General features: G+C 38.1%; 5 protein-coding genes across 10 annotated transcripts; 3 read left to right on the top strand and 2 right to left on the bottom strand.

Annotated features, from left to right (window-relative positions):
• Positions 1–11053: 11053 nt before the first annotated feature.
• SRSF7 (serine and arginine rich splicing factor 7) lies at positions 11054–16532 on the bottom strand. Of its 4 annotated transcripts, none has more exons than XM_081069076.1 (8): positions 16313–16519; positions 15100–15280; positions 14648–14824; positions 13700–13774; positions 13507–13617; positions 12532–12585; positions 11962–11997; positions 11054–11350 (listed from the first exon to the last, which is right to left on the bottom strand). In XM_081069076.1, exons 1-8 carry the CDS (start codon positions 16338–16340, stop codon positions 11296–11298), a joined length of 717 nt encoding a protein of 238 aa, XP_080925202.1. In that variant the 5' UTR covers positions 16341–16519; the 3' UTR covers positions 11054–11295. The 4 variants fall into 4 exon arrangements, with proteins under 4 accessions (XP_080925202.1, XP_080925203.1, XP_080925204.1 ...); XM_081069077.1 differs by having other exon boundaries at positions 13516–13617; positions 16313–16467; XM_081069078.1 differs by lacking the exon at positions 11962–11997 and having other exon boundaries at positions 16313–16532.
• Positions 16533–16770: 238 nt separating this feature from the next.
• LOC308506121 (tetratricopeptide repeat protein 39B-like) lies at positions 16771–24623 on the top strand. The gene is made up of 2 exons (XM_081069075.1): positions 16771–16901; positions 22561–24623. Exon 2 carries the CDS (start codon positions 22634–22636, stop codon positions 24500–24502), a length of 1869 nt encoding a protein of 622 aa, XP_080925201.1. The 5' UTR covers positions 16771–16901; positions 22561–22633; the 3' UTR covers positions 24503–24623.
• A 7487-nt stretch (positions 24624–32110) lies between these two features.
• GEMIN6 (gem nuclear organelle associated protein 6) lies at positions 32111–38274 on the top strand. Its single transcript, XM_081068688.1, has 3 exons — positions 32111–32198; positions 32773–32915; positions 35006–38274. The coding sequence occupies exons 2-3, from the start codon at positions 32791–32793 to the stop codon at positions 35379–35381; spliced, it is 501 nt and encodes a 166-aa protein (XP_080924814.1). The 5' UTR covers positions 32111–32198; positions 32773–32790; the 3' UTR covers positions 35382–38274.
• A 4455-nt stretch (positions 38275–42729) lies between these two features.
• Positions 42730–98524, bottom strand: DHX57 (DExH-box helicase 57). 2 transcript variants are annotated; one of them, XM_081068684.1, is made up of 24 exons: positions 98376–98524; positions 87353–87579; positions 85593–85751; positions 84358–84543; positions 83217–84055; positions 81113–81288; positions 79528–79649; positions 78357–78552; positions 77249–77373; positions 72926–73059; positions 71648–71702; positions 69928–70133; positions 66673–66789; positions 63714–63810; positions 62718–62891; positions 61883–62083; positions 58811–59087; positions 55084–55179; positions 54912–54995; positions 52501–52635; positions 51711–51785; positions 49728–49862; positions 46696–46896; positions 42730–44773 (listed from the first exon to the last, which is right to left on the bottom strand). In XM_081068684.1, exons 2-24 carry the CDS (start codon positions 87571–87573, stop codon positions 44630–44632), a joined length of 4155 nt encoding a protein of 1384 aa, XP_080924810.1. In that variant the 5' UTR covers positions 87574–87579; positions 98376–98524; the 3' UTR covers positions 42730–44629. The 2 variants fall into 2 exon arrangements, with proteins under 2 accessions (XP_080924810.1, XP_080924811.1); XM_081068685.1 differs by lacking the exons at positions 49728–49862; positions 51711–51785; positions 52501–52635 and having other exon boundaries at positions 98376–98519.
• Positions 98525–98555: 31 nt separating this feature from the next.
• MORN2 (MORN repeat containing 2) lies at positions 98556–104177 on the top strand. Of its 2 annotated transcripts, none has more exons than XM_081068686.1 (4): positions 98556–98696; positions 101312–101418; positions 102148–102284; positions 103427–104177. In XM_081068686.1, the coding sequence occupies exons 3-4, from the start codon at positions 102148–102150 to the stop codon at positions 103527–103529; spliced, it is 240 nt and encodes a 79-aa protein (XP_080924812.1). In that variant the 5' UTR covers positions 98556–98696; positions 101312–101418; the 3' UTR covers positions 103530–104177. The 2 variants fall into 2 exon arrangements, with proteins under 2 accessions (XP_080924812.1, XP_080924813.1); XM_081068687.1 differs by lacking the exon at positions 98556–98696 and adding an exon at positions 100845–100889 and having other exon boundaries at positions 103427–103668.
• The last annotated feature ends 4992 nt before the right edge of the window (positions 104178–109169 follow it).

The following is a 109169-nucleotide window of genomic DNA, read 5'->3' as shown; positions in this document are numbered from 1 at the left end:
ACTGCAGGGGACCACCAATACAATTAATATCTGACTTCTTATCTCAAACAGCGGAGTCCAGGAGGCAACAGAATGACACAGTCAATGTGCTTAAAAACCAAGGATTCTGTATCACCCAGAACTACTCGTCTAAAATAAAGGTGAAATACAAGGAGAGATCAAAGATGGCGAGCAAAGTAGATATACACTATGCCTGCTTCCTTCTGTGAACATCTTAAAATTGCAGTTAAATTATAGAACAATCAACCTGGAGAACCATCTGAAGTCTGACTGAACAGTAGTTTTATAACTAAGGATATAAAAAAGCCACGTCAAGACTGGTAGGAGGGGTGGAGATGCCAAGCAGGCTGGCCCCAAACCTGTGTGTGATGGTTGAGAACTGGGATATCTCGGCCATAGAGGTTCCCTCCAGAGGAGCGAGACCCCAGCCCCACACCGACCTGCCCAGCCTGAAGTCCTTGTACAGGGAAGAGGAGCCACCCCACAACATGTGACTGTGAAAAACAGTGAGAATTCCAACCATCTGGGTCAGACAAAAGGCTGCAGGAAACCCAGCCATCCTCGTAAAGGGACCGCATACAGATTCACTTGCTCGCAGGCACTCACCTTGGGCTCCAGCAGAGGGACATGACTTGGAGGGAGTCAGAGGCATATAGGGAGCAGACTGAGGTGTGTGATTTTGAGGATATGGCTAGAGGACAGTTGCCATTTTCCCTGTGTGGGATCCTCCTTCCGTGAGCCGTGCCGGCGGCTGCCATCTTTAATGTATTGAGCCCTCCCCCTACGCTTACGGCCAAATCTGAGTCTGGTTGGTCTGGTGAGCTCCAGGGCTCCACCCTGCTGACTCATTGGGACCTTACCCCACCCAAAGTCCCCAATGCTGGAGGTACTTTCTCAGCGAGCAGCCAGCCCTGCCTGCATTGCACTCTTTCTTGAAAAACTATCAGAGTCCACAGACTCCAGACAGGGTCGACTGGCCTCAGTGTGCTCTGAGACTTTTCCTGAGTAGCTCCATGCTCAGTAATGGCACCAAACCAGAATCTATATTAATGTGGTGAACACAACTCTTCTCACTCTAGTAACTCCCTCACCCATTTGCATACCGCATGAGGCTTTATCAGTGGCTGAATCTTAAGGGAGCTGGCAGGTGGCAGCAGACATGGGGGTATCTGGGCATTTTGTGGAGCTACCCCAGGCCCGGTACTTGTGGCAACAGTCCTCAGTTCACAGCATGGTCTCTTCCACATGCCTCCAAGGTTAGCACAGGTAGCGTACAACAGTGGATAGCTTTGTAGCTCTTACCACATAGCCCCTGGACAGTTACAGGCAGTGGGTGACCTGGGCCTGCACGAGAGCCCCTCCCAAAAGGCCTCAGAACCAACGTACTTGGAGGTTGGCTTCAGACCACAGCAGAGAACCACCCAATTAGCCCCACAAGTGGGACACCCAAAGAAGTCTCAACAGGCAACAGAGCCCACTGAGGTGAATCCCACTCACTGGGGTAAGCACCTCGCACAAAAGCTTATAAGCTGTGGACATGGGCAAACCCCATAGCCAATCAGCCTGAGGGTCAATCCCACCCATTGACACACCAATAGCAACCAAGGCTCAACTATAACAGGAAGGCATACACAACCCACACAAGGGACACTCCTAGAGCACCTGGTGCAGGTGACCAGGGAGACTGTGCCACTGGGCCCCACAGATCACATGTCATATAAGGCCACCCGACCAAGACTGAGGAATGTAGCAGATCTACTAATACATAGAAACAAACAGAGAGGCAGCCAAAATGAGGAAACAAAGAAATAAGTCCCAAATGAAAAAACAGGAGAAAACTCCAGAAAAAGAGCTAAACAAAATGGAAGCAAGCCACCTACCAGATACAGAATTCAAAACAATGGTTAAAGGGATGTTCAAGGAATTCAGTGAGAACTTCAAAGAGATAGCAAGCATAAAAAGGATGTAGAAACCACAAAAAAGAACCAGTCAAGAAGTGAAGAATACAATAACTGAAATGAAGAATGCACTAGAAGGAATCACCAGCAGACTAGATGAAACAGAGGATAGAATCAGCAAAGACAAGGTAGCAGAAAACACCTAGTCATAACAGCAAAAAGAATCCAAGAGTGAGGATCATTTAGGAGACCTCTGGGACAACAGTAATTGTAACATTCATATCATACGGGTACCAGAAGAGAGAAAGCAAGGGACTGAGAATGTATCTGAAGAAATAATGACTGAAAACTTTCCCAACCTGGTGAAGGAAATAGACATACAAGTCCAGGAAGCAGAGAGAGTTCCAAACAAGATGAACTCAAACAAGCCCACGCCAAGACACATTATAATTAGAATGGCAAAGGTTAAAGACAAAGAAAGAATCCTAAAAGCATGAAGAGAAAGGCAACTAGTAAATTATAAGGCAGCTCCCGTAAGATTGTCAGCTGATTTCTCAACAAAAACTTCGCAGTCCAGAAGGGACTGGCACAAAACATTTAACATAATGAAAGGCAAGGACCTACAACCAAGACTACTGTACCCAGTGGTGGCCAGTTAGCTAGAGTGTGATGCTAATAACACCAAGGTTGCTGGTTCGATCCCCACATGCACCACTGTGAGCCGTGCCCTCCTCAAAAAATTTTTTAAAATGCTACTAATATTAAAAAAAAAAGACTATTCTACCCAGCAAGGCTATCATTTAGAATCGAAGGACAGTTAAAGAGATTTCCAGACAAAAAAACTAAAGGAGTTCCTTACCACCAAACCAGTAATACAAGTAATGTTAGATGGACTTAACACGGAACAAAAAATCTAAATTATGAATAATGACAATAGCTATGTATCTATCAACAATTACTTTCAATGTAAATGGATTAAATGCTCCACTCAAAAGACATAAGAGGGCTGAATGGATAAGAAAAAAAAAAACCTTATATATGCTGCCTACAAGTGACTCACTTCAGATTGAAAGACACAGACGTAGAAAGTGAAGGGATGGAAAAGTATTTTATGAAAATGGAAATTTAAAAAAACACACAAAAAATCTGGGGTAGCAATATTTATCACATACCAGACAAAATAGACTTTAAAACAAAGGCTACAAGAGACAATGATGGACCCAGTAATCCCACTTCAGGGTATTTATCTGAAAAAACCCAAACGCTACTTCGAGGCGACATGTGCACCCACATGTTCACTGCAGCACTGTTTACAATGGCCAAGATGTGAGGCAGCCTGGGTGTCTGCTGATGCAAGAACGGATAAAGAGGAGGTGGTGACACATATATACAATGCAATACTGCTTGGCCATGGAAGGCAATGGGCTCTTGCCATCTGTGGCGGCATGGATGGACTGGGGTACCGTGCTGAGTGGAGTGTCAGACAGAGAAAGATGCAACGCAATTCTGCTTATATGTGGAATTTAAAGAACAAAATAAACAAAACAGAAACAAAGTCATAGATAGAGAACAAATTGATGGTTGCCAGATGTAAAGGGAGGGTTGGGGGTGAGTGAAAAAGGGGAACAGATTAAGAAGTTCAAATTGGTAGTTACAAAATAGTCACGGGAATATAAAGCACAGGGAATGTAGTCAATATGTTAATAACCATATATAGTGCCAGGTGAGTACTAAATTAGTCAGGGAGATCATTTCTTAAATTATACAAATGTCTATCCACGATGCTCATCACCTGAAATTAACATAAATACTGAACATCAACTGTAATTGTAAAATTTAAAAAGGAGGGGAATGGTGAAGGGGAGCAAGAGGTCCAAATTTCCAAGTATAAAATGAGTCATGGGGATGTAATGTACAGCATACGTAATATAGTCAATAATATTGTGATAATGTGGTATGAATTGGATGGTTGCTGGACTTATCATGGTGATCACTTGTTTAGGTATATAAATGTTAAATAACTGTGGTGTACCCCTGAAAATAATATTGTATGTTAGCTATGTTTTAATAAAAATGTTAAAATAAATTTAAAACATGAAAGAATTCATTACTAGCAGCCCTCACAATCAATTCTAGAGGAAGTCCTCCATGCTTTAAAGAAATTAAGATGCTACCTCAAATCCATGGAAAGGAATTAAGAATATCAGAAATGGTAAATATGTGGGTTAATAAAAATAGCATATTTTCTCATTTATTTTTTAAAACATTGTAGAAAGCAATAATTATGGTATCATTCAGTTTATAATACATACACAAGATATGGCAATTAAGCTCGCAAACTTGTTGCAACGATGTGTTTTTGATATCAGAGGGATTATTCATTATGAATTTGTACCAACTGAACAAACAATTAACCAAAGTTACTATTTGGAAGTGCTGAAAAGGCTGCATGAAAAAGTTAGACGACCTGAACTTTTCACCAGCAATTCATGGCTCTTGCATCACGACAATGCACCAGCTCACACTGCAGTGTCTGTGAGGGAGTTTTTAGCCAGTAAACAAATAACTGTAGTGGAACACCCTCCCTACTCACCTGATCTGGCTCCCAATGACTTCTTTCTTTACCCGCAGATAAAGGAAATATTGAAAGGAAGACATTTAGGATATCAAGGGTAATATGACAGCTCTGATGGCCATTCCAGAAAGAGTTCCAAAATTGCTTTGAAGGGTGGACTAGGCACTGGCATCAGTGCATAGCTTCCCAAGGGGAGCACTTCGAAGGTGACCGTAGTGATATTCAGCAGTGATGTAGCACTTTTTCTAGGATGAGTTCACGAACTTAACTGTCTGACTTTGTATAGCACAAGGGCGAAATATATTGGAATAAAATTTCTGTATTTTACCAGAATATTAATCTGAAATAGATTGTGATAAATTAAGATGCAACTAAGGAAATAACTGAGAAATATAGTTAAAAGAAAACTAAAGTGCTACGCTAAAAAATATTTAATGTAAATGAAGGCAGTAAAAGGAAAAGAAAATAAAGACAAGAGACATAATAGAAAACAAAATGACAATTGTAAATCTAACCATATCAATAATTCCATTAAATGTAGGTGGTTTAAATACCCCAAAAGGCAGTTTGTCAGACTGAATTAAAAAGCACAATCTAGTAACTAACTATATACACCAATAGGCTGAATGTAAATGGATGGAAAAGATATACTATACAAACAGTAATCTAAAGTGGCTCTTTTAATATCAGATAAAATAGACTTTAAAACAAGAAATATTACTAGACACCTTTTTTTATGATAAAGCATCAACACATCAGAAAGAATAACAATTGTTATATATGCACCTGACAGAGCCTTAGATGCTTTGAAGCAATAATTGTGACAAGTGGCCATGCATGGAGTAGCCTTGGAGTTAGGCATAACCCAACGGTTCTGGTAAATACTGATTCAAATTTCCTAAACAGAACGTTAACTTTTCCCCCCCAGGTATTTCTCCAAGCACAGCGACCTCTACAGGTACTAACATAAAGTGCAGTTTCTGCCTTTTTCCTAAAAATGTTCCATTCCATTCTAGTCCTTTGGTTAGAGAGAGGATCAGAGAAACGTAGAAGACACAGAGAACCCTGCTTTGAATCACAAGTGAGTGTGATTAACTTTCTTACTATAACAGCAATAAACCAGGCTAATCTGTCCAATACGTAACTAGTGAAGTAGGAGCTGGCTGACCTCAGCCCCTACAGCAATTTTCAATTCTGGTATTAAGATCACCCCGGGAGTTTTTTGGATTTTAATGGCCAGGCTTCACCCTCAGCAATTTTGATTTCATGAGGTTTTAAAGCTCCTTGGGCGACCCTAATATATAACTAGGAATGAGAACCATTGCTCTAGCATAAAAGCTTTCCCTATTATTATCTCATAACATTCACTAACATTATAGGTGCATAAATGTGTTCAGCTAGAATTTGTCCTCTAGCTTTATGAAGCATTTTCTCAACAATGAGTCACAGAGAAACAATCTTTCCAGACCAAAAATTTGTCTTGGTAAGGCCCTGGCAACCCTACCAATAATCCTGGCACCCAAGATCTTCATAGATCATTGTTTTGAGATTGTAAATATTTGAAGATAAATGTAAACCAGGGGTTGGCAAACATTCTCTGTAGAGGGCCAGAGAGTAAATATTTTAATCTTTATGGGACTTACAGTCTATTGTAATTACTCAACTCTTGTCATTGTAACATAGGAAGTCAATACGTAAATGAATGAGCATGTTTTCCAATAAAACTTTATGGATGCTGCAATTTGAATTTCACATAATTCTCATGTCCTCAAGTATTTCCTTTTCAACCACATAAAAATGTAAAAACCACCTTAGCTCATTAGCAGTGGGCCAGCTCTGGCCTGGGGGCCCTTATTTCCTGAATCCTGGTCTAATAGCCAGCACTCTGAAAGAATAGAAACATTAAAACATAGTGTACCCGAGCCCAGGAACTCTGTTGATTGTCCTGACAATGAGCGAGATAAAATGGCCCGTCTACCTTTACCTCTGCCATATATATTTCTTTACAGCCACATTTTTATTCTTGGCAGTGAAAGGATTCATTTTCTAGAATCCCTATTTCCTGAAGATATGTTACAACCCAAAATAAAAACAGGGTCTTTGTATAGGATCACATCCAGCCACCTTCAAGCTTTAGTCACTAAGATTCCCTTTAGTCAGGGAATTTAGGTGGAGAGGATATATAACCTTAGGCAGCTGACTCGGATGAGATGAACGCTGCTGACACAATGACTTGACTTTCCTTCCATGGATTAGGCTGACTCACCTGGGCTTACCAGTTTGGGGTGGTAAATCTGCAGAAAACTTCCTGCACAGAAAATTTCCACACCCTTTCTGAGCAGAACTCTGAGTTAACGGGTAAGAGAAAAACCTTGCACTAGAGTTGCAGACGAGAGCTGGGCATTATAAAACAGCAGCCTAAGGATCGCAATTCTAGACAGGCAGATTCAGACAGGAGTCAGTCTTACAGAGGCTAAAGGAAAATGTGGGCTGATTATAAACAGTGATTATAAAGGTGTCACAGAAGAGAGGAAGTTCAAGTTTTGTGCTTGGTTTAATAGATTAAAATTCTTTCATTCATCCATTAACTCACTTTTTATTCACCAAATATTTAAGTATTAGTAAGTGCTAGACAATGGGAAACAAGGCCTAGTACCTGCTGTCAGTCTGTCTTGTACCTGCAGAGACATAAACAGCTGGTTCCACTGTAAACAGGTGTCCCACTATGGAAGTTTAGTGTGTTGAGAGCAATGGAACCCAAACCAGATTTCTAAACATGAAAACTTTCCAGAGTGGGGGAAAAACATTTTACCACAATTTTTAAAAAACTATGCTGAAACATCATTTTTCAAGATTGGTAAAAACCAGCGTGGTAGCCCACTGTGTGGGCCATGGTATGGGGAAACAGTACATATTGCCACCAGGGCAAACTAACAATACCCAGCATACACCCTTTGGCCCAGCAATTCTACTTCTAGGGATTACGCATCATATGCAGGGTCACATGTGCAATGTGTTGTACAAGGTTATTCACTGCAGCATTGAACTAGGAATTAGAAACAACCCTCGTACCTATCAATAGGAACTGATTCCTGTTACTCTTTGCTCAAAAAAATCAAGGAAAAAGTACTTTCTAGGGCATATGAAATCCAATACAATTTATAACCTCCATCCCCCTGCCTTCTCATGCATCTCTTCCTACTCTGTTCACTTTCTATTAGCCTCGTTACCCTCCAGTAACTCAAACCACTTTGGGACCTTTGCACTCACTGTGCTCTCCGCCTGGAACACTTTCCCCAAAGTCCACGTGGCTTACTCCTTCACTAGCTCAAAAGTCACTAACAGAAGCCTCCTCAGACCACCCTTTATACACAACCGCAACCAACTCACAATAACTCTTCAACTCCTTTGTAATTCTCCGTATTAGTTACTACCCATCTGATATTTGTTCATTTGTCTCTCCAGAATTTAAGCTCCAAAGAATAAAGACTTGGTTCACTTTACTTCTATGCTAGCAGTACCGGGCAATATAAGGGGCACAAGTTTTACTGAATAAATTATGCAACACCCAGGCAACTAAATAGTATGCATGTTTAAAAAACTTCAAAGTGCCATTTCTACTTATATGAAAGACCTCCAAGACATTAAATGAGAAAAACAAGGTGTATATATTTTGTGCTAAAAGGAAAAAGGAGAAAATACGTATATTTGCTCAGGCTTACAGTGATTACCTTTTGGGAGCAAACAAGGTGGCTGAGCGTCAGGTGTAGGGAGCCTTCTCCCTGTATATACCTTGAGTATACGACCAAGTCAAAAAATGAAATTGAAAGTAGGATGGGCCAGAGGTCTATGGGAAAACGCATTAGATTTGAGAAGTGGCCTTAACTGACTACTGCATTCCACGTGCTCCGGGATTATCCTTCTATCCAGCATCTTTTCCCCATTAAATCTGGGGATAATCTAACAATGGTATAATCTACAAAGGGTAGGAGCATGGCTTGTATATAGTTTCTGTATTTTGACTTTTCCATAAAGTGATTTTGCTTTAAAGGAGCAATAACTCTTTATTGATTAAAAACAGGCAGGGCTTTAACATCGTAGGTAGGATTCAAACTGATCCTACCTGAGCAGGTTAATGTAGTTACCAATCTCTCTGAGCCTACCGGTACTTCCTTTTCTGTGAGCTGCGGTTAACAGGACTATTTTGTTGTGGGGATTAAGTGACAATGTGCTTTGATATTTTTACCAGAACTGTAATGGTAAATCTGTAAGGTGTGAAAAAAAGTATCAGGTTTGAAACTGTTTACTGATGCTTTATCCCTTCAAGATAACTGTGGATAATACAGCTTTTAATACTCTACCATAAACCTAGGCACCTCTGCTCCATTTCCTTGCCGTCACCAGTTCTCACCACCCTCCCAAACACCCCAACCAACCCCTGTATGTTACCTTGACCCTCTTTGCTTCAGGTCTTTCCAACTATACAATTATACATACATCTTCTAGGTTATATAGCCCTCCCTTCCAAAGGTCTCTAGGCAACCGCTGCTCACTAAGCCAGTTCTAATGAATTTCTATTATCCTTCACTCTGGTAACTCTTTACCAACTTGCCAGTTTTAGAGTTTCCTATTCCCGTTAGCACAATATACATCAGAAACCGCATTCTTTTAAACTTCAAGATAGGCTAAACAAAGATGACAATCACAATCCTAATGCCACCATTCATTTAAGCAAAAGTGTTAAATTGATGGCATTTCAAGACCCTCTCAGCTTTGTCCTCAGAAGGGGCACTGCAAGATGGTATGACACTTTCCCTTGATACTTAGCCTAATTCAAAGCCCAAGAGACAACTACTACTGTGAAGGGTACGCATTACTTACCTCTATACCTGGGTGAGAGGACCAAGATACAGTTCTATGCCCAAAGCACTCAGTGCCTGATGTGTTATCAATTAGCTAATCAGAGCCAGGTTTAATATTTAGAATGATTGAGTCTGGAGCAGCACTTTTCAAATCAGTCACATAATCAATTTAGCATTCCCAACCTCTAAAAATAGAAAAGTGCTCTGCATCAGTGTATCATTTTAAGATGTATACTAAAACACAGGAGTGCTGAGCTGCAGGCAATGGTATGAAAGGTGTTTGCCTAGATACCCAAGCTTCCCTTTCTAATTAGGGTAGAACTTTGCGCTTGTTTTTTTAAAACAGTTCTTGCCCCTATGAGTCCTGTGTATCCTTTCCTACTAATCTCTAGCACACCACTAATCCATCCCAAAGCTACACGATTAATGATTCCTACACTTGGCTCAGAACTCCCACTTCCAAAAATTGAGTATCAGGATTGTTTGTTCTCTGCATTTATTGTTGAGTAAACTTATCTTTATATAATACAGAACAATTAAAGCTGACCAAGTGCAACAAATAAACCTGCCAATTATACACAGCTTTGTATCAACCATAATTCAGCCAGTTTTCAAAATTCCAAAAACAAAGTATCCAGACTTCCAACAAATGGGGCAGACCAGTATGCAATGCTATCCAATCTTTGCTAAAGAAGCATAAGGAAATGGACATGGGCAGACACTTGGGCCACCAGCATTGGTCATTTTTTGCATGATCATTGTTTTTGAACGGTTAGAGAATACATGGTAAAGCTTGACCAGAAAACTCAAAATTAACTGTTACTGCCCTACTAAAGATTTTAGTCTGAATAAAGAATCTACTGGCTAAAATATTAAGGTCTAGCAGATGCTAACAAAAAGCTACTACATAAAGTATTGCTAAATATAGGTGAAAATTTACAAACCTGCTTTAGTCTCATTGACATTTCTGATTGACATCTTTAATTACTTTGCACCAGCCTGGCAAAATAAAAGTATGTTGGCGGTCGGGAACTGAAAAATCTAGCTTGGGAATTAACACATCTCTGCTCAGAATAAGGCAATCCATTTGAAGGGATAAAGGAGAGTATCAGGGCTGGACAATTTTGCAAAGCTGGTTTACATGAAGATGTTTTGTCCCCAATTCAGACAGTTTCTCAAACATGCAAAAAATGTTGGTATAAAATTAGCTAATGCTGAAAACAAAGTAACATTGAGAACCCCCTAAAAGTTTTCTGATTTTGACACCATCCCACCTAATAGCCTGAAAACTTGTCACTATTCTTCAACAGCTTTCAGAAAATAATTCAGTTCCTCCAGCATCGAGTCCAATTATTTTTTATACCCTTTACCTTAAAGCAAACTCTTGGCTGTTCTTGTCATGCTCATTTACAGGCTAATCAGTGGTTCCTCTAGCCTGACAGATTGAGATCATTAGCCTGATAACATGTAACACCAACTCCAATTAATTCAGGGACTGGTCACGATGTAGTCATGCTATTAAGGGGGACTTGAGCTATCTTACCCAAAGCTCTAAGGGTAAAAGGGAATTTTCCAAGTGTATGTATACTACAGTTAATGATGTTCACAACTTAACACCATTAAACTTTGAAATGTAGGTCAGTACGAACACAACTGATACCAAGGTTGACTCCTGAAGTTTACCAAATTGAGTATTAATATTGAAAACAGATCAAAAATCTAGTTAGAAACATTTTATTTAAATGTGCCAAATAAAAACCCACATTTTCAGACCAGAGGATGTTAATACATTCAACAAAATTTATGTTATCTTACTGCTGTGACTTTACAGAGTAATAGTCCAGATCCTTTTGATTAGATGGTTGAAATACCCTTCCTAGGTTACATTTTACAGACATCACAAATCCCTTATAATAATGTAAACAAAATAACTTTTCCCTAAAAGGTGAACTTGAGAACTTCAGTCCACTCTTTCAGGACTTGCACTTCTTCGCGGACTTCCTGATGGGGACCGACTAAAAAGAAAAACATTAGGTTTGGAACCCATTAGTGTCTACTGAAACTTATTCTTCTCATGTACAACACCCAGTTTCAATAAATTAAAAGGTAGCTAAAGGTACTATGTGTTTCGATAGCAGAGAGACCACCATGAAGATTTATATACAAATCATTTGTCCTTGCTTAAGATTAGGCTTAACAGTAATAGCCTCCTTGCTAAAATTACAAGGTTAAGTTAGAAAGGACAACTTTGAATTTTGGGAGCTCATTAAGTAGCGACTAGACAGATAATGGTTTAGCTACAAGATTTCAACCTATTTTTAGCTATTGTCACTATGTGGGGGGAAAAAAGCATGTTTCTTAACATGAAATTATACAATTAAAGGTTCACAGGACTAACCACATCTTAATAATCATCCTATCTTACGACGGTTTCCAACTAAAGTATAAGTTGACACTGAAGCAGGAAAAGCAATCATCTAAGAAACTTAGTATCTAGCATTTTAATGCATATATATAGCACCAATTCTCCAAAGAGCTCAAAGCCTGCAAAGTAGGCAGTAAGCAAACAAATTCTACAGAGGCCACACTTGACAGTTAAAACATGGCAACAAATTATTTAGCTTACCTTCTTTTTGGAGATGGAGATCTGGACTTTGATCGGCTGTCAAAACATGAGAAATTCTATTAAGAAAAGTACTAACCAACCCCTTTCTTATAATCACAGCATCATGAAACCCCCCGAATTGTCCTGAGCTTAAAAAATGTCAGGCTACAGTTAAAACAAGAACTTATCAGTTTTTGTTAACAAGAGCCAGTCTTCCAACAACTGTTCTTCGTAAAATGAATGAACTGCTTTATCATGATTAATCTTTTACACTTTGCCTTATATATGCACAGCTATTCTCAGAATGCCTCTCCATGCACCTATCAGTTCTAACAAGGGCCTCTTAATCTAACACCAAAATTACAAATTTCTTTCTCACTATAGCTTTATATTCGTTGTCCAAAAGTCAGCCAGAAGAGCCATGTACAAATTAAGTTCTAATGTTTGGTTTATTAATAAAGTACTGTGGTCCCACTTAACACCTAGACTTAAGAGTTAACACTTGAAACGTCAACAATTCAAAACACTTTGAACTCTTTGGATATTGGTGCCATATAACTACAAGAGCATTAATCAGATTTTTACCCTTACCTGCTTCTTGGTCGTGAAATAGACCTGGATCTTGATCTTGACCTGGACCGGGATCTTAAGGGAAAAAAAATTATACCCATTAGTCCATACAAGTAATTTCTTTAAACACCTCCTGAGCACATTATTTGGTAGGCTAGGAATAGAAGGGGTAAAACTGAGTAATATGCAACTCTTGCCTTGTATCAGTCTAAGAATGGACAAGTTATCATTCTCTCAACAAGCTCTGATGTCCAATAAATAAGGAACCACCATTTCAATTATGTGGTCTAGCATATTCAATGAGCTGGGTTAACGGTCATTTACCATACAGAGGTAAAATATTCTTCAAATGTATAGTATCCCAGAGAAAAAAAAAGATTTTTTTTTTTTTTTACTTAAGACTGACATGATTTGATTTTAGCTTAAAAGAATCAAATCAACCTTACAAAAGACCCCTGAACTGAGATTTATTCAGATGATAAACAGTCACAACTGGGTAAAGCTTTATACCTTAGATCAATAAGCTATCTTAGTTCAAAGACCATCAATTTGTCACAAGCCAAATTAGGTGGCATGCACATCTTGGGGTCCTGCAATCAAATTAACTATATCTCAACTTGCTTCTAATTCTAAATCTCTTCCTGTTTCTAAGGGGCCTTCTTATCAGGGATCAGGCAACTATCATCTTTTAGAGTTAATATCACTTACCTATACAATAGGTAAAATCTGACTTAGAACTTTTCAGCAACATGTCTACTCAGAGGCCCGGAATGATCTGAGGATTTGTGCTTTGGACCCTCCTCTATCACGACCTAACAACTCTTAAAATCCTTAGTTGGGCTTTTCTATCTGTACAGCTAGGGTAATATCCACTTAAAGTTTGTATCTCAAAATATTTTCTGAAATAATTCAATTGTGTCCTTAGGACACTCTACTGCTGTCATTAAGACGTGACAACCCAAATGCAAACAAGGGGGGAAAAAAAGTGTTACATACTGGAAATACCTCGATCCTTTTATAGATCCAGACCTAGATCGTCTGAGTGAAGCTGAACGTGATCTACGAAGAGACACAGATCTTGATCGTCGAGGAGATGCTGATCTTGACCTAAAAACGATTATCAAAGTTTAAGTTCATCTTCAATTAAAAGTTTTTTACTGCTTGTTAAAACTTGAATTAAAATTCTCACCTCCTTCCCCTGCTTCTGCTTCGTGAGCGAGAGTATCGCCTACCTCTGGATCTCGAATGTGATCTAGACCGTGACCTATTTTTCAAGTTAGAAAAAAACAAAATGTTAGATGGTAACTCAGTTTTATAGTTTGTGTGCCTCTGCTGAAATCAAATCTCAAAACTATTTAAATTTAGTGTCTCATTTGGAAATAAACTCTGGGCCTATTAGTTGTCGTTTTTTTTTTTTTTTTACTACCTAAAAAAAGATTTGTTAAAAGCTAAATTACATTTTAGAATTACATAATATAAAACACTGTAATGTGTATTTAAAATAAACCTTGCAAGTTTGCAGGTCGACCCTCTTTGGCCCATGGTCTAGTAGATCTAGACGATCTAGAAGTATCTATAGCCGATCGCTGCATCTAGATGTTTTCTTCAATCTAACGACGATCAAACTGACAGCCAAATGAGCCAGGTGAGGCTTGATTGACGCAAGAAGATTTTTCTAGTTGGGAATGTGGTCAATCTGGTGTTCCTCTTTCTAAACCGGAGGGGGCCCCAATTGTAAGCCAAATTTACTGTTACGGCGATCACCGACTCAAATTTTCTGCCCTTTAAAGAATAAGGTGAAGCTAGGTGTAGATGACTCGAGGGGATCTGGCCTCTTATGCTGATCACCTCAAGGTCTAGGAGGATCTTAATTGTCGGATTTGCAAGGCGCCTCAGCATGATATCATAAGGCTCGTGACATTCTGAATCAAGGCGACTGACTCAAACGAAGAAACCTGAAAGGTTTTGACCAGGTTGATTATTAATATATTAACATTTATTTAATTAAACAAAAATTGTAAAATACACCTGTACAATTAACATTCAAGTTTATATAAAAATACTAGTTTCTGCCTTGCCAATAAAAGAATTACTTGATTAACAAGTATACCAACCATTCCTTTATGAAAATAAATACCTGCTTCTTCTTCGCCGGCTATAGCGATGACAATCATAAGCATAATGCCCCTTTTCACCACACTCATAGCATCTATCATTGGGATCAAAGGGACGTCGGGCAGGTGGTCTATCAAAACGAGATCTCCGAGGCATGCCTGTCGATAGTTCAACCCTCACTCGGGAACCACAAATCACCCTATAAAAGAAAAATGATAAAATTCTAATGCTAAAAAAATATTTGTGACATCTAGATTTATAACTTTCCAACCACTCTCTGCCTTTACAAGCTCCAGCTATCTTTCTAAGCCCTTCCAACTCCACCTTTGCTCTCTTTCTTAAGTTAATAAATTATGATCAGCTATTTACAATCTCCAGAAAGACTAGAGAATCCAAGTTTAGCACCCAAGCTCACTACCCAGCCCACAGGAACATTCTAAGGAACATAAGTTGCATAACCAACGTCTTACTTACTTGCCATCCAGGCCTCGCACTGCATCTTCAGCATCTCTAGGGTCTTCAAATTCCACAAAGGCAAATCCTGGAGGATTTCTTGCGATCCACACAGTTCTTAAGGGACCGTAATAACTGAAAGCCCTTTCTAACTCTCCTTTGCCAGCACCAGTTCCCAGGTTACCAACATACACCTTGGTTTCTGTTTAAAAATGCAAATAGAAGAATGCACGTCATGCAAAATTTGATCTAAGTACGAATGAATTCTTTGCCTTAAAACAGGCCATCCTTCAGGTTGTGCAAAGCCATGTTTAGTGCTCTTATCAAAGATGGAGTGTAGTCTTAAAACCAACGAGTTTCTTAAAATCTAGATGCACGACAAAATTCTTAACACTCTAATAACGGGGAAACCTCCGAACCACTGGTACAGACGCGTGGTAGGCTATTCCGAGGCGTGAAGCGGGCTCCGCCCCGGCCCCGCCCCCGAGTCCCGGCAGCCCCGGGCGCGCAGCGAGCGCGCGGGCCGGCGGCGGCAGCGGCGGCGGCGGCGGCGGGCGGGCCCCGCTAGGGGCCTGACGGGGAGAGCAGGGCTGCGCCGGCTCTGGTCCTCCACGGCAACCGCCCCAGGCGCAGGCTCGCCCAAGGGTCCAGCTCCCCGCCCCAGAGCCATTAACCGCGCTCGAAAGAGCTAAAAGAGAAAAGAAACCAGCCGCCAGACGGAAAGATCATGTCTCCATACCCACTCCGCAATTCGACCGACTATGTGACGAGAATGCGCAGCTCGCAGCTGTCACAATTTTGTCCACTCTCCAATTCACCCTCGGTTTTGTGGCTGCGACCAGATCTGTCCGCTAAAGTGGCGGGAAAGCGCCAAGGAAATGCGCCACCATGCTCGTCAATGTGCGCAAAATGGCAGCCGAGGGCGGGGGGGTGTGGGGGGCAGGCGGGCGGCTCCAAGAAGGGCAACAGGAAAATAGTGATTGTGGGCCTGGCTTGGGCTGGGGCGGGAAACGAAAACACCCAAGAATTAACATGGAGCTTGGCACAGACCTACAACCTCCATCCCGTCTTCCTTCAACACCCCGCCCCCGCTGCCTCCGGCTTCGTATGGTGTGCGCGGAAGCCGCCATTACGCACGCGGAATAACCGTCTCCCAACCGCCGCGCCAACCCCACGGCCTCGCAATACTCGCTACACCCACAGCAACATCCCTCCCTGGTCCCTAGCCTCTTACCTCCTCCGTACCGCCCGTAACGCGACATGATGAGTGGACTGTCCCGCGAGCTCTGCTTTCAGCTCGCACCGCCCCGAACGAGTAACAAAAGCCTCCACACAATGTCACTCGCCAACGGTCCGGCGGCACTACGAGGAAGAGCCTGGGTTCGTGCTTATATACGCGGTGGCGGGGGTTCTTTGCGCATGCGCCACCTCGACGTTCTGCGCGGCACAAAGGAGCTGGGCGGAAACAGCCGAGCAGCGACGCGGATGGAACTGGAGAGCCTAAAACACCGAGCGGAGGCGGAGGGATACGTTTCCATGGCAACTCCAGAATCCCTCCAGTAAACCCCTTGCCTTACCCGCGGTGTCCCGCCCCCCTCCCTTCCCCTTTTCCTGTACCCTCCTCCTTTTTCTTCCCTTCTCCCTTTTCCCTTTAATTCCCCCAATCTAGGGACCCTCAGCTCTACTAGTAATCTTACTACAGGTGCATTAGACCAGCCTTATGAAAGTGTGAAGTCTAACCGCTGATGTTGAAGCGCTCGCCGCCGTTCTGCTGGGGAGCCTGGCCTGGACTCCTACTTAGTGATCTTTGGGGCTCATTAGAGGTAATCGGAAGTTTGGCTAGGGTGAGAACTCCTTGAACACCTCCATTCGGAGCGGTGGTCTCTGCACTATACGCCTCTAAAGAGGTGAAGCCCCGAGGGACCGCCCGCCCTGCACCGACCCTCCCACCCCTTCTGAACCAGCCACTAATTTTCACCAATACCTTCCGAGTTCTTGGAGTCAGGGGACAAAGGAATAGAGTTGTTTGTTGTTGGTTTTTTTGCCCCCGTCATATTGAAATTGTGACAAAACCCTAAGTTTTGGGTAGCGTCTTGGGCAGTGGCAATTCTGAAATTATTTGCATTTGAAGCATAAGTAGTTTATTTGTGCTTCTCGCTTTGTACTGTAGTAACATCTCAGCCAGTAAGTACTCAGATCCTGAGGACTGGGACTGCAGTCATCTTTGAGTAGCAGCCGCTTGCAGCTTAGCCACTCCATAAATCAAACACAGGAAAATCTTTACGTTAGAATCACTTAAAATCCAGTTTTGATTTTGTACATTGCATCCGCCAAACACCATCTCCACAAATACACGTATAACTTTTGTTTTACCGTCCACCAAAAAGACGTTATGCCATATATACTTGGAATACACGAGTTGGAAAAGTTTCCCATAAAATCCTTAGGTATTTGTGTGGTTTTTTTTCACCTGCTGTAGCTTCATTTGGTGTGTGTAGGTGTGGGATACAGAGTATAGGAGAAAGAGGGCATAGTTGAGTAAGCCTTTATTCAGGTGACTACAGTATGGAACTCTCCAGTTAATGCTATGAATTTATACACGTTTTTAAAGATTTGTCAAATTATGGAATTAGTTGGTCTCAAGGATCTCTAGTAAGAAAATACAAGTTCTATAGAGTATATTATATTTGTTGTCCATTAGTCTTTTGTTATTTTGTTGTTCCTTATTTTGTCCTTTTTCTCTTTTTTGTTTTTTGTTTTCCATTTTGTTCTCCCTTAGTCATGTTGATTTCCGTTATTATCTACTTAACAGGGTTCTTCTCAAAAGGATTAAACGATAAAGATCTTTTTACATACTCCCTGAAAGAATACAGTATCAAGTCTATAAAGCCTCATTAATTTGACTTTCTTAAGAATTTATGAAAGTTGCTGTTGGACAAGGCATAGATAACTTATTGAAAGATAGTAGTTATTATACTGCATAGCTCCTAATAGGCCACAATAAATATTTTTTGGCTCTGAATACAAAGTCTATTGTACAAAAGGTAATTTCTAAGCAAAGCAAATGATAGTGCAAACAATAGATAAAGAAACAATTTTCCAACTTACAACAAACACTTTCAAGCACATTAGAGGAAAAGGGGTAAAAACCCTGACTGGTTTGCATGCCTCTCTAGGAGACAGGTGCTTTAATAAGCTAATTACATATTACTTATCTCTATTAAAAGAGGGCCAATTCTAGGCTGGGCTTTGTTAACATAGTTGCCATGAAAAAATGATAGTACTCTGTACTGTTTCTGTACACTATTTTACTGAGCACTCTCTAAGAACAGGTAACCAAGTCTTTTCACTAAATGTCAATCCAAATCAGGGAGATTTTAATTGTACAGAGTACTTTTATTCCTGCTGATTCTTTTGAAATCAGTTTTACCTACATAAATTTTTGCCTCTAGTACTCTGTTTCAAATTAATATAACATTCCCAGATTCAATTTGAATGTGAAAGCTATTTAATTCAACAAATATTCTAATATTTCCTAATATGAAATGTTGAGTAATTCTTAATATGTTACTGTTGTTAAACATTGATAATACTATTAGTTTAGGAAGGAGTGGGGATAATTCTTAATCCTTTTACAGCAGCTTTCAAAATTTATCTGTATTTCCTAGATCAGTATTTTCAAAGAAGCATGAAAGAAAAAGTTCATTTTTTATCTTAGTTTCTTCTCCATTTTAGTTTCACTTGTAAGTCATTGTCACCATTTTAGCTTGGATGTGAAAACCTTAAAACAAGAAAAACAAGTTTAGACCTTTTGCACATATATTGATTTTTAATGTAAATAGTCTATAGTTACAAACACTAGTCTTTTAATATGTATTTATGTATGTGCTATGTATGTATGTGCTGTAGGTCAATCCAAACAGCTGTGTTCAACTACAACTTTCTTTTCTTTTTTCAAAAAGTTATAATCTTCTGTTTCCTCTACAGTGCTCTTAAGAATTCTGGGAAGGAAAAATTCTTAGAGGCATGTTTATAATTCTTTCATATTGTATAAAGAAATGAACTTCTCATTAGCCAAGTACTGGACTACAATCCGTATTGAAATATGGAGGGCAACAGTTAACACCAGTGCTTTGGCCAACTTCAAAGAGTGAAACCAGGAAGAAAAATGAGATGGAAGAGTGCCCGCTAACACAAATATAACCAAAATGGCTGATTTAGGAGTGTAAAACAATCTAGGAAGAGTGAGGCTTTCTGAGGAATGCCTGATAATATTAAAAAGTGTGAAACTGTAAAACCATCGAGGCTTAAACCCATCAATTGTGTTGTTCCTTCTCTAAAGAAAGAATATTGAATTGTAAACCTGAAATCTATATAACTTTACTAACAATTGTCACCCCAATAAACTTAAAAAAAAAGGAATATTAATGTAAGAGACGTGGTCAGCTTGGTATCTTAATTAGAGAGCTACACTAGCTTAGACTTTTAGCAGTTTATTCAGCACTGTCTTAGAAGAAGAGAAGCTGATCCTGTACTTAGAGAAAACTGCTCAAGACCATTGATTGACTCCCTTTAGTGTTTTGTTACTGATCTTCCATGAATATGAATATGTTCTGTAATAAAAGTGGTTTTCATTTATAAAACCTTTTTCTAGGAGAGGTTGTGTAGTATAATAATTAAGAGCATAAACTCATGGAGTGTGACATCGATGGGTCTGAAGCTCGCCTCCACAATTTAATCCTGCGTACCCCTAACTAAATTTTTCATCTCCCGGTACTTCAACTTCCTCATCTGCTAAATGGGGTTTAATAATAGTACCCATCTCAGAGAGTTGTTTTTAGGATTAGATGAGGAAAGCCAAGTAAATCACATTGCAAAGAGTCTAGCACATACTGAGTTTTCAATAAATGTTAGCTGGCAGGAGGAGGAAGAGCAGTAGTGGTAGCAGCAGTAGTCTGACAAACCTTTTGTCAGTTGCTAAAAATTTGATGTAATCTGGGTGCACTGACAAAATTGAAGTTCTGTTTCTGCAAAGCTAGGGACCACTAGACTCTGGAACATAGTGAACAGCCTTAAGTGGCCACTCCTAAGACATCTTTCTCCCTGCACTCATTGACTTCAGTAAGGGAAATTGTCACTTTTCTTCGTTGACCCAATCCACAAAGAGAAAAACATTCTAACTTTTATAAGAAGCAACAACTCAGAAAAAGAAATTCTCTTCATGAAAACTCAATCCCCAGAAATCACAGAATCAAATGCCAAAACCCTCTTAAGGGTTATATGCAAAGGTATTTACCTACAGAATGGGGAGATGTGTTCATGAGCAATGGGGAAATTGTCACTTTTTCTACAAAGTTTAGTCTTTGAAGCTAATTTGTATAATATTAGGTAGACTTTTATTTAAAAAGTAAAAAAGTCTATTTCAAAGGTAATGACAAATGGCTACATACTTTACAACTCTCAAACAGATAAGTTTAGACCACATATAAAAGAAATGGCTTGAAATTCAGATATAGACAGAATTTTATTAGTCTAACCACCTTGTTTTTCAAAGGAGTCTAAGACCTAAAAATTGCAGAATGGTGAGAGCTATGGTTCCCACATCCTGATATAAGGACTGTCAGTCTGAACTTTGATGAAAATTTCTCCAATCCCAGAAAAATAGGAACTAATGCCAACAAGTCTTTCTTGGAAAGAACCATCTTTTAGTCTGTGGATTTATCTTTCTTACTTTTTTACATTAAAATGCTTCTCCCCGCATTTTTTTAATTAAAGGATGCTAAGAGTAATTTTTTAAATGTCATCTGTTTTCTTGATAGAAAAACATCTTTTTTTTTTCAGATTTATCTAGTTCCCAGAATCCGAGTCTAGAATCTTTAGTAAAGAACAAAGCATGAATTTACGCAATAAAAAAATAGAGAAAAAACAAAGGGTTTGAAAAAGCAAAAAAAAAGACTATCCTTACTAAAAATGCAAATTAAAACAAAATACTTTTTTTGTCAGGAGTGCCGTAAAATTGGCACTTATGCCCATTAATGGGAATATGAAATAATACAATTTATTTGAGAGTCAATTTTGCAATATGTTTAAAATTATTACATTGCATGTACAGTAGTTCCCCCTTATCTGCAGCTTAGCTTTCCGTGGTGTCAGTTACCCACACAGTCAACCGTGGTCCAAAAATATTAAATGGAAAATTTCCCTCTTAATGGGCTACATAGATGGCTTTTTCAGTCAGAACTGAATCTTTAGATAAATGTGTAATTAACTTAGCTTTTCAATGGATAGTTATTACAGTTGCTAATACTATGAGACATAACTAAACCTTAAGGTATAAAAACAAGCAATTTAACTAAAATAATACCGCTGAGGCTATCCTTCTCTTCATCATTTTTTTCTCATATGTAACATATTTTCCCTCTGTTTTCTCTTCCCTCTGTGTAAAATCTAAATCCCTTTCCTTTGTTTAGTCTCCTCTGCTTTACCTTCCCCTCCTTCTTTTAACTTGTCAAAATACAGAATTAAAGTACATTTTAAAGTATACTTGTAATTGTAAAGCATTGTAATAATTATGATTAGTGTTGTGTTTGCTCTTTCTACTTTTTAAAATAGATTAATTGAACCTATTGTGTTATTATGAATAAGTGAAGTAGCTTGCTATTTGTATTGGTTTTCCATTGTTCCCACCCCCTCACCTTCCTACCAAGATACAGTGGTACCTCGGTTTTCAAACGTAATCCACGAGTTCTGAAACGTTCAAAAACAGCCGACAGCTAGGCCTCAGGATCTTTCACTCAGTGGAAGCCGTGTGACATGTTTGACTTCTGAGTCATGTTCGAAAATGGAAGCATTTACTTCTGGGTTTACGGCATTCATAAACCACAATGTTCATCAATGGAGACGTTCGAAATGGAGGTGTCACTGTACCATAGTCATACTGTGATAACAACTGTTAATTTGGATTTTTTTTCTAACTTCAGCAATGCTAAGAAATCTTTCTAGTTTACACAGCACTTTCCCTGTCCAAAGTCCTATACAACGAACCATAATATTTCATCAAGACCTAGTTTGGAAAATATATGCAGGTAGAGTGATGTTACTAAGAATAGCATGGAATGGATTTTTCATTCCTATAATCTTTATTTTTTTGTCTGGACAGTTCACTCCTTCCTCAGTCTTAACTATAGGCCTTTGCAAATACATTCCCCTTTCCAGCCAGATTCTTGCACTCAAGTCCTTTCTAGAGACATTTTACAGTTATCACAGTACAGCTCTATAACACAAATACACAAAAGCATGATCTTATGAAAATGATAGATTGGAGGGATGCTTACAGAAGAACTCTTGTTTACAAAGGACTTACTTCACAATGGTTTTTAAAATAGCATGTTTTCTTTAGTACATTCCGAATGATTTGAACTTTTCAGAAATACATCTTCTAGGTAAATAAAATTATCTTTTCCCCCCTTTTGTCTGACCTAGATGAGATTATCCTAATGCGCATCTCACAGCTATTAGTTTGTCTGCCTCCGTAATAACAACAATACCTCAAGCTATGGAAGAAGTGACCCCAATCCGGAGAACAGAAGCCACCCTCATGCAGTCACATGACTCCGCTGCAGGTATCTCCCATCTCTCAAGTGGGGAAGCAAATATGTCACGTACTCTATGTAAAAGAGAAAGTGATAAGGAAGGTGATGTGACCTCATTTCCTCTATGCAAGGAAGAAAATGATAAGGAGGACAAGTTTGAAGACGCCTATGAAATTATCCCTGTGGCAACAACGATGAATTTAGTATCTTCCCTGGAAGAATGCACAACTGGATTGTATTTATTTCTAAATAACAGATTCTCAGATGCCATAAACTTCATTCATCCATGGTCGAAAAACAGCATGTACCATGCTCTGATTTACGGTATCCTTATGATTGTCAAGGCCATCTTGACTTTTGATCCACAGGATGTACAGATTGGAATGACTGCTGTAAAGGAAGCTTTGAAAACCTGTAACAGTTTCCGAAAAAAAGCTAGGGTGACAAACTTTTCTCATCTAGTGAGTAAACCGGGAACAAGAGCTGTCAAAGAAGTGGAACTGCATGCAGAAGTCTGCTATGCTGAGTGTTTGATCTTGAAATCCACTGTAACATTTATACAGGATGACAGTATGCTTGGCTTTCTTAAAAGTGGGATCAACATTGGGTTAAGTTACCAAATATACAAAGACTGCCAACAAGTATTAACACAGATACCTAACAGCGAAATCAAAACCTACAGACACCTGGTTGGAGGAGTAAAATTTGGACTTGGAGCATTCAATTTGATGTTGTCACTTGTGCCACCAAAGACACTTAAGTTACTCAATATTGTTGGATATTATGGTGATAGAGAGGTAGGCTTGACTTTGCTTTATGAGAGTGCATCTGAATCCCATATAAATAATATCTTAAGTATTTTGACTCTACTCTTTTATTACAACTATATCTACGTAGCTTTTGGTGTTGAAGTGGGTTCCAGTTCTGCCACAGAGGATCTCTTCCTAATCTACCTCCAGAAATTTCCAAGGTGTGTCATACTTAAATTTTTCCATGCACGTCATAGTATGCTGAAAGGACATTTTAAAAATGCACAGTTAATATTAGAAGAGTGCATTTTTATTCAGAATGAATGGAAGCAGATTCATCACCTCTGTTACTGGGAACTCATGTGGTGCCACATTTTTCTGCAGGAGTGGAAGCCGGCTTACCAGTATGCCAACCTGCTCTCTCAGAGCAGCAGGTGGTCCCAGGCAGTCTATTCATACAGTAAAGCTATGCTCCTGGCCTTGCTCCCTTCTGGTTTTGCAAAATCAGTAAGTGAGGATATGAACTCTCTCTTCTTAAAAGTGGATAGTCTGAAAATCAAATTTTCAGGAAGTTCTGTGCCAATAGAAAGGTTTATTGCTGAGAAGGGTCAGCGCTATGGTACTACTTCAGACTGGTTTACAGCACAGCCCATTCTGGAATTCATTTATGCCTGGAGTGGTTTCCGAGTCATGAGCAAAAAAGTACACCTTATTTCATGCTGGCTATCGATAATTGACAAAGGGCAAGACTTTTTACGAAAAAATCCAAATAAAGAGTATGGCACAGATGACATGAGTTTGCTAAATTTAATGAAAGGTCTATGCCTGAAACACTTAGGCAAATATTCAGCAGCTGAACAGTACTTTAATTCTGTCATTCAAAAGGAGAAATTGTTAAAATATGACCACTATCTAGTGCCGTACACTTACTATGAACTGGGCATTCTACACTATCTGAAAGGAGATTATGCGAGGGCAACAAAAAACCTAGACACCATAAGAAACTACAAAGACTACTCCATGGAAGCTCGATTACAGTTTAGGGCTCACATAGCCCTTGAACAAATAGCTAAAGAAAAGTGATTTAGACACAAATGTGGTTTTGTTTATTATGAGTGAAGTGTCTACATCTACAGCCGGTATGGTTAATTAACAGGTAGAAATTTGTGGAAGAAATCCAAGAAGAGACAACTGCTATGAATCTGACCAGTAACATATAAGAAAGGAATTACTTTTTCCTCTTCTCAAATGGAATGTCTTAGCCTGGCAAATGGAGTGATGTACATTCTTGAAAAAGAAAAGGCAAATGACATACATGATAAAATGTATTCTCATTTAGTTATGAATTCATCAATCATGTTAGAGAACATTTTCAAAAACTGAAAAAATATTTTTTAACATCTCGCTAAATAACGTATACAACTCGCAAATACCATAGGAAAGTAGCTCCACAAGGAATCTCAGTGCCCTGTAAATGTTATTTAATCAGTAAAGACTTTTTTAAAAGTCTTTGGAAAAAAAGACTTTAAGGTCTTACTGACATTTCAAAACAATGATGTACTGAACACTATAGACTCTGAATGGTTTTCTCTCATTAATTTTTATTGGCTTTTTATACCAGACAAGATACTTTCCCCTGTGTGCTCAGTATATTTTATTTTACCTGTTATCATTAGGAAGCTCAAATATGCATCTAATGATTTGCCACAGGATAGAGAAGAAACAGCGCCCGCCCTTCACACACACACACACCCTTTGAAGATAATTGGAGGAGGACAAGAGGATAAATGCATTTGGTAGGGGAAAAAAAAGACAAGACTAGGCTGTTGGAGGGAGAGTTTAGTTGCCGTATAGCCTTCCTTGTAGCTGCCCTCCCTAAGGCATAATTCCTATTAAGACCAGCTCTTCAATATAATTAAACCACTTGCACCTACCCTGTTGCCATTGCTAGTGGACTAATCTGAAAGTAAATAGCAGCCAATGGGGCGTGGTATTGTTTTACCTGCCTGAGGCATAAAATCAGTCACCAGTTTCTAGACCGTTAAGCCTGACTGTGTATCCTCCTTGCAATCACCCTTAGAAACAAGTCACTGGCTTTGCTACAACATGTCAGTGAAACCCATTATCGTAATGCTTTGGGTCCAAACAACCGACTGGAGCACAATGAAATTCAGAAATGCTTAGGCTGAAAAACATGTTCCTCATTAATTAAAAATAGACTTTCAGATGCACAACTATGCTTGAGTTATTTGCCATTATTTAATAATGACGGTACTGTATAGCGGTTCAGAGGGAGGCTGCCTGGATGTGTACCCTGCCTCGCCCCCTCTCACACGCTGTGTGGCCTCGGGCCCCTGTGCCTCAGTTTCCTTAGCTATAAAATTGGGATGATAATAGTTCCCATCTCATGGTTTACCTGTGTTAATTAAGATTGAGTCGATGCACATTTATTATCACTACTACTACCAGTAAGGATAATAATACATTGTTCTTCAGTGAAGAGTTTAAATTATTCTTGGAAAAAGCAAAGGTTCCTTTGTTACCTGCTTTGCCAATCTAAAATTTGACCTGTTAATTTGCTTTTTCTGTTCTTAGTTTATTTTGGTCACTTACGAAATAAGTGACCCTCTGCCTAAATTATGATTTTGTGTTTTGTCCCAGTTTCTTCCAATGAATAGCAAATTTATTAATTGATTAAGCAAATATATGCTGAGTGCCTACTATATGCAGGCACTGAACAGGGTACTGAGGATATGAAGATAAAGCCTGGTCTCTCTCCTGAGGACTTTGTTAAGGAGACAAGTTAGAAAAACATTTTGTTGGGGACGGAAACATTTAAAACAGTTGCTTAAACAGACAGGAGTTTATTTGTTCCAAACAAAAGAAATCTGAAGGTCGGTAGTTAGTTCAGTATTGCTCTTTTTATCTTTTCTTTTTCTGCGTGGCATGTAAGCCTTCTCATGTATACTTCTTCATGGTGGAAAGAGGCTGCCTCACCTCCAGGCTTTGTGTCCAATTAGGCAGCCTGGAGGAGGAACAGTTAAGGGGCAAAAAGACTTTCTTAGGAGGCTTTGTCCTTTTATATTGCAAGGGACAGCCTTCCTAGGATCTTCCATGTATATATATCTCATTGGCCAGAAATATTCATATGGCCACTTCTACCTACAAGGGAAGCTGAGATTGTTTTAGCTTTCAAGCCTCATTAATTAGGAGGCTGGGGGAAATAATTGTTAAATGAGCTAACCTGCAGTTACACATATGTACATGACAATAAGCTACAAAATGGTAGCAGAGGGGCACAGTTGGAAATGGGGCAAGGGAAAGAGATCAAGATGGAGAAAACTGTATGGGAATCTAACAGAAAATCTTGTGATTGACATTTCCTTGGTGATGTTGCTACCCACAACACAGGTTCTGGCCTTTAACTGGCCCAAGAGTTGACTAGACACATTGAGGCTCATTCTCACCAGTCAAACTCACATGACATTAAGATACAATTTACTTATTTATTTATATTAGGGACTGTTTCAGAGTTGCAAACTCAATTTCCTGTAGGGATCAGGCAAGGAATATAAACATGAAATAGCCAAGTGTAAAATAATAAAAGTGGTGGGAACTAGTAGTGAAGAAGAGAGAGCCAACTTATTGAAAGGCTTTCAAATTATAAAGGAATTGAACACTGTGCAGATATTATACTTATCTGCCAGTCCAATATGACTTCTTGGCCGCTTAGATTATGACTTCTGGTCTTTTCCTTTCTATTGACTAGAAAGTGTTCATGTTTCCGTCTTAGGAACCATTTCTCCTGATTATCAGTGTACCTAAAAAACCAGAGAGTGGTCACGAGGCAGTATGGTGAGCGTGGTATCAGAATATAGAGACGGATAGTTTGACGAATATCTACTCCAGGTCTGGGTAAGACCTAATGAAGCAATATGGACACATCTCTGGAAAGTCCCTGCCTCTCAGATTCAGTCTCTGAGAAATACCTCCCCGCCTTTTGCTTGCTGACCTTCTTCTTTGACTTCTGCTGCCAACCCTGGGTTACTGAATGTCTAAGTAGGGTACAATATGATTAGCTATTCATCTACTAAAATACAATCCCATTCCAGTCCTGCTTCCAGAAAATACAACCAGATTCCTTAGTTTAGAATTTCGCTCATTAGAAAATTCACTCATCCCCACATTCCTTGGTTACGCATATTATAGATGGTCTCTTTGCACAAATGAATCACAGATATAATCACATCCATTTTATTTAACATATTTGATAGGCAATGACACAGAAGCAATTTTCTAAACTTTCACGCATCACATTTATTTAGTGTGTTAGAGTTCACAAAGTCTGTTCAAGGCATTTTTATCCTAGGAAAACAATTCTATCTTCACTGTGCTGCTAGGGAAACTAATCTTCCCTCTCTGAGGTTGTAAAATCTCCCCTCTGGGCAGGGCTCCCTAAAACTGGATTTCCATTTGGAAAGTGGTTCTGGAATTCCCCCCACCCCAATACGACTGCTTTGTTGAGTAAAGAGGCTACATTTTAAAGTTTCATGCTGTATATGCTGTTTACTTCCCTGTTTTCCCCACATCCAATTTCTCTGGAGCCTTTCTAACAAATTTAATCATCATTCCATCACTCAATTTTTTCACATTCTCTTTGGTCTATTTATTCACTCATAAAATGAGCTGTTTGAAAGTTCTTAGAATAATGCCTGGCACATATTAGGTACCATATAGTCGATTAAGAAATAAAAATTCAATTCAAATTATGTACCTACTACCATGTTTCCCTGAAAATAAGACCTAGCCGGACAATCAGCTCTAATGTGTCTTTTGGAGCAAACATGAATAAATATAAGAACGGGTCTTATATAAGACCCGGTCTTATTTTACTATAAGACTTATAGCAAAATAAGACCCGGTCTTATATTAAGACCGGGTCTTACATTTATTCATGTTTGCTCCACAAGACGCATTAGAGCTGATTGTCCCGCTAGGTCTTACTTTCAGGAAACACGGTATATATGAGGCAATGCTCTAGAAGTAGGGTGTATGATAGTAAATAATACAGACATGGCCCCTGTCCTTAGAGGCTCTACTGGGTTTACTAAGTGACTGTATCTTAGTCATGAAGATTTAGAGCTGACAAGATCTTGGGTCATCTAATCCCACATTTTCACTTATAGATAAGAAAACTGAAATCTAAGAAGGCAGATGACTTACAAAGTCATAAAGCTGGTAGGAGCACATTCAGTGGTGTGTAGGAACCAGCTTAAAATGGCTCAAAAGAGCCCATTGTTAAGTGTTCATTTTTTTTTAACTTTTATTTATTTCAAGTGTGTTTTTCCAGGACCCATCAACTCCCAGTCAAGTGGTTGTCTTCAATCTAGTCGTGGAGGGGGCAGCTCACTGGCCCATGTGGGGATCTAACCAGCAACATTAGTGTTAAGAGCACAGCGCTCTAACCAACTGAGCTAACCAGCCGCCCCCAAATGTTCATAATTTTTTTTAGCCAGTTGTTAAATCATTGGTACCTTTAAATCAGCCATGGTGAGAATATTTACATTATAGAAATTAGCAAGTGGTACAAATCAAGGATTTTCTTTTCAGGAAAACCAGTTTAACAGGACACTACAGATTTAACCAAATTGAAACCAAGGTTGCTAAAACTCCCAGCCCACTGATTTCACTCCAACGTATACCTCCCTTGATCAGATTCTGTATCCCACAGACACAGAATTTTGTGTGGGTGGTTATCATTGCCTATACATCAAATTCAAGGGCTACTTCTTTAAAAGCTTTCTAAGAACGCTTTCCCCAACCCTTCCCGTTTACTACCACCTCCAGGTAGAATGATAGCTTACATATTTTCAAGGAGACATCATGTATCATCTCACCAAGAGCAAGACATTTTTAAAATTAGTTTTTTTTGAATGCCTAGTTCTTAACAGAAAGCATAGCATGTACAGGTATATAATATATGCTTGAAGAATAAACATGGACATAATAAATGGATGCTTCTAATGAATTCTACTTGCTGAATAAACGAAAAAGTCAGAACATTAGAAAAATCTTGGGCCAAAATGACCAGGATTATTTTTTTTTTCTGACCTACCTTGCATGAAATATATAAATTACCACTCTACCCCCACTGCATTTTTTACCTACTTTTAAGACCCAGCACTGATAATTTAGTCAGGGCAGCCCAGGTTTATCTTTGCAACATGATAAAGAACAGTGAACAGTGTAAGACTATTGACAGTTTTTAAACTTCTGATTTTCTTCAGGGCATTTAAGAAAATTTTCTTTAAAAATTTTTCTTGGGAGTGGGCTGGTAGATGAGGGTAAGGGGGATCAAATATACGGTGATGGAAGGAGAACTGACTCTGGGTGGTGAACATACAATGTGATATATAGATGATGTAATACAGATTGTACACCTGAAATCTATGTAACTTCACTAACAATTGTCACCCCAATAAACTTTAATAAAAAAATAGACCTTACTAAAATTAAACTATATGTACTCAAAAAATAGAAAATAAGCATTTTTGGTATCGTCAGAGGAAGGAGTCAAATGTGCGTGCATGTGTGTGTGTGTGTGTGTGTGTGTGTGTGTGTGTGTGAAGGTTTCAGGGGGAGGCAGATCTTAGGAAGGAGATGGACAGGGGAAAGGGGGAGAAAAGTAGGGAATGTGAGAGAAGGGCACCAGCCAGTATGCGGGACGCACCGGGGGACCAAGGGTAGGTGTTGGCCAGGGAATGGAAATGGCACTGTCTCAATTCAGTGAGGACCAGCTACAGGAGAGTGGCTTTCTGAGAACTGGGTGTTAGGGTATGGGTTGGGCTCAGTCCGTTAGAAGTCAGTGATTTGCATCAGTAGATGCTGGGAATGAGACTTTAGGAGACTAAAAGGAGAGGGGAGAGAAGGGAAGGAAATCGCCAGTCTCATCAGTTAAGCTTGAGGCTAACTTCTCCTTGTAGAAATACATACATACATTCATATATATATAAATAAATACATACATATATACATATATATATAAAACAAAGGTCAAAGTCTTTCATTGTTAAGTGTAGAAATAAGGGTTACAATGCAAATGACGGGGTGACTGTTTTGCTAAGTGGTTAGAGCACAGGTGCTCATACCACCAAGGTCACCAGTTTGATTCCGACATGGTCCAGTGAGCTGCGCCCCCAACTAGATTGAAAAAACGACTTGACTTGGAGCTGAGCTGTGTCCCCACAACTAGACTGAAAAAACGACTTGACATCCTGGAAAAACACACTGTTCCCCAATATTCCTCAATTTTAAGAAAATGCAGGGGAGGACAGATGGCTCAGTTGGTTAGAGTGCCAGCTCTGAGCCACAGGGTTACCAGTTCCATTCCCACATGGGCCAGCAAGCTGCACCCTCTGCAACTACAGTAAAGACAATGAGCTGCCGCTGAGCTCCCAGGCAGCTGGATGGCTCACTTGGTTAGAGAGTGCGCTCTCAACAAGGTTGCCAGTTTGACTCCCACATGGGATGGTGGGGTGCGCCCTCCTTCCACGACTAAGATGGAAAAGACAACAACTTGACTTGGAGCTGATGGGCCTTGGGAAAAACATACTGTTCCCCAATAAAGTCCTGCTCCCCTTCCCCAATAAAATCTTTAAAAAAACGCAAATGACCAGTTATCAAAAATGATTGTAGCTCTTTTGGACTGGATTTTTATGAGGTCAAATGTTTTTCTTCCCTCTGTAGTAACAACTGGTATTTATATTAACTCTTTGTAGATTTAAAGAGGACTTTTAACTGGCAAAATCTAATTTAATCCACTAGAGCCATCTTAATATCATCAGCCAATCATTCAATGAGTGAAGGTCGTAGAAGGATTATTTGAAATGATGACAACATACAGAAACAATATAGTATTTCAAAGATTATGTGGAACTCAAATCGCAAGTAGTAAGGGAAAAGCTGATTAATTTTCGATGTTTTCTACATCGTAGTTTGATAGTCCTCCAATTCAGTTTTTTGTAAGTCTCTCTTCGTGTTCACGTTTGCGGGAACTCAACATTTACTACCTTGTACCCTTTTTCAGAATCACAGCCCAGAAAAAATTCTGGACCATGCCAGGAGCCAAGTTAAGCACGCGACCAGAAATCTGTGGAAGCGAGTCTTGGCTCCTTTCCATTTGGGGGTGGGGCGTTTATAGTGAGCCAACAGATGGGTGGAACTCAACACAACCCCGAGCTTTTCTTTCCAGCTTCTGCACCTCCTGCAGGACGGTACAAGGGCACATCTCCAAGGAGCGGGCATCTTAATTACCTTCCAGAGACCAAACAAACAAGAAATACCTTGGCTCTGTCGCTCTTCTCCAAGGCACTTTCACTTCACACTTCCAGAGCTTTAGAATTTACCTAGAGGGTTCATGCGCTTTCAATCCACGGCAAAAGTGGAATTCCATTTCTAAACGAGGAGCTGGCAGGAGCACTTTCCTCTTAAAATTCTTTTTGAAATGTCCATCGTGGCAGTGCAGAGGGGTGGCCCTAGTGAACAAGGGCTTATTATTACAGCCCCTGCCCGCACCCAGTAACCCTCCTCTGACATCCAAGCCCCGCGACTCGCGCCCCTCCAGGTTTGACTAAGGCCAAGGACTACAAAACAGAGAATTCTGGGGGAAGGAAGTGAGGACGCAGCGCAAAGCATGCTGGGCCCAGGTGGGCTCCGTTCTGCAGACTCCTTCCTCGCAGGGTGGTTGCCGAGAACTGGGCGCTGCTAGGAGATTTCACTGGTATTTTTCTCGTTTGTCAGGATTAACCTGGTTTGTGTACGGCTCTAAGGACCATGCGGCTGCCGGCCAGGCCCGGATATCCGAGCTCTGTAGGCTGAGCTGCTACCCCTTCGTTTAGGAATCCTCCTCCAAACAAGTTGTAAAAGGAAATCGTCAAATCCGGGGCCTCTCCTTAGCGGGGTCCAACGGAGACGTAGAGTCAAAGAGGGAGTGGGTGCATAGCAGTTTTCTGCTTCAGTTTTGGCTAAAAGTGGTGTGGAATGACCTTTGATCCAAGGAGAGCAGCGTGAAAGGGTTTGAGCATCTGCAGACGCGAGTTCAAAACCAGCGTGAAGGCGATCTGGAACGGGATTAGGGTGGAATAGAAGTATGCCAGGCGAGTTACCCCATACTACGCTCCGCGGCAGAGTCCCCTTAGCTTTCAGACTGAATAGTAAATACGGTAATAACTATTTTCCCGATATATGGAACTTGAGGCAAATCATAGATGTTATTTACCTCTAGGATGGAGATTAGGGGTAAGACGTGTGCTTGAGTGGAACATATATATTAACCCGAATGATGGCTGTTTTAGATCTAGCCGGCGGGCGCTATGAATGAATGGATGAAGAAAGGCCCCTTAGAATGGCAAAGTTACAGTCACAAAGAAGTCAGAGTGACAGCGAGTGAGAAGGAGTATAAAGGATGGGTTTTAACCACAGACCCAGTCTCTGCCAAGTGAGTATGGGTCCTGCTTCCTTGAAATCATGACACCCCTTTGTGCTGCTTTTGTGTTATGTCTAAACTCAGAAAGCAGACAATGAAAGGTTAATTATTCCCATATAAAAATTTTATTGTCTTTGAATCTAAATGCGGCTCTAACTATGGATTACCTTGTCAGACCAGCCAAATTCATATACATTTATATTCTTACTACATTTTTACTGGAAAATTTCAAACGCACAAATATAGAGAATGGTATAACAAATACTAAACTTACTCATTACATTTTAAAGCCAATTGCAGACATGTGATTTTGTTCATAAATACCTCAGTATTTACTTCTTATTAGAAATGGACTCTTTAATAAATGTAAGCACAATGTCATTATAACACCTAACAAAAGTAATAATATTAGCTAAATCCTAGACTGAGCTCAGATTTGCCTGATTGTCTTAAAAGTGTCTTTTTATACTGGTTTATCAATTTGGTTGAGATGTCTCTTACTACCTTAATCTGTAACTCTGCACTTTCTCTTTTTAGTTGTCCATGTCACTTATTTGTTGAAGAAATGGAGTGTCTTCCTTCAGTTGTCTTACAGAATTGAACATTTCCTGGATTTAGCTTAATGCATTATCATGGTGTAGTTTAACACGTTCTTTTAGCTTCTGTATTTCCTATAAACTGGTACTCACATCTAGAGGTCTGATTAGGATCAGATTTATTTTGTGCAGGACTACTTGAAAGGTGATGATACACACACTTTTTATTTTCACATGGTTTTAGATTTACAGAAAACTTGCAAAGAAAGTACAGAATACCAATACACCCACTTCCCCTATCCATGATACATTTGTCAAAACTAAATATTTACATTAACTAAATTGTAATCATTTGGATTTTGCCAGTTTTTCCACTAATGGCCTGTTTCTGTTCCAGGATTCAATCAATGTAGGGTCCCACGTTACATTTAGTCATCATGACTCCTTAGTCTTCTCCAATCTGTGACTGTTTTTCAGTCTTTCCTTTTGTTTTTCATGGCCTTGCCACTTTTGGAGAGTACTGGTGAGGTATTCGTAGAATGTCTTTCAGTTTGGGTTTGTGTGATGTTTTCTCAAAGACTGGGTTTTTGGGAAGAGTACCACAGAAGAGAAAATTATCTTCACATCACACATACATATCGTATTTTATTTAGGATTTTGCATTTGTATTTGTAAGATTAGCTTGTAGTTTTATTTTTTAGCCCTGTCCTCTGTCTTTGGTATCAAGGTTATATTAACTTCATTAAATGAGTTGAGGCATAGTTCCCTTTTATAATCTCTAGAAGAATTTGGTTAATTAGAAATGTCTGATCCTTGAAAATTTTATAGAGCTTGCTGTTAAATTATCTGGGCCTTTTTTTCCCCTCCTTGGGAAGTTTTTAAACTAGTTATTCGGTTTTTATTTAAAGATTATCAGACTATTTACATTCTTTTTTTTAAATAGAAATTTATATTTTCTAGGAAGTTTTCTGGTTTAAGCTCAAAGTTATTGGCATAAATTTGTTCTTAATATTTTATACTGTTAATCTTTGCTGCCTTATTCCTAATATTGTTTATATGTGCCTTCTTTCTCTTGTTATTAATCTTGCTGAGTTTTGTGAATTTTATGTGTTTTTTTCAAAGAACCAACTTTTGGCTTGGATGATCCTCTTATTGACTCTTGTTTTCTATTTTATTAATTTTGTGTTTTGTAATTTTTTTTGTTCCTCTTTGAAGAGGAGTTATCCAGTTATCTTTACTCTAAAAGTTAAATGTGTTCCCTATCTTCTTTTCCATACACATTCAAGGCATTCATAGCTCTTTAAGTAATACTTTAACTGCATTCCACAATGATTAGCTTTAGGCTGGACAAAAATTTTCGATGTCTAGGCCCCTCAATGAATGCTTACTGAACAAGCGAACACATTTGGTGGTGAGAGGATTAATTTTAAACAGAGAAGAGTATTTCCTATTATTCTAGTGACCTGCTGGGGTTGATGATGCCTCTCATTCCATTGCTTCTTCCAGTTTTATGGGCCTTTAGGTTTTTCTTTTGCAATCTGCTCTGAACTTACTTTTCTTCCAAAGTATTGTCCTCGTGAACTTCCTTGAAGACGGAAGCATGTCTGTGACCGGAATTATGGGACATGCAGTGCAGACTGTTGAAATTGTGAATGAAGGGAACCATAGCGTACGAGAGAAGCTGATGCATTTGTTCACGTCTGGAGACTGCAAGGCACACAGCTCTGAGGATCTGGAAAAGAAAAAGAACAGCCTAAAGAGATGGCTCGAGAAGAACCATATCCCCATCACTGAACAGGGGGATGCGCGAAGGACTCTGTGTGTGGCTGGGGTCCTCACTATAGACCCACCGTATGGTCCAGAAAATTGCAGCAGTTCTAATGAGATTATTCTGTCCCGTGTTCAGGATCTTATTCAAGGACATCTTGCAGCTTCCCAATGAGAGGCCAAGAACTACAGATGCATTCAAATAAAAAACTTCATTGTTTTTTCCTTCATAAAATGTTTTGAATGTTAAGTCCATCATATTACAGGTCTTTAAAGGTACACAGTATGTGTGTGTGTTTTAATTCTTTGTTGTTTTGGTAAAATAAAAGATGTGAAGTATGAGTACTAATAAATAAGTGAATTGTGGCAAGAGTAGCATCGCATGCAACAAAATTAGCACAGGGACATCACATTTGTAAGTCTTTTCTTCAAAGAGGGGCCATACCTCCCTCTTTGTTAGGCAAGAAATGTATTTGAAAAGAATGTAACATATTAAGATTCAATATACAGGTATTAAGTCCTATAGGTCTATTTTAAAACATTTACCTTTTTTGGAGTAATGATGAAATAGTTTTTGAATGAACATAGGGTTTTTTGGTTAAAACTTGAGAGTTTTGACTTTTGGTAGAATCTTAACCCTGTGACTCTCAAAGCCTTTCAAGTGAGCACCGACTGGTATGTCTGAGGCAGAACGTAAATGTGACAGGTATTCTGCTGCTGAATTCAACCTAGTTTCTTTGCCCGGTGGAGTCTGCCCAGCCTTCTGGCTCGTGATGCTTTCTGCTGCTAGTCCCCACTTTCCAGGTCGGCTTCCCCAAGGGGAAAGAACGCGGGAATCGTGCTGCACTACACCTGACCCTTGGAAGCCAGTCAGGGGCCAGGACTCTACATGGAGGTTTCTGGCCTAGAAAAGCACCTCCGATTACTAGTTTGGGGGTCTTTTCAGGGATATGTCTAGAATGATCCCAAGTTTCCCATATTATAACTCTGAGCCTCTGATTCCTTAGGACAGGAGTCAGCAAAATTTGGGCCCTTGGGACAAATCCAGCCAGCAACCTCCATTTGTTAAGTTTTATTGGAACACAACCATACCCACTAGTTTACGTTTTGTCTGTGGCTGCCATAAAGCCAGAGTTGAGTATTGTGACAGAAGCTTTTTGGCTTATATTTAAGAAAAATAAGGCCTTTTACAGAAAGTCCTTCCCCCACAATTTGAAAGTTCTGTGGTCCTATGAGTGAAACTTAGTGCATAGCCTTTCTCCTTGTGACTAAGACTCTCCTGTTCAAATCCCGGAATGTCTTTGGAAAGCAAATAGGGAAAGGGGAAAAAGAACAAGTTAAATTTAGCATGGAAAAGGTTTCTGACAGAGTGAGGCAGCCTTTGGAGGAGATAAGCCGTGTATACAATGATCCACAGCATCATTCGGGCTTGGTCCTTGGCCCAGGGACAGGTGCATTGGAGTGGGCAGATTTATTTGCTGTCCAACCAATCAGCTGGGGACAGACTTTCTTGGCAACTGAGTCCTCTGTTTAAACAATGTGCCTGAGTGTCAAAGAGGTTAAATGATCTAAATCTGCCTGCTTAGGGAGTTGCCCCAGCCAGTTTCTCAGCTAAAATTCTCCCCCAGGAATTTAACTTACCTGTTTCAGATCCCTCCTCTGGTTCCAGATGCCCAGAGGGAGAATCCTCCCTAAAGTTGGCTCTGCTCACTGCTGGCTGCAGGCGGTAACCAGGGCAGTCTCTGAACACCTTGGGTATCAAGAATACTTTTCAAAACAAATGTTATGACTTCACTGAGTATTTTTTGATCCCCTTGGAGCAAAGTTTCCAATCTTGGCACTGATGTCTTGCCATGCCCCATTGTTCATTTGATTTCCTAAATTTGTCCACTTTCTCCTAAAGATGTTATGGCTGAAATAGGTTTTTCCATGAATTAAGTTTTTTTAAAAAGTATTTACGAAAAATTTAAAAACATTCACAATCATTGTATTTGATGAGAACTGATGGAAATTTCACGATGCCTCTTGAAGTAGATTCTAGAATGCTAGTGTCGGGTAAAGATTACTATAATTCATGCTTAAATTTTGGGAGAAATCAGAGCAGTGAAGGATATAATTACATATACTTAATTGTTTCTACTGCCAAATACAATTGTTTTCTTAAAAAAACATTTTATTGAGGTCTGATTAACATAAGAAGCTGTATATATTTAATGTCGACAACTTGACGAGTTTGGAGATATGTATACATCTGTGACACCATCATCACAATGTATGCTATAAACATCCATCACCTCCAAATGTTTTATCCTGCTTTATTATTATTATAGAATGTTTTTGTTGTTCAAACAAGAGTACATTAAAGGATTTTTCTTTTACTAAAAAATTATTCCAGTATCCAGACATGCTTTTTTACTTTTGTATATTAATTTATAATCCTTTAAAATTGTTTATGGAATTGTAATGAGTGGTTTATTTTTGTTTCTGTAGTTTTCATAATTGTAATGTTTAAGACAATATCTATTGTGTTGAACTACAACTCATTGAAACATTCCCCTGCATTTTGACATTTGTATTCTCCCTTTTTGCTGTCATAGATTATGTTGAAAAGAGCATCTCCAGAATACAACTTTACTGCTAGAATCAAAGATTATTTAAGTGCCTAGAAATGAAAGTACTGTGTCAAAGAGTACAAACACATGTAGGTATTTACTCATATTTCTTTTTCAATAGTTTATGCTGCTTTACATTGATAAGAGTAAAAAATAAGTATATACACAAATTTCAGCAAACCCTTAAGAGTATTAAACAATGTGTATAATTTTGCTACTGAAAATAAAATGGTGTTTTAAAGTTGCTTTAATTTGTATTTTTTAATTAGCATTTCCCCATGTGTTTCTTTATTTCCAGTATGGGAACTGTTTGAATGATTCATAACTTTTTAAAAAACCCTTAAGTTTCAAGAAATTATTTCCCCTATATTCTCATGGTCTTGCTATATCTGTTTCTTTGTGTCTCTAATTTTTACTCAAATGGATACATGTTAATAAACACTGTAATTATACGATACATGTAATGCTTTTTAACTTCTTTTGACATGTTAGATTTACAGAAAATTTGCAAGAACAGGACAAAAAATTCCCATACATCCTTCCCCCAGCAAATTTCCCATTTTACCACATTTGCATTTTCTGTGTATTTGTATATGTGTGTGTGTTCATTCTCCCCCCTGAGCTGTTTGAGAGTAAACTGTGAACACAATGGAAAAAAGTACATTCTCTTAAATGACCACAGTACAGTCATCAAAATCAGGAAATAAACATCGATGTAGTAGTACTATGATTTAATAGACTTTACCTAGATTTCACCTGTTATCTCAATGTCCTTTTAAGCAAAAAGAATTTTTTTTTTCTTGGCTCATGTATTGCATTCAATTGTCATGTCCCTTTAGTTTCCTTTAATCTGGAATAGTTCCTCAGTCTCTCTTTGATTCATGACATTGACATTTTTGAATACAGGCCAGTTATTTTGTGGAATAGCTCTCAATTTGGGTTTGTCTCATTTTTTTTTTTTTTCAATTCAGCACGCATTTTTTGGGTAGGAACATCCTGGGAATGATAATGTATTCTCCTCAGTATATTGTATCAGGAGGCACATGATGTTCTGGTGATGTTAACTGATCATTTGGTTAAGGTGGTGTCTGTCAGGTTTCCCCACTGTAGTTACTATTTTTCTTTTTGTAACTGAAGGTATCTTCATACATATTTTTAAAAAGAGCTCTATTGAGGTATTATTAACATCATAAAATCCATCCACTTTTAAATATATAATTCAGTGATTTTTTAGTAAAGTTAGAGTTGTGCAGCCTTTATCACAATCCATTTTTTAAAACATTTCCATCTTCCCACAAGATCCTTTATTTCATTTGCAGTCAATTCCCATTCCCACCCTCTACCCCTGGCAACCACTAATCTACTTTCTGTACCTACAGATATTTCAGTACATTTCACATAAATGGAATCATACAATATGTGGTCTTTGTGTCTGGCTTCTTTTACTTAGCATAATGTTTTTGAAGTTCATCCATGAGGTAGCATGTATCAGTGGTGCCTTTTTATTACTGAATAATATTCCATTATGAATATATTTTATTCATTCACCAGTTGATGGATATTTGGATTGTTTCCAGTTTGGGGCTATTATGAATAACGCATCTGTGAACATCTGTGGTAAGTCTTTGTGTGGACATACACTTTCATTTCTCTTGGGTGAAAAACTTAGGAATGGAAGTGCTGAATTATATGACAAATTTATGTTTAACTTTTAAAGAAACTATCAAATTATTTTCCAATGTGTCTGCATCATTTTACACTCCATCAGCAATAGATGAGGTTTTCAATTTCTCTGCGTCCTTAGCAGCACTTGTTATTGTGTGGTGTTCCAGTGGTTATGAAGTAGTATCTCCTTGTGGTTTTCATTTGCATTTCCATATTGGCTAATGATGTTGAGCATCTTTTCATGTGCTTATTGAGCCATTTGCATATCCTCTTTGGTGAAATGTTGACTCAAAGATTTTGCTCATTTTTATAATTGAGTGATCTACTTGAGTTGTAAGAGTTCTTTATATGTATTCTACATATAAGTGTTTTATCAGATATATGATTTGCAAGTATCTTCTCCCAGTCTGTTGTCTTGCATTTTCTTTATGATGTTTTTGGACTGCATAAGTTTAAAAAGTTGATTAATTACAATTTACCAAAATTATTCTTTTTTTATAGATCATGCTTTCAGTGTCATAGCTAAGAAAGAACTCATTGCCTAACACAAGGTCACTAATATTTTCTATTTTAAAAGTTTTAATTAGCTCTTAAACTTAGGTATATATTCCATTTTGAATTAATTTTTATGTGTGGTGTGAGGTAAGAGTCTGAATTCATCTTTTTGCATGAGGATATTCAATTATTCCAGTATCATTTGTTGAAAAGACTTTTCTTTCTTCACTGAATTGCCTTGGCACTTTTGTTGAAAATCAGTTATAATTTAAGAGTTTATTTCTGGGCTTACAGTTGTGTTCCATTGATCTATATGTCTATCCTTATGTTAGTAACACACTGTATTAATTACTATAGCTTTACAGTAAAATTTGATACCTATACATGTAAGTCTTCCATCTTTGTTCTTTTAAAAGATTGACTAGTCTGGCTCCTTTGCATTTCCATATAAACTTTGGATGAGGCTGTCAATTTCTGAAAAAAATGCCTGGGAGACTTTGACAGGGATTGTGTAGACTCTAGATAACTTGAGAAGAGTTGTCATCTTAATAATTGAGTCTCCCATTCCATGAACTATAATGGCTCTTCAATTACTTAGATCTTTAATTTTCTTAGAACAGTGTTTTATAGTTTTTAATGTACAAGTCTTACATTTCTTTTGTTAAATTTATTCCTAGGCATTTTTAATGCTTTGTGAACGAAATTGTTTTCTTAATTTCATTTTTGAATTATAGATTGCTAATATGTGGAAATAGTTGATTTTTGTATATTGATTTTGTATCCCCCAGTCTTGCTGAACTCATTTTTCATACATTTTTGAGTTCCTTTTCCTATACTTAACATTACTCAAATACATTTTGAAGAGGTGAGTAGGCCATAAATTTATTTCCTACAGCTTCTTTGGTAATATGCAGAATTTGCTCACGAAGTTCATAAAAGCACACCTAATTGCTGAACAAGATGAGAGTCTTAAAAAGCAGAATTAAGAGCCTTGATCAAAGTCATTAGCACCCTTCCTTTTAATTTCAGCACCCAGTTATCCAGTCCTTTTTAGAACCTTCAAAGGCTCTTGCACGGGCTAAATTAAGTTCCTGGTTGAATTTATTCAAGTAAACTTAATTTCTCTATTATCCTGTGTCCGTTTAATCTTTGTATTTTGAGTTCCCAGGGTGATTGGCACATAGCAAGTAAGTTGGTTGTTTTTGTTTTAAGGAGGGCGCAGCTCATGGTGGCCCATGTGGGGATTGAGCCGGCAACCTTGGTGCTACCGGCACCACGCTCTAACCAACTGAGCTAACTGGCCACCCCTAAAGTAAGTTGGTTATACTGAAATTATGAGCATAAATGTTGGAGGAATTCCTGCAATCCCAATGTGGGTCTCAAACTAGACATGTAGCACATTAGTTATAAAATGGACTGTCGGCCTCCTTGTTAACTAATCAGACTGCATGCTTCAATTAATCCAGTCTTAGCCAAGCTTAATGTAGAAAAGGATAGTATAAAGATACATGGGCTAGAAATAATGGGGACAGCTGGAGTTTAAATGGGACAGTGCACAGGTGAATTTCAGAGACAGAAGGGTGGTATTAACAGAAACATCTATAATTATGAATCGTTTTGTGCAAGGTCTATAATCAGTGGATTAGTTTCCTCCTCATATGAGCTAGTCCCTCAGTACCCACTGTATAGCACGGCCCCTGATCTGTAAAGATACCTGTCTTCTAAAGAACATGACATACCTTTGACATTCAATCTGGTAATCTTACTAATAAGTCCTAAAACAGATATTTTCCAGTTCAAATGAGAGAAGAGCTATTAAGCCTAGAAATTAGAGTTCCTAATGAGGCTTCTTTTTAAATTTAAACATTTTGCAGTCATATACCTATAGAACTATATACTCCCATCCCCCTTTTTATTCCTATTTGTGTTTTAGCATATTGGCCAAAGTCTACTAGGTTGGACTCTGTTAAGATAACACAAAGATAAGGTAACTGTGTGTGTGTGTGTGTGTGTGTGTGTGTGTGTGTGTGTGTACGTACTTTAGTCATCTTAATGTAGGCCTAAGTGTGAGAACTTGAATTCTGAAGTGGAAAATGTTAGCAGTATTTGTGTCAATACAAGTCACATCTTCAAAAGGCATGTTTTAACTTATTTTCACATTTTCAAAATAAGTGATTAAAAAACAAAAAACAAAAAACAAAATAGGATAGTAGGACATGTTTTTAAAGTAAGGATATTCCTACCCATCTGTGCATGGTTTTTCCCATTTGTACCCATATTTTTCCAACTCTTAAGTACTCTATTTTTTATTACATACAATGTACTCATAAGCTCTTATTCACACAGTACATGTTTATTAGAGCTGATTTGGCAGAGATTTTGCTTTCATTGGTTGAAGTATATTTACATTTTCAGAGACAACAATGGGCACTATATATTAGGTTGGTGCAAAAGGAACTGCAGTTTTTGCAATTTTTAACCTTTTAAACTGCAATTCCTTTTGCACCAACCTAATATTTGACTAATAACTAATAATTAATATTTGACTAATAACTAGTGGTTAGACTTCCTATGTGTTTACTTATCTCATTCTGGGAGTTTGAGGGGTGATATTCAGATATGAAGTCAAGGAGCAAGGAGACAAAGCTAATGCTTTGTGCACCTACGAACACCTCTATAAGAATGTTTAACTGTTCTAATTTCCCGAGAACTTCCCAGTTAGACATAGTACAAAACAGTGGTGCAGACTAATTTCGTAGCAAGTACTTTATTGATATTGTTCCCTAACTAGCTTCCAGTAAAATATTTAAGAAAATATTTACAGAGTTCTCCACAAAATTAACATTAAAAGTGACTATCTTATTGGGGCTTAGAAATCCAGTTTCACCTTGAAATACTCTACTGCATTTTGATCTTTCATCACAAAGGAGTAACCTTACTTCATTTCTTATTTCACAATTTTAATGAGCTTAAGGAGTTTTAGTTTTTGAGAGAGGATTTTCTTATTCCATGCCTACAGTCAAGGTGTCCCAACCTTTCTCACATTCTGGCACATCTATGAAATGATAGGATTTGTGCATTTGTATGTGGCTGCAAGTAACCAGCCCAAGAATGCCTTCCCTGAGGGGAGCAATTTCTCAGTAATCTGAATGGAAAGTTCTGTTGTTAACTAGCTCCGAGCCGTATGCTCTGCAAACTTGGATTAAAAGATGCAGGTCTACTTGGGCATCTGGCTCTAGCAGGGCAGCATGAACTCCACTATATAGCACCGAGAGTCAACACTGGTTTAAAAAACTTTTTTAGAGGGTTAGTGCAGCTTTCTCCTTCATCTCTCCTAACGTCCCAGCCTAATCACGTCTGTAAAGTGATCTTTGTTTCAACAGCAAGTCAGGATGTGGATACTGTATGTGCTATGCATATGTATGTTTATTTGAAGGGATGACAGGAATTAATAGCTTTTAAAAATTATGCTTAGAGTCTACGCTCTTCAAGTGCACTGAAGCGTAACACACCTGAAGATGACCATTTTGGGCAGTCTAGGTTTCCTGGAAACTAAACTAAAATATTACCTTAAAAAGTGAACACCTTCACTGAGGTGGTTTTTCTTGATTAGTCTGAATTCTATCTTTAAGTATGAAACTTGTAGTGACTCTACCTGATGCCTAGACAAACACAAGAATATTTTTTCCACTCAGCTCTCTGGGATTCTTCCTGTCCACACTGATAAATGTCCAGAAAAAAGGTAAATGTATTTACTTTTTTTTCAAAATGCTAGTGCCCCATTAACCTAAGTGATGACTGAAAAGAAGCAGTCTCATGGAAGGTAATTTTACGGCTATAAATCTTAACACTAACATGGCAACTTTTTCTATCCCAACCATGCCAACTCTGCTCTGAGAATACCATTAAAATTCCCCTTTGGGGAATATGAAACGTGGCCATTAGATCTGGGTAAGAGCAAGATTTCTACATGGAAAACCTAGGGGAGAATAAAAACACCCAGATTGTTCTGCTTTCAAGAATAAGAGTGTTACGGATAAGACCAGTCTGCATTTTAATAACGAATAAGAGCTCATTAAGTTTTTTTACGCTTACCTTGAATGAGTAAAAATAAAAATCCCTCACAAATCAAGTTTACTCTGTAGCCAAAAGCCTGAAATAAAATTTTAATTTTTCTTGCTCACATGATTTTTTTTTTCCTTCTCTGTTCTGACTTCCCTCAGTTGAGCCTGTATGACAGAAAAAACAATCAGTATTTCTCCTCATGCCCCTATCTCACCCCAGTAAAAAGCAGGAGAAAAATAATATAGATTAAAACAGAATTGCATTAAACATTCCCTTTTGTGTTATCAGGTGAATTTCATTCATTCCAGGACGGTCACAGGGAACAGACAGGCAAGCTGATTTTTAGACTGTCTCACAACGACACTCCAAATTGTGCCGGGAGTGCCTACTGCTTTGTTGGAAATACTTAGTCTGGAAACTTTCCCGAAGGGTATGTGGTGCCCAGCCGACTCAGCAGTGCGTGCCCTGAGCCCCTTCACTGGGGCCAGCCCCAGCACGGAGCTCTGGTTCGAGGTAGAGGTGCTGCTGTTATTTCCCAGGTGAACAAGAAGCAGGTGAGGAGCAAGCACTCTCCTAAGACTGGTCTTTATTGTGTGGTGACAAGCTTCACAATCATGCTGATGATCCTGGACCCTCGAGGACAGGTACACAGATCTATGCTCGGGTTTTTTATCTTGTCCTGGAGGAGCTGGTCAAGTTCACAGCGAAGTTCCTTTACCAATTCTGCCACCTAAAATGAAAGTTGCAATGTAAGCAGTGGTTGGACCAACGGGGGAAGAGGGTTATTAAAGGAAATGCCCCAACTATGATTATCATTATTCTAGATTGCTGGTATTAATTTTAACTCCAGTGGTGGGTGAGCAACTAAACACATTTTCATTCTAAAAGTGCTTCTAAAATTTCTTAATGCAACTATAGGAACATTCATCAGTGTCAGCTCTGTAACATACTAAATGGGACCCATTATATAAAGGCTCCTCTATCACATCTCATTTAAAGAAATGATTAAATCGGAGAGAATGGCTTTTATGTAGTGTTCTCCATATTAAAGCCTGGTCAACTTTCACAATTTGCTCTAAGAGCAGAAGCAGGAAAACGGAAAATTAAAAATGGTGGATATTAACCAAACTGAAAAATCTCTTTAGCTTGGGATACATTTTATGTTTTCGTGGGGAAAAACAGCTCCACATTTTTATGGCATTTGGTGTATGCTGATGTAGTGTCACTGTCGATGTCTTCCCCCCATCTGTCTGCCCCGCCACCACTGTTCGGCAACAATGCAGTTTGGACCCTGATTGAAATCAAACAGGCTCAGGATCTGAGCCTTGCCACTATGAATGGCTCAGGTAATCCAGGCCTGACATTCCTTTGCCCACAGACTTGGTGTAGGAGAGGGGGTTTGATGGAGCTTTTGGAAAAGAAGGTTTCTGTCTCCCCTTCAGGCCTGGAGCTACTGCAGCTACTGCAAGGTCAGTCGGGCTTTTGTCATGTTGAGCTGCTGACTTAAATCCACCTTCCCTGGCCTTCTTGACCCATACTGTCCAATATGGCAGTCACTAGTCACCTGTAGCTAACCTGACGACCTCATGAAATGGTCCAAATTGGGATGTGCTGTGAGTGTCAAATCCACCAAATTTTGGAAGATTTAGTATGAAAAAAGAATGTAAAATATCTCAACAAATTTTTATATTAATTATGTGTTGAAATGAAAACCTCTTAGATATAAACGAAATATATTAATTTTGCCTGCTTGTTTTTACTTTTTTTAATGTGGCTACTAGAAAAATCACAATTACATGGATGACTCACATATTTCTATTAGACTATATACTGCTTTAGACTTTCCAGTTAAATACACCAATAAATTACCTTTAATGTTTGACTTGGTGTTTCTGCTTCTTGCACCATAAGATTTCTAACAGATGCAAGTATTAAAATGAACTTTTATTTCTTAAACATATACTCCCCCTTAAATGTTTTCTACATACTCCATATAGTGAATAATTGAGACCTGAGAATAAAAAGATTCAGATCCATCATCTTTTTTTTAATGAAATGGCAGAATCAGGGTGATTTTATTTTTGCTCATCTCTATTGTTTGATTTTTCTGTGGTAAACACGTGTTATTTATATAACAATTAGGAAGGCCCAACACCTCACTCACTGCTTCTATCCTGAATCTTTCACACCGGCCCCTTCCCAGTACGCTGCCCGGGAGTCTTTGGCTCCATGCCGGCCTCACGTCAGCCTGTCTTTCTTAGTGTCCCACTGTGGACCATTCGCTGTTAAAAAATTTTTTTTTTTTAATTTCTCAATTGTAGCTGATATTCAGTATTATTTTGTATTAGGTGCAGGTGTACAGCGTAATGGTTAGACATTTATATAATTTATGAAGTGATCCCCTGATAAGTCTAATACCCACCTGGCACCATACATAGTTATTACCATATTATTGACTATTCCCTATACTGTACTTTACATCCCCATGACTATTTTGTAACTACCAATTTGTACATCTTAATGCCTTCACTTCCATCATTCACTCACGATCAGCTCTCTGTGGTCCTTGTTCCCTGAAGGAATGTCCTATACTTCATATGATCAAAGCCCCTCAGGGCCTGAGCCTCACAGGACAGACCTGGTAATCCTTACCTGATGGGAAGCGGCTGCAAAACGGATCCAACCATCATCCAAGGAGACAACAAATTCTCCCCTCTGAAGCTGCACATTCACCTGGCCTCCTCCAAACAAGACCAGCGGGTACACAGACACCACGCTGCAGTCTCGGATGAACACCCGACTAGTTTTGATCTTCTCGTGGTACACCAGGTAGGGGCTGTCAAAGTGTCTCACCTGGAACATAAACCCTCAGATGATGACAGTGATTTCACTGACAACAGAAGGGGACCTTCTCAGTCCCATGGATTTCAATACCACCTGTCCAATGACTTACAAAATCATCTCCAGCCTGTACCTTTCCCGAGCGCCAGACTTGTCCACGCAACTGCCTACTTGATGTCCCCACATGGGCATCTAACGAGCACCTCCAACTTCTCCTGTTCAAGAGGAATTCTGGATTTCCCCCTCCTTGCAGCGTTCATCATCTCAGTAAAGGACACTCATTCACTCAAGCTCCAAATTAGGAGTCATCCTTTTCCCTCACTCCATTTATATCATCCTAAGTCCTGTTAGCTTTGTTTTCAAAATACTAATGAACTGACACATTCTCACCACTTCTACCGCTGCCATCTTGTACAAACCATCATCATCTCATACAGGCCACTGCAGTAGCTTCCCAAGGACTTGCCCCGCTTCTCTTTTTGCATCTTTATAGTCTCTTTTCCACACAGCAGCCACAGAGATCTTTTAAAAACACAAACCCAGGTAGGGCTCAAAATCTTCCAATGATTTCCCAAGGATAAAATCTCGACTCCTTACCATGGCTTACAAGGTCCTACACGACCTGCCTGCTTGTCCCAACTCATCTGCCACTCTCACCCCTTACTATCCCCCCTCTATTTGCACTGGCCACCTTCTTGCATCTTTTGGAACACACCAAATGTGCTCCTGTCATTGCACTTAATTCCTCTGCTAGAATGTTCTCTCTTTAGATATCTGCATGGTTTGCCCACCACTGCATTTAAGATTTGCTCAGTTGTTTTCTCCTCAGAGTTCTTTCCTCTGTCACTCTCCATCTCTCTTACTCTGTTTTATTTTTCTTCACAGCAGTTGTCACCAACCTGAGATTGTTTGTTTACTTATTTCTTGCCTGTCTGCCTCACTAGATCGTGTGCTCCGAGGGCAGAGACCTTGTCTATCTAGCTCATCCTCTGTCCTCCACAGCCTACAACAGAGGAGGTGCTTGCAGACACTGAATGCATGCAAGAATGACCTGGATTCATTGCGTGAGCGTCCCAGTAAACTCAGGAGGAGGACTGGAGCAAACGCAGGCCTCTGGCTCCTAAGTACATATATAGCTGAGAGGGCAGATGGCCCCTGGTCGTCAAGCTCTTCTGAGCATAAGTGGACCCCTTGCATTCTTTGCTGACATTTCACTCAGTAGTTCCAGGGGCTGATGAGCCTGAACACTTTAAACTCTCTTCCTCCATTCTTTCCTCTTTTTCTCCTTCATTTCTCCTGAAAGCATCACTGAGCATCTGCTTTCAGCTAGATAGTACGCTATACATCAAGAATGTAAAATGAATAAGATTCAGTTCCTGTTCAGGAATTTCACAATTCCATGAAGGAAACATATTATAAACGATAAAATAATGTGATAAGTGGAGAAGTAGACAAATGCACACTATATGATGGTGGAACAGAAGTAAAGAGCAACTTAGGGGGAGATGGACAATGGGGAAGTGATATTTAATGGAAGTCTGAAGGGTAGATTTCAGCCTGCTAGGGAATGAGAATGTCATTCCAGGTACAGAGAATAGTGTCCTATGCCATGGCATTTGGGGACACTGTTGGTAGTCTGGTATTGCTAGAGCACAGAGAATGACAGAGGGGGGAGCCGGTGGAGGAGGGGGACATGGAGTAAGAAGGGGCCTGATTCTAACGGTCATATGAGAGTTTGCAGCAGATTCCATATATGAAGAGTTTTAAGTACGGAAATGACATGACCAAATGCATGTATTGCAAAGAATTCTGGTAGTAGCATAAAAGGTTGGAGAGAGAAAGCACCAGAATAGTACTTCAGGCAAGAGACAGATGTTTGGGGTTTGAACTGAGGAAATGGCAGTGGGGACAGGAGTAGACAAATCTGCCAAAAAGGTAGAACTGTTGGGACCTGGTGACCAATTGGAGGAAGGAGAAAAGAAGCAGGGTCTCTGTGACTCCAGGGTTGTGATTTGAATGGTGCCATTCCCAAGATAGGGAACACAGAAAGACAAGAGTGAATTGGGAATAATGAGTTTGACTTTTCAGCTTTTGAGTGAGATGACAGCAAGGCATCCAGCTCAGAGAAAACCCCAGGACTGGAGAGAGGTTTGGGAGTCTGTGTCAGCATGTAGGTGGCAGTTAGAACCACAACGCACTCCAGTGGTTCAGGAAGGGTACGTACACTATGGTGAGAAAGTAAGGACTAGGGACAGAATTACTATTTCAGTGCAAAGAGAGCAGCTAATGAAGAAGACAGAGGGGGATGATAAGAGACATAGAAGAAATTGATATTTTAGAAGCAAAAACATCAAAGATAGTTTTAAGAGGAAGGCAAGTCCGCAATGTCAAATACCACATGAGTCGAGTGTGGTGAGGACCAGGGGTGCCCACTGGCTTTCACAACTAGGAGGCTACTTGGGACTTTGGGTGAGGTTAGTGGGGTGGAGGCAGCAGCAGCCTCATAGCCAGAGCCTGAGGAGGAATGAGAGCTGAGGAAGTGGGATCAGCAAGCATGGGTTGTTGCCTTTTAAGGCATAGATTCAGTGATGCAAAGAAACAGTTTTACATCTGAAAGCAGGCTTGAACATTGTTTTGTACCCAATAGAATTTTATTGAAATGGAAAGTCTTTTCTAGAAATAGTCCAATTTCCCCATCTGTTTATGCTTACTCAACCTTTCCTAGGGCAGTGGTGGGCTGCGGACAGCAAGTGGTAGAACAAGGTTTGGCTGAATTTAAGGGACTGTGCTTCTCACTCCAGGACCTGTGACATGTAAATATAAGTACGCCACATCATTCTGACCTGATAGTTCACCGATGAAGGGTGAATATGCACATATCCATCGTTCTTGGTGACAAACTTCAGCTCATCTGATTTTGGTTGCATTCTGACAGCTCCGGTACTAGTCTTCTGAAATTTCCCTTCTGGGCTTTTCACCTGAACAATAGGTATTTGTAAAAATCGATATATAATATGCATATTTCCATTGCAGGATGTATCCCTCGGCACAAAACCAGTCTTGTTGGAATGCCTTTAGTGTTTCTTCCCTCTCTCCCTTAGTTTCAGCAGCTCTGGTGACTACACCACACACCAGCCACATAAGGGAGAAACTGTTGCTGTTTCAGGTCTGCACTGATTATCAGAGATCCAGTTGGAAACACTGAGATCCAGTTGGAAACACTGGACCAGGAATCTGCTGTAGTCAAGCCTACGTTTCCAAATGAATTTCTTTTAAAACAGCAAGAAAAAATTCTATGAATAAACATTATTTCATTTGAAAAAAAATGAAAAGCCCATGTGCGCGTGCGTACACACACGAATTTTATATATTTTGCAAAAACAATACATATTTACTGTAGAAATAACATTAGAAAAAAAAGAAGAAAATAAAGATCTATAATCACATGATTAAGAAGTAACTAGCATTAGTATTTGATAAATATCATTTTAGTTCTCTCTGCTAGATTTATGTTTTTATAAAGAGAGAAAACCATTGTACATATATAATATAAAGAAAAATACACATAAGTATTGAAACTAATATAGGATCACTTTCTGTAATATACATTTTTATCTTAATATACTGAGAACTTTTCTGTGTTGTTAAATATTTTGCTAAAACATAGTTCTTAATGGTGATATACTATCTCATTGTAATGATCTATAATAATTTAACCAGTAAATTCCATTATTGGAATTTTAGATGGTTCACTCTAGCACTTTATAAATATTCTCCTAGCTGTATCTTTATGCAGCATATGTAATTATGCATATATGTAATTATTTCCTAATAATAAATCATTAGAAATGAAACTACTATCTAGAAGGCGTGTATCAATTTATACTCCTACCAAGAGTGAGAGTGTTCATTTTGGGAGGCTTATGACAGTATTATAACTTTTAAAAGATGCTGCCACGTCGTAATCACCAAAAATTCATAGCTTGCCTTAGGTTTGTTCTCGGTGTTGTCCATTCTATGGGTCGGACGAATGTGTCATGACATGTATCATCACTACGTTACCGTACACAGTATTTCACTGCCCTAAAAATCTACTCTGTTCTGCCTATTCATCCCCTTCAAACGCTGATTTTTCAATTGTCTCCACAGTTTTGCTCCAAATGATTTTTTAAAGTAAATTTCAAATGGTTTGAAAAGCATGCAAGTACTAAGCAGAAAATGAGCCATAAATTAATCAACAGACGGCAACTGAACATTTAACAAAAAGTTAAATGAGAAATGATTCAGTACTCTGACAAAGTCAAATTCTTCCTAAGTGTGACATGGACTGGATAATCATAACTCAGGTAAAAACCCAATAAGGGGGTCACCAGAAGGGGGGGTGACAGGGAGACCCATGGCAAAGTACTGACTTATTTGTTCTGATCTAATTTTAGTCCAGAGTAGAGGGCATAAGGGAAAATGTAGTAGAATCAAGTTTCTATCTAACATAGATTAGTTATGCACAGGTTGGCTAACAGAGTGACATGTATGTCCATTTTAATTTCTGGAATGTCATAATATGTCAGAAGGATTAAAGAGGCAACTCATTTTATACAATAAATCTTGAATGATGTATCTAAACAGATTTGGGGAAACTGAAGGACTGGAAATGTATCTAAGTTTAAAAGGTTGTGTGTGTGTGTATGTGTGTGTATCTGTGTGTGTGTATGTGTGTATCTCTGTGCGTGTATGTGTGTGTCTTTAAGATGATTAATGTGTATAACTTATATCCCTTGCTATAAATCAAACAAGAAGTGGGAGGTCCCAGGAAACATGTTCTTTACCTGCACTACATTTGGGTATAGAGCAGCACACAGCATGGCTGATATCAGCTTAGGGTTTTCAGCATTTGTGTTTGCCTATGAGAGAAATACAGCATTAATTTTATAAGTATATGGCCATTTTTGTCTGTGCCCTGGAATTTGCCATTATATTTCATTTGATTTCTATCTTAAAATAAAACAAAACAAAATAAACGCATCTAACTTTTATCCTTTTGCTAGAAAAACTGTTTCTTTCTAAGGAAAAAATAAATCTACTGGACCACATTCACATAGGAACCACTCCAAGAAGTCCACAGTAACTTTCTAGATCACTGCAAAGCAGTTACAAAGCCAGGGTTCCAAAGGCTCAGCGGAGAGAAAGATTCTGTCTGGTTCCTGAGATGTTCACAACCTCTGTAAAGTACTAACTGCACTTAGAACAGTGGTGTCAGGTTCCTCTTAAAAGAGTGTTCTTCCCATATTTATGCAAAAAACGATCCTGGGTTGGGAAAAGGCTGGTCTGACTTAAGAAGACATTACTGGAAAGTCTATTCTAGCCTCTTATGTACGTATCAAGAACCAGGGTAAGATTTAAAAAACAAAAACAAAAACAGTAGTAACAATTAATAGAAAAAGTCTTCTGTTTGTGTGAGTGTTAGCTGATACTTATTTGTGGAAAGAAGAAAATGAAGAATGACACAGACCCACAGCTCACAGGGCTGAAGTGAAGAATGCCTACAAGTGTTCCTGAGCTCATATAGTATTCATGCGCTAATTAAAGAGGAATAAGAACTAACCACAGATTCGTTACCTCTTCTCCTGTGGCATCCAAGATACCATCTCCTCCTACGGCCCTTTTCTCAATTTCCCTGGCTCGGAGTCCCTCCTTTACAAAGCCTATATCTGATAACAGTTCAGTGAATTGGCGTTTGAGGCTGGCCATTTCCTGAAAGAAGTGGAAGAAAATCTTTAAGCACAGGGACATCAACATATGAAAGGTAAGTGTAGGTTCTTACAGGATGAACAACTAAAAAGAAACACATCAGTGGACAGTAATGAGGCTCATATGGATTCATCAAACAGGTGTGAAGATTATCTCGTCTGGTCATTTCAGAAGGCAGTTTTCACTTATGCAAACTGGCAGAGTGAAAAAGTCACACAGGGATTGACAAATTTTGGAAAATTCAAAGATCATCAAGATGTTAATTCTAAATTAGATGTTTAAAAACATGTTCATTGGATTTTGGGTAGGTCTGATTTTCCTGGAAATTCTTAGGACAAAACAAATGTAGTTAACTTTGTTTGGAACCCCAACTCAAGGTACTGTGACACTAGTTTTTCCTACTTGTGTTTCTGTTCAGGTCCTCTCAATTCCTTACCAGAGCCGAGAGTGGTTAGTGTTCTCTCTCAGTGAACGCACAACACCCACCTCAGAACTTTCCCTCTTTTTCTTACTTGGGCTCTCTCTGGCTCACATGTTTTCCTAGGAATAGGGACATTATTAAGTGGTTTAGATTTAGACACCTCTTTTTGTAGCTGAGCACAAGCGTGAGAAAGAAAAGCCCACACCTCTTTCTCTTCTGGCTTTTTTTGTTCAAATATAAGCTGTATATCAGACAACAGAGAAGGAGATAGTGACAACTGAAGAAACTGAAAGTTAAGCAACACTACTCTGTCTCTTGATGACAATTGAAGTATTTTCTCGGAATGTCTCAAGTACATATGGGTAACATGGTGAAATGTAACTGGGAGTTAAACATACCTTAAATAAATATAAGGTTTTAATTGACAACACCATAAAAACAATACTACAGTCTAAGCTGGAGTATAGTGAAAAGAAGGAACTCTGATAGATCTCATAGAGCACTGCAAAAATCTACATATATCCTGAAGAAAAAGAATAAGTAAATTTAGTAAGAAAAGTAACTTGAAAGGAATACCATTTTACACTATAAAAATCTTAATGACTCGAGGAAGTATTTATTATTACACCTTACAGGTAAAATACCCTTTAGACCAGCGGTTCTCATCCCAATAACAACAATAAACAGATGCCGAGGCCCCACCCCAAGACCCAGATGTAGATGGCATGGGGTGGAACCTGGGCGTTTTCACTTTTTCTTTTTTAAGCTTCCTCAGGTGCAGCCAAGGTTGACAATTATTGCTTTTGATGTACTTAGTATCAAGTTAGAGCCTTTGTCTTCTCAAAATGTCTCACTGAAGTTCACCTAAAGGTAGATGAAAATGAAGGCAAATACTGGGATGGCTCTGAGGTCTCTTACTTCATTTAAATACCAAATGTATGCATTTATTCAGCGAATCTTTACGGAGCATCAGCTGTCTGTCAAGCACTGTTCTAGGCACTGGGGATACAACGTTGAATAAAACAGATAAGGACTCTGCTGATGGAGCTTCTGGGATCGAGAGGTAATTAAATAAATGTTAGGTCCTGGTAAGTACTAAGAACGTTCATTTTGTGTTCTACTGCAGGACGCTTTTAATATGAAAGGGAAGTCTTTTCCCCTCCCCAGCCTCAAAATCTTTCAGTAAAAAGATGCTTTGCAAAGATGTGCACCATCAGTATTCTGGCTTCTCATACCATTTTGGAAGAGGGCCTAAAACACTGTCACAGCAGAGGACAGAGCTCTTCTATTACTACACAGAAGGTAACGAACCTTTCTCTTTCTTCTGTACTCATTACTGACATAGTAACCTCTAATGGACATAAGAAAAACAACTGAAAAAGTTTGGTTCAGTATTCGTTCTCCGGTTTTGGGGAGAGAGTAAGGGGTTTAGAGATGGTCACAGCCGCTTTGAGAATCTGCTGCAAGTTATGGTTCTTTTCTCCAGAATAAGGCACATATGTATAAGCACATGATGTTGCGTATGTTTTCAGGGGTTTATGGATCCAGGTTACGAATGCCTGGCATGATTACTTAACAAACTGACGTCCCGTCAGCAGTAATCTTCAGAGCACCTCAATCCTCAATCCTTACATAAGTAAACACAAGTTCACTGAAAAGAGAAAAAACACGCCAGCTGAAGGGTTTAACACAGAGGCCTGATGTTCAGAAGTCTGTTTCACACAGCTAATAAAACTGAGCATATTCCAAAAACAACAATTTCAACATCAAGGCAGGGCAAGCAAGATAAAGTTGCAACCCCTGGTGTGTTACTACTATGGAAAATGAATGAAAACAAATTGCCACAGAAATGACTCACCTGAAGAACTCTTCCTGACAAGAAGTTTTGTCTGCAGTAATTATAACTTGCACGCATACCTTCTTTTGTACTTAGCTGCCATCCCTAAATTTTGGAGAAAATCAAAATGGACTTACTCTATCTGTAGTGCCAACTCTGGAAATAAACCTCCGCTATTAGGTTATATACTTACCTTGTATGCTCGCAGAAGGGCTAGATAATCACTGTTTGCAAATGCAAATTCCAGTTTTTTCTGGTTAGCTTCCTCTTTTTTATCCCAGGGAGACACCTAAAGGAGGAACAACAGATTTGAAGGACGTGTGTTACCTGAAATTTTAAACGGCACTTTCCTGTTGCTGAAGCCAGGTGCTTTGGAAGTGTTGTGTGGCACAGAGTACTCAGCGGGGGCCTGATGAAAGGCAATTAGGTGGTCACTGGCAAGCTAACACTTTTATGTCCTTGTGAGTCTGTCTGCCCACCCAAAATAAGCTCTGCTGGGTCTTTTAGTTCCTGGAGGCAAGACGTCATCAAACGGCCACTCATTCTAAAAGCTAGATCTAAAATCTAAAATTCTAACTCTGTTGTATCATTATTTTGGACTCTTACCTTTTATACCTGAGTCTCCCCTACTTCTACACCCATAAAAAATGCTATCTTATTGTTTTAATAATGCTTACAGGTCCTCCTTTTCCCTACAAATTTGTAAAATTAGCTGAGAACTTAATTTTCAGTGCTTCCTCCCGCCCCAACACACTCATGTACTAATGACATCAGCACGAGCTGCAGCAGCTCCTCAGAGCAAGCTAAACAAAACAAGGCTCCAGCCATAACACCACTGAGAATCACTGTAAGCCAACTGTGGTGCTTCTCTCTAACTTTTGTATATTTAAACACATTTATAGTTAACACCTTCCTTTTTAAGAAGGCCAGTGGGAAAAGGATTACATTTAGGAGATTAATTTTATGTTTACAAAACCCAGTAAAAGCCAAGTGTGTTCGGTTTAAGCTCAGGATGGCACCAATATTTCTAATGAGCATCCAATACTTCTAATATTTCTGTATTCCAAAAAAATAAAAGAGTCAACAAAAGGTTTATTTAGATGATTGAGACAGAGGTCCTACTCACAAAACACTCACCACTATGTGAAAATAAAGGCAGAGTGACACTCTACCCAACAACAGCAGAATACCTATTTTCCCCACGTCCACATAAAATACTCTCCAGGATAGACTACATGCTTGTCCATAAAACAAATCTTAATAAATTTTAAAGAACTGAAATAATATAAAGTATGTTCTCTGACCACAACAGAATGAAATTAGAAATCAATAATGGAAAAAAAATTGGGAAACCCACAAGCATGTGGAAATTAAACAATATAAGCCTAAATAACCAATAGATCACAGAATAATCAAAAAGGGAAATCAGAAAATATGTGAGATGAATGAAAATGAATACACAACATACTAAAACTCATGAATGCAGCTAAAGAAGTCTTCACAGAAAGATTTATAGCTGTACGCATCTATTAATATATTTAAAAAGATCTCAAATCAATATCCTTACCTTCCAACTTAAGACAATGGAAAAGAAGAGCAAACTAAACCTAAAGCAAACAGAGGAAGGAAATAAAAAGGAGCAGAAACGAATAAGGGAATAGAAAAACAAGAGGGGAAATCAATTAAACCAAAAGCTGGTTCTCTGGAAAGGTCAGCAAAATTGACAAACCTTCAGCTAAACTAACCAAGAAAAAAAGAGAGAAGGCTCAGATGACTAGAATCAGAAATGAAAAAGGGGACATTACTACTACCAACCTCTCAGAAATAAAAAGGACTATAAAGGAACACTATAAACAATTGTGCATTAATAAATTAGATAACTTAGATGAAATGGACAAATTCCTAGAAAAATACAAACTATCAAAACTGACTCAAAAAGAAATAGACAATCTGAATAGACCTGTAATAAGTGAAGACACTGAATTAGTAATCAAAAACTTAACCAGAAAAGCGTAGGTTGCTTCACCACTGAATTCTACCAAACATTTAAAGAATACTAATTCCTTACAAATTCTTCAAAAAAACAGAAGAGGGAATGCTTCTAAATCATTCTATGTGACCAGTATTACTCTGATACCAAAGCCAAAAACATCACAAGAAAAAAAACAGAAAACTACAGAGCAGTATCTTATGAATATGATGTAAAAATCTTCAACGAAATACAAAAAGGACACAGTTGGAGGACTCATACTTCCTGATTTCAAACAGGAAAATAGTACAAATCAGGTACAATAGTACCTGATTTCAAATAGTATGAAACTAGAGTAATCAAAACAGTATGGTACTCAATGGAATAGAATTAAGTCCAATTGATTTTTGACAAGCATACCAAGACCATTCAATGGGGAAAGAACAGTCTTTTCAACAAATGGTGCTGGGACACTCGATAGTTACATGCCAAAGAATGAAGTTGGACTCTTAGCTTATACCATATACAAAAATTAACTCAAAAATGGACCAAAGATCATACTGTAAGAGATCAAACTCTCAGAAAAAAAAACATAGGGATAAATCTTCATGACTTTGGATTTGGGAATGGATTCTTAACTATGGCAACAAAAAATGAGACAAACTGAACTTATCAAAATTAAAAACTTTTGTGTTTCAAAGGACATATCAAGAAAGTGAAAAAGGCAACCTATAGAAATGGGAGAAAGTATTTGCAAAGCATTTACCTGATAAGGAACTTGTATCCAGAATATATAATGAACTGTTACAACTCAGTAACAAAAAAGACAAATAACTCAATTAAAAAATGGGCAAAGCATCTGAGTAGACACTTCTTGAAAGAAGGTATACATATGGCTAATAAACAAATTAAAAGATGTTTAATATTATTAGCAATGAGCGAAATACAAGTCAAAACCACAAATTCACACCCCCTAGGATGGTTATAATAAAAAAGCCAGATAGTAAGTGTTGGTGAGGATGTAGAGAAATTGCAATCCTGATAAAAGCCTGGTGGAATATAATATACAGCTACTCTGGAAGAGTCTGGAAGTTCCTCAAAGAATTAAATACAGAGTTACCATTTCAGCCAGTAATTTCAGTCCTAGGTATATACTCATGACAATAAAACATATATCCACATAAAAAGTTTATAGCCGAAGGTGAAAACAATCCATCAAGGGTCCATCAAGTGCTGAATACATAAACATAAACATACATAAACAAAATGTAGTATTTCCATACAAAGGAATGTTATTGGGCCAAAAAGGAATGAAGTACTGATACATGCTATAACATAGATGAACCTTAAAAGCATTACGCTAAGTGAAGAAGCCAGTCACAAAAGACCATATATTATTTCATTAATATGAAATGTTCAGAAGAGGCAAATCTGTGAAGACAGAAAGTAGACTCACGGTGGTTGCCTGGAGCTGGAGTGGATGGGGGACTGGAGGGGAATAAGGGAGTAATATCTCAGGGGTTTCTTTATGAGGTGATAAAAAATGTTCTAAAACTGACTATGGTGATGATTACAGCGTAGCAAAACTGTTGAATTGAGTCAATTATATTTCAATAAAGGTGTTTAAAAAAGTGGTCCGATGTATTTACTGACTTTTAAAATCATGCAGGGGCATCTTTTGCTTGGTTGCAGTTTCTGAGTTTTCTATAATGAGCAAGTACAGCAGATATAATAAAAAGCACATGTAGATTATTTTAATAAATTTGATCTTTAGTTCTTAATCTTTTTATTTGGGGCATGAATTTCTTTGAGGTTCGTATAAAACTTATAGGTATTGTGCCCTCAAAAATCACATATAAGAACATTTTTAGGGGGTTCACATACCTCTGAAGCCCCCATGGGCCCCTTAGAGACCTATGGATTCCAGTTTAGATGAAAGTTGTTTACTTACAAAAGGAGACTTAAACGCCAAACTGGCAGCAATAGTGAGAGCAGGATCCAAACAGCGGAAGATAGACCCAAACAGCATCAGTTTGCCGATTCTCACATCTACGGGCAGAGAGGCCAAGTGATACCCCAAGGGAGTCAGTTTTTCATCGGGAGTTAAGGCTCCCAAGTCTCGTAATCGTATTTTTGAGGCTCGGAGAGAATCAGGGTGTGGCGGTTCAATGAGCCGAGAGAACACTGACTGAAGATCATGAGTGCTAAACATCTCTAAAATTTTAATTCTGAAAAAAGAAAACAAAATAACAATTTGTTAATTTTATTTGGGGTGGGATGACACTATTGGAGTAAGCTACTTTCTTGAATGAAAATAATTTTTAATTTTCTAGATATAAGCTTTCATAAACCAGTCAATGCTGGTTTAAATAAATTTTTAAAATATTTCTTATGTCTTCTAGTCCTTCAGCAATAAATTGCAGAAACACTTTCAGATCTGAAACTTATTGAGATTCAGAATAAAATTCTCTCTATAAACTTTCTATATGCTTCTTTCCATAATAATGGGTTCAAATCATGAAATAAAACTCAAATGATCCATTTACTCTCTTTCCCACATCTTGCAAATTGCGAAAATACAGGTAACACGTGCACTATCGTAACCAGTGGAGGGAATGTAGATTGACATGGCCTCCCTCTGATCAATTGTTATTTGAGAACCTTGGCCCATAAACACTGCAGTTTCATCCGTAGCAATCATGTTGGAGAGTTGCTATTTAGAAAAGTTGATGCTATCAACAAAGGACTCGAATGCAAGTGCATGTTTAATAACCTCAGTATCTTCCAGCTTGAACAGTGTTGTCGATCTTAGAGACAGTTCATATCGCTGAAGGAAGCCATCGTCAGTGTTGTGATGCTTTGAATTCTTCTGGGGATGTTTCTAACTGTGGTGCCATTGCCAAGGCAAATGCTTGAATATCAGCCCTGCACACGACCAAAGCCTTTACTCTCCTGTCAGCAAACCATTCACAGATGATGTCTTCTCAGGAAATAATTGTTGCCGACCTGATCCACATTTGTGCTTCTTAGCATTTCCCTCTTCCACCTGTCGACTGAGGTTATTGTACTCTGCTCGCCATTTTTGGATCATTCAGAGATCCAACTTCTTCTCTTTGCAGAAAGCTGTAAGATTCTTGCCCCAGGAGTTCTCCATGATTCCTTTCTTGTACTCAACGGAATAGCTCTTTCTTTTTGCACTCATCTTGTCTAGGGATCAAAATACTATTCCCTTTAAATCTACCATTAAATCAAGTGTTAATTGAAGCCTTACAAGACAGGAGTGGCAACAAAAATGATGAGTTAATAATGGTCCACACAAAAGTGATGAAAAATTGCAGGCACCAAAATTCAGAAAACATTTCTTTATTTCACACGAGTGCATTAAGTACATCCGTTACAACACATGACATATTGAATAATGAAGATTCATATGAGACACAACCATGTCCATTCCGTATCAAGTGCGCATGTTATTCATGCGTTGTGTCTGTACTTCGATTGGTCATTCAGCAATAAGTCTCGAGTTCATCTGTTTACATCTGTTTACCTCTCGTCCAAAGGCGCTCGCTTGGGTATTTACCAATACTTAATTATAATACATATTACCATGTATTTTAGTATTAATGTCAATAATATTATTTATTTATATATTAATATTATTTTGTAATTCAATACGTCCATCATGTGTTGCAACGGACGTACTAAATTTGTCCGTCTGGCTGACGATCTTAACTGGGGCTTATTTTTGGGTTAAGGCGTATACTAACGAGCAACCTGAAAAATCATGCTAGCGCTTATCTTCCGGGTTAGGTCTTATTTTCGGGCAAAGAAGGTATTGCATTTTCTCCTTTTCTCATCCTCCCAAATGGGTCAATCAACTTACACAGCTCTCTCAAATCCCTTCACTTCTCTTCATTTGCACTGTTCCTATCTTAGTTGAAAGCATCTGCTTGCCCAATTTCCTTTTTTTTCTCTCTTTTTTAAAGATGGTTCTTTTTTTTTTTTTTTTTTAAATTTGGGAATATTGGGGAACAGTATGCTTCTCCAGGGCCAATCAGCTCCAAGTCGTTGTCCTTCAATCTAGTAGTGGAGGGCGCAGCTCAGCTCCAAGTCCAGTCGCCATTTTCAATCTTTAGTTGCAGGGGAACTAGCAACCTTGTTGAGAGCTCGCACCCTAACGAACTGAGCCATCCGTCGGCCCCTCCGGAAGCTCAGCAGCAGCTCGTTGTCTTCAATCTAGTTGTGGAGGGCACAGTTCACTGTCCTATGTGGGAATCGAACCGGCAACCCTGTTGTTCAGAGTTCATGCTCTAACTAACTGAGCCATCCAGCTGCCCCTGCTTGCTCAAGTTCTTAAGACTTGACATGGACATTTGAAAGCAGGGACTGTGTCTTCAATCCTACAATATCCCTAGTGCTTAGCCCAACCCTGGCAAATGACAGGCTCTCAAAATAAAGCTGCTAGATGAAAAAAGAGCTATAAATCTTTGTACAAGTAACTTTTTTTCCTTTGGGTTATTTTATGGGCATATTCCCTCAAAGTGATGTGGGTCAAAGGGCATGGATAATTTTAGAGTTCCTGCATAATATCAAACAAATTTTCACCAAGGTTGAACCATAGCTTCCCCAGCTTCAATAACACTGAGTTTGATTATTCCTTCATTAAATTCTATTTAATGCTATTTATTCTTGTTTGTTCATCAGGTATATAATGGTGTTTTCAAGTTGTTTTTTGTTCACTTTACTCCAACTGTTGTTGATGAGGCTGTAGAGTTTTCCCTGTGATGATTTTATATTGGTGGTACCCTAGCAGAAATTTCTTTAGATAAGTTAGATTACTTTTCTGACTTACAAATATATTCTTAAGCTCTATTTTGGGGCCACCCTTTGCAATGTAAGAGATCTTTATGTGCAGAAAGTTAAAAGGAATTGTAAAGGCAACACTAAGAAAAAGAAAAATTAGGGACTTCGGGTGAGAAATATCTAGGCCTTTTGGAAGCAGAACACAAAGATCAAGATGTACCTCAGACATAGCTGTTCCAATGGCACTCTTTGTATTTCTGGTAGCTGCTGCTTTAAAAGCTGGTGACTGAAGTGATGGCTAGTGAACAAGTGGAAGCAGACTCCTGATGCAACACGGCCCGCTCGACCTTTCCTCTGCAGAGCATTAGCTTGAGAGACAAAAGTATCCTCTAGACTTTCCATGCCTTTGCTGGCATCATATCTATAAAGAAAATGTTAAAAAAAAAAAGTTATTTCACAAAACATGGCTGACACTCTAGTTAGCATGGACAGAATAGATGAACCACCTGACTTCTGCAGAAGTCACAGTGTCCTGTGTGTTCTGGGATGGCTGAGTCCCTGGTGGGAGCACACAGTGCTGATTTAAATGGTATCGAATGCCACTACATACAGTTTCTTGATTCACTCTTTCTTTTTTTAATTCATTTTCATTTTTAGTTATTTTTGGCAAACAAAATGATACATATTTAAGGTGCACAATGTGATGTTTTGATAGATGTGCACACTGTGAAATGACGACCAAAATCAAACTAATTAACGCATCCACCACCTTCCATGTCAAGTCTTTTTCATTTAAATACACGTAAAGCAAATGGAAAAAAAGAGAAGAAAAACTATTAATCACTTCCAAGATAAAACCTTAAACTTTCCCCTATCCATTTGACTTTAATATTATGGTCCGGCTATAAGGCTCTCTAATATGTCCACGTACAGTTTTCATACAGTATTTTTTCGAACAATAATCTATGTAGTTTAACAGCATTAGCCATTAGCAGCTGTGTCACTCTAAATGAGGCCATCTTTAGCCCCTCTTTTATATTGCCAAAAGAGAATACCTCTTTTCTTTCATTTTCCCAGAATCGATGACATAGACAACATCATCGATGGTGACGGATGTCTCAGCAATGTTGGTAGAAATTATAATCTTAGTTACACCTACAGGAGGTTTTACAAACACAGCCTGCTGCTCTTCACTAGATAAAGATGAATGAAGTGGGTGAACAACACATCTGAAGGGAAACAAAAGCACATTTAGTGTTCTAGCATAAACCACTGAAATCAGATTATAGTGGGTGAATTTTTATTAACAATAGATAACAATATCAGTATCACACCAAGTAGCAGCAGCTTCTCCACGACCTGTCCTCAGGGCTCAACTCTTCTAAATGGAAAGGTTCCTTCTGATCCTTACAAAACATTACAACTCACTTCTATCAACTAAAAACCTTGCATCAACTAGGGAAAAACTGGAGTGTAATTCAGTAGTAAATAATCAAGAGCACTAAATAGTTGATATTCTACAAGTAACTGGCCTAGAGCACACTAACCTGCAAAGAATCATTTTTCCCTACCTTTAAATCCAGAGAAAGAGGCAGAGCCAGTGATGTATACAAAAAAATTTCATTGTTGTATTTCTAGGGAGTGTTCACCTGTCAAGTAGCTGTCCCCTTAGATATGAAGACACATCCAATGTGTCTTTCTACCAGAATAAAAACTGTTGAAAATTAATTTTTTCCATAAAGGTAGCATTCCCTTGTTGTTAGTAACACTGGCTTCTCCCATCCCTTGCATCTGGCAACTGAAATTACATGCAATTTAGCTGAGTCACTATGCTAAGTGAAGATAAGTATTTTTATTTAATGGAATGGGAATGATTGATTTCCTGGAACAAATAGGTTCGTCTATTTCCAGCTAGCACAAACAAACATATTCTTGAGGAGTGACACCAGCATCTAAAGAGGGTGATGTCTGTTAAATAGACCTTTCTGGTTACTCATCTTCAGAAAATAACTGCAACAGATGATAGAAGATATAGAAAGCAATGAACTTACCGATTACTACGTCTGTTGTTGAAAAGAGAATTTGATTGTAGCTGTTCATAAAGCATCTTGATTTCTGCTAGTCCCGGTAAAAATACAAGTATAGCACCTGGGTATATAAAAAGAATCAATTTTCTAGATACAAAAAAAGGAAAAACTGACATAGATTACAAAGCTATTTTAAATGAAAAAAAAGTAAGAATCTGTAATTTTTCACCATCAATTTTCTTTGTAAAGTCCCCAAGGCTTTAATGGATAACAAACTTTAAAAATACATTTTCTGACTTAATAACTACAAAATTAACGGGGTATTATTATTTTTCTGTAACAGGAAAAATCGAAGTGTGGAAAAATATGACTTAAGTTATACAAGAATCATTAGCAAAGCTCTTTAAACATATTTCTTCAGTGCACTGGCCACTGACATTCTGTTTCTATATGAGAATTATCCTTCTAATCTTATAAGATAGGAAGACTTTTCTTTCTATGACCAGAAAAAAAATCCATAAACATTTTAGTGGAAACGAGACAAAGGAACTATAATTTGCTAGCCAACGTGGTAATCTAAGTTCAGCTATATTTTGAAGAGGTAGCACATTAACCAACCAGCCCACATTTATGGTTTATGGGCTTTTAAATTTTACATTAAAGAAAATAAGCAGTGATAACAACTGATTATAGTGTATTTCTGTGCCAAAGTGATCACTCAGCAATAGCCACCTTCTTGTGACCTCTATTCAGCCACCTTCTTGTGACCTCTATTCAGCCACCTTCTTGTGACCTCTATTCAGATAGGAAATTAGCACTAGCCTTTAACTTCACAAATATTTACTGGGCGTCTATGTCACCTCTGTGTTAGGTACAATGGAATATATAACACAGATCTGTCCATAATGAATTCATGACATTTTATCTATCACAGTTATTCTCCCTGTTAAACAAACAAGGAAACAAAATCATTACAAAAATGGAACTCTGAAGGAAGAAGGACAAAAGCTATCTTCCAGAGTTGTTATTAATACTTAACAGTATACAAAGCATGTTCACATACATTATCTCATTGGATCCTCACAGTCACCCATGGAGAAGGTTATTATAATAGTGGCCTTAAAGTGACTCAGTAACTTGGCCAGCTCAGAGGGTCAATAAGAGTGCGGCCTGGACACAAAGCTAGGATTTCTGGCATCAGATCCATGCTCTTTCCATTACATACTGCGTTCTCCTCCCCACTAAAATACCACAATGTTTTAGTGGTAAAATAATCTATGTGGATACAAGAAAATATTTTGTCTATATTTTTGTGTGCCTTCTGATCTGTTCTACTCTCATGGCTTGGCCATCTGTATGAGGGATGTCTTTAACATTCACAAATATATCGCTGACTCCCTAATCACTGCATCTGCAGGCTTTGAATTCAGGCAATTTTCTAACATTTCTGTCTGCTACACTTGATTTTTGTCAATAAAAGTTTTTCCTTTGGGATGAAACAAGATATTCAGTCCAGTAATAATGCATTAGTCAAAGTGGTTACTTGCCAAGAGATGAGAAACACGACAGTTTAATATTTTTATGTGGTTCACACATTTCTTTAGAAAATACCATGATTAACGTCTAAGCAGACAAGGGCAGCCATTCCCATTTCTCTTAAGCACGGTATAATGAACACGTAATGTAATTGTGTAATTATTTAATCTATTATTCAACTTAACGATCACCCAACATTGGCTGCATCTATTCATGCAATAAATATTTACTCCATACCTAAATATTCCAGGCACTGTTCTAGAGTCTGAGGAACACAGTGGTGCAAAAGAAATCCTATTCTTTTTCAAAATAATTTTTTTTTTTAAATTGGGGAATATTGGGGAACAGTGTGCTTCCCCAAGGCTCATCAGCTCCAAGTCATTGTCCTTCAATCTAGTTGTGGAGGGCGCAGCTCAGCTCCTAGTCCAGTCGCCATTTTCTATCTTTAGTTGCAGGGGGTGCAGCCCACCATCCCATGTGGGAATTGAACCTGCAACCTTATTGTTAAGAGCTCGTGCTCTACCCAACGGGGCCATCTGGCCACCCCTCCAGAAACTCAGCGGCAGCTCGTTGTCTCCAATCTAGTTGTGGAGGGTGCAGCTCACTGGCCTATGTGGGAATCGAACTGGCAACCCTGCTGTTCAGAGCTTGCGCTCTAACCAACTGAGCCATCCAGCTGCCCCCAAGAAATCCTATTCTTAAGGAGCTTACATTCTGTTGAAGAAGACTGTCAATAAGCAGAACTATAATTTTGGATAGTGTTAAGTGCTATAATGAAAATCACAATCATTTTTAGTATTATAATAGAGTAAGGGGCGGGACAAGAAAACAGATAAAGGGGTCAGAGAGGCTTCTTTGAAGAAAAAATATTTGACAGAAACCTGAACGGTATGAAGGATTCAGTTGTGAGGAGATCTGGATCTTTCATTCTGGGGATAAGGAACTGCAAGTGAGGTTAAGAAGGCCACTGGGATGGGAAGACAGTGAGTAAGGGGAAAGCAGTTACTGCTCTGTGTTATAGCAGCAGCAGAAACAGTGATAAAAAACAGTAATGATGAGATAAATCCTTATTGTCCTATGACCTCCATGTGTAGAGTGTTCATGTGATTCAAACATTCATTGCTTTACTAGGCTCCCATTTAGCCAGGGACTGGGTGTTTAACATGTGGGTTATCCAGGCTTCTTTTCAGCTTTCTTCCTTTTGGACTTTGTATTAACATCTTTGGGTTCGGTAGGAGGAAAAGAGTGCCAAACAAAAAGAGTGGGTGAACCTCAAAAGGTAGAATTTCCCCCAAAAAAGCCTAATAAGCAACTTTACACACAACTGGGAGGGGGTGAAAGTTGGGGGTGAGGATGAGGTCTCCAGGAAAGAGGCTGTACCCATGATCTCAGTAAGCTTCCTTCCCTTTTGCCATCTCACACATAAATGAAGACAAGAAGCAATTACCTGGAGGGTAGGAGTGCTTTCCCTCTACAATCCATTCTAACAAGGCCTCTATTAATTCAAGATTAACCTTTTCAAAATCCATGACGGACATTGTTTTGACGACTGATTTGCTAACGCCTGTAAGAAAAATAAAAATAAGAAAAATAATTATACCTCATTGAAGACACTATGCCTGTGAACTAGGCGAGTGTCTTGATGTGATTTAATAACACAGACGTTCACATTTAACGTACTGAAATGATTTTTTTTCTTTCAGTTTCTCAGAAAATACGCGCTCACTGGAAGTACCATTTGCTTGAAAAATAACCCAAAGACTAGGCTCTTAACCCTGCTGTGAAGGCCCAGATAGGCCACTTTTTTCCTCCTTCTTTCCCCTTTTATCTATCACACAGTTATTGACAATTTTAGCCCTAGGAAAAAAATTCAAAGTCAAATACATTTTAGAAACAAATCCCTTCCAGATTCAATCAAGTCAGGAGTCAGATCAGATGACGTCCAGGTAACAGTAAGCCATGGAAATCAATGGATAGACCGCAACTTTCACCAGTATCTTTACAACAATGACTCTTAACCTTTAGGTTCATTTGAGAAAATGTTAAAAGTTATGGATCTTTCCTGAAAAAACAAATACACGCGATTTTCACCAACACCTCTGAAGCCTATCCATAGACTTTCAGGTTAAGGGTCTACAATTTCCTCCTAATTTATCTGAGGCCTTGTAAACTGTGCTTTGGGTTGTACTACAAGCCCCAGCTCTTTGAAAAACTAATTGCATATTCTTGGTGAGACCAACTCTCCAAAGACTGCTGCCCTTTCTTCTTGGGTCCTCCTAATGGTCCATCACCCTAAGTATAGCCTAAATGGAACAAAATAACTGTAGTTGGTATCAAGGAAATGAAGTTCCCTATATTAATGCTAGAAAGTTTGAAGAGAGGCAAAAGCAGTTTTGAAATAATGTTCTGGCAGAGTGAACCCTATGTTGTTCAAAAATGAAAGAAAGGAAGAAATAGGCTATACAAATAAGAGTGTGGCGGGGTATGGGAAGCAAAGAAGGAAACACTTTTATCTGTCAAGATTCCAAATAGGCACTTTTCAAAAAGGATAAAGATCAACTACCTGGAAAAGAGGAAGAGAAGTGAAAATCGTTTTCTAAACAATTTTTTTACACTTTGGCAGTTTTCACTAATCAATTATATAGTTAAAAGAACTGATTATTATTATTTTTTCACTAGAAAAAGTTTTAAAAATTGAGCTCATGAACATTATCTAATTTTTGAGAAGTAAAAGAGCACTGAGATCAACTAGATCAAGTCTCTTTTTACCGGGAAAAGTAGGCTCAGAGAAGCTCAGTGAACAGCTTAGCACTATACAGAAACTATTGGCAGAGCTAGGTTTCCTGACCTCAAATCTGCCCACCTCCTTCCTTAGAAAGAAGTTCTCAGAAGTGCTTTTTGAACTTTGGAAACCTCTGTGCTTGAAATTAGAAAGGCATGGCTTAGATCTAGTCACCACACAGGGGGGAAACCTAGCTGACATCACCTTAACAAAGTGATCAAAGTTAACACAGGACAAACCAAAACCATGTGCCTCCTGACTGATGTACAAAGAAGGACTCAACATTATTTCTAACCAAAAATGCATCACCTATATTTAATCATGGGGAAACATAACTGGCTGAATTCTTAAAAAACATCAAGGTCATAAAAGAAAAATAAAGGCTGGGAAATTTTTCTAGATCAAAAGAAACTAAAGACACATGATGACTAAATGCAGTATGCAATCCTGGGTTAGACCCTGGACCAAGAAAAAAATAGCAATAAAAGATATTCTTGACATAAGTGGCAATATGGCAAAATTAGAATATGGACCATGGAATAAATGATAACATTCTATCAGTTAAGTGTTTTCTCTTTTATCATCTTCTGTGCTTATGTAAGAGACTGCCCCTGTTCTTCGGAAATATTACTGAAATAACAGGGGTTAAGCAGCATCATATCTGCAACTTATTCTCAAAAAGTTCAGGAAAAAATATATACATGCACACAGAGCAAATGAAGCAAAATATTAACAATTGGTAAATCAGGGTAAAGGATATATGAGTTCATTGTGTAGTCTTGCAAATGTTTCTTCAGTTTTGAATTTGAAATCATAGCAAAATAAAAAGTTACAAAATACTCAATAATATAATTTATATTTTACTACCTCCCAATTTTTCTCTAATGAATACATTTCTTATGATTTCACTGATACGTGGTATATAAAACCGAAAACAACAAAGGAAAAAGACAAACAAATGAAGAAACAAAAACTCATAGACACAGACAGTAGTTTAGTGGTTACCAGAAGGTAGCAGGGGAGAGGGGTGGTAGATGACGGTAAAGAGATCAAATATATGGTGATGGAAGGAGAACTGACTCTGGGTGGTGAACACACAATGTGATATATAGATGATGTATTACAGAATTGTACACCTGAAACCTATGTAACTTTACTAACAATTGTTACCCCAACAACCTTTAATTAAAAAAATATCAGGAAAAAACAACACTAATAAATATAATAATTATAATCTAATATGTGCTGGCATTGCTATTTTTCTAAGTTTAAGATTGTTCTGATGAATAAAAGAAAATGTAACTATGAAACAAGAGCCACATCTTTCTTCTTCATGATCATGGGGGGGGGGGGGCGGAACCACTACAGTTGACCCTTGAACAACGTGAGGGTTAGGGGTACCAACGCCCTGTGCAGTCGAAAATATACTTACAACGATTTTTTTTGGGGGGGGGCTTATAAACAACAAATTTATATTTCTCACAGATCTGGAGGCTGGGAAAACCAAGATCAAAGTGCCAGAAGATTCAGTGTCTGGTGAAAGCCCACTTCCTGGTTAACAGATGGCTGTCTTCTTGCTGTGTCTCATGTGACAAAAGGATGCACTTAAAACTTTTGACTCCCCAAAAACTTACCTAACAGTAGCCTACTGTGGACTGGAAGCCTTATCCATAACATAAACAGTCCATAACACATATTTTGTATGTCATATGTATTACATATTGTATTCTTATAATAAAGTAAGCTAGAGAAAAGAAAAGGTTATTCAGGAAATCACAAGGGAGAGAAAATACATTTATAGTATTTATTTTTAAAAATCTGTGAGGAAGCAGAGTCGCACCGTTCAAACTTGTGCTGTTCAAGGGTCAATGGCAGTTATCTTTGGCATAACTGTAATACGCCCCCCAGGAAGCACAGTACCTCTATAGCGGGCCAGGAGCTGCTTAAAATCTAACTGTTGATCAGGCACTGCATCTCTGACAGAATCCTGATCCTGCAGGTGAAGGGAAAGCCTCAGATCTTCCTCCACTTCTTCAAACGCAGTTCTGTTGCGCCTTGCTTTCAGCTTCTCCTTTGACATCTGTTTCATGGAGCGCATGTATGGGCTCCCATCCTGTAACACATACCTGAGCAAGGAAGACAAAGGAATGTGTCTGTGTGCCTCTGGGTCTGTTGGCGAACGAACATATTCACCTGTTCTATACGCTTATTCAGCAGAATGCTGCTCTGTTTCTGCTCAATTCCTGTGCTATTCTTCCAATATACAGGATTCTGCTGCCTATGGCCTACTTCTACTGAGGAACACACTGGGAAGCTTTTGGCTCTGTTTTAAGATCCTTCTGGAGGCAGTGAGTTTGAAAAAATGAGAGAATAAAGACACATAAACTAGTTGAAAGATGATTTCTCCAGAGGTTCACATTCAATGGAAGTGGAAGAGGGCACAGAAAATAACAATTTTAATAAGCTCCGTAAGTAGGCTTATTGCACACTAAAGTTAGCCACTGTTGTTGTATTTTTAGTTTGAGATTATTGTACTGTTAAACAAATACAGAATTGGGAGAGGGGTTTATTAGGAATAAAAGGAGAAGGGAGAAGGAGAAAAATTCTGAGTTGAATTTAAGGTGCCGCACATCAAGGTGTTTTCATTCTGGAGCTCAGAGGTCAGGAATGAAGACACCGGTCTGGGAATTGTTGGCACAGAGGTGAGAGCTGAAACCACATGAGCCTAAGAGAGCTAAGGAAGAGTTTAATAGTGAGATGAAACAGTGCACGAATAAAACCCTGGGGATCTTCAAGGTTAAAGAGTAGGAAGAGGATGCAGGGCTTTCAAAGGAAAAAAATCTATTTGTACCCCATAGACATCACCACTTTCTACTCAGTACTGAAACCATATAGACATCTTACCACTCAAACTATACTGCAACTCCTTGAGGGTAGAATGATGATGATGACACAAACAGCTAACATTTATAAAGGCCTTGTTATGTGCCAGGCCCAGTTCTAAGCACTTTGAAGTATTAATTCAAAGTATTAATTAATTAATCCTCATAACAGTGCTGTGAAGCACCTTCTATTAATATACCCATTTTACATATGATGAAACTGAGTCATAGAGAGATTTAAGCTACTCGCCAATGTAAGCAGAGGGATTTACATACTGGATTTAAATAAAGTCTGTCTGCAGAATCCGTACTTTATTTCATGTTAAATTTTATTTGGTCCTTCATCTTTTATTTTTTAAAGACTTAATTTTTTAGACCAGTTTTAGGTTCATAGCAATACTGAGCAGAAGGTATAGAGTTTTCCCATACAGCCCCTGGCCCCCAGCTACATACATAGCCTCCCCCACTAGCAACATTCCCCACCAGAGTGGTACATTAGTTACCTACATCGACACATCACAATCACCCAAAGGCTATGGTTTACATAGGGTTCCAGAGTCAGTACGATTAATATACAATACTGCCTGTGAATTGCAAATAATTTGTATAATAAATATTTACTGAAAGAAAGGGGAAAACAAAATGCTCAAATAGAAAAATTAGAAGGAAAAAAACTATTAGTATCCCGGCATTCTGAGGTAAAATAATAATTCTGTTTTCAAAGACTTTAACCAAAGCTTAATTAATGTCTTCCTTACCTTGTCACAGCAATTGCATCTTCCAGAAAAAACTGATCAACAGGAAATGTACGACCTGGAAAAACAAATGAAACAGAAAACAAAATACATTGATAACAAAATAGAAAAGCCTCAGAATACCTCTTTAATTACCTTGAAATAGTTTGTATATACAAAATTCCCGTAAAGCTTGGCACGATAAGGCACAATTTGTTCTGTGGTCTTAAAAGTATCAAAAAAAAAAAAAGCTTTTGATAATAGAAATTAAAAGGGGTAGATTCCAGTTAGTAAAGAAAACAGAAGTGTATAGGTAGAAGAGACAATCATTTGCTAATAAACTTTCTTTACCTTTTTTAATTGGTTACTCCTATCTCACCCACCTTTCCTCCCCACAGGGGACATTTAAATATTTAACAACTGTATTCTAGATCAAGCATATAATTTCTTATTTAAATCTATGGTCAATATCCTCTATAACCAGAATCAGGAATTATTTCTTTTTATTTTGATCTATAACCAGAACAAACAATAATATCATGTTTTCCCAAATATAAGACTTAGCTGGACAATCAGCTATAATGCATCTTTTGGAGCAAAAATTAATATAAGACCCGGTATTATATTATATTATACCCAATCTTATATTATATAAGACACGGTCTCATAGTAAAATAAGACCCGGTCTTATATAAAAATTAATATAAGACCGGGTCTTATATTAATTTTTGCTCCAAAAGACGCATTCGAGCTGATTGCCCGGTTAGGTCTCATATTCGGGGAAACATGGTATTATACATCAGACAGTGCTTCGGAATTGTCCCTTGGCAATCAACTGCAGAAGGATACACCAAAGCCTGTGATAAATTAATCCTACAGTGAGACTGAAAGTACCAAAAAAAAGACACAGGCTATCCAACTTAACTTTCTCCCAGAGTGGACCAATATCCAGAAATTTAGCAGAATCCAGCAATGAATGAATATATTATATACAGATACAACTTCCTTCTTTATGACAAATTACTGCTATAAACTCACATTTTGATGTTAAACACAATGAAATGTTAGATACCCTAATAACCTAGACTTTTCAAAACAGCACATAGAAAATTAATATCTCCCAGCAAATGGATATGTTACCTCTTTATTAGTTTTATTATATGGTTATAATTTTAATTGTTATAAACTAATCACTTTTTCTCTAGAAAGAAGAATATCTATGAATTAGTATCTCAATTTAACTTTAAAATAATTTCACTTGCTTATTAGAACAATACATATTCAATGATGAATTTTAATCACCTGGTATAGTAATAACTGGGCAGGAACTGAAATATTCTGAAAAGAGCTCAGCGTTTAAAGTTGCACTCATCAGAATAACTTGAAGAGCTGGTCTCTGCAACACAATGTCCTTCAAAACCAGCAGCAAGAAGTCACTAGAGTAAATAAAAGAAACCCCTGAGGATCAAACAAATTCAATGAATGAAAATAAATAACTCTTGTTATATTCTGAGGAAGGAATGTGTAAGACCTATGTGAAAACAATTATAACACTCAAAGAAAGATTTGTCATGTTTCTACATGGGTAGACAATAATAAAAAGATATCTGGGTGGCCGGATGGTTCACTTGGCTAGAGCGCAAGCTGTGAACAATAAGGTTGCTCGTTCGATTCCCACATGGGTCAGTGAGCTGCGCCCTCCACAACTAGATTGAAGACAACAAGCTTCCGCTGAACCTCCTCCGGAGGGGGCGGCTGGATGGCTCATTTGGTTAGAACGCGAACTCTAAAGAAGGTTGCTAGTTCAATTTCCACATGGGATGGTGGGCTGTGTCCCCTGCAACTAAAGATTGAAAAAGGCGACTGGACTTGGAGCTGAGCTGCCCCCTCCACAACTAGATTGAAGGAAAACAAATTGGAGCTGATGGGCTCTGGAGAAACACACTGTTCCGAATATTCACCAATAAAATAAACAAACAAAAATATCAATTTTTCCCAAATAAACTAAATTCAGTGTAGTACCTATCAAAATACAAATAGGATTTATCATTGCATTTAACAAGTCTACTTCTTGATATCTATATGGACATAAAAAGGCTATACAAAGATTTCATTACAGCACTGTTTGTAGTAGTAGTAAACAATGGAAACTAAGTTGTCTATCAACCAAGGAATGGTTAATTATAACAATATCATCCACTTTGTGGAATAACTTGAGGCTGATAAAAGGTATAAGGTAGAGCTCTAGATGCTGACAAGAAAACATCTCTATGACAATGTTAATGAAAAAAACAAAACACCCAAGTTGCAGAATGATATGTAGAGTAGCACTATTCAAACTGGTCTCCTTGCAACAGCCCTTGCCCCATGAAATCTACTCTCAGTACAGTGGATGAGTAACTCTGTGCAAATGTAAATCTTACTGTGCCAGCCTTCTGTTCACAAATCTTCAATGACTTCTTATTGATGTCCTCACTAACAAGGCTCTATGTGACATGACCTGTACCCCGACCTCTCATTTCCTACTGCTCTCCCTCTTATTCACTTGGCTCTAGTCATCCTTGCCGTCCTTGAAGCATGGACCTCAGGTCCTTTGCGTTATTAATCTGTCTGGAATGGGCTTCTCCCAGACATCACAGAGCTACCTCATTTCTCCCGAGTTTTTACTCAAAAGACCTTTTGAGCCAGGCCTTTCCTAGCCGCCCTATTCAAATGTTCAAATGTTCCCCTCCCTTGCTTTTTCATGTTACCCTTTCTCTTCTTAGCACTGAACATACTCCATATTTTACTTAGTCACCTTACTTATTGTTGGGTTCCCCCACTAGAATATAAGTTCTATGAAGACAGGGATTTTGGTTATTTTGTTCACTACTCCAGTATCTAGAACAATGCCTGGGACATAGTAGGTGCTCAATAATTATTTGTTGCCTTACTAAATGAATATAATAATATCTTTTTTCTTGTGAAAGAAAAAAAAGCTTAGGAAACAAAAGTACCTATTTCTAACAAAGTAAACTTATATGTCAATGTATAGAAGGACGTACTTACCAATCTAATTACCATACTTATCTTTGGGGATGGAACTAAGAATGATTTGGGAGTGTTCAGGGGGACTTTCACTATATCTGTGTTGTTTCAGTTTTTAATGAGAGCATATTCTTGTACTATTTAGCGCTCCTTAATATTATGAGCTGACTTAATTACATTTATGATGATTTTGTTTCTTTTTAAGTAGAAGAAAAATAATGTAACAATTGACAAACAGTTAAGTAGCCTATCGTACATTCATACTTCAGAATTTTCTTATGCAATTATTAATACTAATTTCAAATATAATACATACTCTCATTTTAACTATTAGATCAAAAGCAGCATACAAAACTATATAATCCCAGTAGTGTTTGTGGAGAGACACCTCTTTCTCTACCATATCTCTCCCTTAACACCCAACACACTCCCAACAGAACAGACAAAAATTATAACATGCAATTAGCAATTTTATAGGAACAGAAATTCTTTTTCTTGACATTTCTTTGGTATTTTTAAAATTACAATAATCATATTGTTATCTCTATGATCAGGAAATTTACTGAAAAATTTAAACTAACACAACTGTAACTTTTCTATATTCAACCTTCAATTTTGGCTATATTTTTACTGATTTTGGTTCCTAGATTTTACTCCTAGTTTTTGCCTTTTTCAGTTTAAGCTAGCAAATATTTTTCTACTTTTTCTTGTAATTTGTACAATCCTTTCCTAAAGACTGGTATCTGTAAATGTTTGTATCTCCCTTCTCCAGGGAGTCATTTTTCTTTATTCAGATGTGAAAGTACACTGAAATTTTAACTGATGATATTCCATAGGTTATTAGGTTTTATAAAAATCTTTCTTTTTTTGAGAATACTACTGCAGCCAGGAACCAGATTCAATGCTATGCTCCAGTTTCTCTGAGTTTGTGGAAGTATAAATATTATGAAACCAAAAACTATTCATTATATTCAAAATTACACTGAATATAATTTCTCATTAGATTTATTTCTATAATATAATTATTTAACTACTATTAGTCTGGTTGAATAGTCTATGTTTTTCTCTTCTAAGTTGGTCAGTGGCTCTCCTAAAAAATTTTCTTCTTTTAAATGTCCATTTGAACATTTGCTGCAAAACGACATTACTTACCTTTTTTTTGGCCCCATTTTCTGGAATCTCTATAAAAAGATGATTTGCCCTTCAAAGAGTCTTTGTATTTTGTATATAATCATTTAAAATTCTTGTCTTGTTCTAGGAATTATTTCTTTTTATTTTGATTCATTCTTTTTTATATGAGTCTGCTTTTCTTTAGTTTTTAATTACTTCATATTTCCTATTTACTAGTATATTAGTGTATTTATTTTCTCTAACAAATAGTCTGCTGGTCACATTCTTTCCTGTTCAGTTCTTAAAAACTTTTTATCAGCAGTAACTGGGGCCTCTTTTCAGGTTTGTTTTTTCTTTTTCTTAGTTTTGCTATTAACTATTTTCTGCTTCTGTGTCAGTCCACCAATTTTACTTAGACTTTCTTTTTCTGAGGATGTAAGTGCAGAGTCTTTTTGGGGGAAGCTTCATAATTTTCATAGGATGATCTCTCTTTTTCACACTAGTTTTTTTTTTTTTTTTTTTTTGCTGCTCTAGAGCATGACCCACATGACAAACTATGATTAATGCCATCTATGTACCTGGCCCTTCCTTTTAAAATATTAAGAATTTTTATTTTATACCTCCACCCTTTAATACCTTCTAATCCCATTTAAATAAAATCCAAATGCTTTATTATCCATGGTGTATAAGACCCTGGAATATCTGGCTCCTGTTTTTCCCACCTGACATTTCCCACCTGTCATTTACTACACACCAGCTATACTAGACTCCCTTAATGCTGGCCTTGCCCCCATTTGTCACATAGGCAACTTTACTTTAGGTTTTAACGTAAATGTCACTTTTAATTTAAGTGTCATCTCTTCAGAGATATGATCTCTGACTATATTATGGGTCTGTTGTCTGAAATACAGCATGTTTACTCCTCCATAGTAATCATTCCAATTTGTAATTACTTATTTGTTTGTTTAGTTGTTCATCACTTTTTTTCCAACCAGACCATAAGAGATAAAGGAGAACCACATCTACTTGTTCACTATAGTATCCCTGGCAATTAATACATCACTTGGCACTTAATACAGGCTCAATAAATATATGAATGAGTGTCAGGACTGAATGACTGACCCAAGGATCAAAGAAGGAAGCCCATACTGACCAATCCATCAGCTACAACACACATTACTCTCTTATTCCTGCTAAGTACAGTGCCCAGTCCAGCATCCTGCCCAGGAGGGTGTGAAGTATCTCTTATGAGATGATGTCCATTTAACAGGATGACTCTTCTAGTGATGCACTTGTGCTCTTCCTAGCATTTTTAGTATTCCAGTCCCTGGAGACCAGGAAAGCAGTTTCTCTTCTCTAACTTAGGCCTTTTCTTGGCAAGTGAGACTTACTAGTTCTAAGAAACTGGATTGGAAGCAGAATGAAATTCTTTCAGCCGTGTCTTTATTTTATGTGTGTGGGTAGTCATTTGGAAAATCTTTGTTTTACCTTTCTTCTGTCCGCTCATGAACTTCATCCACAATGATATGGGTGACCCCTTGGAGAGCTATATCTCCTTCTAGCCTTCTCAGCAGTACTCCTGTGGTGCAGTACAACAGTCTGGTGGCTGAGGACTAACATGTAAAAGGGCATGAAAGCATTCATGACATTTTTGAAGAAAGGAAACACTTTCCTGGCAAAACCATTTTGAGTGGATAGGGATAAAGAATTTTTAAAACATCAGCAGTTCCATTTAATATGAAACCATACTAAATACAGTTTCTTGTTGGCAATAACAATAAAAGTTTTTCTACTTCACATTAAAATTTTATGACATAAAAAGCATTCAAAAATTATTATATGTGACAACATGGATAAACCTAGAGGGTATTATGCTAAGTGAAATCAGTCAGATTGAGAAAGACAAATACCATATGATCTCACTTATATGTGGAATCTAAAGAACAAAATGAATGAATAAACAAAACAGAAACAGACTCATAGATACAGAGAACAAACTGATGGTTGCCAGAGGGCAGGGGGATTGGAGAGATGGGTGAAAAAGGTGAAGGGATTAAGAAATACAAATTGGTAGTTACAAAATAGTCATGGGATATAAAGCACAACATAGAGAATACAGTCAATAATGTTGCTACAACTATGCATAGTGCCAGGTGGGTACTAATCAGGGGGATCACTGCATAAATGATATAAATGTCTAACCACTATGCTGTACTCCTGAAACTAATATAAAATAATATTGACTGTCAAATGCAATGAAAAAATAATCAAAAAATTATTATAAAACATAAAAACAACAGTGAGTGATAAAATCAATTTTGAATTTGTTCATTCCTTATTCAGTTAAATGGATTAAGTCCCAGGTTTAAGAGCAAAACAGCATTTACTAGGTCACTTTTGCCAACAAAGAATAAAAGGTCCTTATAGAGGAAATTAAGTGCACCCAAATAAGACTTCTTGTACCAAAATATTTCTCAAGAACTTCAGCTGTCCTGGAGTATATCCCAAATTGTCCATGAATCTTCAGGCACTAAGGACTCTTCATACTTGAAAATTATAAACTTCTGCTACCAGGAAATAAGCAGAGCATACAAACCTTGACACTCTCCAACCGGATTTGGTACCCCACAGTCAGACCCACTCTTTCTGCTCTCTCTTTAGCAACACGTTCAGCGACAGAGATTGCCGAGATTCGCCGCGGTTGGGTACAAATGATGTTAGCCACCTTCTCTGGTGGTCCATTCAGAGACTCATCCAGAATAAACTGTGGAATCTGCGTGGTTTTTCCACAGCTGTATGTCAAAACAAACAAGTTTTAAAATGAGTTTTCAAGTGTTAGTTTACTAAAAAAGCAATCACACGCAAGCAATGAGGAAAGTGAAAAAGCTAATTAGAATAACGGTTGTTCCGCTTCATCTGTCTTCTAAACCTATTGACTTATTACCTACAGCTGATAACTCCTAGGAATTTGCACTCAGATTAACAGGGTAACGGAATAACAGTTTAGTATCATTTATTTGTAAAATTGAGACTATTGAATAGACAGTAGATTAAGGTCTGTAAATGCCTCTAGGAATGTGAATTCTACATACGAATCCTAAAGAAATAGGAATATTCTCTTACGAATATTAAAATACTTTATATTTTTTCCCTTGATGTATATTGATTTGGCTATCAGTGGACTGAAATTAAAAAGATAAACTAAAAGATACAAAGTTACTATTATTTCAGTGAGTTTGGGCATAAATGTAATTATTAAACTGAAAACCCTTGAATAGATAGCTAAATTATGCCTGCAACTTGTCCCTGCTAAATAGATTTGGATAACATATGGAGAATGTGAAACAGGAAAAATTATGTGCCCTAAGTTGTTCTTAAAAGCACAAATAAAAGTGATAAAGAAATCAGAATAAATTTATAAGATAAAAAGTTTTCAAGCTGAATGTTCTGGAACTATCCTTTACATTTTAAAATGAGCCTTGTTAAAAGCCTTCAGCTAAACCTTTTGCCTTAAAATTATCTCAAGGCAGTACAATGTCTATAAATTCCTAATGTATTTCCGAGTTTTATTTTCACTTTTCGTACTTTGGCTCTATGGGCTATGGATGCTGCAGTGTTAGCTCTGTGAGATATTATTTAATATTTGACAGAAAAAGCACCCAATAACACCAGCTACTGGCTTTTTAAAAGTAGAACTGGCCGTGATAACCAGGGCACACGCCACATTTATAGATGAAAGCTGCATTATAAATAAATTGCATTCTTACCCAGTCATACCACTTATAACAAGTACTTGGTGCTTGCTCAACAATTTAAGAATGGTTTCCCTTTCTCCCCAAGCAGGGAGTGATTGTCTTTCTTGCAGAATTGATTGGAACTGTCTGGAAGCCTAATAAATAAAAGATAAGGCATCAGTTGGGTTACTCTGAATCACCTCACAGAGCTCTGAATGTGGGATCCCACAGCTACACCCATCCTTTCTGCTCCTTCTTTAACAATTTGTTCAGACGGAAATTACAGATTTGTTGGGGTTAGATACTAACGACTTTAGTTATAAGGCTGTTCGGAGAATCAGCCAGAATAAGCGGTGGAATCTGTGTGGTTTTCCTGTATCAAAATAAACTGAAAGATCTTATAAGAGAAATAAATCCCTCTTGCTCGGCACCTATCCAGCTCTTCCCAGCAAGAATCTTTACACCAGCATTGCCCAATAGAACTTTTTATGTCGATGGACCTGTTCTATATGTGCGTTGCCCATACAGCAATTTCTGGCTACATGAAGCTGGCTACTGAACACTTTGCTGTGGCCAGTGCTCCTGAGGAACTGATTTTTAAATTTTATTTAATTTTCATTAATTTAAATAGCCACACATGGCTAGGGGCTACAATATTGGAGAGCATAGCTTTACACAATATCAGATTTTCCCCAAAATCAGTAATAGTAAGAGCACGCACTAACGGGTTCTTTTTGGCCAACCATCACATCTTTGTAACAGCCTGATTATCTATGGGCCAACACTATAAACACTACTGTATATTAAAACCATAGGTGTATTTTTGACTAGTGTAAGAAATTTATATTAACACATTGTTTTCTGCATGTAGTTTTATCATATCAATTTATTATCTCTAAGCACAGACTAAACTGAATGTGTAATTTTTTTGTTTCTACCATCTCATTATTTACGGTATGATTTTTCTATTCATTTTGACATTCTGTAGGTACTGCACTATATATGTGATAGTTTTATCCTGTGTCAAATATTAGGACCATAGGACTTTTAGAACTGGAAGGGCCCTGAGACAGCATCTCTATTCCAATCTCCAAACTGGTTAAGCAACTTGCCTTTGTCCACAGCTGGCTCTGCCCTAACAGCTCCCTTACGGATTCTTTTAAAATAATGTTCATGTAAATTAGGTAAAAACAACAGAGCATTAGAAACAGAGAATTAGCTTGAACTTCTATGTTGCCACTCACTAGCTATGTGACCTTGGGCAAGTTATCTACCCTGTGACCTTTGAAATAGTTAAGAGGCCCTCCTTCTCCTTTTCTACACTGATTTCTCTAAAGCAAATCACAGCATTAATTTTCCTTTCACTTAGCAGATTGTCTATCATAGTACCAAAGCCACATGATTCTAAGAATATTTGCTATATATGTGTTTCATTTTTACCAGCCATTGGATTTTCTATATCTATCTAGAATATGTGCTCAAGTTTGATGTGACATGCAGACCACTAAGTAAAAGAGAACCAAACGTACACTAGGTAGGTCAGCCAGTTTCCCAATTCCTAATCCCTTCATCCAGACATCAGGGAGGCAATGCTAGCCATTCTCTCAGAATACCCTACCTGTTTTATTCGGAACTGCTTGCAGATTTTAGCATTTTCAGCATGCACTGATTTTGCCTGCCAGTCATATCTTTTGGAAATCTTTTTCTTAAGGTTCACATAGCTTTCATTCTCCACTACAACTGGTGCAGGACCTTCATCCTCATCTGTCTCCTCAGGTTCTGATTCTTTTTCAACTTGAAGGGGATAAAAGGAAACATTTCGATATGGAACCCTTTCTTTAGCAAAGGGGAAGAATTACTCTCTAACAAAGTAACAACAACAAAATCATAAAATGGAGAAAAAGTTAAAGCTTGAATAAAGCAGGTTGATTCATTTCAATACTACTACTTCTATTGCTAAAGAACTTAAAGTGCATCTTCAAACAAACTTAATCAAGTATAAGTGCCTATTAATTTGACTGTTAAATCAAATTAAAAACAAAGAGAAAGTCATGGCACACCTTGTTAATCCAGTAGACTCTTAACTTTCAAGGAATTAACTGAACGTTTCAACTATTTGCAGGTAAGTGTACCTAAAATTCCATGACACAAAACAACCGGTGTCTATCATATGATGAAGCAATAAACAAAATATGGTGTATCCATAAAGTGGAATATTATTCAGTAATAAAAATGGAATGAAGTACTATCACATGCTACAACGTGAATGAAGCTTGAAAACATTATGCTAAGTGAAGAAGCCAATAAAAAAACACTACATATTGCATGAATCCATGTCTATGAAATGTCCAGAGTAGGCAAATCCATAGAGACAGAATACAGATTCGTGATCGTTGGGGGTTAGGAGAAGGGAGAAATGAGGAGTGACTGCTAATAGGTATGGGGTTTCTTTTTGGGGTGATGAGAATGTTCTGGAATTAGACAATGGTCATGGATGCACAAGTCTGAATACGCTAAAGACCACTGACTTGTGTATTTGGAAAGGGTGAATTTTATGGTTATGAAAATTATATCTTAACAAGAGCTTTTTTAAAAAAAAAAAGTCCACAACCCACCACAATTTGTCATTTCTTTTTTTCTTTCTTTTTTTTTTTTTTTTAGAAGGGGAACAGGACTCTATTGGGGAACAGTGTGTACTTCCAGGCCTCTCCTCCAAGTCAAAGTGTTGTCCCCTCAATCCTAGTCATGGAGGTTTTCTAGTTTCAGGGGCACAGCCCACCATCCCTTGCGGGAGTCAAGGAGTTGAACCGGCAACCTTGTGGTTGAGAGCCCACTGGTCCATGTGGGAATCGAACCGGCAGCCTTCAGAGTTAGGAGCATGGAGCTCTAACTGCCTGAGCCACCGGGCCGGCCCAATTTGTCATTTCTTGAGGAATACGTTTGATTCTTAGAACTAAAAGCTGACGTTTGGGAGCAAGTCGTCAAGTGGTAAATGAGTGAACTCAGACATTGGTCCATCATCCACATTTCAGTGTAGTTTCATTGTTCTCTTACTGACATTTGCCTAGGAACTCTTGTGAAACAATAAAAACTTATTTATCTGAAAGAAAGATAGCACCAAATAAGAATTCTTTGATGGACTTTGAAAAGGGGATTTACTTGTGGTGTAATAATCAATTGTACAGCAAACCTGGATCTGGATAGAGCCAGAACGCTGCACAAACATTTCTTTATTTGAAGATTTAGGGATTCATAAAGATAGCCCTACTCTAATGAATTTGGGGGGGTCTAGTGTACTAAAAGCAGGCTGGTCTGGATAGTGGCATAGAAAGATTAGTATCTCTAAACTCTCATTTGAAAGTAATCCCATCTCAAGTATCAGAAATAAACATGTAAAACCAAATGAATTCAATGAAACTGAATTTTCTGGAAAGATGCTCTTAAGTTTCTTCCAACCCTCAACTGCTAGAATAAACTTACACATCACCACAAACTTTCAATTCAGGGAACCTAATCACAGTGATAATAATTGGGCCTTACCATTAAAGTCAGGCCATAGTTCAAGGGATTCTCTTTCTTTTCACCCATGGATTGAGGAAAATGACTTGCCTAAGATCAACGGGAGATCCTAGACCAGCCCTCAGAACTTTAGATTTCTTTAATCCATCATTTTGAATAACCGCCCCCCAACAATGATTTTCACGTGATCATGCCTTACATACCATCTTGAAGTTGACTTGAAACAAAAGAATTATTTGGAATCACTGGTTTACGACAGACAGGATTATTTATTCTGGTCCCAGAGGATACTGGCAGAAAGTTCACTGGAGGGACACTGTACTTGTGATGGGTATTTGTTAATAACTTGACTATTTCTGATTCTTCCGTTAAAAGGGTTATCAAAGAATATACAACAGGTTCTGAAGTTTCTGCAAATGTCAAGGCCTTGCCATAAAGGAACTCAGAAATATGTAAACGACAAGCCAGAGGTAGATTCTCATTGGTGGAATAAAATGCCACAAGGGGAGCTTGGTAGGGGTACTTGTGGTCTTTAGGAAATCGAATTTCAAGTTCATATAAAAAAGATGCATCTTCATTAGCATTAAGATGAGAATCATCTACACTTCTTTCTATTCTTCCAACAATTTGATTTGGGGGCACTTCATGTTTGAATTTGCATTTTGATCCAAATTTACAATTTCCTTTGAGGTAAAATCTGCAGATTTCATGTGAAATCTCCTGTATATTTTTGGTACTTTCCTTTCGCTTGGATTTGCAGAATTTATTTGTCAAATACTCCAGTTCTAATCCAATGGTCCAGACTCTGTTCTGAATTCTTTCTATGAATTTTTCTCCACAGATTGACTTGAGGGCAAATGCCTCTTCCTGTCGCTGTTCCACACACTCATCCACACTTATATGGGCAACTGCCTCAGAGATCTTCATCCTCTCTCCAAATGTCTCTGAAAAACACTGGGTAAGCAGATGTTCTAGTGATGCCCCCACATCTCCACCACAAATCCTCAGGGATGCTTGACAGTGTTCAGTGTTGAAACCATACCTGCCAGGTGCAAAACATGACAAAAAAAATTGAGTAATATCAAATCAAAGAAGTGAAATTCATTTAAATACATTTATGTGAACTTAAAACTATATATAAGCAGGGTTTGTGTTTTGAAAAAGCATCCCTGATAATAATAATTCCTCCTTAATCCCCCATCCTAAAGAGAGAATATTAGGCATATCAGGCACTGCTGGAACCTATACAATAGGAAAGTACTCAAGGTGGGATAATTGGATTTACCATATGCCTTCAGTTTCCTTGAATTTTCCCCTACTCCCAAAGATGTTGAAAGCAATCACCTAGAAAGTTTTTGCACTGCTAATGTTGAGACTGTCAATTCTGGATTATAAGGTTCCTCCAGGCCTGAGCCGGCATATTCCAAAGGATCCAAGTCAGGAACAAGGGCAGCTTCTCGTCCAGCTGACCAATACTGAGCATCATCACAATCAGGCTCATCATCTTCCTCCTCCCCAGAAATGCTTCTTCTGGAAAAGATAACATTTTCATATATTAGATATTAATTTCTACTTACTTCAAAGAAAAACTTAGCAAGAGTCTAAGAATTTAATTCAAAGAGTCAAAGGACACAAGATCCTGACCACTATTTAATCACTGATTTAATCTTTTATTGACCTACAAGTATTAATTTGTACTTTGGCAATGAACATTTATCAGGTATTTATTGCATTCTAGGTACTATGTTAAAGTGTTTTATATGTACTGTTTCTTTTTAAAATCTTCCCAATAACCCAATCAGATCTCTGTTTTTCAGATTATCTACTAGAATCTCTGTTTTTCAGATTATCAACTAAGACTTAGAGAGGATTAGTAACTGCCAAAAGTTATGCAGTAAAGAGCAACTGGAGATTTTAACCAAGGCAGTCTGACGCCAGAGTCTGTCTTCTTAACCACAGCAGTCTTGGCTATCCTCGTTCTCGCTTCTCATTCATAAAAACCATCCCTAATTTTTTGCTTTGCTGCAAAACCACCTTTCTTAAACCTAAGACAGATAAAAGACTTGTAGGTAGGATGGAAATTGAGCTGCTCATGACTGACCACTCATTAATTCTGGCAAATGGAAAGAATTAAGCTCTGCAACTGAAGTCACAAAGCAAAACAGCCAAAAGAGTAAAAATTGTTTCTCTTAGGCAGATAGTCATGAGTAGTGTAATCTTAAGACTTCACCCAATCAACTCAATATTTGCTCCCAGACAATGCCTCTAACTCGTTCACTAAAGGTTCTATTTGGAAGGTTGTCAATAAAGCAACGACTAAATCCACATTAGCACCATCCTAGAAAAAAGATAAAGCTGAAAAGGCAACCTGTACTATTGCTCATGGGTATGGCAAAACAAACTCATTCTAAAAGTGCTGCTAAATAATTATTATATTTCTCTTGTCTCACTTTCAACTAATTATATAGCCACAACAGGATCAGTATTGATACAGAATTCCAGACACACAGGACCATCACTGTATGTGATGATGCCAATACATCTTCCTTTATATAATTTACTCAAGTAAAGTAATTTACTCAGATCCAACATCTGCATCTTGTTCTTGCAGGTCTCGGAGAAGAGCTTTCACTTTCTCTTGATTCTCAGAAGTCATATGTAGAGTCTGGAGAGGCACTTTAGCTTCGGGCTTCCACTTGGGGCGTGCATCTCCTTTTCTTGTGCTACTGCTGCTAGGTCTGCAAAGGACACAAGAATTACACATTTACCTATAATCAAAATTTTCACCTTCTCCTCAGAGTCTCAGAATATATACAACACAAACTGGATTGTCAAGTATCTTACAAAAGCTGACAATGAATGTGAAGAGGCTCTCTGCTTTCTATACTAGTACTTACCAGAATTTATTATATTGGAACTGCTGGAAAAAAACTGATCAGTTTCTTAATTATTAAAACTGGCTTCACTAACTCAAGAACTCGCTGGAAAAAGCAATTCTATCATGACTCCCTCTGCACTAGAGAACTTTCAGAAGAAATATGATACACACAAAGAGAGTTTATTTTATTCTATTTTAGGTACACAATCTAAAAACAATCAAGAGTTCCATCTTACTTGTTAAAACTTAAAAGTTAATACTGGGCTCTATTTTTGAAATATTTATCTTAATAATCATTATTTCCTGGCTTACAAAAATATATATACACATGATCATTGTAGAAAAGTAAAGAACAAAAAAGAGAGGTCACCCTAATTCACATCACCTTTTTCATATACATTAAAAAAAAACCCAAAAACCTGTATGTGTATGTGTGCGTGTGTATAGCTTTAAAAAAATCTCTCCATCTCTGAAAATTCCATTAGATAGCTTGCAGTACAGTTTGAGACAATTAGAATGCTATATTTATATGCATAACACGCAGTAGTAAATCTTTGCTTTCATTAAATATTCATTAGAAATATCAGAATTTATTATTTAAAAGCTGAGGCACCCGGGTAGCTCAGTTGGTTAGAGTGCGAGCTCTCAACATCAGGGTTGCCGGTTCGATTCCCACGTGGGCCAGTGAGCTGCGCCCTCCACAACTAGAGTGAAGACAATGAGCTGCCGCTGAGCTTCCGAAGGGGCAGCCAGATGGCTCAGTTGGTTAGAGCGCGAGCTCTTAACAACAAGCTTGCGGGTTCAATTCCCACATGGGATGGTGGGCTGCGCCCCCTGCAAGTAAGATTGAAAATGGCGACTGGACTTGGAGCTGAGCTGCGCCCTCCACAACTGGACTGAAGGACAACGACTTGGAGCTGATGGGCCCTGGAGAGGCACACTGTTCCCCAATATAATTTATTTTTAAAAACCCAAAAACAAACAGCTGAATATGGGAGAAACCTAGATATCATGTCTGTCACTGGTCATCACACGAAGCACCAGTGAAGATTTGGTCGATCTGGTTAGAAAATAGATCATTTAATTAATTCATCAACTAGAAAGACAGAGTATAGTTAGGTTACATTTTGGGACCTTCAAACTACAACACCTAATAAATACTCAACATTTTCATCACTTTCACAATTTCTAATATTTACTTTTCTGCTGACATTGGTTATAACAGGATTACACTCAATTCATAGTGTCATGTGGAAGTTAACTTCATATTTTGAGCTTCTTAAAAAAGCTGTTATTGGCCATCATGCCTTTAGAAAATATTACAAAGAGGGGGACGGCAAGGTTGTAAAATAAAAGGAATAATTAACTTGGCATCTCCCCCCCTTTCTCTTAGCCATTTGTTGTCCCATAGATGAGGAATTAATACTGTGTCCATATTTGAACAATCAAAGAGCATAATACCTGGCTGGGTGCCTTGATTCACTGAAGATACAAAAGTCATCACCATCGTCCCAAATTCTACTTGAGGACTTTCTATTGCCGCCACCACCACCACCACCACCACCACCGCCACCCCCGTGAGATTTGCTAGCGTGACTCCTGCCTCCTTTTCCTCCTCTAGAAGAAGACCCTTTTCCACCTCCTTTGCCGGGCCTGCCTTTTCTTCTTACTGAAGAACTCATTTTCACCTGCAAGACAAAAGAGTAATACAGACATCATAAAACCAGACAGATATAAAAATCCTTTGATTGTCACGGTTATGGATATAGCCTATTTCAAAGAAATAAAGGAAAACACACATTTTAAAAGGGCAATTTAGGGAAAGCGTGGACACGATGCTTCGCAAAAGATTACCAAGCACATCCTCCTCAGGATGAATATTTAGTGAGTTTCTCTGACACCAATTTCTTAGCCAGGGACGTGCATCAGGAACACATGGAGAAATTTCAAGACTCACATGCCTAGGCCTACATTCTCATTTGGTTAGATCTAGTATAGGGTTTAAAAAAACCAGTTTAGTAGAGATGTTTTCATGTATTTAATGTATGATTTGATAAACAGAATTTAAATTTACACACACACTTTCAGGAGCACAGCACTGGCTCAGAGATTATGCCTGGGGAGAGTAAAAGTGTAGAGCTTTTGTATGTGATCCAAGTTAAGTTGTTATCAGCTTAAAATAAAATGTTGTAACTATGGTGTTTTATGTAAGCCTCATGGAAACCACAAAGCAAAAATTTATAGTAGATACACAAAAGATAAAGAGGAAGAAATCAAAAATCAGAAAATCATCAAATCACAAAAATTTATAGTAGATACACAAAAGATAAAGAGGAAGAAATCAAAAATCAGAAAATCATCAAATCATCAAATCACAAAAATGTATAGTAGATACACAAAAGGCAAAGAGGAAGAAATCAAAACAGATCAGAAAATCATCAAATCACAAAGGAAGGCAGCAAGACAGAAAGGAACAAAGAACCTATAAAACACCTGAAACAATTTAAAAATGGCAACAGTAAGACCTACCTATCAATAAATTACTTTTAATGTAAATAGAATACATTCTCCAGTCAAAAGACACAAAGTGGCAGAATGGATGAAAAAACAATATCCAACTATATGCTGCCTACAACAGAATTGTCTCAGCTTTAAGGACACACAAACACTAAAGTGAAGGGACAGAAAAAGATATGCCATGTTAATGGAAACCAAAATAGAGCAGGGTTACCTACCCTTATATCAGACAAAATAGACTTTAAGTCAAAAAAGATAACAAGAAACAAAGCATTTTACAATGATAAAGGGGTTAATTCATCAAGAGGATATAACAATTGTAAATATTTATGCACCCAACATCATAACACGTAAATATATAAACCAAAACAAAATTTATAGACCAAATATAAAATACATTAAAATTATGGAATATAGCCAAAACTAGGTTCAAGGCATTTTCTTAGATTTACATTTTCTATAATAAGACAAAACAGTTTTAACTCTAGTGATAAGTTACACCAAAAAGTATAAAATACCTAGGAATAAATTTAACCAAAGAGGTGAAAGACCTATGTACTAAAACCTGTAAGACACTGATGAAAGAAACTGAAGGAGACACATATAAATGGAAAGATAGTCCATGCTCATGGACTGGAAGAATTAATACTGTTAACATGTCCATACTGCCCAAAGCAATCTACAGATTTAATGTAATCCCAATGGCATTTTTCACAAAAAGAGAACAACCAATTTTTCATGTTTGTATGAACATTTCCTAAAATTTGTATCAAACCACAAAAGACCTCAAATAGCCAAAGCAATCTTGAGAAAGAAGAACAGAGCTGGAGGAATCATGCTCCCTGATTCACACTATATTAGAAACAACCAAGATGGTGCAGTACGTAAACGCTGTGCTTACCTTCTCTCACAACCACATTAACATTACAACTAATCTACAAAACCATTATTGAGAATTGCCTAAAATCAAGCTGAATTGAAGCCTTTCAACTAAGGACTTGCAGAAGAAGCCACCTCCACACTGGTAGGAAGGATAGGGATGTGGAACGGGCTGGCCCCATACCTGCATGTGACCATTAAAGATCAGGAGGGATATTTCATCTGTAGGGGTCCCCCCAACCCCCAGAGGAGAAAGAGGTCCCAGCCCCACACCAGCTCAGGGTTCCAGTGCTAGGGGAGAAGTCTCCATAATTTCTGCTTGTGAAAACCAGTAGAGACTGTGACTGAGTGAGACTGAAGCCACCTGTACTCCCAGGCGCTCCTCTTAAAAGGACCACACACGGCCTTACCCACGAACAGGATCACTTGCTCTGAGCTCCAGCGCTGGGGCAGAAGCTGGAGAGGAGGCAGAGACATATGGTAGAGAACTGAGTTGTCTGGCTTGGGACAGAGGTTGGAGAGGTGGCTTTCTCCTGGATGGGGGAGCTGGTGGAGGTGGAGGCCACTGTTCCTTTGCTGAGCCTTCCCCCTTCCCGGCATGCGAACATGGGTGGCCACCATTTCTGAGGCTCCGCAGTTCGTTCACCATGGCCTGGTGATTCAAGACCCGGACCCACCCAACTTACGGGCACACCAGCTGCTTTTCGTGGCTTTTTTGTGCAGACCACCTGCTTTGGCTCAAGCTGCAGAATTTCCTAGGGTCTCTCAAAGGTTCTCAGAACTCAGACAAGCAGCATCTGGCTTGAGCGTGTCCTGTATCTTTGGCTGAGCATCCTTAAGCTCGGAACCAGCAGCAGCTGGTTTGGGTTCGCAGCTTGGCCTCTCAAGGTGCTTCCAAGCACAGCACGGGCAGCAGACATCTGCAGATTTCTTTGTGACTCCTGCCAGGTGGCCCCGGGTGGGGCACGGGTTGTGCCTGAACTTGACCTAAAGCGGATTCCCTCCAAGGTGGTCCTGGGGTTGGCACCCTCAGTGGCCAGCTTCAAAACAAGAAGGAGGCACCCAGCTGCCTCCAAGTATGACACATTCCAGGGGCAGGCACCAGAGTCCTGCTGAGGCAGATCCTACTCTGTAGGACCAGTCCCTGCACAACAACTCCTCCACTGTAGTCACGGCCAGTCCTCACAACCAGAGAGCCCAAGGGCCAGACCCTCCCACTGATGTGCAATTATCAACCAAGGCTCAACTACAAGGGGAGGGCATACACAACACACACAGGGGACACACCTGGAGTGCGTGACTCAGGTGACCAGAAAGACTGCGCCACTGAACCCCACGGCACACCTACTACATAAGGCCACTCTCCTAAGACAGGAAGATATAGCAGGCCTACCTAATACCAAACACAGTGAGGCAGCCAACATGGGGGAGACAAAGAAACATGTCCCAAATAAAAGAACAGAACAAAGCTCCAGAAAAAGAACTAACAAAATGGAGATAAGCAATCTGTCAGATGCAGTTCCAAACATTGGTTATAAAAATGCTCAATGATCTCAGGGAGAACTTCAACAGAGAGGTAGGAAGCATAAAAATGGAGATGAGAACCATAAAAAAGAACCAATCAGAAACAAAGGATATAATAACAGAACTGAAGAATACACTATAGAGAATCAACAGTAGATTAGATGAAGCAGACGATCCAACCAGCAATGTAGAAGGTAAGATAGCAGAAAACACCCAACCAGAACAGCAAAAAGCAGAAAGAATCCAAAAAATTGAGGAGAGTTTAAGGGGCCTTTAGGACAATATCAAGTGTACCAACATTCACAGTATAGAGGTACCAGAAAGAGAAGAGAGACAGCAAGGAATTGAAAACCTATTTGAAAAAATAATCACAGAAAACCTCCCAAACCTGGTGAAAGAAATAGACATGCAAGCCCAGGAAGCACAGACAGTCCCAAACAAGATAAACCCAAGGAGACCAACATCAAGACACATTATAGTTAAAATGCCAAAGGTTAAATACAAAGAGAGAATCTTAAAAGCAGCAACAGAAAAGCAGTCAGTTACCTACAAGGGAGCCCCCATAAGACTGTCAGCTGATTTCTCAACAGAAACTTGGCAGGCAAGAAGGGAGTGACAGGAAATATTCAAAGTGATGAAAAGCAATGACAGACAACCAAGATTACTCTACCCAGCAAAGCTATCATTTAGAATTGAAGGACAGATAAGGAGCTTCCCAGACAAGAAAAAGCTGAAGGAGTTCATCACCACCAAACCAGTTATTACAAGGAATCTTAGTGGGACTTCTTTAAGATGGGAGGGGGGTTAAGGATGGGAGAAAGAGAAAGTGATTAAGAAGTACAAATTGGTTGTTACACAGTACTCATGGGAATGTAGGGTACAGCATAGGGAATATAGTCAATAATATTGTAATAACTAGGTATGGTGCCTAGATCTAGTACCTAGATCGATAGGTACTAGATCTATCAGGGTGATAGATGGGAATGGGGTTGGGAGCAGGGTAAAAAAGGTGAAGGTGTTAAATACAAACTGGCAGTTAATACAGTATGGGGAATATAGTCAACAATGTTGTAAAGTTCATGTAAGGTACCAGACGGGCACTGGACGTAGCAGGGATACTTCATAGACTGTGTCCAATGCACTATACACCAGCAGTTGAAGTAAAATAATATTGAGTGTCAACTCTAACGAAATATATAGGTATATAGCCATGGGATGTGGAGTACAACATAGGGAAGATAGACAATGGTATTGTAACAGCTATGTAAGATGTCAGAGGGGTAGTAGCTGGGGGGGTGACTTGTCACTTTATGAGGGGTTTAAATGTCTAACTATTACATTGTTTTATACACCTAAAACTAATTTAAAAAACTATAGTACAAAGCTATAGTAATCAAAACACTATGGTATTGGTATAAAAACAGATACACAGATCAATGGAACAGCATAGAGAGCCCAGATATATATCTACACATATATAATCAATTAAATTATGACAAAGGAGCCAATAATACACAACAGGAAAAGAACAATACATGGTGTTGGGAAAAACTGGCCAGCCACATGCAAAAGAATGAAGCTAGACTACTGTTTTACATCATACACACAAATTAACTCAAAACAGATTAAAGACTCAAATGTATGACCTGAAACCACAGACCACCTGGAAGAAAACACAGGTGGTAAGCTCCTTGATATAGTTCTTAGTGATGATTTTTAGATCTGACTCCACAGGCAAATGAAACAAAAGCAAAAATAAACAAGTGGTACTACATTAAACTAAAAAGCTTTTGAGCAGCAAAGGAAATCATCAAAAAAATTAAAAGGCAACCTATTAAATGGAAGAAAATATTTGTAAATCATATACCTGATAAGGAGTTAATGTCCAAAATATATAAAGAACTCATACAACTCAACAGCAAAAAAATTAAAAACCCAATCTGATTTAAAAATGGGCAGAAAGAAGACATACAGATGGTCAACAGGTACATGAAAAGATGCTCAACATGACTAATCATCAGGGAAATATAAATCAAAACCATAATGAGGTATCACCTCATAACTGTTAAAATGGTTATTATCAAAAAGACAAGAAATAACAAGTGTTGGTGAGGATGTGGAGAAAAGAGAATCCCTGTGCACTGTTGGTGGGAAGGTAAATTGGTGCAGCCACTATGGAAAACAGTATGAAGTTCCTCAAAAAATTAAAAATTGAACTACCATATGATCCAGCAATTCCACTTCTGGATATTTGAAGAAAATGAAAACACTAATTTGAAAAGATATATACACTCCCATGTTCACTGCAGCATTACCTACAATAGCCAAGATATGGAAACAACCTAAATGTCCATCAATAAATGAATGGATAAAGAAAATGTTGTATATATACACAACAGAATACTCAGCCATAAAACAGAATTAAATCTTGTCATTTGTGACAACATGGATGGACCTTGAGAGCATTGTGCTAAATAAGTCAGCTAAAGACAAATACCGTATGATTTCACTTATAAGTGGAATTAAAAAAAAGAAAAACCAAGCTCTTAGATATAAAAAACAGATTGGTGGTTGCCAGAGGGGGTTGGGGGTGCGTGAAATGGATGAAGGGGCCAAAAGGTACAAACTTCCAGTTACAAAATGAGTTAAGTCATGGGGATGTAATATACAGCATGGTGAGTACAGTTAATAATACTGTATTGCATATATAAAAGGTGCTAAGAAAGTAAATCTTAAACATTCTCATCACAAGAAAAAAAATTTTGTAACTAGGTATGGTGACAGATGTTAACTAGACTCACTGTGGTGATCATTTCACAATATGTATAAATACTGAATCATTATGTTGTACACCTGAAACTAATACAATATTATATGTCAATTACACCTCAATTAAAAAAAACATGATCAAACTATATGCTGTCTACTTATCACTTTAAATTCAAAGATACAAATAAATGAAAAGTAAAAGGATAGAAAAAGATAAATTCTGCAAACAGCCACCACAAGAAAGCTAGAGGGGTTGTGCTAATGACAGACAAAACAGACTTTAAAGCAAATCATGTCACTAGAGATAAAGAAGGAAGACGTAACAACTATAAGCATAAACGCACCTAATAACAGAGCACCAAAATACATGAAGCAATAACTGACAGAAATGAAGGGAGAAATAAACAATTCAATAATAACAGTACGAGACTTCAATACTCTACTTTCAAGAATAATAAAGCAACAACTAGATAGAAGATCAACAATGAATAGAAGATTTGAAACACAGTATAAATCAACTAGACCTAAGAGATAGCTTTAGACCATTCTACCCAATAACAAACATTTTTCTCATGTGCAGAAGGAAACATTTCCAGTATAGACCATGTTAGGCTATAAAATAAACCTCAAAAACTTAAAAGAGAAATAATACAAAGTATGTTTAGCAACCAGTGGAATAAAATTAGAAATCAAAAGCAGGAAAAAAACTGGGAACTCACAAATATGTGGTAATTAAAATAGGTCTCTTGATATTCCTTTTTCAAAATCCTTCATAATTATACATATTTACTGATTGTCTATTTTATGTTTATCTCCCTCCTTTTCCCCTTCTCAGAGAACTCTTTGAAGACAAGGATTATGTCTATTTTGATGAAGACTGTACCTCTAACATACAATAGGAATTCAATATGTTCTTGTGGACTGAATGCCTGAAGGTTGCATAAATGACTGATATGAGAATAGAGATTTGTTTATTTATTATTCGTTCCACAAATATTTGTTGAGTACTTATTATGTGCCCAGTTCTAGGGATATAACAGCAAAGACAAAATTCCTGCCTCATGAAGCTTACCTTCTAGAGGGTAAGACATACAATAAACAAATAAATAGATTTATAACATCAGTTAAGTGCTATGAAGAAAAAGAAAAACCCCAAGGCTGTTATTTAAGGTGGAATGGTCAGGTAAGACTTCTCTGAGATCATTTTGAGCAGACACCTGAACACACTGAGAGAATGAGCCATGAAATATTTGTGAAAAGAGCATCCTACGCAGAAGCAGCAACAGATTCAAAGGTGCTAAGTCCAGAACATCTTTGATACAATGGACTTTGTTTGATTCATGTACGACGTCTGGAGGGTCTGTAGTGAAGTGAGGAAAGGGGATGAGCTCAGACAGCAGAGAGGGCCACATAATCCCCAGGAAGGACTTTGACTTTTAGTCTAAATACAGTAAGTCCTCACTTAGGGTCTGTGACTATAAGCGAAATGACACATAATGAAACCAATTTTAGTGAAGGCTAATGGATGGATATAAACAAGATTTAAGTTCCCACATCTCATCAACATTATAACGAAATGAAGTTGAACTAAACGACATCATTCGAGGACCTTCTGTATAATAGGAAGTCACTATAAGAGCTGAAGCCAAAGTTTGATATGACTGAGTTATGTGTTTTTTTTTTAAATTTATTGGGGTGACAATTGTTAGTAAATTTACATAGATTTCAGGTGTACAATTCTGTATTACATCGTCTATAAATCCCATTGTGTGTTCACCACCCAGAGTCAGTTCTCCTTCCATCACCATATATTTGATGAGTTATGTTTTAAAACAGTTTCTCTAGCTGCTATGTGAAGAATAAAAAGATTGTGTGTGTGTGGTCAGCAGTGAGGAGAAACCACGAGGCCAATTAGGAAACCACTACAGTTATTCAGCCTAGAAAAAGTTACAGTGGGTTGGACTAAGGTGGGAGCAGTGGATTTGAAAAGTGGTCCTAGATTCTGAATATATTTTAAAGGTAGATGTGATAGGGTAGGTAGGAAGTTAGAAATGAGCAGAAGGAGGGAACCAGCCCCAGTGAGGAGGCCCCTTGCAGCTGCTCCTTAGGTCACTTAGGTCACAGACATCCTGCGCTACAGGATATCATAAACAAAGGTGGGCACAAAACAACTAGCTCAGCAGGATAGCAGGCTCACACCTGCCCCTAAAGCAAGAAGAAGGAAAAATGCTGTAGAGAGATGGGAAAACGTCCCCCTTATCAGAATGTATATCCTAAAAAACAAAAAGAAAAACAAACAAGAATGTACATCCTGTTTCTCAGGGCCACTGTGAAGCCCTGAGACAAATTTGGGAGCAAGAAGGGAGTACAACGCACACCAGCTGAGAGAATGAGAGATACTAGGGAGGGACAAGGGGAAACACTTCTACCCATAGAAATAAAAACTCTCAAGCAATGTAAGAAGAGGCTGCTTTCCCCTCTCTAGGGATGGCCTGCTCCATAATCTTTGGTGTATCTGCTTTGCTAACAAACTTCTTACGATCCTATGCTTGCACAAACTCTCCTGACTGAATTCTTTCCCTCAGGAAGACAAGAACTGAGAGGTACAATCGTCACATCGGGAACAGATGGAGACAGGGTTTGAAACAATCGTTTGACTCCAAAGCTGAAATTCTTTCCACCGTATTGTCTCCTTACCACACGTACCTTGTATCTCCAATTCAAAGGATAATCATAAGCTGACCCCACACCCCTTAGATTTGTGCCTGGGTCTTAATTTATAAATGTAACTGAGTGACAACACAGAGAGTTCAATGCTATTGAAAGAAAAGTTTAGGCATGGCCAGATGGCTCAGTTGGTTAGAGCACCAGCTCTCAACAAGGTTGCTGGGTCAATTCCCACATGGGATGGTGGGCTGCGCCCCCTGCAACTAAAGGCTGAAAACAGTGACTGGACCTGGAGCTGAGCTGCGCCCTCCACAACTAGATTGGAGGACAACAACTTGAAGCTGATGGGCCCTGGAGAAACACACTGTTCCCCAATAAAATTTGGAAAGAAAGAAAAGAGAGAGAGAGAGAGAGAGAGAGAGAGAGAGAGAGAGAGAGAGAGAGAGAGAGAGAGAGAGAGAGAATGAATGAATGAAAGAAAAGTTTAGTGTTACAGTTCCCTTAAGGAGAGGATGCCATGCCAGGAGGGCCAGGAGGGGCCACGGGGGGGTGGGGGGGTGGGGGGGACTCCATAAGCGGACAGGAAGGAGCCAGGGGGAGACATATGACAGCCTTTCTGGGATTTCCACAGGAAATAGTGGGCAGGGTAAACAGTTTGAATAAGTCCAGCAGGCTTTGAGGGCAAGGTGATTATCTCAACTTGCCTGGTGCCTGGTGCCTGGCCCTGGGTTGATTTCAGGGCAGGGGAAACTTGGAGGTGGTTGGAGGTATGTACTCCAGATTGGCTGGTGTGCCTATGAATGAAAGGTGTGTTCACAGGTCAGTTGTTAGCTATCCCTAGGCGGGCAGTTTCTTCCTGACCGGCTAGGCCTCCAATGTGTCAAAACAATAAAATACGGAAAACAAAGAATATAATTAATACATTTTTTTCAATCCAAATTTTACAAGTGTCCTGACTCCAGATCCTCTTAGAGAAGAATATCATAAGAAGTCTAACTACCTCAAATTATCTGAAAAAGTCACATATATATACACACACGTATATATATATATATTTTTTTCTTTCCACAAAAACATAGTGTCATTAAAAGCATAACAGGAGACCAAAACAGTGGAATGAACTGAATTCCGTAAAGTTGTGCATTGATAATTACCTATTATTTCTAAAACTTAGAAAAAGGGAAAGGATATACAAGTCAGAAAGGTTAGAACTTCATCTCAAAAACCACCCATGCAAGGTAAATTTGTGTAGTAAGAAACATTAGGAAAAAAGCAAGAAAGCATTGTGCTCTGATTTAAAGAGGAGCTAGCCAACCAGACCAAGCCACAGCAAGCCTGTCTAACCAGCGACCAACAACGTGTCTCACACCGCCCCTGAAAATGTTACCTTTACAACCTGATCTGAGATCTGCTCTGAAATTCTGGATGAAAACTTGCTGGCTGTATCCAATATGACTCTCCTCAGATATTTTCCAAGGAATAGGAATGAGGTTACATAATCCACATGGATAGATTCCACTATTCTATTCCATTTAGCCTGGGAAGATTCCAACTAGCTTTTTCCCCGGGGACGCAGGGACCTAAGTCTGATTTGAAGAGCATCCTTTGTTTCACATTCAAGTTTGGCTGCCAGAAACAGAATCGCCAAGCTGGGCACTGCACACTGGTACACACCACTCCCCTGCCAGGCACACCTCTGACTGACCCCATGCACCCAGCTCCGTGCAGATACCCAGACCTGGTACCTTCCTTTCAGCATACATCGCCCCAATCCTCTTCCAATAGCCACTCATGGAGACAGACAGGAAACGGAATCTCAGCCCCTCCAATCCAACCCTTTACCCCACTCCGAGCCTGAATTCAGCTCCCCTGCCTCCAGCCTGATCGTGGACAAACTGAGTTGCCGACCCCCGCCCGGCCCGGTCCCAGCGTCTGGGATCCGGCTGGTCCAGACTCACCGGCCCCAGGAGCCAAACAGGCTGGGTCCCAGCAGGCCCCGGAAGCTGCCCCGACCCTGACCACTCGGAGAGAGGGAGGCGGTAAAAGGGTCCGCACACTGACAACCAGGGTGACGTACAGACCACGCACACGAACACACAGCCCTTGTCCGCGGAAAGGGAGGCCGTACCGGATCGCAGCGCTGCTTCCCGGGGCGACTGTCAGGAGGGAGCGTCCAGGGGGGAGAGATCCCACCAGACGGAGCCTCTCTCACGGACCGCACCTGGAGCAGCTCCGCCGCGGCCCAGCAGCGGCTCCACCACCCTGACGCCTTCTCATTGGCTCAGCCTTGGCCCTTCCAAATCCGCTTCCGGGTGAAAGGTGCCTGGTCGCCCGAGCAACCGAGTCGCGCTGGGCGCTGTGATAGCGCTTGGTTTCCTCCGGGCCGCAGAGCTGGCGACTCGGGAGGAATCGCAGAGTCAAGAAAATGTCTCCGGCAACTCTCTGTCAAGTGAGTGGCCCTCCTCCCAACGTCCCGAGCGGGAAAGAGCGCATTTAAGAGGAGCTCGCGCCGGAGCTGGGCCCCTGGTAACTCCGGTACCGGAGTGACATATTTCCTGAGCGTCTATACTAGCGATGGGAGGGGGCGCGGAGAGCCCCTGGCCTGGAATCCGGAGACCCGGATTCTAGCTTGGATTTTGACCTTGATGTACTGTTGGGATACCTTAGGCAGGTGCCAACCTCTCTGTGTTTCAGTTTCCTCTGTAGTGCCAGACTATCTCCATCATTAGGCTCCTTCTAGCTCTAACAGTCCAAAAGTTTCCAATGTGGAACCATTTAAGAGCAATTGAAAACAGTGCGGTTTCTTGTACGGTCAAGTTAAGTGCTCTGCTTAATAAGTATAACAATTGCTTCCCAAGTGCCATTCATTCATTAGACGTTCAATTTCTACTAGTTAAGTACTAATCACTGAGCTGGACACTAGGGTGAAAAGAGAGATTTGACTAATCCGTGATCCCTGCCCTAGTCAAGCTGGGTATCATGATAGGGGAGTCTGGCACAAAAAGGGTTCTTTTAATAGGGCCCCAAGTACTATATAGTAGGGATAGGCCCAGAGTGTTGTGGGGGCTCCGAAAGGAGTCTGGGGTGAGGGGAAATAAGAAAGGCTTTGCTCAGGTGATACCTCTGTTTTTCTCTGGGCCTCTTTCTGTGAAAATTTTTCAACCTGGTGTTCCAGTTCACTACTTTTCAACTGTATCCATTCTTCTATTCAGCCCTTCTAAGGAGTTTTATTTCACCAATTATATATTATTCATTTCTTAGACTGCTAATTGTTTTTCATAACTACCTATTCCTGTCTCAAGGATACTATACCCTCCTTTTCTGAGGATGTCACAGTATTTTAAAGCCTTCTCCCTACTGTGTTATTAACTCTGTTTCCTCAGAGGGGATGAACCTCTAGCTTTTCTCAACTGGCTCTTCAATTAGTTTTTAAATTAAAATCAGTCTTCTTGCCTCATTCATAGAGATTCTGGTTCAGTAGTATAGGGTGGAGCCTGGGAACTTGCATGCATGCCAGGTGGTTCTGATGCAGAGGCCACACTTTGAATAACATTCTAGTCTTAGAAGTTATTATCTTATCAACATAAATGCTTTATTCAGTATTGGAAAATTTTAGTTTCTAATGTTTTGGTCCACTAACTGTCCCAGGGCTCTAAGGCATTGGAAAACCAGTCATTGTTTTTCTTTCTTTTTACCTTGTTTTCGTTCCAATGTCATATATAACCCCTTCCTCACTTACTAGCTTTATTATCTTTTCCTCCTTCTGCCAAATCAGATTCCTCACTCCACCTTCCCTCTGAGACAATCGATAGACCATATAGGCTACCCAAGAGAAATAAAAACATACGTCCATATAAAAATTTGTACCTGAATGTCCATAGCATCATTATTTATAACAGCCAAAACTGGAAACAACCCAGCTGTCCCTCAACTGATGAATGGATAAACAAAATGTGTTATTTCTGTACAATGGACTATTTATTATTCAGCAATAAAAAGAGATGAAGTACTGATACATGCTACAACATGGATGAACCTTGAAAACATCCTAAATAAAAGAAGCCATTCACAAAAGACCACATGTATTGTAAGGTTTCAGATATATGAAATGTCCAGAATACGCAAATCCATAGAGACAGAAAGTAGATTAGTGGTTGCTAGGGGCTGGGACTAGGGTAGGGTTGGGAGGAAATTAAGGTAATGGAGAGCAACTGCTAATGGGGTACATGATTTCTTTTTGAGATGACTAAAATATTCTAAAATTAGATTGTGGTGATAGTTACACAATTCTGAATATTCTAAAAACATTGAATTGTATACTTTTAAAGGGTAAGTTTTGTGGTATGTGAATTATATATTAATAAAGCTGTTATAATAAATAAACAAATACATAAAAATAGGTCATCTAGACAAAATTATTTATTTCCCCAGGACCTTACACTCACTAAACAATGGAATGCCGAGTAATCATGATATGCTTGTGATCATATGAAGTGAGTCTATTTGATTAGCTCTTAAAGCACATTTTTTATAGGTCTTATGGCATAAAAATATTTGTTTATGTGACTTTTCCTAAATCTTTTTAAAACAGCTGCAGAGGTGTATAAAATAAACTTTATATTTCCAAATGGAGACAAGTATGGTAAGCATACATTTCAATTTTTCTATACAGACAGTATAGACATTTCAATTTTTCTATACAGTTAAATAGCTTAAGAGTAAAAACATGAGACTGTCACATTTTATAAAACTACTATTGGGATAATAACTCCATTAAATAAAATAACATGGACATACTAATAGATGAATAGATTTTAAATCTAAATTCTAATGTTAAGTTTAGGCAGTATGGTTTGGTAACCTATGGGATCTGTCAATCTTCCTGGTCCTTGGGTCTCGATGATTACAAGACCTTCTAAGCTCCTCATCTCTGGTCTCATTGGTTTCAGTGCTAGGGAGCCAAAGAGACCCATAGGTGAAGTTGTGATTAGATCTGAATGTTATTTAATTATTTAGTCAAACAGCATTCCCATATATAATCTTCATTATTTTTCTCTTGTTTAGATGGTGATTGTACAAGAACATCTTCTGGAATTTTTGAGAGAAATGGAATAGGTATCCATACCACTCCTAATGGGATTGTCTACACAGGAAGCTGGAAAGATGACAAGGTATTATTGTTGACCTGAATACCGACAGTGACTGAGTAAACCTAGGTTAAATGATTCCAGGCATTTCACCATCAATCCAAAACACATATGAGTAGACTATACAACAAAAAAAAAACCCAAATGATTATAGTTAACATACATGAACGTGAGTAACATTAAACTCATGCAGAGAGCTAATTGTCATCACTATCTTTCTAATCTCGCCTATTCAGTGAGTAAAGCCAAACTCATTACATAATTTTTTCGTTTAATCCTCAAAACAACCTTGTGAGTAGGTACCACTAATACTCTAATTTTACAAATGAGGTAAATCAGGCTCAGATTTCTTGCCCACCTAATAAGTAATTAAACAAGAATGTGTACTCAGGTCTGCTCAAAAACAATTTTTGTTCTCAACAACTTTTGTATTGTTTCCTGGGCTAACTACACTGGTTGCCCTTTATGATTTTTGATATGTTCAGAGTATCTCAAGGACCCTAGTATCATGATCATAGTGTGCAAACCATGAAGTTCAGATGCCCCAGCAACATTTGACTTGGGGGAGCTTCACAGAGAGATATATCTGAAGGACAATGATTCAAATGTTGCCTTATTTTTTATGGAAATAAAGGCTTAATACAATGATCGATTAAATAATAATTAAATGGATGACAGACATGTGTACATTTTTGAAGTGTTTTAGGGAAACTGAAGGTTGGTTACTAAGGTCATTTCCTTTGTTATACACAGATGAATGGTTTTGGAAGACTCGAGCATTTTTCAGGAGCAGTGTATGAAGGGCACTTTAAGGACAATATGTTTCATGGACTGGGGACTTATACATTCCCAACTGGGGCAAAGTACACTGGAGATTTCAATGAAAATAGGTACGCTTAAAATAATACGTCACTGCAGTTCTAAAAGATTCTTTTCAGGCATGTTTGCTTAACTATTATATTTAGTAAATGCTAAATATTCTTTTGTAATATATTTTGTTAAAATATATTTATATTTAGTAAGAAATGTTGGGTTATTTATAAGAAAACAATCTTATGAGATGCTAAGATCATCACAAGCCTCCAAAAGAAAATATCATTCATGGTGGTAATCTATTAGACTTTTCCTCTTGACTCCTCTATTCATATAGAACCTTTTGCAGTCAGCTTGGAAATGGAAAATTTGTTGCAATTATTGAGAAAATTTAAGCCAAAAATTACTTTCACTTGAAATATCTTGATAATTTTTTTAAAAAGCAGCCTTGGGGATAATTTTATAATTGTTTATTTCATTTTGACCTGATGTGTGTGTACATTTTTACAAGGCTAATTTTAAAAATGTAAGTAAAATTAGTTAATTTTCAAATTGTAGAAAGCTTAATCTTTACAAGCTTAATCTTCTCACTGAGTACCATGTCACTTCATCCAGAGGTTCATGTTCATTTATAAATACCCCTTTATTATTTCCAGAATTGAAAATGCAGCCTAATTGTTATGAAGGGGTTGATGTGAATACATTTTGAGGAAAGAAAATTGTTCAGTTATATTGACTCCAAATCTGTGATAATAAAACATAAGTTTTTTTCCAGTAATGTTAATAAAGGGAGAAAAATGTAACCTATGGAATAAAGGTCTGTTTATTTATATGAAGTGTATTTTTTCCACTCCAAAGAGTCCAAGGAAACACCAGCACAGAGCCCAGCACCTCTAATGTAGTTGATGGTCAGTAAATAAATGCACTAATACAAATTTTTCATTTTTAAACTGATTGTTTTGATTTTGTGTAATCTTAGCATATGTGATTCTAAAATCCTGGACACCAAAATTTGTATAATGACAATGTTTGTTTAGAATAGTAATAGTTTTTTGTAGGATATGAAACTAGAATTCCATGTTTAAAATCAAAGTTTGAAAGTGGAAAGATACAATTCTTCAGACATAGTCTATAATATGTCACAGATTAGATAATCTAATGTCTGGACTGTAAATTCTTGGTCTTGGTTAATGACCAAACTTATTTTTTACTATTGCAGGGTGGAAGGTAAAGGACAATATACTGATATCCAAGGACTAGAATGGTGTGGTAACTTCCATTTCACAGCTGCTCCAGGCCTGAAACTAAAGCTCCACATGTAGATAGATATTCTGCACTGAAGTTTTAGTGTGGTCATGGAAGCTTTTAGTTGTAAGGAAAACAATTAAATCTGTCATCTGAAATAACTCCATACACTACCTCTATGTAATAATTTTGCCAATAAAACCATCATTCACTTATACTTTTTTTAACTTTATTTTCATCATCTTATAATTAGTTTAAAATAAATTATGTGATTCAGTTGAGAGTTTGCGCATTTGAATAAATACAGCTGAACTATCCAAATCTTGACAAGGTCAATTTCCAATCCTGTGCCTGAGTTTTGTCATCTTTAAAAAGTATATTAGGGGGCGGCCAGTTAGCTCAGTTGGTTAGAGCACGGTGCTCTTAACCACAAAGTTGTCGATTCGATCCCCAATGGGCCACTGTGAGCTGCGAAACTAAATTGAAACAACTACTTGACTTGGAGCTGATGGGTCCTGAAAAAATACACTTAAAATAAATTTTAAAAAGTTAAAAAAGAAAGTATATCTATGTGTTAAAGGGAACTATCGAGAAAATGAAGACAATTCAAAGAATAGGAGAAAATATTTGGAAATCACATTCCTGATAGAGGTTTAGTTTCCAGAATATGTAAAGAACTCATATGTAAATGTATATAAATAAAAAGAACCCACTTTAAAAATGGCCAAGGATTTGAATGAATACTTCTTCAGAGAAACATTCAAATGCCTAATAAGCAAACAAACAGATGCTCAACATCATTACTCTCTAGGGAAGTACAAATGAAACCCCCAGTAAGATACCACTCACAATCACTAGGTTGGCTATATTTAAAAAGACAGACAATAACAAAGGTTGGCAAGGATGTGCAGAAATCGGAAACCTCAAACATTTCTGGTGGGAATGTAATAGTACAGCTTTTTTGGAAAACAGTTTTTCCAAAAGTTAGACATATAGTTACCATATGACCCAGCAAATCCTAAGTATGTACCCAAGAGAATTGACTTATACTGGAAACAATATTGGAAACAATGGATAAACAAATACTGATGAATGGATAAACAAATATGGTATATCTATACAATGGAGTATTCTGCTAGAAAAAGGAATGAAATACTGACATATGCTACAACATCAATGAACCTTAAAAACATTGTACTGAAAGAATCCATTAACAAAAGGCCACATATTGTACAGCTGTCATGTGAAACGTCCAGTTGATTAGTGGCTGCCAGGGGAGGGAGAATTGGGAGACATGGGGTTTCTTTTGGAGGTGATGGAAATGTTCTAGAATTAGTGGTGATGGTTACATAACCTTGTGAATACTAAAAACCACTGAATTGTTCACATTAAAAGAGCAAATTTTACATAAAAGTGAATTATATCTCAATTTTCTAAAAACTAGACCTTTGTGTTCTCACATATAATATAGACAGCTTCTTTACCTTCTATCTAAAATAATTTTAAAATTACCAGAACAGTACATGACAGCTATATATTAAAAATAACAATAAAGACCTGAGTGTTTTTTGCTGAAACTGTTTTCCTAAAACATAAAAAATGGTTTATGTAATAGATAACTTCTCTATCATATTTATTCAAAAACCTTACTCAATTTTATTTCTCAATGTATCATTGCCAAAAACATTTTTATTTTTTGTTGTACTATAAATCTGTTGAAATGCGTTTTAAAATATTGAAATTGGAATGGTATTTTTGTTAGTTTCTCATAATAATAGCTTTGTATTTCATTTCAAAAGACTGTTATTTTAAAAATTAGACATTTTTGGATCAGTTGCTTAGCATTAATTGGTATGACTTTAGAATTAAGTATTGTACTGGAATTTATAAGAGGATAAATACTGGACAAGTTAAGGTAAGGTGAGAGGATATTTTCCAGGACCAGGACATAATAATATAACACAAATTCAAAATTTCTGAAAAGTACAGCAACATCTCACCTGTATTGCAAACTAAAATTTGCCCGGTGTTTTTCTTCAAATTATTTAAAGTAGCAAGATACATACTTTGCTTTTAAAATCTTTAACGTTTTATTGATATATAAATAACTTTTTAATGCTCAAGCTTCCAGTTTTCTAAGATAACAAAGTCATCACACTTAAACAGTTTTCTTTCTTTTACTCCTTGAAACTAAATGCAGTGCACTTATTTGATTAGTTGATGCTAGAATTTGACCTGGAGCTTATATAATTAGAAGAGACACTAGTTTTCCTCATTTAAAAACCTACTTAACTTATGACAGTCTCGTTTCTGGGGAAGTCAACCCTCTCTACAGCTTCTTTTTATAACCTTTAAGTTAATTCAGAATCCAGATAAGCCTTGATCTGAGGATGATATAATCATGGCAAGCACCATGAGGTAAGTGTGCTTTTATGTGCTTTGGGAGGCATTGAGAGGGGAAATGTTTTCAAAAGAGAAGAAATACCATCACTCTTTAATTAGTAATTTTGATTCAAAATGTGCTAATATTAAGGCAGCCATCTAAAGAAATAACTTTTTATTCAAAGTTGTAACAATTTGTAAAACATTCATTTTCTTGCTTAGTTTTAAAATTCTGTCATCATCTGCCTTTGTTAGGTTGTCAACTAATGAAATGTTTGGAGACTGGAGTTTTGCACATTTTCATGTGTAATTGAAGCTGAGTTAAATTTTTAGAGCAATCTTAAAGGATGACAGAATTCTTGATTTTTGTAAACCCAACATGTATATGCCTCTTTGGGATTAAGAATATAGAATGAAAAAGATAGGAATGCAGAGAGGTTGATTTATGCCTTTTGAAACAGAGAAGGGACAGAGTTCATTCCTCCATATACAGAAAAATGTGTGCTGACATTAGTGAATCTTAATTCTAAACCCTTTGCAAGATTTTGGGAGCATAATGAAAAGAATTGAGTTTCACTTGAAAGCTTTCTAAGTGAGAATAGGATTCCATTATAATTAGTATTGCAATCACATGGGTTTTATGTGCTGAAACAATATTCTGAAAATCTAGAAATTTATTTTTTATTACCCTTTTGTCTTTTTTAATAGCACTTCTCAATACAAAATTATATCGATGCAAATGATACAACCATTTCATTGAAGGCACTTCTGAAGGATTTAATATAAATGATCAGAAATTTATACTACGGAAGTAATTTTTTGACACACATTTATTAAAAACAGTTTCTACGAATTTAATTAAAATCTACATTCTACTTAATATCATGGGCTCTGAAAAAGCAATCTAAACCAGTTTGAAACTTCAGAGGCTTTTGAAAGGAAGATGCTCATACTACTGTTAACTTTTAATACAAATACCATGGTTAACAGATAAGTGCCTGGTACAAATTTCTCCCTTCTGTTTTCTTTAATGGCAGTACTTCTTAACCATTTGGGGAGTCAAGGATCACTTTAAGAATCTTTGGAAACCAGCCCACCCTCTCTGCAAAAAAATATAAAATCACACAAAAACTTCCATGCCATTTCAGGAGATTTACAGATAGGTGAATTCCAATCTATGGACTCCGGGTTAGGAATCTTTGAGTTTGAGTTTTAGGGCTGGAGTATGAGTTGCTGAATATTTTTTTTAGTTTTAAGAATTTTATAAAATGTAAGAATCTTTAAGTTAATAATTCTTGCTAATTTTCTCTCAGGGACAATTCTGAAGATGCTGATTCTCCCATTGACCACCCCTCAATACACACACACACACACACACACACACACACACACACACACAATTTACATGAGAGTGAAACACAGTTTAATACCTGTAGTTTTGACAATCACATTACTGCTGCTTGTCCCCAATGACTTGATTAATCATTTGTTCTTTCAAGAGTGCCAGGAATTATCACCTTGGGAAATCATGGAAGAAGAAAATTCTCATTATTTTATTTGTAAGGTGCTTTCAGTGCCCCAAATAGATGCATTAAATCATAAATTGCTAAATATTACGCAAGACAGTCCTCTGATTGGTACGTTCATGATTATTTTGTCCTGCCCTTATTGAGGAAAGAGAGGTTAGTTAAGTATTAACATCCATTTAAGTCTTTCTAAATAATCAGAAAAATAAAAAGAGAAAGCGGCAGCCGATCAGATGTTCAAATTTGTCTAATTGAGAAAAAGCTCTAGAATTTATCCCCTGAGAATAAGAAAGTAGCAGTTTAGGATTTTGTTTTTTCTTTTGCAGGGGCTACTTATCTCAGAGCTATTTGAGAATACAGTGCCTTTATATGTGTCTATGCCAGATCTTTCCATTTTGCTTCAGGCTATGCTGGCATGGTTTTAGTGAGCAACGAAGAGACATATATTAGAAAATTCTTATGCTCTCTAGAAAGCCTCCTCTTTCTCTTAAATGATTACTGGATTCCTTATGGAGAGTGTGGATGGGAGGGGTGGGTAGAGATGGCACATAATGGAGGGTAAAGAGATAATTGGGGAGAAGCGGAAGATTCTTACTGTGTAAGGAACTCAGACACCTGCTATTTACCATAACCCCTGGGCAAAGGATGAACAATGGGAAAGAAGGGATGGCTGCATTTCTTTGCTGAGACACTTTTCAATACTCTTTGCACATCTCATAGCAGTTATTCAGTGCACTCCCAATTGACAACTGGGGAAAATAAAAGTTAAGGCTCTGCTGAAATTGTAGAACCAATAAGTTCATTGTTACAGCATATTCAGCCTCCTTTTAGTTTCTTAGTTCAAGCAAGGGTAAAATAATTTTTAGAATTCTTTCATGGATATATTCTTTACTTCCGAATCTGAGAATTACAATCCAATTCTTTTTCCTGGGCAAAGCATACACGTAACTCATGCAGTCACCTTTGAAATGTTGCTTTGCTTCTGTCGGTGCCTTCCTTTCCTTCCTAACAGTCGCTTCTGTAATTCAGGTAATCATTATCTTTTACTTGGTTATTAAAGGCGTCTACTCAACTGGCCTTTTGCAGCTGGTCTTTCCAATACAATGCCACCAGAGGCATCTTCCTACTGAAGACCTGGGATCTGGTACTCGCTTAAAAACTTTCAGTGACTCCTTATTCTCTCCACTGCAGAGCAGGCTCCCAAGAAGATACTCAGGGCCCTGGATCTGTCCCCGATCTACCTGTCTGCCTTACCTCGTACTCTCCCCTCTGTGCTCCTGGGATCCCTAAATCCACCTCTACCCTGTAACTTTCTACCTCTGTTCCTTTGCTGATCCTGTTTCCCATCTCTACATATTGTTCAAAGCCCAGCTCAAATCCTATCTTCCCTGTGAACTTTCTCTAACCCCACAACTGAAACTCATCTTTTCTCTTCTGAAAGCTTTACTTTTCACTTTTCTCACTGAATCTGTCACAATTAACCACATGCTATAGTTATTTGTGTGTCTCATCTTTCCTATTAGGTTGGTGCAAAAGTAATTGCGATTTTTGCAATTATTTTTAACCTGCTAAACCACAATTACTTTTGCACTAACCAAATAGATTGTAAGCTCCTTGAACAATGTCATCTTTATATTTCTCCCAGCACCTGACACAATGCCTTTTACATGGTACATGCTTAATAAATGCTTGTCGAAGTGACTGTTTTTCCTGTAATCCACAAAAGAAGTTAAAAACTTGATTTTAGCCCCACTTCCTTTTTTTCTTCCCCCATAGAATGGCCCTGTTTCCCACTCTCTGGGAGCTCAA

This window comes from Rhinolophus hipposideros, assembly GCF_964194185.1.
Source record: "Rhinolophus hipposideros genome assembly, chromosome: 12".
In the NCBI taxonomy this organism is placed as follows: Eukaryota; Metazoa; Chordata; class Mammalia; order Chiroptera; family Rhinolophidae; genus Rhinolophus; species Rhinolophus hipposideros.
This window is presented reverse-complemented; position numbering and strand designations above follow the sequence as displayed.

Coding starts and splice junctions, on each gene's coding strand:
- SRSF7 (XM_081069076.1), bottom strand. CDS start 16,340: ATGTCGCGTTACGGGCGGTACGGAGGAG. Junction 14,825..15,099: donor GTGCGAGGCCTGGATGGCAA/GTAAGTAAGACG, acceptor TTTCTTTTATAG/GGTGATTTGTGGTTCCCGAG. Junction 11,998..12,531: donor ATTTCACGACCAAGAAGCAG/GTAAGGGTAAAA, acceptor ATGTTTTGACAG/CCGATCAAAGTCCAGATCTC.
- LOC308506121 (XM_081069075.1), top strand. CDS start 22,634: ATGGAAGAAGTGACCCCAATCCGGAGAACAGAAGCCACCCTCATGCAG.
- GEMIN6 (XM_081068688.1), top strand. CDS start 32,791: ATGAATGAATGGATGAAGAAAGGCCCCTTAGAATGGCAAAGTTACAGT. Junction 32,916..35,005: donor ACAGACCCAGTCTCTGCCAA/GTGAGTATGGGT, acceptor TTTCTTCCAAAG/TATTGTCCTCGTGAACTTCC.
- DHX57 (XM_081068684.1), bottom strand. CDS start 87,573: ATGAGTTCTTCAGTAAGAAGAAAAGGCAGGCCCGGCAAAGGAGGTGGA. Junction 81,289..83,216: donor TTCAAGTCAACTTCAAGATG/GTATGTAAGGCA, acceptor ATCCCCTTCAAG/TTGAAAAAGAATCAGAACCT. Junction 62,892..63,713: donor AACAACAGACGTAGTAATCG/GTAAGTTCATTG, acceptor GTTTCCCTTCAG/ATGTGTTGTTCACCCACTTC.
- MORN2 (XM_081068686.1), top strand. CDS start 102,148: ATGAATGGTTTTGGAAGACTCGAGCATTTTTCAGGAGCAGTGTATGAA. Junction 102,285..103,426: donor GGAGATTTCAATGAAAATAG/GTACGCTTAAAA, acceptor TTACTATTGCAG/GGTGGAAGGTAAAGGACAAT.